This window comes from Euprymna scolopes, chromosome 33, assembly GCF_053919585.1.
Source record: "Euprymna scolopes isolate OS-2025 chromosome 33, ASM5391958v1, whole genome shotgun sequence".
In the NCBI taxonomy this organism is placed as follows: Eukaryota; Metazoa; Mollusca; class Cephalopoda; order Sepiida; family Sepiolidae; genus Euprymna; species Euprymna scolopes.
Window position 1 is genome coordinate 59,310,818 of NC_136514.1, and position 130,523 is coordinate 59,441,340.

The 130,523-nt window shown below is 33.5% G+C and overlaps 1 protein-coding gene across 1 annotated transcript; it reads left to right on the forward strand.

The window, feature by feature from the left end:
* The first annotated feature begins 12,736 nt into the window (after positions 1–12,736).
* LOC145258249 (DENN domain-containing protein 11-like) lies at positions 12,737–92,797 on the forward strand. Its single transcript, XM_080116224.1, has 9 exons — positions 12,737–13,048; positions 32,757–32,856; positions 38,972–39,130; positions 62,790–63,003; positions 71,538–71,676; positions 82,626–82,751; positions 84,505–84,655; positions 88,013–88,078; positions 92,390–92,797. The coding sequence occupies exons 1-9, from the start codon at positions 12,832–12,834 to the stop codon at positions 92,586–92,588; spliced, it is 1,371 nt and encodes a 456-aa protein (XP_079972350.1). The 5' UTR covers positions 12,737–12,831; the 3' UTR covers positions 92,589–92,797.
* The last annotated feature ends 37,726 nt before the right edge of the window (positions 92,798–130,523 follow it).

The following is a 130,523-nucleotide window of genomic DNA, read 5'->3' on the forward strand; positions in this document are numbered from 1 at the left end:
GTGAAGGCGCAAAAGAAAGTGAAAGAAAATCTGATGTCTTACCTCTACTCCATGATGCAACCGGAAGTTTGAAACATTAAAATTAGGCAAAGTCAATCCAACCGATATCATGACTTGCAAAAATGGCTCACAAAAAATCGACCCCTCCTTGTAGAAAGCTGCTTGGTTGAGGATGAAGGAATCAATATTTTTACCAATTTTTTAATATTTATCATCCAAGATATTGAGCTTCAAAATGATACTGATCTCATGAAAATCCCTCGCCTCTGTTGAAAGTTTTAGGCAGACATACATAGATATATACATACATACATACATTTAAACAGACAGGTGAGATTTATATTATAGACTAGCGAGGGTACCCGGCATTGCCCAGGTATTTGTAGGTGTAAAAGAAAAAAAAAGAAGTGTTTTGAACCCATGACGAACCCAAAGACAGAAAACAAAGTGAAAGAAAACGTGGTATCTTACTGCGATGCTATGAGGCCATAGGAAGTGAAAAGCGTTGAAATTTAGCGATGTCAATCAAAAAGTTGATTTGCAGAAACAAATGTTGGCTGGAGGCCAGTTCAGCTTTCCGCTGTTTCATTTCCCCACGATGTTGGGGAAAACCAGCTCCCCGCAGAAAGGGAGTGTGCAAATGAATAGCAATTGTCTGATATGAGGGGTTTCCCCAATCAAAACTGATTGCTTTCTGGATGTCCTGGCACAAAAGGCTGGGTAGCTGCCTTTGCTTTTGATTCAGTTTCACTTTTATACGAAAAAGCCAAACAAACACGCAAGAGGAAGGAATAGTGTGAATTTTATAAAATTTGATGTAAATAAATGTAGATACGATGCCCCTTCGCAAATCGTAGATATTATGATCTAGTTAGTATATAAAAAGTTCTAAAGAATAGTACCCCCCCCCGAGAACCCTTGCAAAAAAAGTCTTTGCTGGACATATGAAAATGCGTGCATCTGTTTTGTCTTTTATATATATAGATTAGCAGGGTGTACCTGGCGTTGCCCAGATGTTTGTAGGTGTGTATGTTGGGGGGGGGGTGCATAGATCAAAAAAGAAAAAAAAGTTTTGGTAGGAAGGTAAGCTCGTAAACAAATATTAAAAAAAATGAACAAGAACAAAAAAAACGCGAAAAAAGTTTTTTGTAAGTGTGTGTGTGTGTGTTGGGGAGGGGTAGATCGAAACCCTATGTTAAACTTCTTTTAAAAAATCGGAAAAACAAAAATAAAAAACAGTAAACATGATATAAAAAGAATAAAAGTAAAATAAAAAAAGTTTTGGTAGGTAGGTAGGATCGAATCCAGAAAGTTGAGGTGAAAAACTTGATAAGTTTCCGCTCACCCATGAAAGGAAAGTAACTGAAACAAATTTCAATTTAATGTTTTAAACACACAAGTAGCAGGTGTGTAGCGAATTTAATTACGTCAAAGTAAATTAAATTCTGCACTTAATTTTAACTGTGGGATAGTTCTTTTGGGTTTGTTTTTTACCCAACTTTGTCTGGTTTTGTTTCTCTAAAGCGTTGGGTAAAATCAGCTCCCTCTTTATTAGGGGAGTGTCTGAATGAAAGCAATTGTCTGATATGATGGTGAAAACCGACATTGACCAAATCTCCATTGCTTTCTGGACACTCCCGGCCCATGAGAACCGTGCCTTAGTTTCACATCAGTTTCACTTTTATACAATAAAGCCGAATCAACACGAGAGGGGCCAAAATAGCAAGAATTGTGTAAAAGTCACTGTAAATAAATCTAGACATGATGCGTGTTCGCAAATCTTAGATATTATTATCTAGGGGGTATATAAACAGTTCTAAGACCTAGTAAACACCCCCCCCCCTCCCCGAGAAGGTTGTTGAAAAAAGCCTTTCTTGGACAAAAAAATGTGCGCACCACATTTGCCTTTTATATATATAGATTACAATTCCGGTCATATTATGGGACACAGGAATGTAGATCAAAAATCTGGAATGTGCATGTGTGCACACCTCTGCTTTCATCAGCATTGCCACAGCTCCATATCAAACAGTAACATGCTTTTATTCCATCAGCCATGACCAGGTAGAAGTCTTAAGTAGTTCGTAATTGTATTCTTACAGGATATAACTTTCAACGTCCATAAGAGTGTCACTTACAACTGAATTTTACCTAGTATTTTATCTGTTACATTAGTTTCGCTAGAAAACATTGTGGTCTCTTTTGCCAGCCAGACTTGAAAGTAAATAAACATATGAGACAACTACTCGCCTTATATGCTAAGGAGGCAGAGTGAGTGATAATAGTTTACTGTGGTCAATGCCTCGCTACACCACTACTCTTAACAAAGTATGATATATATATATATATATCAGCTCTTTTTATTGAGCACTATCTAACAACCTCGTTGAATTCACTAGTCTATTACTTTTGAATAAAAAAACCCCGAGTATATATATATATATATATATATATATATATATATTTGTATATTTTGGCAGTATACAAATATATATATATATATATATATATATATATATATATATATATATATATTTGTATATTTTATTCAGACACGTCTCATTGAACACGACAGAGTTATTCTTTTTTCCGATCTTGATGGATAATTTTTCTATTTGCCGGGCTGTCCTCTTAATTTCAGTAGGTAACTTATACAGTATGATGCCCAAAGGTTGTTTTTCGAAAAAAAGAAATCTATAATTGCACCAAGCCTCATAGAAAAAGAAAAAAAAGCAACAATTGCTCCTGAAGATAATCGGATGCACCGATAGAAAGCGCCCGAGAAGAATATAACAAAAAAACAACTTTTGGGTGTCATACTGTATAAGTTACCTACTGAAATTAAAAGGACAGCCCGGCAAATTGAAGAATTATCCATTAAGAATAATTCCATTGTGTTCAATGAGATGTGTCTGAATATATATACCGGTGATTTGTAAGTAACTCTCTATTCTAAAAATAACTATAATTTATTCAAATGCTAATATGTTTCTCAATTTTTTGTGTATATGTTACTTAATGTGTGGTAATTAAATCCATAGTTTTGTTTTTAGTGGGGCAGATTGTTGAAACAATCTTTCACTTGGTGATACTAGCACCAAAATTGAAATTTGTCAGGTTTGCTTCTGCAGCCATCTTGAAAACTGGCAGCGATCTTGAATTTTCTGATAGCTCACATTCTTTTCTTAAAATGCCTGCTCTGAACGTCATTTATGCCAATTTTGGTGCTTGTATCACTAAGTGAAAGATTAGTAGAGAGAAAGAGATATCGTGTAGTGAAGCCAAGACTACTATTTCTCCATTACAGATTCTTATGGAATATTGAAATAGCCTGCCTCACTATTTCTTTTCAGATCTGTTATATGGATTTGGTTTTTAATCTTGTTAATGTGTTTGGAATTTCCAAAATGGCTAGACTCTTACTGTACAGGAACATGCCCAGATAACTGCACGTTACGAAGTTTGGTGATCCATTGTTCAAGTGCAAAGATGGTAAAGAACCATTAAGGGAAGCCATGCTAAAATGCACCCAAAGATAATCAAGAATTGTCATGCAAAACTCCTGACTAGAGAGTTACTTTCGGATCGCCCTGTATATATATATATGTATTTAAATTTATATAGTCATCCACATACAGTACTATTTCGCTTTATCACAGCTCATCAGTGTGGCTAGACAAGCAACTACCTCAAGCCAGAATTGAAACTCGACTGCCCAAATGACTGTCAATACTTCTCACCATTATGCTATTTTGCTGCTGCTGCTATGTGGGTAGTGAATTAACGATATTTTGACAGTAAGAGATACAATATACCAAAAAGGTGTTGAACCTCTTGGATTGAAGGTTCCCAAATATCATGATTGGTTTGCTGATAATTCCATAGAATTGATAGAAAGTGGAAAGCTTATTTGAAACTTCTTAACTCTGAACAGGCCAGCTTTTGCTGCCCACTTCTCTTCTGTGCGGAGTGAGGTTCAGTGTTGTGGGCGCCAAATAAAAAACAAATGGTGTTCTGACCTCTCCAGGGAGATACAGACTGCCTACAATCATAGAGATGTCAAGATATTTAACGCTTTGCTTTGTCAGGCTTATGGTTCGAAATCCTCTTCAACTACACCACTCCTGGCAAAGGATGGGAAAACCTTGTTGAAAATCTCAGATGAAATTATGCATCGATGGCATGAACTCTTTCGTGATCTTTTTCACAACCCATTCAATGTTGTTGTTGCTGCAATAGAAAATATCCCTCAATGATCGTTTTATTCGGAATTTGATGCTAAACAAACTCTTGTAGAAACAGTTAACTGCATTAAACAGATAAACCCAAACAAAACCCCTGAGCTGGATGGCATTCCTGTAGAGCTGCTGAAACATGGTGGTGTCAATGTACATTGTGTGATCCACTCTTTGATACTGTCAGTACGGCAGAGTGACCAAGATTGAATAGATGCCATCTCTGTTATGACGTAATGCAATACATCTCAACTCTCAATGTCAACAACACCCATCTAAGAAGAACGGAATGTTCCACACTGAAATTCCTTTAAACCTGTTTCTATATTTCCAGTGAACACAGCTACCAAAAAGGTAAACTCACACAGAACTTTGAAACAAACTTTCTAGTGCTTTTCTTTACTTCTACAAAAACTTTAAAAGTGTTAAAAAAAAAAACCTTTGATTTTTCAAAGTATACAGGGTGACCTCCTCCCAAAACGGGCCCCAACTCTAATTAGGCCTCGTTTCTTAGTGTTTTGTCTGAATGAAATGAAACTTTGGTCATAACTAGTTTATTATATTCAAAACATCACATCAAAACACTAGGGTCTTTGGCCTTTTTTTCTCCGTTCTACAGCATATGTTCTAGATGGCCTCCATTTAGCTCCATGCATTTCTTGAGGCACAGCACGGAGTTGTCCATGACATTCTTACAGACTGAATTGGTAATGGATCTCATCTCCTCCCTGATGGCTTCCTTGAGTTCCGTGATGGTTCTGGGTTTCCCTGCGTAGACTCTGTCCTTAAGATAGCCCCAAAGAAAAAAATCTGGGGGGCTTAGGTCCGGGCTATGGGTTGCCCACTCAAAATCAGTCTTGAGACTGATCACTCGGCCTCCAAAGTTCTCTTTCAGCCAATCTCAGGACAGGTTTGAGGTGTGAGAACTTGTTCTGTCCTGCTGGAACCAGAACTTGCTTATGAGCGATGGGTAGATGGTCTGGAGCTCACTCTTGAAGGTTTTGAGGACCTCCACATACCGTTCCTTGGTGACTGTCACTGCTGCTCCAGATTCTTCAATGAAGATTGGTCCGATGATGCCTCTGGCCAAGATTGCAGCTCACACCGTGCACTTAGGAGAGTGCAGGGGCTTGGTGGCTACTTCATTGGGTCTGGATTCGCTTACGCACAGAGCGTTTCGGACTCTGCAAGAGAGACTCTCTCACTCTTTCAACTAGCTCGGACGTTCACTTCTTGGGATGTCCCGAGTGGCTTGGATGGTTCTCTCTGGCAGCGTTGAGGTTCTCCACGGTCCCATACTTCTCGAAGTGGTCCACCCAGTTCTGAATTCTGCTTTTGGATGGAGCCTTTTCACATTCGAACTGACGCATAAAACTGTCCTGGGTTTTCTTAAACGAGCCTGTCTTGTAGTAAAATTTAACACAGTGTATTCTTTGTCCCAGCTCCCACTGGGGTCTTGGTGTACTCATGGTCATTGATTCTGCCATGTCCTGTAAAATAAGGGCAATCGGTGAATAAATAATGGAGATATCACATAAAGTGTACACGGGGCCCGTTTTTTTGGGTCACCCTGTATTTAACATTTCTGTAAAATTGTTGATTTATACATATTTTGTTCATTACATCATATTTTCTCGATTTCATTCCAAAATTCCTGTGCAGTTAGCTCTTGCTAACTGGTGACCCATTCATAGCATTTATGTTTTTATCCATCTTTTTCATTTATCAATTTAACTACATGTATTTGTTAGTGTCGTCATGCTTTGTCTGAAACAATTTCCTTAAAAAAATCAACTTGCTCTTTTTTATTCTTTTCTTTTTATATTTTTCATGTTTTTTTGGCGTCGGATTTTTACATTTATATACTGCTTTCCCAAGTGTACTAATGTAGTCTTGTACACATTTTTTAAATGGTGTTGTTGCATTTTGATGACACAACACATTTTGACTCCATTGTAAAGAAACAGAAGAAAGAAAAAAAAACTCGACTTACTTTTTTTTTTACCTTTATATCTGGTATTTCTAACAACGCATTTTTTCTAAATATTCAAACAGTTCATTTCTCCTTCTCTAGCTGTGTGTGACTTCTCATCTCGCTCTAATGTCACCCACATGTCTCAAACATATGCTTTTCCAAACATCAGCCACGCCTTGAACATGTGCTTCTTTCATTACATCTCGAGCACCACTGCTTTGCTGAACACCTCACAAATACCTCTGCTTCTCCTAACACATCACAAACAAGTGCTTCTCTGAATACCCTTCTCTGTCCACTTGTGTCTTTTTTTCTTCACTGTGACGTCACATTGCACAGCCAGCATGGTCATTTGCATATATTATATGCTGCTGCTAACAGTGCTAGTGAATCTATTACACACTGAAATGTAACTCGGACGAATGCTCAAAAGCAAATGACTTGAATAGCTTAACCTCTTTCTTTCTATACCCTGTTTGGATAAACTCTTTTTGTCATTTCCTAAAGCAAGTTAGTTTTCACAAGATCGTGTTAACTCAAAATATTTTCGACCAATGAAAATTGTTTTAAAGCACAAAAGTAACAATCATGTATCAGATTAACAAGCCGATGCAAACTTGAAATTTCTGTAAAACCGTGACTTGGTGAAGTATAATCTATAAGTCTGTTACTATGCCTCCAGTAAACATAGCCGCCCAGAAGGTAAACTCACACATACACATAACGGAACTTTGAAACAAATTTTATGATGCTTTTCTCTACTTCTTCTCCAAGAAGTTTGAAACTTTTCAAAAAACTTTGGTCTTTCAAAGTACAGGGTGTAACAATAAAATTGTTGCCCTAGAAAAGACAACATGATTCCATTTCTGTTTGATGAAAACTGTTTTTTTTTTTTTTTTTTGCAGACCATCTACTAGTTGGCCAGTTGTGTACAAATCCCAAGAGCAATAGGAGCCTTCTATCATGTGTGAAAGTGACATAATGCTCAATAAGCAAGATCGGAGATGCGCCACTGTACAACTCATGCTCTCTACTGATCCAACAGGACCATCGCTAGAACCCTCAAAGTGCATCATTGGATTTTACGAATAACAAGAATGTGCCCAGGGTGAGGAAAACGGCCACAGTTATCGTCTTTGGTGTGGTTTCAAATGAGGGCCACATCACATCTTCAAAGTCAAGCTGATCACACCACACCAAAGACCATAACTGAATTGGTCCACAGTTAAACATATGATAAAAAGTCAACACCAAAGTGTACTTGGATGTGCTGAAGAGTGTGGTGATCCCTGGTGCAATCAGGTGACCGCTAGCAGACCCTGGAGGTGGTAGCAGGACTCGGCGCCGGGCACAAGTCCAAAAAGACTTGACTTGGCTTCAGGAGTGCTGCGACTTTGTACCCTTCTTCACTGGCCCCCACCTCACCTGGCCTGAACTTGCTGGATTATTTCGTTTGGTCATATTTTGAGAACATCACCAACATGACCCACACCACTAAAGCCAACCTGATCGCTGCCATCCGCTGAGCTTCCGCCGAGCTTCCACTGAGCTTTTGCTGGCGTTTGTGTGCTCTCAGTTTCAGACCCGTATTGAGGTGGTGATTGAGGTTGAATCCAGCTCCATTGAATAGATATCAGCTCTACTACATAATCAGGTTACCTGAATTGATTTTTTCAATAAAAGTTTTAAAATAAAGCTGTAGTATTGCTTTATTTAGAGCAACAACTTTATCTTTCCACCCTGTATATTTGTGAAGTTGTTGATATATAAATATATTTTGTTTGTTAATTCATGTTTTCTCATCTCATACCCCCCCCCCAATTCTCATTGTTGAATTAGTTCTTGTTAACTGATGACCCATTTATAACATTCATGTTTTTATCCAACGTTTTCATTTGTCAATTGAAGTACATCTATTGTAATTATTATTGCTAAGATACAGTACTTGTTGTAACCAGGAACTATACTACATATTATTTTCATAAACTCTGCAGAACCAAGCCTTTACTTAGTGTTGTGTTAGGATCTACCTAATTAGCATATGTGGAGTGTCAATTATTTAAATATGGTTTGTATCGTAAAGATGGGAGAGACCCAACGAGAGACTCAGTGAGAGACTCAGAGAGACATGAGATCGAGAGTTGATGACCAACCAGCCGACACCTTCTCCAGGGACGGTCTCCCTATGACTGTACCAATAGACGCTACGTAAATATTTGCTTTCAATATATCTGTTCTACTTTATTTTTGTGTTGTAGTTATTTATTCCATGTGTTCAGGCGACCTTCAACACTTAGTATTTCTACATTTAACAGATTTTGCATTTCCTGTAACCCATTTGCAGTCGTTGTAAACAGTTTTAAAGGCGGTCTTGATTTCAGGGCATCTATTTTGTTAATAGAAATTGTTTCTGTGAGCAATGGTATTGCACACTTGTGAATGTAGCATGGTTTGCTGTTTAGTCTCTATTAGAAATTTTGGTGCTTCTGTAGATTGGTGATCTTTTAAACCAATGCATTTAAGATGAAAACACTATTACTTACTTATGTGTCATATCGAAATTAGTATACATTCCAAGAATTATGAAAAATAATCCATTAAAAGATGTACGAGATGTATTTTTATCAAATAATTATTCATAATTATGTTCCGAAATGCATTGGTTAAAAATATCAGACCCTTACTTTAAGCCAATTTAAATCAGGGGAGATGTCTGTTATAGTGAATTGGTCCACATTTAAACATACAATAAAACTCAATATTTCAATGAATAAATATTTTCATTTGTAATTTGATCATTTTTTCCTAATTTTTGGAATTGATACTAATTTCAACATGATATGAAAGTACATAATAATGTTGTCACCTGAAATGCACTTGTTTAAAAAAATCACCAATCTATACAAGCATTGAAATTTTTAGAGTACTGATGTATTTGAGGAGTTCCAAATTTCTGGCATCAGAAAATTTAGGTCATGTCATATTTTTTTTAATGATTCAATCTCAAAAGACCTAACCTCATTTAAAATTACCAGGTGCCATTTTATCAATAGATTAAAAAAAAAAAAAAAACGGAAAACAATTACATCCAAATTATATTGGACAAACAAAACAAAATGAAAGAATTATTAAATCAGAATTAACATGTAAAAAAAAAAAATGAAGGCACATTTTAAAAAGAACAGAAAACAATTAAATTCAATTTTTCAGATCTGTAGTGGACTGGTGGATATATTATATATATCCCCCAATCGTACAAAATAGGAGAAATGGGAAAGGAAAAATGAATTGCTTTGAGAAAAGAATGAACAACGCGTTTACTTGAATTAAACAAACTAGGATTTATTTCGTGAAGAAACAAGTGAAAGAAAAGGGTACAACACGTGTTCATGTCCGCGTTCATTTCTCGCTGTTTACTGGTGAGGAGGAAAGTCTATTGTCATAGAGAGAGAAAATGAGAAAAAGTCAATCCAGGCCATGGAGAGAGAAAGCATATAAAGTGTACACACTGTCTGTTAGCTCGTGCCCCATAATAGTTGCAGGGGATGTGATGCGTGTGCCTCCCGAAAGGGAGATGGTTGGTTAGCCGAAACTCTCAGCTCGAGAGCTGGTCCGAAAAAGAGGCTGGAAACAGCTTGTCTCTTGCTTTTATAATTGTTTCCGGTGGTCTTTTGCGCATGTGTGGATTTCCTTGGAAAGGGAAGTGACGTCATCCATCTGTGCGTACATTTGCGTACGTTAGCATGTGTGTGTATACACGTGAATGTGAGTGTATGTACGCGAACGTGAATATATGTGCGTGTGTGGATGTGCGCACGTATGTTTGTGTGCGCGTATGTATGTGACGAGTAATATAGCTTGAGATGTGAACGGGTGTTTTTGTGTGAGACTAGAAAAGGCTCCCACAGATCTAAATAAATTTATAATAAACAAAATAAATTTAAAAACAAATCTTTACTTAAAATAGTTTTACTTAATTTTTTTTTATATTAAATCCCTTTAATTAAATAAAATATGAATGAAAAAAAAACATTTTGTGAAATGAGTAATAATATATCATCAAATGTTTCACTCAATTTACCAAAAAGTAAAGTTGTACAAAGACATTTTAAAAGTAATACCTCCTTTTTTTTTTATTCTGCCGAAATGAATCAGAGGAAATTGCAAGCATTGTTATGATGACAGAACTTATGCATTCATGATCTGAATGTTTCATCTCTTTGTTGCAGATATTGATGATGAAAAGACTGCAACCCCTATTATGGATGTGCGTCAGAAACAGAGAGGCATCATTGAATTCCTGGCAAAAGTGCATTGAGTATGGTGGTGACTATGCAGAAAAATAAATTCTAGAGCACAAAAGGCCACTCGTTTTATTAGTACTATTCTCGATTTTGTAGCACTTCAACTTTTTGAGTAAAAAAAAAAAAAATAGACGGCTTTACTTTTAGAATGGCTCTGGTATGACAAAGCACACTCTGAAAGACCATACTCAGCCATTGTTAATTGCTGGCAAAAGTGCATTAGGAATGGTGATCACAATGTAAAAAAAAATAAATTTTGGAGTCACTCGTCTTCATAGCTCTTCAACTTTTTGAGTAATAACAAAAAAAAAAAGAAGCTTTACTTTTAGAATGAACCTTGTAGAGTTAAAAATTTATTGATAAAGTAGTGCTCGGTAATTTCTGACAGGGGTGGGGGGTGTTATTTGAGATTCCACCATCAAAACAATATCACATGACCTAAATTTTCTGACACCAGAAATTTGAGACTGCTTAAATACATCAGTACCATTTTTAGATACTAAAAAAACTCAATACCAGTGATTAAACCAATCAGATATATCGTTTGAGACATAAGACACATTCTTTCTGAAAATGTAATTCAGAGGAAAATCTGATATGAAGCATCTAAAAGCTATCCTAATCAGCCCTTGAGTATTGATACGCTCTGCAATGGAAAGGTGTCCGAGTCTTAAAATGATCAGAAGATCGCAGAACAGGTAGAATACTAGATGTGCATTGTTCAAAGCAATTTGTCAGGAAAAGGTCAAGGATTCATGGTGGAATGGTTAAAGTACTTGGTAAAATTCAGTTGTAAGTTATGCTCTTATGGAGAGTGAAAGTTCAAATCTTCAGTGCTGATGATATGTAAACAGATTTCTACGGAGTTATGGCTTATTGGAACAAGACCATGCTCTTTTCATGGATTAAATAAAGGGTTTTGTTTGAAAGTCTGTGTAGATTCCCGAGTTTGACAGAAAGATTCCAGAGTTCAGCAAGATGCATTCGAAGAAGGTCAGTGGTTACATCGACCAAAACGTTATGAAAATAACACCTATGATGAGAATAGTAATCAGAATAATCCAGATAATACAAAAGGTCAAGAGGGTTTGAAAAACTTCCGTCACCATCCGGTACACAAATGGGTTTATAAAAAATCTGAGCCATGAATACAATAGAGATACGTTTTGCAAATTTCTTTTTGCCTTTGCACAAATTCAAGACAGAAACAAATGCCCATTCATCAGCTTAAAGGCTTCAAAATTACATTCAAATGCCGAACGCTGATTATGAATGGATAAATAAATAACTGGAATCTGTCCACTTCGTGAATTTGAAAGAGAATTTGATACCTTAAAACTGTCGCTTAGAACGTAACTTAATTTCTGTCTTGAATTAAAAGAGCAATGGTCATACATTATGGATTATTTTGTATGTTCTCACATGGTCCACTGGTTCTCCTTACCTTAAGGAAGGCAATAATTTTCGCACGGCATACCAAAGGACCGACAGGTGCATATGTGGGTAAAGCGCTAAAATGTTTCCACTTCTTCTTCTTCTTCTTCTTCTTCTTCTTCTTGTCCAATCAACTCTCGTCATCATCCTTCTGTTCCTCCTCCTCCATATTAAGCTCTTCTCCCTTCTTTGCCCATTAATTCTCTCCTCCTCCTCCTTTTGCCCGGTTGGGTCTTTCCACGACCCTCTGTAATAAAGGGTCTTCCTTCCCTTCTTCCATTAGATTCCTTCTATTATAATCTCGCTCTCCCTCTTTTTATTATAAGCTCCATCCCCCCATACTTCTATATGCACGGTATCTTTCTCTCTTTACGTCCTTATATCTCTCCTCCTACCCCTTATCTCCCTCTCCTTCATCCTCCCGATTATCTCTTCCCCTTCCTCCTCCTCTTCATTAACTCTCTTTCCCTTCTTCGCTCATTAACTTCTTCCTCTTCGTTTTCCCGATTGGGTTCTTCTCCCCTTCTTCTCTCATAATCTCCCTCTTTTTATTTTAAACGCTTTTTCCCCTCCTCCTCCTCATCATCACCTCTCTTCCATTTGCGCTCTATCCTTTCTCTTCATTATATCTCTTCCTACTCATTATTTCACTTTCCTCCATCCTTATAATTATCTCTCCTCCTCCTCCTCCTCCTCCTCCCGTTTACCTCTTTCTCTTTCCTCTTTCACATTAGCACCTTTCCCTCTTCCTTTCCATTCGCCCCATACTTCGTCTTTTCCATTAGTTCACTCTCTCTTTTCTCATCTACTCTTCCATCCCCCACCCCCTCCGTCAAAGAAAGTCACGTGGGCGGAAGTGTAGCTTGTCGATCGATAAACAGCAATGGCCGACGACGAGGACAACACTCCTCTCCTGCGAAATGTCGGGCCGAATGCCATTGACGACCCGCGACAAAAGATCCACTATCTTTACGAAAGTGGCAACCTCGCATACAGTAATGGCAACGATACCAGGATCAGTCTTACCGGTAGTCCACTGACCACCCTGGCACCCGACAATATCGTGGCTATCTTCGTTGTCACTTTCGATTCACGATCAGGTTTGTTGTGTTATTTAAATTTCCTTTCTACCCTGTCGGGAATTATTAAGAGAAACGTCCTGGCTCATTGCAAAATTAGTTCATCTTTTTTGTTTGTTTTGATTGTGAAAATACTTTTATAGGATGTAGCATATCCCGAAGAACAGTAAGAACCATAATATGTCTCTCTCTCTCCCTCTCTCATATATATATATATATAAAAGACACACACATAAATAAACTTGGTGCTAGTGCACTTACTGATCCGCGCTATTTTTAAAATCGTTTTTCCAAGTTAAATTAAAGTTTTATACGTTTTTTTTTAATTCAATTGTAAGGTTAAAGTATAGAATAGGTACAAAACACCCTCCCCTCCCCATGTTAAGAATGGCTTTTTAAATAATAACGTTATTATTTCATCAGTCAGCACGGATCAATAAGTGCACTTGCACTAGTACCGTAAATTTATATAAACATTGTAAGGAGTCTACCCGGATCGATCAACGTTTCAACATTTTCATGTCTTGTCAGAACTCATTTTTCTTTTAATTTTAAAAATATAATTTTCTTTATGTATTGAGAACTTGTAATAAAAATTGTTTTTTTTTTGTTTTTTTTTTACTTCATGCTAACAATATTCTTGAAGTTCCTATTTACTTTGCCTCCTCACGAGGGCAAAGTTGGACACCAAGGTTGTTTTTTAATGTGGAGAAAGGAAAAAAAAATTGTCTCAGTCGTGAAGGATTTCTCCTCCACTAACTGAGAACAAAAAAATTGAAGTGTAGTATTAGAACTTCATTTTGATCTTGGAGTTAATCAATTATATATATATTAAGTTAGTGGGAGTCAGAATCCCACCAAAGTACTCAATTATTTAGAAAAAAAAAGTACAATTATTAATGTACGGTACAGGTACAGGTGTTCTCATCTTCTGTAAGACACACACACACACACACACACACACACGTGTGTGTGTGTTTAGGCAACATATTTCCATTTAGACAATTGTCCTTGTTAAAGCATGGAATGTTTTGCTTAATTAATTTTTTTTATTCATCATTATATATTTTTTATGTACTTGATTTTTCGGATGATCCATTGCGTATTTCTGTCGAATTGTATGTAGATTCCGTATGTGTTTCCTTTTCTTTAATTAAAAAAATATTATTGTTTTTACATATTTTTTTTGAGAGTATTTTCGATTGACTCTCTCAATCATCTTCCAGCAGGGTATTAGTAGTTCGAACGGTGCGATATTTTCATTTATGGACGATGAGATGCCGGATTTAAGACATGATCACGTGTTAGCTACTTTCTCCACGTTAAAAAACGATCCTTGTGTCTATCTGTCCCGTGGGGAGGCATTGTAAATAGGTACTTTAAATTTACAATATTTCAAAAGGTTAAAAACAATGTGTAAAAACAGTTGTATATTATATAGTAATTTGTAAAGATCGCGGCCATGGAAGAACGCAATAAAAATGTTTAGATATTAAAAATAGTTTTATGTTGTTGTTTTCGTTAAATATAATTTATATTATTAAATGGGGAGTCATTCCAAGTTAAAATTCGAGTTTCGTTGTTAGATAAACACGACATCAGTTCAAATTCGTTGGCCATTTTCTTTTGCTTCTGCTTCTTACATTCATTGACACCTTTCAAGCGTGTTTTTCTCAATTTTAGAAGCATAATACTAACTGGATTTTTAATGGAAATGATTCTTCATTTAATAATATTTAACGAAAACAACATAAAACTACCTTTAATGACTAAACAGATTTTTATTAGGTTGTTCCACAGTTTCCGTCTTTATAAAATACTCTACTTTGTGTTAATATGACACTTTCCGTAAAAAAGGGTACTTCTATTGTTTATCGCCGAAAATCTTTTTCAGGCACCTGTTGTGAAAATCAGAGGGAGAAATCAGTTTTTTAAACTATGACCGAAGTAGGAAATAAATAACAAAACATCTACAAAATTGCTTTATTTAAATTATATTTTCTTACGCAGACTTTTCAAATAAATGTCTTTACAATTATATTTTGATAGATTTTTTTATACAATGTTGTGGTTTTCAAACGGCGCTCGCTCGCCTAGTTTAAATAATTATGAATATGTCATTTTTATTTTCTGTTTTTATAATAATAATATATATATATATATATGTTTCATGAAAAGTTCCCCATTACTTAAATCGAAACATTTCCAATTAAACAATTACGGATATATATTCCCTTTCACTTTCTTTATTTACTTTTTTCATAGTTCTTTCCGGAAGTAATTAATACTTCGGACATAGTTTAAAATACTGATTTCTCATTCTCATGACAAGTGCCCGAAAAAAATGGCGTCTCCATTCTCGGCGATAAACTGTAGAAGTACCAAAAAGAAAAAAAGAATTGGTTATCAGTATCGTAAAGATAGTTAATAAAAACTTGTCTAAACTAGAAAACAGTAGCAGATTAATTAGCTGAAAATATTTGATATTGAAGACCAGATGGTAGTGGCCTAACGTCCGATTTTCGAATCTCGGAGTTGATGAGCTCACTATGTCTAGCCACTCTGATAAGTCGGGAAACAACGAAACAACTATTTGCGAATGATTATAAGAAGGTTGCTTTGTAGTTCCTGCCTGTTCATAATCTCCTCTCAGAATTTTGGAGATAGATCCCCTCCTCCAACCGTATCTATTCTTAAACTACCTTACCCACGGTGTACATATGTTTCATCTTGATAAAGAGGGGGGGGGGCATTATCGTGAGGTCTTCGTTCACCCGAACACTCATAAAAAGAAAATACGACTTTTTTTTCTTATGCAGACTGTGCTCAAAAGAAACCCATTCTTAACATGAGAGTGGAGGGATTTTTGTAAAACTATTCTATACTTTCACCTAACAAAAGATATCGTAAAATTTGAATCTAACTTGAAAATTGGCTTTCATCAAGTTCCGCCCGTTTTTGTTGACATTCTCTGTCAGCTGATCTGATACATATGATTACTCTGGAAAAAAAATCACTTCTGATTCATGTTTACCAATTTTAAAATACGTAAACGAATATTTTAAAACTGGTAAACATTAACAGAAGTGACTTTTACATATCAGATCAGATCAGTTGATGGAGAATATCGACAAAGACGTTCAGAACTTGATGTAAGTCTGGAAATCTTATCTAAAAGATAGCACCGTTCATATTCTACATAAATATCTATATTTATTTTTTTAATTTGAAAAATTATAGGAAAAAAAAAAAGGAAGTTAATAGAGTTTATGGCTTGAAAGAGAAATGAATGCAAATTCCTGGAAAACATCGAATGTTGCTGAAAACCATAAATTTACCGAAATATATATTTACGTAATGTAATTTTACTTATATCTCCTTCCATCTAATCGAAGCTGAGTACACCCTTGAACTTCACTCTAGAAATTAAATATGTTTAAAAAAAAAGAAGAAAAAAAGATAAATCTCACAAATCGTGCGAAAATGTAATGTTCTAACAATATTTGGTTTAATTTTTTATTTTTGAACGATTACTGATGTTCCAAATGGCTATCACAAAACCGCCATTTTTTTCGTTCTAATTCAACAGACTTGACACTACTTTTGCTTTAAAGTAAATAAATGCTTTAAAAATAATTTAGTCAAACTGCACTAAAGTGTCAATTAAAGACTTACCTCTAAAAAGTTGATTTTTAGAGTATTCGGGTCAGTTTTGAATGAATATCACATTTAAAATTGTCACCGAAAATTAGTTTTTATATTAAGACCTTTATTCTATATTGTTTTCTCTAATTGCAATGTTTGTTTTTTGAGTGCACACGCCAAAATAAACATGACAACCAGTGAAAAAGCAAAGTTTTTTGTGTGATAGCAAAGCGAGTTCTTGTTGTGAATGTTTTCCAGGAGGAACCAAACATTGGAACTCATTCAAGCATCTGCTGATTGGCCTCTTTGTTTACAACTTCGTTTCTGATGTTCCGCAGGGTTCTATTTTTGGTATGTCCCCGGATGCTGCTGCTAAGGAAGTTACTGACTGGCTTTTTGTTGGAATTGACACATTCATTCCTCATCGTCAGTTTCAAACTAAACCTCATTCTCCTCCCTGGTTTTAATCTGTTTGTGTTTCTGCCATTGCCCATTGTAATCATTACTTTAATCAGTATCATCAGGATGGTTCTGAGGTTTACAGAAAAACTAGCAATGCCTGCAAGAGAGCAATTTCTGAGGCTCAGTCTAGCTATTCTCAAAGGATTCATAACTCTATCTTATCTCAAAAGCTTTTATTATTAATAGTGGCAAGTCTGGCATTCCTCTTCTTTTTTAATGATCTCCAGGTTATTTCATCTTCTAAGGATAAGGCTTATCTCTTTGTTTGTCTTTTTGCTGACAATTCTTCTATCGATGATTCTAGTGCTGTTCTTCTGGATTTTCCTTCAACAATTGATCAGACTCTTGATTCTGTAATTACCACTCCAAAGATGGTTGCCAGAATTCTTGTTTTAATACTTCATTGTAATACAGCTACCTATTCCAGTAGCTTCTTTCCAAGAACTGCAAAGTTGTGGAACTCTCTTCCTACTCCCTAGCCAAAACAAAATACTAAAAAATTGTAAACAAAATCTCACCATCTTCAGAGGAAGTAGTTCCTATTTCCCTCTCTCCCTTTCCTGTACTTCCACCGCTCCCACTTGACACCGATACCATTCCTACATATTCCTACTCTACTGAGTTATAACTGCTTTTAACTTATTATTCGACACATGCACTTCCCATAACTTTCACATATTCCTAATTATAGATAATAATTTCTCCCTTACTGAAATCCAGCCTATCTGATTGGTGGCTCAGACATTCTAAAATTCTGCTATTCGCTTCTTCCACCATTAAACGAACGGTTCGTGAAAAAAAGAGTTGGTAATTAACTTTAGCCCAGATGGAGGATATTGGCTCAAAGACGAAATAAAAAAAAAATTTTAAAAAAAGATAGAGAGAGGTGGGATCGAACTCGAGAATGTACAGTAATTAGTCATTCTCGCTAACCATTATGCCAAAGAGGACAGTGAATTTATTGAGTTGGAAATTAAGTTAAGAATCATAGGCGTTGGCGCAGAAATGAAAAGACTTTTAAACCTGGCCTGGAACCAGTTAAGCTTTCGCTTTTTATTGTGGTATTTATTTGTTTCCCCACAAGGTCGTTTATAATGTGAGGGAAAACTAGCTCCTCCCAAAAAGTGTGAACTCTGGCAGTGTCCAAATGAATAGCAATTGTCTGATATGAAGAGTTTTCCCCACATTGATCAAAGGGAATTGCCTTCTAGATGGCCTAGCCACGAAGGCCAAGAAGCGGTTGCTTTTGCTTCAATTTAGTTTCACTTTATTTATATGGAAAAGGCAAATAAACATGAAAGGACGAAATAGAGGGAATTTTATAAAAGTCGATCAAAATAAATGTAGAGATGACGTCTGTTCACAAATTGTAGATATTATGATCTAAGGAGTAAACAAATTGTAGATATTATGATCTAAGGAGTAAATAAATCGTAGATATTATGATCTAGGGAGTAAATAAATCGTAGATATTATGATCTAGGGAGTAAATAAATCGTAGATATTATGATCTAGGGAGTAAATAAATCGTAGATATTATGATCTAGGGAGTAAATAAATCGTAGATATTATGATCTAGGGCGTAAACAAATCGTAGATATTATGATCTAGGGAGTAAATAAAAAGTTCTAAAAAATAGTAACGTGACCCCCCTCCCCTTCTTGGACATACAAAACGTGTGCATCACTTTTGCCTTTTATATATATAGACTAGTCTGGGTGCCCACCATTGCTCGAATGTTTGTAGGTGTGTATTGAGCAAAAAAATAGAAGTTGTAATAAGCAGGCAGGTTCAAACCCATGACACGAAGGTGGAAAAGAAAGTGGAGGTGTGTGAAAAAAAAGGAAAATTGAAAAAAAAAAAAGTTCTAGTAGGCAGGCAGGCTCAAACCCATGCAGCGGAGAAGGAAAAGAAAGTGGAAAAAAAAGGTGATGTGTTAACTGTTGCTCCCATTGCCAAACCGGAAGTGACATAGATTTAAATTAAGGCTAGACAATCGAAAAGAGGCAATGACTTTCAAAAATATCTGAGAAAACCTCCCTGTAGAAAAGTGCCTAGTTGAGGGTGAAGGAATTAATGTTTTTGGCCAATTTTTCAATATTTGTCGTCCAAAGGGTCAAGCTTCAAAATGATACCAATCTTGTGAAAATTTGTCGCCTCTGTCAAAAGTTTTTGTGAGGCATACATACATACATTTAAACAGACAGGTGAGATTTATATTATAGGCTTGCGAGGGTACCCAGCATTGCCGGGGTGTTTGGAGGTGTAAAAGAAAAAAAAGTTTTGGTAGCAAGGTAAGCTCGAACCTGAATCCTTGAAGTTAATAGGCTGAGGACTTACCACCACACTATGATGGCAGAGAAGTAAGAATGTGTGAAATAAAATCCTTAAAAAGTGATTTGACATGTGCGTGTTTAATGAGGTCAAACAACTGCTACAATGAATGAAACGTTCATAACCGCACAAGTGGCAGGTGTGTGCGGAATTTAATTCCGCACTTAATTTTACTACGGGATAGTTCTTTTGGGTTTGTTTTTTTTTACCCAACTTTGTTTGGTTTTGTTGTTTCCCCAACTAGCTCCCCCTTTATTAGGGGAGTGTCCAAATGAAAGCAATTGTTTGATATGACGGTGAAAACCAACATTGACCAAACATCCATCGCTTTCTGGACGCTCCCGGCCCATGGGCCGAGAACAGCGCCTTAGTTTCACAGCAGTTTCGCTTTTATACGAAAAAGCCGAATCAACACGTGAGAAGCCGAAAAAGCAATAATTTTGTAGAAGTCGCTGTAAATAAATCTAGCCACGATGCATGTTTGCAATTCATACATATTATGATCTACACGGTATATAAGAAGTTCTAAGTGATAGTAACCCCCCCCCCGAGAACCCTCCCAAAAAAACATACAAAAATGCGTGCTGCTTTTGCCTTTTGTATATATAGATGAAATATACCTGAGTGTAATTTAGGTACTTTTAAACGCAAATACTTCCACAAATCTAATTAATTTGCTGTGAAATATATGTCTGTCAAAAATACATAAAATGACCAACTACTCCCCCATTCACAAAAAGGGGCATTTATTTTGAAAACCGTTCTTAACATAGGGAGGTTGGTGGTGTCCATCCTGAAAGCCATTCTAAATGTGAGGAGGTTCCTAGTTGGACTACAACAACAGAAGTACTTTAATTTTGTAAGCGAGGGGTTGGGAGGCATACTAACACCAGACAACACTGGTTAACAGGTCTTGCTAGTTATAAAATAATTAAAGAAACAACGGTTTTAATTTATTTGCTTAAATGAATTACATTATTCAATTCATCTGATGTAATTATTTTGTGTGAATGGGAAATATATAAAAATAAATCTTGTTGAAAAAAAATTATTAAAAAACAAAACGTTCTCATATTTTTCGTTTCATCGAATGCTATTTATATAAAACTAGTCTGGGTGCCCGGCGTTGCCCGGGTGTTTGTAGATGTGTTGAGCAAAAAAAAAGTGGTAGTAGGCAAGCAGGCTCGAACCTGTGACACGAAGGCAGAAATAAAGTGAAAGAAAATCTGACGTCTTACCGCTACTCCATGACACTACCGGAAGTTGGGAACGTTAAAATTAGGCAAAGTCAATCCAACCAATACAATGGCTCGCAAAAAATCGACCCCTCCTTGTAATAAACTGTCCAGTTGAGGGTGAAGGAATTAATGTTGTTGGCCAATATTTCGATATTTGTCATCCGAGACATCGAGCTTCAACAAGATACCGATCTTGTGAAAATCTGTCGAAAGTTTTTGTGAGATATACAAACATACATACATACATTTAAACAGACAGGTGAGATTTATATTATAGAAGATATAAGAAGAAGATACTAGAAAAAACGATGATAGGCATTTTAATCCTTTTCTTTTTTCTTTTTAAACCTTCTTTTTTCTTTTTAAACCTTTTTTTTTCTTTAAACCTTTTTTTTACGTTCTCAGTGGAAAAATAAATTGCGATTCTATATTTTCGTGCGATTATGTCAACATTCTGCAAATACCTGAAAAAAAAAAGCCCTTTAGATTGGAGGTTCAAATCATTATATAAAGTTAGCGAGAAAAACAACTCGGCTCTTGGTCACGCAGCATAGGACAGAACTGGTAACTAATTTTTTATATTTCCAAAATGACTGCCAATAATTTTTTAATTTAATTTAATTTTATTTTTTATTTTTTTAGAAATTCAAGTATATTTTTAAGTTATTAGCTTGTATTGTCGACCGGACTTAGGGTTAAAGGTAGTTTTAAATGCCTCCTCCTGCTCTGTTTTTTCTTTTACCAGAAAGATAAGCAGAATATTTAGTAAAGAAAAAATTCGGTGCAGGGGGACAATACGAGAATACGTTCTGATTTTTTTTTTTTATGGCAGCCATTTTGGAAATACAAAAAAAAAAAAAAAAAAAAATTGTTACTCGTTCCGCCTAATTGTAGGTGGTCACGTATTGGGTGATCAAAGGCTGTTTTGGGCCATGAAGTGTGTGATTATTTTACGCTATAGTAATTTAAACCCTTACCATAAAATATTAACTATTTTATTTATTAAAAATATCCATGTATTTTTAGGTATAAGAGTAATCGCAAGAAAATAAGTGAACATTTTTAGCTTTCAATTAATAATTTAATGACCATAAGCAACATGGTAATATTTAAATTATTACGATATTGTTTGGTCATTATTTTATTAATTGGACCGGATTGTTATAAAACTAAAGTCAACTTGTTTATGATAAATGTTGCTTCAAAATATGCTATGTTAAAGCTGAAAAGTTCAAGATAATAAAAAAATAAAATCTTAAATTTCTCATTGACAGCGTGGGGGCAAATAGTACCTCAACCTGTTTTGTTACATTTTAAATTCCACCTTTTTTTTTTTTTTCAATGTTCAATTCTATTTTCTAATTTCATTATTTTTCTTTCATTCAATGTAAAACATTTACCCCTCCCCCTCCCATTTCTGTCCATATTTAAAAAAATGGCAACCATATTTCTTTCTTATAAATACGGATTACAAAACTAAAACACGTGATCAAAATTAGAATAATGTTTACTTATTTAAGAATTAAGAATCACAAATTTATTATTTCAAATATATTTCGTTTAATTCTATTTGGTAGATTGCTCAGGTATCCTTATTATCCCCACTTGTTTTCTTTTTTTTTTTTTTTTTTCTTAATTTGTTTGGTGTGCTTATATATATCAACCCCCATGGCTGTCCATATTGGCTCGATAAAATCCGATAACGAGTTATGGCAACACAAAATACAAATAGGATTTTTACAAAATAAATAAAAATAAAATTAAAACTGCAATCATGTAAATATATCAGTATATATTTTTTTCGTTTTCCATTTCAGGAACCTAACTTTAATTTTGTGTAACCATCTTCCCGGCTGTTTTTGTAACTATTTACCGGATTTTACAGAGTCAATATTCGCAGCCATAGGGGCTGATCTATATAAACATGTTATTTTTACATTTTCATTTTATTCGACCAAGTTTTCACAAAAAATGTATTGTAAAGATGTATATTTTGATTAACGGACCTGAACGAGAATCCCCCCCCCCTACTATTTTTTTCTGTTTTTTTTTTTTTTTTTTTTTTTTTTTTCTATTTTTTTTCAGTGGATTATTATCGATTGGACATTAATATACCAGATTCTTAAAAGAAAAAAAAAAAATCGATATTTAAACATTTGAAAGGGGTGCTCATTTTTTTTTTAGTTACAATGTCCTGGTAAATCGATACGCGGGAAAATCAAAAGAAAGTAACAAGAAAGAATAGAAAATAAAAATGACATGAACCGCATTTGTAATTTAGAAAATTTTTTATTTTACAATTTTCCAATGAAAAATTAGTTTTTTCTTTAATTTACTTTTTATGAAAAGTAATTTTTTTTTGTCGTTTAAAAACTTTTTTGTTTTTATGAACATTGAGTTTTTTGGGGGTTTTATTTGCTATAAATTTTGCGAACATGCTGTAGAAATATTTCGAAAATTTCAAGTCCTTTTTCGCTTTTCATATTGTACTAGCGAGGGGTACCCGGCGTTGCCCGGGTGTTTGGAGGTGTGTGTGGTTTTGGGTAAATCAAAACTCCGGGGGGGGGGGGTTAAAACAAATAAAAGAATGTTTTGGTAGGTAAGTATGAGGATCGAACCCGAACCCTTGAGGCAAAGTTGTAAATTAAAGTGTGAAAAAAAAAAAAAAAAACGTGCGACGTTAACCATTGCGCCAGCGCGAGATGCTAACGGAAACACGTTTGAATTTATTTAATTACTTAAATTAGCAGGTGCACGTTTTAATGAATGAGGTCAACTTTTGACTGCGGGGTAGGATTTCATTTAGTGCGGGAATGCTTTTTTTTTTTCCCCCCAAGACGTTGGGGGTAGGGAGAAACATTGTAGGAAAAGGCCTAACCTACATGTGGTGAGCGAAAACTGCTGAATATTTATCTTCCCGAAGTCGAGCAAATTAAATAGACAGTCGAGCTCCATTGTTAAATCTGAGATATTATGATTTACATGTGATATAAAAAGTTTTAAAAAGTTGTTAGGCGACTGACCGCTTCTTTGAAAAAAGTCTTTCTTGTACATACACAAAAAGCGAACATACATTTTCGCTTTTATATATATAGAAGATGCCTCTCGATATATGGCCTCGTCGACACGACACCATTTCATATCGCCCGCTGATCCCGATGTGTACTTTAATTTTCTTCTAATGTGAGATCAGTAAGCCTCAATATTGTTAGTGCAAACACATGAGGTCCACAAAATTTTTGGAATGGTTGACGGTCCCATGCACGTAGCCTCGATTTCCCAAATTTGAATAGCTCCTCCACTGGTCGGTAGGAAGAGTCAGCAATGACACATTCCGAAATAACACGTTCCAGTGTTGTGGCTGAGTGATTTGGGATTTGCTGTAAAAATCCCCCTTTTTTTTTTGTTTTGTTTTGTTTTTGGGTTTGATCATAAAACCCAATTAGGTGTATCAGAAGCGGCCATTAAAAATGCCGTATATGAACTTGAATAAATCAACTTACTATCTTTCGAAGCTTATAACTACTTGAAAAATGTAATTCAAACCCTAATTTATTTTTCAATTAAAGGAGCAAAGATCAAATTTAAAAAAAATAACAAGTTTAATAGCAAATTATGCAATATTTGCTTTTTTTTTTTTTAAAATCGGTTTTCTTTAAAAAAGATTTAAATAAAACCAATGAAATTTTACTTCGATTATAAAAAAATATATATAAATTCCAAAAAATGACTTACCTATAAAAAATTCTATTCACTGTGTAATTCCATTGTTCATTGTTAAGAATTTATCCATATTTATACCTATATTCCATGTCCTTTTCAAATAAAATACTTTTTTAAACAAGGATTCCAAAAACAAAACGCGAACTCAAATTTTTTTACTGTTCAAATAAAGGGAGACAAATCACTGATTTTTTGGCGATTATCTTACAATGACTTATAAACGCCATAATTAATCTGTCTTTTTATTGCGTGCTGTTAACCAAAATTAGTATTTTTGGGCCTCCGTAGGTGAAAAAAAAGCACACATTCACTTATAAGTTTTTGCCGTTAAGCAAAAAACCCAGTCGACCGATTTTTTTTTTTTTTTTTTTTTTTTTTTTTTTTTTAATTCTCTTAATGAAATACACAAGGTTTTGATTATTATATTTTATTTCTACTTTATCGAGTGAATTTTTTTTTTAAATATCTAAAAAAAGAAAACATTGAATGAAATAGAAAAAATTGTCATCACCATTAAATTTTAATAGACAATTCAAAATGGAGGTGGGGTAATTTTAAAATAAAACGTTTGTCTAAAATATTATATTCGGTTTATTGGAAAGAGCATAAAATTTCACATTGACCCTGAAAATATTGTAAAAATTGAACCAATAAAAAAATTTTGATAGATTTTTAAAGTTTAAAAATTGAAGAAAATTTCACTCGTAAAATTCAATTGATTTCATACGTAAAAAAATGTCTGAACACGCACCGGCACTTTGTAAACACTGTTTTTTAAAAAATAAAAAAATAATGTTTGCATTATTTTTTAAACAACTTTAATAGTTTATTTTGGAAGTATATTCCATACAGAAAATAAACAACCCACTTTAAAAAGAGAAATTAGAGTTTTTTTATATTTTATTCGCAGTTTTCTGTTAGGGATGACAAAAATTTCCCCCAAATTCTGATACACGTACCCAATGACCCAACTCCCAACATGGTTTTTCTTTTTGAAAAGCAGACTTTCGTCGATTTGTACTACATATCCAGGGCCGCCAATCAGTTCCCTGTCATTCAGCATTTTACTGGCACATACATCTCTGCAATATTCATTCGTACCATTGAATAGCAGATTTAAGTGCCATTGCCATTTGCCAAGCATGTGACAAGAAGTTCTTGGATGAAGTTGAATATTATTTGTAAGACTGTTGAAATGATCAGTTTAGCTTTTTCAAAACATGTAGTTTTGGTGATTTCATCCCCAACATCAATCTCCCTTGATCTGTATGGTGTCAGATTCAGGGATATCAAAGTGAACATTTATTTGTCACTGAAAATGAATGCAATTGCAATGGAGTTTAGTTCCATTGAGTGACTCTAGGTCCTTCATCATTCTTGACGATGGTTCCAGGGTGCCATGCAATGCTGAGTTCATTTAGTACCCATACATGATGACCTAGAAATAATGGTGGCAATTTTGTTGTTCTCTTATAATATCATACCTACCTCTATAGGAAAGTTTTTTTTTTTTCCATTATCACGGACTATAAGCCACTGGTTACAGTATGTGCTAAACCATTGCATTCAGCACCACACTGACTATAGCGAATGCTATTGAAGATCCAGTAAGGGCTTCATACTTCCAAACTTCAGTCAGTATGTTGGTTATACTGTGACCTTTTGGTTTGCTATAGAGCTTGTTCCGGAAAGCGTCATATGATGTTGAAAATATGATGAGCTAAGTCTTTCACTCAGTTCCTCATCTATGAATTCACATTTGTGTGCTAATGTTCTGCCTCTTATAATGAAGTTGTCTAATGATTCGTTTGACTTCTGACAATATTGCATAAGGTGAAGTCTGTAGATCCTAAAATTGATATTCCCTCTAAACTGGCTTTCAAGTTCCATAGGTGCTCGAGTGACCTCGTTTGTTAACCCGTGAGGCCACTTGCATTTGGGCATCTTAACCCTTGGTCCCCTATAGCACAGCATATTTTCCTAGCTTGTTTTGTCTCATCAGTTGTTTCTTCATCTTTTATGTATAGTCATTTTTTGTTTAAAAAGCATCATAGCTTCACTCTGAGTCGTACCAGTTCACTGTTGGTAGGAGATGTGCGATAATCTTTTTTTTGTTTTATTTAATTATTATTATATTTTAAAAATTGTTTTTATATCCACAGCGTCACTTATTTCTTATCTTTTGACAAAAGTTTTAACTTTGAACGATATATTTCCGTCTGGGCTTGTTTACAATATCACACAGCTGATATTTGGGCTTGATGATGAATGCTCTAGAAAAGTAACTTTTGATTAATGTTTAGTTTTAAAATATGCAAATGAAGAAATGATTTGCAGCAATTTTAAATGGTACCTCTTCTTTTATTGTAAATTGAACTCATTAATAAGAAAAAAATTAAAATAAAATGGTGAGGTACACCCGGGCTTGAACAGGGGATCATTCAATCTGTAGTCGAATGCTCTACCACTAAGCTATGTCTCCAGATTATAATAAATCTGTTTGTTTTTTTAAGAAGAAATGATTCACTAAAATTGTATTATCTCCCTTGGCTAGTGTAACATAAAATATTCTGTATTCTTTTTATCTATAAGAGAGAAAAGCTATTTTTAAGATCAGATTTTTCAGATTTTCAATACTGAATTTCTATACAAAGAAAATCTAAGAACACTGTTTATATAAATATAAATTATTATTCTTAATTCTTAGATATAAATATAAATTAAATATGAATTAGCTTTGTGTGAAATTTAAAAAAGATAGGCTCAGCCGTTTTGGAACCTATGAGGAAGGAATTCTCACCACACACACACACCGTGACTATAATAGTATATATGTGTATACAAAGGGAAATAAGAGGTAAAACCTAAAACATTGATGAGTTTATCAACATACAATGCAGACTGTACTATGCAATGACTGCCCCCCAAATATTTACATAAGTGAAATGCAATATGAAAAAAAAAAGACTTACTAAACTTAGAAGAGATATAAAAAAAACAATTCTCTAAATGCACTTCTCTCATGTTTTGCAACAGAATCACTCTTTCAATTTTTATCATTTTATTTAATTAAATTCATTTAAACAAGCCACAACAAAGACTTCTTGAATCTACACTCTTCATAAACTCTAAACAATGAAATGATTTCTACAATATATTTCCTCTAATCGGCAAAAACCATAACAGAACAAAATTTAAATTTAGATCTTGGTTACTTATTCCATGCTACCTTCCTGAGCGGCTCTTTGTACACAATGTCAATTATAATAATGATAATATGCACATATATATATATATATGTATATAAACTCTCCACACCACACACATTACAAATACTCACTTCTAAAAATATGTCCCGTCCAAAGGAACAGAAACTGGGTGAAATTTAGGCTCAAGAGGATTTATAGCCCCAAAATTGCAAATTTTCTAAAACGTATGGGTTCCAAAATATGGTGTTGCGGTGCTCCAATTTCTTATTTCTGGACCAAAATCAACCCTCTGAAAAAATGGGTTCCTTTATTCAAATATAGCTGAAAATGCAGATTTCTCTTAGTTTTTACCTAAATTTTATGATTTTTCATAGGAAAAAAAAAATCTGAGGGTGGTGGTGTGAGGGCTGGATGATATGGGCTGGAATATCCTTCACACACTTGAAAGCATTGCGTTTTCGGAAACAAATTAACCATTTACCACTTCCTATGAATGGTCATGAGAGTACATGCGACCTGCCTCTCTTTCCACCTAAACTGATACATGGTCCAGTGAAACTTTCTTTGTGGCCAAAAACATAGAACACTGCTCTGAGAACACAATCTCCACTGAGGCTAAAGAACAGAAGGCGAACTCTTGTTGCTTTTTAAAACAGCAGAAGCAAAAGACCAACTAACTTTTTAGATTAATGAATAATATACATATATGAAATTACCAAATTATCTGGTATTGTTACTGACATAAAGAGAACATAATTTACCACTGTAGATATATCTCGATGAATGCCAAAATTAAAAATAGTCAAATTGATCAAATTCCCACAAGAAACAAAATCAAGGAGAATTATATTTGCAGACATGTTTTGGTCAAAGCTAAAAATAGCCAAACCTTTTCAGGCCAAAAACCTATCATTATGGTTGCAGGAAGCAGAATAAATGCATTATTTCTCTCTTGCAACTGAATCAAATAACTGGTAATACCACTTTTTGCGATATTCGTCCAATATTTGATGGTGCAGGGAAAGTACAAAATCATTCATATAAGTATGATGTCTCGAATGAGGTTGAATTTATCCAACTGTGTATTGTTATTAGTGTTAAGTGTTGAGACATTATATTGAACAAAGATGGCGGTGAAGAATCAGTGCAGGTCTGATCTTGAGTGTTAAGTAATTCCTAGTAACAAAGATGGCGGCGAAGAATCAAATGCAGGTTCGTGACAGAGACGCCAGCGAACTGATTGAATCCAAAATTCTACAATTTTTATAGTAACCTTGGAAGCTTCTGATTGGTTGGTTATTATAACTTGTAGTTATAAAAACGATTGTCAAAATCATTGGACGCCATTAGGAGTCAAAAACATTTTAACAAATAGTCATGATGATTTTGGTTATATGTAACTATTCATTTTTTCTACACATACTTGAAAGCATTGCGTTTTTAGAAACAGATTAAGCATTTACCTCTTTCTATGAATGGTTATGAGAGTAGATATGACCTGCCTCTCTTTTCACCTAAACTGATGCATGGTTCAGTGAAACTTCCTTTGTAGCCAAAAACATAGAGAACATGAGAACACAACCTCTCTGAGGCTGAGAGAACAGAAGGTGGAATCTTGTTGCTTTTTAAAACAATAGAAGTAAAAGACCAACTAACTTTTGAGATTAATGATATTTCTTCAGGATGGTTTTTGCTATTGTGCCGAGATGTCCTTTAACAGGGTTGTAGTGGACCAACGGGCAAAATGGCAGTAATTCTGGTAAAATGGTAAGGATCCAACACTATGTGCAAATGATAGCACCATATGCTGAGGATGCCAAATGTTACAATGGAAGCATACTTGGTATGCTGGTGAATTTTGCAACTCTGGCAGTTTTTATAGTTGCCAGTCCAAAGTCTGGCATCTTTATTTGTCTCAGGCTGTACAAATCATTTGCTGATCATTTTTGGAGTGGCTCTTTTGCTGAAATGGGAGAGTGAGTGAAAATAACCAAGTATGCATTGTCACAGTGAAGGTTTGCATGCTTGTTCCGTCAAATCAACACTGAGGAGTTAGCGAAGGGTTGGAAAGCATTTCTTCCTTATACATGTTTTAATGCAATAAGAATTTAGGAATGAAACAAAGAAACAACATGAAAACAATAATGTAGGTAAAAAAATGTTTATTCCTTGATAACTCACTAACTCATTTGCTTTGAAATCGTGTACAATAAAGTGTGCGTCAGTTAAGGAAAAATATCTTACATACCATAAAGTGCATGTGTATAGTGTATGTGTGCTTTGTGCATTCCATTTTATATATAACACCCTCTACCAGTATAAAAGGGGAGATAATTTGGGTGGTAAATGTGCCCTGATACTTATATGCATATAAGTGTAGTAAAGGGTAGGTAATGCTACACCGATCGTAGCCTAGTGAGGGATGCCCTTTTCTCTTCCCTGCAACCTCTTTCCCACACAAGAAATGGTGCGAGCCTGTCTCTGCTTTATCGTTATTTTCATGGCAAGTGCTCATCTGAGCTTCAATCTATGGTTCTCCCTTGCCAAACTTTCATGAAAAACACTCGTCTAGCCAAAACCACTATCAATAATTTCCCACACTCTTTATCTGTGCCTAAACCTAAATGTAAATTCTATGAACAAAGCTTCTTTCTTAGAACTGCATGCCTGTGGAACCGATTGCCTGCTTTCCAGCTGACTACAATCTGATTGTCTTCGAGTCCAATGTAAACAAGTTCTTGATGAACCGTCCCCCTAAGTAATCCAATTTACAAAATTCCCACTACTTATGTTTACTATCCTATAATCACATTGATTAATGTATACTCATTAACCCTTATCCTTGAGTGACATCCGGGCCTTGATAAGTGGTGATTCCTGTATAAAAAAAACAAAAAAAAACTCTCTTCCTTATCTTCATCACTGATCTCTCAAATCACATTCTAAGTTCATTCGTTGACATAAATGAAGATGACACTACCATCCATGGCAACACTTCAAAGACCAGCAATGACCAAGATCTCTCACTCCTCCGACTTGAGCACATGGGGCAAAAGTTGGCTAGTTAATTTTAGCACATCCAAAACCAAGCTTTTATATTTTTACCATAAACACTCTGATCCCCACTTGGCCCCAATTGATATTAATGGCTCTTGTCTCAAAGAAGCTCCCTGATTTGACAAGCTTCTGGGTCTGACCTTCACCCCTAGCTTAAAATGAAAGTCTTACATTAAATCTATTACTAAAATTGCTGGAAAAAAGTTCTACTGCTCCAGAAAGAAATCTCACTCCCGATATAATGCTTTACCTGTATAAGAGCCAAATACAGCATAATATGGAGTAGTTGCCACATCTTGGAAGGAGCTGCTCAGAGCACCCTATCCTGCCTTTGACAGAGTTCAAAACCAGCTTCAAAACCTAGTAGATTGTGCTGTTTTCTCTTCTCTGCAACCTTTCAACAGGAGACGTTGCGAGCCATATCTTTGCCCTATTCTTATTTTAATGGCAAGTACTTGTTAGAGCTTCAATATATAATCCCCTGCTGCAAACTTTCACAAAAAGCACTCATCTCGCTACAACCACTATTAACAATTTTTCCCACTCTCTATCTGTGCCTAAATCTAAATGCAAATTCTGTGAACAAAGCTTCTTTGCTAGAACTGCCCACCTGTGGAACTCTATTGTGTTGGCTTACTTTCCAACCGACTACAATATGGTCGTCTTCAAGTACAATGTAAACAAGTTTTTGTTGAGCTGTCCCCTTAAATAATTAAATTTTATCTAATTTTCACCACTAAGGATTACTACACTGTTCTCTCAGTAACCATTGTACACTGATTGAGTGGCCTTTGAACCTTGATAAGTGGTGAATCTCTTGTTAAACAAAAAAATGTCCCCAACAAACACTGTAATGTATAGTTTTTAAATAAAATTATATATATATATCCTTAGTTTTCATTCCAAATGCCAAAAGATGGAATTGATTCACACAATTTTTATAAGTTTTTTTATTTTGTTATAATTTTTTTTTTTAATTAAATTTTCATTATAGGCACTTGCCTAAAAAAAAAAAAAAAATTAGAAGAAACAATGAAAAAAATAATAAAAGTTTATGAATTGATTCTATCGTTTGGCTTTTGAAATGAAAACTAATGGTCTGGAAATTCACTTTCACTGAGCTTAATATTTGTTACAGTTTGAAATATAATTTATGACATATATATATATATATATATATATATGTTTTCTTATACTTCTAAATATTAGATATTGACTGGGTAACACTGAAAGGTAGCTGTTCGATGATCATTATGATTATTCAAGCCCAAAAGTTTTGTCAGCTAAAATATATTTTAGAATAATCAAGATATAGAATAAATATTTATTTACATTAATTTAGGAAAGTTAAATTAAAAATGTTGTCATAATTTAGTTGACAACTTAGAAATAATGACATGTGATTATCTTTGTGACATATACTAATGGCATCATTTAGAGTGGGAGGCTGTCTTTTTGAGAGACATGGAAATTAGTTAGAGTTAGTTAGAGAGAGACAGAGATGGTCTACAGATCGTGATGCCTCCTAGTAGAGAAAGTTAGAAATGACGATCGTCAGAATCAGCGTTGCAACTTTCCAAAAGGGGAAAAAATCACTCTGGAATAAAATGTCGCTGTAAATAAAGCCTAAGGCTCTTTTTTTTCTTGGGAAAAATTTCTATTGAAGCTTTTCCATTAAACAAGATCAAAAATGGATCAGATATGTTCCCGATTAACCAGCTGTTGAAACCTCAAATAAATCTTATTCTTCTTTTGTATTGGAAAGGTATTTATATATATTCTAGTCCTGTCATGAACTGTATTTAAATGTACATACATCCACAACAAACTCCAGCTAGACAGTCACAGGTCACATGTATACACACACGCATACAATCATACACTAGACAATAATAGAATTCATAAATATATACACGATTCACACACACCCATGTTATACAGAATCTCATAACTTAACACGTGTGTGTGTGCGCATGTGTGTGTGTGCGCATGCGCGCGCAAAACAAAACCTTATACATTCTTTTAGTTTTCCTTATCCTTACAATTATATTCTTCTTCTAGGTAACATGATGGAATGGTGTCTTCCAGAAGAAACTGACTTAGATGGTGTTGAATTCAAGGCTATTGCCAGTGGCTCTCATACATTAATGAGAGATTTTGTGTAAGTATCCAACTATTTTGAAATTCTGTTGTCAGAACAAACATTTAAAATGATGACATCACTATAATATGTGTATAGATGTATGTGTATACCTGTATATTTATTTTATTTTTTGTAGTCAGACCTTCACTAAGTACAATAAATATTAATTTATAATTTCAGAGCATTTATAAAAAGACGATAAAAAAAGATCAGACTCCAATGATTTCTTTATCTACTTCAGGAGTCTATCCTTGAATCTTTATTATTCCTAATATTCATAAATGACCTCTCTGATAATATTGTCTCTGAGATGGGTATATTTGCTGATGACACCATACTCTGTAATAGACATGAGGGAAAACAAATAAACATATCTAAGGAAATGGCAAAAATACTAGAGGAAAACCTCCAATCTGTAGTGGAATGGGGACAAAAATGGTCACATTCAATGCTGCCAGGACTAAGCTTGTCTCCTTCAATAATTACAAGAAACCTTCTCAACCAGCAATAGCTATGGCAAAAGATACATTACCTGAGAGTACGTCTTTCAAACTCCTTGGCTTAACATTCACAGGGAACATGAGCTGGAACAGATACATTGAGAGTATTGCCAGGGCTGCTACGAGGAAGGTGGGCTCTCGCTACCGTGTTAGAAAGTTACTTACCCCTGAAAGTATCCTGTATCTCTACAAGGCCACCATTCACCTATGTATGGAGTATTGTTGTCACATATGAGCTGGTGCATCTGCTATTAGTCTCTCACTCCTGGACAGGGTTTAAAAGAGAGTCGCCAACCTGATAGGTCTTGAACTGTCATCCAAGCTTCAACCACTGTCCCATCGATGAAATGTTGCATGCCTCTGCCTGTTTTACAAGTATTTTAATGGTGGATGCTCTGACGAACTACAAGCCCTTGTACTCCCTCGACGTAGATACCTCCGACAAACTCTACAAGTCCCACCCCTACACTAGAGATCCTTAGATGTAAGAAGGCCTTCTACTCTAATAGTTTCTTCCCCAGAACTGCTAAATTCTGGAACTCCCTTCCAGGTCCATGTTTTCACAACTGTATTGACATGCAGAAGTTCAAATGTAATGTTGCTGCTCGACTCCCTAAATAGTATCCCTGCAACTACTGTCCCTGATAGTAACCGCCTACATCAAAGTGACACTGTCTTGTTTGGGCTGAAAAAAATTTTATAGGAAACAGATTCATTTTTGACAATGTTTTACAAACCTTTTTTATATCAAGCAATATATATATATTTTTTTTTTTTTTTTTTTTTTTTACAAAACTACTTTGTAGAGTGATCGTCAGAAATATCCACATTTTAAGCTAAGATAACACCTATAATTTGCATTGTTTTTTTGTTTTCTATTTTTATTTGTAAAATATTAAATTTATAAAAACAGAATAAAATAATGTAGATTCCTATGATGATTTCTTCATTTTCACAAGCAGATTCATTTTAATGGCCATTTTATAATTGTCTAGACAGTCAAGGTTTTCGGCTATATCTTGAATCTTCTAGGATAATGATTCATCAGAAAAATATTCCCCCAAATCAAAAACTTACAAGGGTGGTTCCATAAGTAACACTTCCTATTTTTTAAACTAAAAAACTAAAATCTTAAAATGCTACATAGATGGGATTGGTATCATTAACGCAAGCAACCATTTGTACTCCAGAATTTATTTTTCTACATAGTCACCACCATTCTCAATGCACCTTTGCCAGTCTCTTTTGATGACTCGATCGTAAAAGTCTGAAGCACATTTTGTTACTCACATTTCTGTAGCCACTCTGAAATTGGCAAACCCATCTTCTAACTATGCTGATATCAACTGCATCATCTTCATAGATGTTCAACAGGCGCCGGTGAATGTTGATCAGTTCAATTTTTTTCTCCAGGAAGGAATTCAATGAGGCATCTCTGCTTCTGACACATGTTCATGACAGTGGTTACTTTCATAAGAGTCCCATACTGTCAGTATCTGTAACAGAGAGATGAAACATAAATGCATATGTTCAGTCATCATAATAATGCAGTTTTCAATTTCCTCTGATTCATTTGTATAGAATAAAAAAAAATAGGAGGCATTACTTTTAGAATGTCTCTTGTACTTTGGCAATTTTTTTTAAATTTTTGGTTCTTCTTTAGAATTTCCTCTATATTAAAAAAACAAAAATAAAAGATCTATGTGATGTACTTGTGAGGGAGCAAAAATATATTCCAGAAATCACAAAGTATTTAAAAAAGATTTTTTTTTATTAGTAAGAAAATCATTATCAAGTTTTCTCGTATCGCCGTTTTAAACAAGGATAGATAACTCCAGAATAATGCAAACTTGTAATGGCTATGAGTTCTTATTAATTGCTTAAAAATGATTTTCTTTATAAAAATATAACTACTTGATCAATTTACATTATTTTTGGAATATGATCTTTATGGCGTGTACATCATAAAAATTTTTCTGTTTTTTTTTTTAATATAGGAAAAATTCTGGACAATCACCAAATTATTTTTAAAAAATGTGTGTATTTATCTCAATATCGTAGCCTTATTTAATGAAAAAAGCAGAAAAAAACTTTTTTTTTTCTAAGGGTACATTCATCATTCCAATTCTGCTTCTGACACCATATTTGATGTCACTCAAACAATATGTTTTTCCAACATAAATGAAATAAACATATATGCCTTTTGAATTTTCCTTTCCATTTTTTTGCTTATATTAAATCGAATGTAGCAGCATGTCCTAAGAACATATACCAGAAAGAACAGTTGGAAATAAGTCATACACCAGCCGCTATGACTATTCCTACAGCTATGTAATTAGAAAACAAAAAGCTATTAAACTTGACTCCCATTTTCTTATTTACATTTTATTTGTGCTTCACAATTGAGAGATCATTCAGTCTAATACTATATTGTTTACCTGCATCAAGGGATATGTTTAGTATTATGTATATGAAAGTTCATAATGAGAAAATTATTTGGATGAGGAGAGAGGCCACCGAAAATATAGTTTTTCGCTTTGGAAAAGTAAATGCTTCTCCAAAGTAGGGCCACATGTGGGGAAAGCAATTCACTTTAAATTTTGTGAAATTTATGTCTACAGAAGTTTCTAGATTTCCTGGAAAGTCAGTTTTAATGTCTAGAGACTGAGAGCTGATTAGTTTCAAGTGAAACTCGCCAGGTGGTTTTGAATTTCATTCTTTGTAACTGGAAGCTGACTGTGGCTGAATTGATGAATATGGCACATTGAATATTCACAAGATTTATTTAATTCTGTAGACTCAGAGAAATGTTATGAAAAGTAAAGATCTGAAAGTTACTGAAACAAAAATGATAATCAGTGATTGTAGAGGAAAGTTCCCCTGTTCAGATAGAGCAAAGAGTCCGATGCATTAACTATGTCACACGGAGATTGATGAGGATTCTGATGTAATGTATCTGGATAGCAAAGCTATTGAAGTTGTCTAGAAACTTTATCTTTTGTGACAACATTGGGTGGACTGTTGCTGATGTGATAACAGAATTAGGAGTGAATGGAGTAAGTTCAAAGAATTACTATCAGTAGAGTGTTACCACTGTCAACAGTAGAGTGTTACCACTGTCATCAAAGGGAAGAATTTCTCAGGCATGTGTATGCAGTGTGATGATGTATGGGAGTAAAATAATACTTTAATGGTGAATGCTCTGACGAACTGCAAACACTTGTACCTCCCCGACGTAACTACCCCCGACAAACCCGACAAGCTACTAAGTCTCATCCCTTTACAGTGGAGATCCCTAGGTGCAAGAAAGCCTTTTACTCCAATAGTTTCTTCCCCAGAACTGCGGGTCTTTGGAACTCCCTTCCGGGATTCTGCTTTCCCAACTGCAATGATATGCAGAAGTTCAAGTGTAATGTTAACAAACATCTTTCTACTCTTCTCCCTTCATAATGACCCCGCTAATTAATTCCCTAATAGTAGCCCCCTGCTTCAAAGTGGCACTGTGCCTTGTTTGGGGTGAAAATTGAATTAAAAAAAAAAAAAAAAAAAAAAAAAAAACCTGGTCAATGAGAGTTGGTAATATGCATTATATAGAGAGAAATAATGAGAATCTTACGATGTTATATTAGTAATATATGCAGGCTTAGTTCTGATCTCAGAGAGAGATTAAATCTGGATAGTACAGGGATATGTGTGCAGGAGAGTAAACTGATGATATGGTCACATTGAACGAATGGATCAGACTTTTTAATTGGATTTGAGCCCAAAACAATAAATATTAAGGAGACAAAATTGGGGTCAAAGTTAAAAATAATTTGACCTCTGTGGTCTCTACCAAATTACTCTGCCAATTTCTGGTCTAAACATTTGAAATTTTATATAAAATGTATTTAGACATAGGGCAAGCTTTTTAATCAGTTTTTGGGGTGAAAATTTAGCTGCCAAGGAGTCAAAGTTCAAAAGATTTGACCTTTGTGATATCTAGCAAACTATTCAGCCAATTTTGTGTCTAAACATTTGAAATTATACATAAAGTGTATTCAGACATGCAGCAAGCGTTTTAATCAGTTTTTTGGCGACAATTTGGCTGCCAAGGAGTCAAAGTTGAACCATTGCAGACTCTTCCAAACTCCTCCATCAATTTTGGGTCCAAAAACTTGAAATTTTAGATTTACGTTACCTGAACATGAGTCAAACTTTTTAATGTATGTATATACATATACACATAAAGTTATGAACAGTACATAGGGCCTGAGCAAAGCCGAACTGAACTGCTAGTGTAAAATAGTTAAAATAACAGATTCAGTTCATAGGGGAAGGCTAAGTAAAACTTGGGATGAAGTGATAAAAATGGATCTGAGAGATAAATTACATTGAAAGTTAAAATTTTTAAAGCTGTCCAATGCATTGTAGCTTGTAAAACAGACGTTAAACAGAATATGATGATATATTTTGCCTTTGAATTTATCAGTCTTAAATCAGGTTAAAAGGTGATCTTGTTGTGAATACTTTCTTCTCTTTAGCTCTTTACATCAAGTGGTTTCATGTTTTGTCCAGAGTCATTATCATCATACCTGTCTTCATATCCATTTTCATGCTGGCATGTGGCATGTTTTGGACGACTTTAAAAAATTGACTTCCAACCAACTTATCTACAGCCAGGTTGCTATTTATCTCCCTTTCTAAGGGTCCTGGATATGACCTTAAACTATATCGAGTGGTGAGGCCCCAGCTTGCGGGCTTTGGGGAGTGTGGAACCACCCTTTAATTGCCATTGCTCCCAGGCCCACTCTACCCGGAGTGGTAGTACCTGTTAGGGTCCCAACTATGGGTTAAATAGAAACCGACTTGAAAATAACAAATATTCTATTAAAAAATTTTTCTCCAAAATCTTTGGATTCGGCATTAAATAACCTGAAAAGGGTTGATATGTCGTAAAACAACCAACCAACCCTTTCTAAGTTCAATTTTATCACTTTCTCCCATGTTTTTCTTGGCTTTCCTCTATGAACAGAACTTGCTATCTCAACTGTTCTTCATCTCTCATGCATTGTGTTTATGTGGTCATACCATCAAAGTCTCCTGTTCTCTACACATCTCTCTATACTGTCTCAATTTAAACTTTAATATCATCAGATCTGAACCAGTCTTTAAGACTCATATTTCACATTCATTGTATCATGCAATAAATATAAATGTTCAGTAGTAATCAGTTCTAAGTAAGTAAGGAAATTGAAACTTTAATCCTCGGTACAGGCTCAGTATTTCTGAAGATTTTTATTTGTTTATGGCTGGATTGAATAAAGGGTTCTATTCAAAATTCTGTACAGTTTCCCCAACTTTGACAAGACACACTTGGTTGCTTGTTGCATCTGCCTAAATGTTAACATGAAGAAATTTAAATGTAATGTGAACAAACACTTCACTGCACAACTCTCCAATTAATATGCCCCTGTAGGTGTGGCTCATAATTCACAGTAGCCTCTTATATCTCAATTGTAATTCGTGCCTTGTTTGTAGTGAATCAAAGATTTAAAAACAAAATTGAGAATAACATTCAAGATGAGAACAATATAAATCCTCCATTTTTGTCCATAAGAGTTATACTAAATTTTTTTTTTTTTTTTTTTCAGTTATTTTAAGAAAGATTCACTTTATGGCCTTGCCTGTTTTGAAAATATGCCAGTGGAAAGTGAGATTGAACGTGGCGCCCGGATGAAATCTGTCGGCATTTTATCTCCTTCTTACATCTCCCTCTACAGACATATGCAATTCTTGGAGTCACAAGTTCGGTAAGTTGCATTTGCTTTTTCTAATTTGATGCAATTGAAAAGTTAGGAGAGAAAAAAAAATAATTTTGTTTAAAAATCCACCAGAGTTGCATAGAATGTCAGTGTTTTTATAGCTAGGGATCTATATTGGCTCAAAGGTTTCTGATGTACTGAACAAACCATAGCCAAAGTAGTTTACAATTTGAAAGCCATAAAAAAAGAGAAAAGAAATATATAAAAAGGGAGACAAAAACATACAAATGCAAAAGGGCTAATTTAGTGTAAAAAATGTTTATATTATGAATTCCTCATTGATTTTACTCTTATTCAGTTCAGCGATAGTAGCTCTCTTTTTTTTTCTGTATATATATATAAAAGGCTATATTTTAAAATTCCATTTCCTCCATATTTTAAAATTCCATTTCCTCCATATTTTAAAATTCCATTTCCGCCAAAACTAAAAGTCACAGAGCCTCAAATGATTGAATTTTTATGGACCTTTTTTTATGGGTCTTTAATCGGTTAAAATAGTTTTTAAGGGTTCAAAAATGGGTCAAAATTGAAAACATTGTTATGCATTTTGTATATTCAACTTAGTTTATTTTTTACGTCTAATAGGTTTATATGCATATCACGTTGGTACAATGGTAACATCACCAGCTTTGAATGCTACAGTTTTGCTTTTGGATTCAATTCTAGCTGATGGCATCCAAATACGTTTTTTTTTGTTTAACTTTTGAAATCACAACTCTATATTAATATATACAAAATATGGGCAAATGAAAATATCGTATTTAAGTGTATTTTACGATCAGACAAAGCCGGTCGCCCCCCCCTCCTCCGCGCTAGTATATATATATATATATATATATACTACGCTTTATAGCCTGTTCATTTAGAATGAGTGCTTTATGCCAAATTGACATTGAATATGGGTAAATTTGTGCTTATTTTTTTCCATGAAATACTAATCTCTATTAATTCTTAACTGGTCATCAAACAGCTACCATAATACTTAGTTTATTACACCTTATTTTAATAAAATTCCATACAAAATTTCAGCCAGATTGGGCTAGTAGTTGCTGAGAAAATTTCTAAAGTAAATGTCATAATGTGGTGACTAATCCCTATTTATCCCTAACTGTATATCAAACAGATACCATAATACTTAGTCCGCTGCACCTTATCATAACTAAGGTCCATACAAAATTTTAGCCAGATTGTTTTCGAGAAAAAGTAGAATGGACAAAGAGAAATATAATATAGATATGGGGTGTTACAGCAAAAGTAAACATTTGACAAAATGGAAACAAAATAGGCAATAAAAACAAAAATTATATATGCAGAGAAATGACAGTTTATTTAACAATAGTTAGTTATGTACTACATTAATTTTTTATGTAACTATTGACAAAGTAAGTTGCATGCTTTGCTGATCGTATCTATACCCGTGAACGCCTCCATGATGGTAGCCTTCAGAGACTTGACCATGTTGTAAGACACACTTGTTTGTGTTAGCCTCGATTACATACTAGATATTAAAAAAAAAAAAATTAGTCAAAGATGTTGCAGTCAAGTTAGGAGGGCAGCCTTAAATCCAATGACCAGTGGCGAGGAATGTTGTTTAAAGAACATCTGAACATTACTTTTTTTGCCATGTGTCGGATTTTGCTGAAACACTCTGTGTGTGTGTGTGTGTGTGTGTGTGTGTGTGTGTGTGTGTGTGTGTGTATCAGGTTATCAAATAAAATATTGAAGGATTCTTTAAATGAAAACTTATTGAGATAATAAAAATCTCAACATATAAGATGGAGGTTACGTATATGAGAAAAAATATACTGGTGCGTATAACTTTATTTATCAATTCAATAAGGAAGATACATCAATGGGAGAAAGGGTTATAAATACTCTTTATACCTAGGCATTTCGAAGCCTGATGCTTCTCATCAGAAAAGGAGAGAGGGGGCTTCGTAACAAATAAGGAAATGCGACATCTACACATACAACATTTCGATTATTCCAACTACTGTTCCCATCTTGAGTGTCATTTTCACAATGTTTCAGTTGATATAACCTCCAGCCTTCTTCAGGTGTGTCTTATCGAACCCAAAAATCTTTCTCTTGAATCTGTACAGAATTTTGAATGGAACCTTTTATTTAATCCATGGAAATAGCCTTTGTTTCGTCAGTCATGATTGGGTAGAAATATATTTTGAGTATTGCCTGCTCTGAGAATTGGACCTTCAATTTCTATAAAAGTGTAATTTACAACTGAATTTTACCAAGTACTATATCAGTTACACCACAGACCTTTTAGGCTGACAAAACAAGTGCATTCTATGTTCGTGGATTAAGTAAAGGGTTCTGTTCGAAATTCTATGCAGATTCTTGAGTTTGACAGCTGAATAAAATCGGAGATTAAATCAACTGAAACGTTGTGCAAATGACATTCAAAATAATCCAAATAATTCGAATTATCAATCCTCATTTCAGAAATTGAGAAACTAATAAACGTCTCCTCGTCATTAATTTCATTTGATTTGCATCCGACGAATAGCTTCCTATAAAGATGTCTAAACACATCTAAAACTCATCATTTGATCTGCATCTGATGGACACACTGATGTTACCAGATCAGGCTGTCTGAAGATATTGGCTTCATTACTTAGAATGCACTAAATATTGATGTTATTATTTTTTTTCCTTTCCTTTTGCAAAACCAAAATCAAGAACAAATTTTATTCATACAAAACAACCAAACTAAACATGATGAATAAATATTTGAAGATATAAATAACTTAAAGCATAAAAAGTTTTTCCAAAATTATTGGATTTGGCATTAAATAACATTTTTATGATGTTGATATACTGTAAAACAAAACAATCAGACCATAAAAAAAATATTTGAAGATATAAAGAACTTGAAGCATAAAACTTTTTCCCCAAATTATTGGATTTTGCATTAAATACCCCGAAAAAAGGTTGCTATGCCATAAAAGAAAACAATCAAACCAAAACAGATTTCTGAATTCAACAAGATACACCTGAAGAAAGTCGAGATTACATCAACCGAAATATGAAAATAACACTCAAGGTGAGAACAGTAGTATGAATAACTCAAATAATGTAATCTCGCAGTTCAGTCCGGCTTTACTCGGGCCCTATGTACTGTTCATAACTTATGTGCATATGTATATATATCTTAAAAAGTTTGACTCATGTTCAGGTAATGTACATCTAAAATTTCAAGTGTTTAGACCCAAAATTGGCAGAGGAATTTGGTAGAGTCTGCAAAGATCAACTCTTTCAACTTTGATCTCTTGGCAGCCAAATTCAACACCCCCCCCAAAAAAAAAAAAAAAAACTGATCAAAAAGCTTGCTGCATATCTGAATACCTTTTTATGTAAAATTTCAAATGTTTAGACACAAAATTGGCTGAATAGTTTGCTAGAGACCGCAAAGGTCAAATCTTTTAAACCCTTTGGCAACTAAATTTTCGCCCAACAACCGATTAAAAAGCTTGCCCTATGTCCAAATACATTTTATGTAAAATTTCAAATGTTTAGACCAGAAATTGGCTGAGTAATTTCATAGAAACCACAGAGGTCAAATTTTTAAAAACTTTGACCCCAATTTTGACCCCTTAATATTTATTGTTTTGGGCTCAAATCAAATTAAAGTCTGACCCATGTCCAAGTAACCTACATCTAAAATGTCAAGTGTTAAGACCCAAAATTAGTGGAGGAGTTTGGTAAAGTTTTCAAAGGTCAAATTGTTGAACTTTGACCCCTTGACAGTCAAATTTCTGGTTGAAAACTGATTAAAAAGATTTTTCCAAATCTCAAGACTCCTTATGTCAAATCTCTCATGTCTGTAGACTGAAAATTGGCAGAGTAGTTTGGTAGGGAAATGTACACACAGCCCCACATACGATTTCACTTTTATAGAGATGTAGATTACTAGCATGGATTCCTGGTGTTGCCCGGGTGTTTGGAGGTGTATGCTGAGCAAAGAAAAAAAATGGTAAATTTTTTTAACTTTGACCCCTATTATGACCCCTTAACATTTATTGTTTTGGGCTCAAATCAAGTTATTAAGTTAGATCCATGTCCAAGGAACCTATATCTAAAATTTCAAGTGTTTAGACCCAAAATTGTTGGAGTTTGGTAGAGTTCTCAAAGGTCAAATCGTTAAACTTTGACTCCATACCAGCCAAATTTCTGGCCGAAAATGGATTACAAAAGATTTTCCCAAATCTCAGTACCCTGTATATAGAATTCCGAGTCTGTAGACTAAAAATTGACAGTTATTGCGTAGGGAAATGTACACAGACAGACACACAGACACGTTCATGTTTATAGATATACTAGCATGGGTGCCCAGCGTTACCCAGGTATTTGGAGGTGTATGTTGAGCAAAAAAAAAAAAAGCGGTCAATTTTTTTGACTTTGACCCCTATTATAACCCCTTAACATTTATTGTTTTGGGCTCAAATCAAGTTATTAAGTTAGATCCATGTCCAAGGAACCTATATCTAAAATTTCAAGTGTTTAGACCCAAAATTGTCGGAGGAGTTTGGTAGAGTTCTCAAAGGTCAAATCGTTGAACTTTGACCCCTTACCAGCCAAATTTCTGGCCGAAAACCAATCACATCGATTTTCCCAAATCTCAGTACCCTGTATATCAAATTTCGAGTTTGTAGGCTTAAAATTGACAGAGTTATTGCGTATGGAAATGTACACACACAGACAGACAGACAGACAGACAGACAGACACGTTCACTTTTATAGATGTATAGATTAATCCTCATCTAAAAAATTCAGAAATGAATAAACTTCTCATCACTGATTTCATTTGATCTGTCATGTAAACATATCTGAAGCTTATCCTCATCTCGTCATTATAAATCATGTTTCTTTTCATGATATATGTTTGCAAGATTACAATGCAGTTTGATGTCATTAACCACTGATGTATGTTGTAATCTGATCTTTTCAAAAAGAGAAACGCGATTGCTTTCTGTCTTACAGTTATTCCCCTCTCCCTTGATGTTTGCAAATTTATTGGATATTTTATTGTGGCTTAAGGAAATGATTTTATCAATAAGCTATTCTTAGAATGCCACCAGCAAAATGGAATAAGAATGTTATATTCAACAATGACTTATTCAAACGAATGCCTTTTATGTACTAGATGCACAAAGAAGCATGCTTAATTGAAACAAATACTAAAAACAATGTGATTCACTCTTAAAGCAGGTTGGTGCAAAAGTTTTTTCTGATGTAACATTACATCTTGAAAATAATAAAGTGTGTTTTTTGAAAATTTTTATTTATAACAATGACAGCCTTTGTTCTTTATATTTTGATTCCATCTGTCAACGAGCTTATAAATGCCTCACTTGTAGAATTCTTTAGGTTTGGTTGTGAAATATGAATCTTACTCATGTTCAATATTCTCTCGTTATGTTAACCAAAGGCCATCCAAATTGTTTTGTAATCCTTGAAATAAATGATAATGCAGGGGAACTAGGTCAGGAGAATATACAAGATTTCCCAACCAAATTCTCCTAGGAGATCTTTGATCAGTGCTGTATGAGGACAAGCATTATCATGATGGAAGATGACTCCTTTTCTACTGAGAAAGGTTGTTTTCAGGTCAACATGAGTGAGAATATTGCATAAAAATATGATATTTTCATAATCTAAGAGAGAAAGTTAATAAATTAATTATAGTAGTATGTTTAATAATAATAATATGCATAAAATAAATTACAATGGTTTAAAATGTCCCTACAAGCTGACAAAAACTTTTGCACTGACCTGATATGAATATAAAAGTTACAGAGTACACAAGTAAAATAAATAGATTTAAAAGTTAAATTATAACATCCATGTGTGTAAAAAAAAAAAAAAAATAAATAATTTCTTTTTTTCTCTGATGAGAAAACAGATCAGATATTCTAATCTGGTTATACCATTTTACTATAACACAGACCAACAAAGAAAATATATCCTTTATTTTAATAATACTGAATTAAGTCACACTTTTATCTTATTTATTTTTAATTTTTCTTAAGGCATGTGGTCACTGAAACATAAAGGAGGCTACTGCTCCAGGATCCAGATTTGAGAGAGGCAGCCTAGATGACTAATTGGGCAGCAAAATGTTTGTTCGCATTTCAGTTAAATTTTTGTATGTTGATACAGTTGGGGTAGCAAAAAGAGAAAAAACTATCAGAATAGAAGAACTTCTGCCATCTAGAAACCTCTATAATGAAGGGGTGTGATTTTGTTGTTTGTTGGATTTTATATAGAAAACATGAATTCAAAAATGCCTTTATATTTACTGTCGTCAAATCACCTTTCATCTGTTCTATTCTTATTTTCATGGTAGATGTTCAGCTGAGCTTAAATCTATGGTTCCCTTTTGTAAAACATTCACAATAAACATACGTCTAGCTGCAACTACTGTCAACAATTTTCCTTACTCTCTGTGCCTAAAACTTAAACACAAATTAAATGAACAAAGTTTCTTTCCTAGAATTGCCCACCTGTGGGGCTGCTTCCCAACTGACTACTATATGGTAGCTTTCAAGTCCAATATAAAAAAGGTCTTGCTGAGCTGTCCTCTCACAGACCACCTGACATTTATTAATCTGTCCTTCAGATTTTGATAAGCAGTGACTTCCTTGTTAAAAAAAGAGTTAATTGTAAATTGCAATCAGTTAATATTTTTATGCTAATTATTCTTGAAATTTTTTTTACCAAGTTGATCAAAGGTGTGTGACATAGTTTATGTACTCAAATATTATATGTAAAACCTTGGATAAGATAAAAAGTAAAAATGATAAAGCCTTTCGAAAGTATTGTGCCTTTTATTATGTTACTTAGAATTCTACGAACTGGTTCCAACTTGAGTATGATATTACACGCGATTTGGTGATGAACACCCCAATTTGGAACTTTGGTGGTGGGTGAAGTTACACTGTAGTTGCCATTACTTACAAGTCCATTCTTATCCTGATTGATAATAGAGAAACTAAAGATTATGCAAGTATCAGTTTAAAAGTCCTTATTTTAAAATATCTTTGAAGGAGTTTCACATGGCATTTAAATTTCTGCATGTTAGTATGGTTGGGGGAAACAGAACAAGAAGGGAATTTTAAAGGCAAGCAGTTTGAAGAAAAAAGCTACCAGAGTAGAAAAACTTCTGGCATCTAGGGATTGTGATTAATTGATTTAGTTTGGAATAGGTGCACCATTAATCGTATAAGCCAGTGTGTTGACCATGCGGAGATGATCTTATTTGGTCTTGGAATATGTGGTGTGAAATGTTACCAAAGACAAGATGTTAAAAATTAGTACAAACCTGTTCTGGAGCAGCTGGAGAGAATGAAGAAGAAAGAAAAATAATAGCCATTCTTCTCTTTATATGGTTATGAGTTTGTCAAGTTTGTCACATGATATGCAAATGAGATGCTCTGGTTAGGAATAAAAAGACTGAGTTTTGAGAGACTGGGAAGTTTAGATTTGGATATTGAAGAAGCGAGTCTTGTGAGCAGGGAGTTGCATTTTGAAGTTGAAAGTTTAGACAACAGAATGTCGAACGTTGGTGTTAAATTTTTGGCAGCAGAGTGACGAGTGATGGAGTTGAATTTATTGACATCAGAACCAAAAATAAAACAAGTAACACTTGAATGCTTTAATTTATAGGGACTTCTATAATGAAGGAGTGTGATTTTGCCGCTAGTCGGGTTGTTTGGAGGTATTTTATATAGAAAGCCTGAATTCTATAATACCTTTATATTTGTATCATCTTTCACATCTTATGTTCATTGTAAATCGCAATCAATTAATATTTTTATGCTCATTATTCTTGAAAATATTTTTTTACCAATTTGATCACAGGTGTGTGACATGCCTTCGAATATTAAATGTAAAACGTTAGATAAGGTAGCAAGTAGCCTTTTGAAAGCATTGTGCCTTTTATTGAGTTACTTAGTGATGTGGACCCAGGTTGGGACCATGAAAAGACAACTCTGCACACGGTATAAGTTTACAAATATATTGAAAAAGGAACAAGATACAGAGAAAAGTGTCTATGTAAGCTAGGCTTACTTGTCAGTCAAATATTGGTAAAGTATCCCCTTACCCATGAGAGTACTTGGCTCTCGATTAACAAAGGATTTGGAGCAGTCCATCAATGGGTAGGTAACAGCCCCACAACACTTAGATTTCTGCCAACCGATCCCAAGATGCCTTGAGTATGATATTAAATTACATCAATTCGGAATTTTATGGATGTGTGGAGTTGCCATTATTTTCAAGTCCACACTAATTCAGAATGGTGGCACCTGTGAGGGTTAGGTTGTTTTTCTGTTAGAGTTAGGTTAGGGCTACGTTGTCTTGCATTTGTACGCTTTCAAGTATACTTGCCTTTTAAATAATTTCTGTCTTTATAAGTTGCATGTATATGCACATGTTAGCAACTTTTTGTTTCACCTATAAGTTTCCATTTTTTATGACAAAATTCAACATTTGCTGCAGAAGTCTAAAGCATCTATCCTAAATTTATTAGATTTATTTTGATTTTAACCGTTTTTTTTTTTTTAATTTATTTTATTCATTTTTCATCCCAAACAAGGCACAGTGCCATTTTGAAGCAGGGGGCTACTATGGGGGACATACTTTGCAAGGGCATTATGAAGGGAGATGAGTAGCAAGATGTTTGTTCACGTTACACTTGAACTTCTGCATATCAGTACAGTTGGGAAAGCAGAGTCCTGGGGGGAAGTTCCAAAGGCTTGCAGTTCTGGGGAAGAAACTATTGCCTTCTGCTATTCCATTGGTTAAGCGTTTTAATACCTTTCAGCAGTTTATATAACTGACGAAATATACCAATAAAGCATTGGTTTTAGCATGGTCCGTATTCTGCATAAGTACCGTTTTTAAATATAATTAAAATAATTATAAAAATATTTCTTTTTGATAATGATGACTTACCACTTATCAAGTCCAAAGTTACTTGTGGATAAGTGTTAATGATGGATGGATTTTCGTTTTATTGATGAAGAATATTATGAGAGGATTGGAAATGATTTCTTGTACGGACAAAGTTCGATTTTTGTGCACCATTTATTACAAGTATTTGTTGATGTTGGATTTGAAGAAGTTCACATTGTAGCCTGCAGGGAAGCAGTTTCATAGGAATGTGTCCCACGGATGGGAAGTTCTTAGAAATATTTGGCATACCTATTGGTATTGTTATTAATAAAATATTTGGCATTGTTTCTTTTTTTTTAAGTTATAATATATTTAATTATTGAAATTATAAAAAAAATGATGTTTATGAAAGTAATGCTGTCAACAGAAAATTGAATTCAAAATTTGTTCTTTTAATTAAAGAAAAAATATGAATTTTATTTTTTAACCCATTCAAATAAAAGTGTTCAATGAACATAATCTTGTATTTCCTGAATTCAGTGTTTAATAGTTCTTGATTCCCTTCATTCCCATGGTAATTGTTTGCTGGCCCTGTGATAGAGGCTCAGCAAATGGAGCAAAAGGCGGCTTTGTAGCTGGGTTCAAATCTCATGACCAGCAGGAATTGTTATCATACACTGATGATTGCATAAGCATGAAACGATAGTGTCTATAGGTATAAATGAATAATTATTTAATTATAATTAAATATATATATTTATATATTTAGCTGCACAAGCATGTTATTTTTAATGGAAATAGCTTCAGACAAGGCATGAAGCCACTGGATGTAAGGAGCTAACAAAAAAAAAAAGAAGACGATTACTGAAATGACAAGAGATGCCTATTGACTTAGATTATAGGTAGAAGTTTTACAAGCCTGAAATTCTTGGAAAGAAACTACTGGAATAGGAAAATGTATTACAATGAGATATCAAAACAGCAAATGGATGGAGACCACAAGACCAACAAGTCAAATGAGCTGGAACAAAGGAAGCAGGGAATAGATCAGATAATTCCGAAGAACACATGCCATAATAGTACGAGGGGCGTGCAATAAGTAATGCCTCTGACCCACTTCCCAAAGCAGTAGAGCAACGAAACTTGGCACAGTTATTAGTCTTTCTCTACAGAGTAACCACCCAGAGTTATGCATTTCTCCCATCGTTTGATGCAGTTCTGGAGACCGTTTTTGTAGAACACCCCAGGTTGGTCATCCAACCATGACGTGACTTCAGAAATCAAGGCTGCATCATCTGGGAAACTCTTTCCTTTCAGAAACAACTTCATGGCTGGGAAGAGGTGAAAGTCAGAGGGTGCAAGGTCAGGAGAGTAGGGAGGGGGGGAGAGGATTTCATAACCACACACCCGTGCTTCTGATCTGGCGACATGCGAGTTGTGGACCAGAGCGTTGTTCTGCAGAAGGAGGGTACCTTTGCTGATCTTGCCCCGCCTCTTGATTTTGATAGCTTCCCTTAATTTCCTCCAAAGTGAAGCATAATAGGCTTCTGTAATTATGGTACCCTTTGCGAGGAAATCTGTCATCACTACTCTGTCCTGGTCCCAGAAGACTGTGAGCATGACCTTGCCAGCAGAGGGCTGCACCCTTGCCTTCTTTGGAGGTGGTGAGTCCAAGTGCTTCCACTGCATTGACTGGGCTTTGGTCTCTAGATCATAGTGATGGACCCAGGTTTCATCCTGTGTAATAAGTCTTTTGAAAAACTTTGACTCATCTTCTTGGCACATCTCCAAATTCATCCTTGAGCACTCGACACGTTCTCGCTTCTGGAATGATGTGAGCAACCCGTGAATCAATCTGGCAGACACTTTATGCAAATGGTCATGAATGATAGTTTCCACAAACCCTGTACTAATCTTGACATCGAATAGTAATGCGCCAATCTTCCAAAATGACAGTCTCAACTTGACGGACAGATGCCTCATCAATGGCAGAAGGGGGGGGGGCGACCAGGTCTGGGAGCTGTTTCCACAGACTTCCAACCATGTTTGAATTCACGATGCCAGCATTTTACAAGATCATATGATGGGGAATTATCACCATAAGTTTCTTTCATTTCATCAAAAATCTCCTGTGGTGTGTGTCCTTTCAAATACAAAACCGGATCACTGCTCGACATTCAACAGACTCCATTTCACACCTGACTCAGTTCAAACACCTGTAAAACAGAAACCACAATTAGTTCGGAGCTGTAATTTGCCATATAACCCATAGAGATAAAAATCATTGCACATGCAAAATTTCAGCTAGATCAGACAATTGGAAGTGGGTCAGGGGCATTACTTATTGCACGCCCCTCGTATCTATAGAAAAGACTGAGACTAGCACCATCATGTATGTGAGGAAGAGGTTGCATCAAATTAAAGATATGTTTTTGTACTTTATCAAATCGTTTCAAATGGGACAGATATTTACCAGCTCAAATACTCCATACATGGTCTGACAGTAGATTCGTAAAGATAAAGACTAGCCTGACATTTATAGGATTATCAATTAAGCATTATTTAATTGTGGAGATATAAAACCATTTTAACTTTGACAGGATTATCTAATGAATAATCTGAATACCCTCATTTATAAAGTGATTAATGGTTGCTGGATTATCAATTCTTGTTTTCCAACCATGGAGAAAGATTGAAATAAAATTTTTTTTATGTTTCTGAATTTTTTAGATGAGGATTGATAATTCTTATTATTTGGACTACTGTTCTCATCCTGAGTGTTATTTTCACAACGTTTCAGCCGATGTAATCTATGACCTTCTTCAGGTGTATCTTGTTAATCTCTGGAATATTCTTGTCAAACTCTGGAATCTGCACAAAATTTTGAACAGAATCCTTTATTTAATTCACGGATGTCCACAGGACCCATGGCATAATGGATAAAGTACTTAGTAAAATTCATTTGTAAGTGACGCTCTTCTGAAGGCTGAAGGGTCGATCCCCTGTGCGGGCAATATTCAGATTACAATTGTGAATTACTCAGGACTACTACTTGGTCATGGTTGCCAGAACAAGAGCATGTTACTCCGGTGAAATGTTAAAAGTAGATATTTTTAACACTTAACTTTTAACATCCAGCATATGGCAACGTGTAAGAGGATAATGATAGTAATTTCAGTTGAAACACTGCGTAAAATTAGAATTTAATCTTAACATTTTAGAATGAATATTTTAAATAAGATTTTTTTATTAACAATTAGAAATACTCAATGAAGATGACTTACAAAATCTAATAATACTTGCTTAAAAAAATAATTTACGTTCACTAGATTCTCAATTAAAATGCTATAACGAGGGATGAAAATAAAGGATTATTTGATTTCTTTTCAAAAGGTTGCCGCATCCCTCTCTTCCCCTACACAGGCACATTAACTAAATCATCTCACGTGATGTGAGATGGAACAATCTCGGCTTTTGTATTTTATTAGTAAGTTTCACTCTTTTTTTTATGCCAATCCTTTAGAGATATAATTAACGACTGACACCCCCCTCTCACCACCACTTGCACCTCCCACCTTTTCAGTCATTTTAATATTCAGACACGAACAGTCTGAAACGTGCATTTCCTACTATTAATCAAACTATCCAAACTGAGGCCCTTGTGATATTTTTCAGATTTCCATCTTGTCTAGGTTTTCCTTTCTTTCTTTCTTTTTTTTTTCTTCTATATATGGCTTTGTGTTCTTTCTGACAGGACATGATATATTTTATATGCTTATTATTAAGAGATCCGAGAAAGAAAAATAAATAAATAAGAAACATATTTTTAAATTAAATCTTTTCATTTTAAACATAAGCATAACAGATCTAAATAAAATGCCATTTTAAGTATATGACAGACCTACCAAAGTGCTGTTTTTTATATATGATAGACCTACTAAATGCCATTTTGAATATATGACAGACCTACAAAATGCTATTTTAAATATATGACAGACCTACTAAAATGCTATTTTCAATATATGACAGACCTACCAAAATGTTATTTTAAATATGACAAACCTACCAAAATGCTATTTTGAATATATGGCAGACCTACTAAAATGCTATTTTAAATACATGTAATTTTAAATATAAGACAGACCTACCAAAATGTCATTTTAAATATGACAAACCTACCAAAATGCCATTTTGAATATATGACAGACCTACCAAAAGGTCATTTTAGATATGACAAATCTACCAAAATGTCATTTTAAGTATATGACAGACCTTCCAAATGCCATCTTCTATAATATAAATCTCACCTGTCTGTTTAAATGTATGTATGTATGTATGTATGTCTGCCTAAAACTTTTGACAGAGGCGAGGGATTTTCACAAGATCGGTATCGTTTTGAAGCTTGACCCTTCAGACGACAAATATTGAAAAATTGGCTAAAAACATTAATTCCACCCTCAACTGGGCACTTTTCTACAGGAGGGGGGCGCTTTTTTTGCTGATATTTTCAAAAGTTATCTCCTCTTTTTGATTGACTGGCCTTAATTTAAACTTTTGCTACTTCTTGTTTGGCAATGGACGCAACAGCACGTTTTTTTGTTTTTTTTTCACATTGTTTTCCTCCTTCGTGGTACGAGTTTGAGCCTGCCTGCCTACTATCACTTTTTTTTTTTTTTTGCTCAACACATACCTATAAAAGCCCGGGCAACGCTGGGCACCCAGACTGGTTTTAGATATATGACAGACCTACAAAAAGTCATTACAAAAATAAGTATTTAGGCCAACAATCAAAAATATATATATCCATTCAAACTGTAAGTTGAATGATGAAATTGCTATTTCAAAACTGAATCGTGACCAACAAACAAACTGATCGACAAAGGTGTTTGCTAAAAAAAGATAAATAATTATTATTTTCTTGATTGTATGGATGAGGAGTTGGGGTGGAGTTTGGAAGTGGAAAAATGGCCGACAAATCCAAATGGGAGAGTAAAAAAGGATTTTCTTTTGTATGATGTGTTTCTTTTTTTCTTTCAGCTTGCTTGTTAAGAGTTTGATGAAAGCAAAATTGCTGGCAGCCATCAGCACAACTTTTATTGTGTTGACTCAAGCAAATTGCTTTCTCACAATGCACTTGTCTTTACTATTCACACGTGCGCGCACACACACAAATGCCTACTGGAGAGAACTTGAATGCCTACTGGACACTATTCTCAAGTGTCTTAAGGTCTTTCTGTACAGGGTTTGCCAGAACCACCTGGCATGAGGATACTTTTCCCTAGAAGTAAACCCTGACCAAATATTCAAAATCACATAGTATTCGCTGCTCAAATAAGATCTCTTCATTATGGCTAACCAACATTAGCTTTTATGAGAAACAACGCACCTTCTCCAAGTGATGTTACCTCAAGTGACTGCATGAAGCTGGATCCTTCACCAGACAAGATAAATTCTTGTCTTGGAATCCAGTAAGACCAAGAGACCAAAATGAAAGATATACTACACAATATGAAAATGATTAATTGGGGAGAAGAAAACTATATTTTCAATTTCTTTACTAACTCAGTGTTTGAGAGATAAAGAAGTTTAATGGAACATTTGAATATTTATGTATCATATAGAGTTTAAGTGTTAGACCCTTGATTTCTGGGAACTTCGACTGAAGTAAAATAAAACAAAAAATATATACGAGGACTGTTCCAAAAGTAATTTCTTTTTTTCACTCAAATAGTTGAAGAGTTATGAAGCCATGAGTAGTACCATTAAAACAAGCAACCTTTTGTGCTTCAGAATTTATTTTTCTACATAAGTATCACCATTCTCGATGCACTTTTGCCAGGAATTCACTGACGTATCTCTGCTTCTGATGCATGATCATGACAGGGATTGCTTTCTTAGCGTCTCACATCATCAATATTTTCAACAAGGAGATGAAAATTTTAGGCCATGAATGCATAAGTTCAGTCATCATAACAATGAAATTTATAATTCCCTCTGATCTATTTGGGTGGAATAAAAACAGAAGGTAATATTACTTTTGGAATGCCACCTGTGTGTGCGTATATATATATATATATAAGCAAAAAATAAAATTTCAATTTACAAACTAAAAACTTCTGTAAGTGAATATTAATATTTATATAGTAATCCCCCCAAAAAACTCAATACAACCAAAATGGAAAATAGACCTTGTCATAAAACACAATTTAAGACTGTAAATTATACTTAACAAGAATTATTAAGTATATTGTTCGGCAGGATACTCAAATAAGAAATATTAAGATTTCTTTCAAAGAAATGTGTTTTTCTCATCAGAGAAAAGGTATTAGCAAATGAATATTATAGTGAAGCTATGAATTTGCTAATACTGGCATAAATTAAAACTGCATTATATGAAAACTAGTCATATATGCAAAAAAGGTTTTTGATACAAAGAGTTCATGAAATGGAGAAAAATAATGAAAAAAGTAAATGAAAATTAAAGATTAAAAATTCAGATGAAAGCATATGGAGTGGTTAGGTATTTTTAAGGTGAAATGATCATAAGAGTCAATTTTCTCAAACTTTGAAACACCGCAGATTAAGGAAATCTTAATGTCTTCTTTGTATATCCTATCGGACAATAAATATATATGCAAATAGACGACATGACAAAAAGTCTATATTCCAAATTCTAAGGTGTTTATCTTACCATTTATTTCTTTCAGCATGTTAAAAGGTTCAATTCTTGGCAGCACATGTTCCATAGCACAGAAACAATCATAATAATCATGTCAATTTTTGAACATTTTCCGCTCTTTAAAAAGAAAAGAAAAAAGAATTGGGCATGATTACTTGAATCTGAAAAAAATCTGAACAGTAGTTGCAATTGTGTTTTATGATATCCTTGATTTTTATGGCTGTTTCTGCCGGTTTTTATTTTATAGCAGAACCATTCAAGCCTTACCAATGTATTAATATAATGTGTCATATTGTTTTAATCAACACTAAAACTATCTTATATAATACTTTAATTTATTATTTATAAATAGTTAATATTTATTGTCTAAGATAATGTTAATGGTGGTTAAATCTAGAATATGTGTAGTTAGGATTTTATACAAAACTAATTTTTAATTCACAGAATTTGTTTTTCTTATTTCAACTTTTGTATGATCTAAGAATGTATTCGACTTTAACCTAATTATTGCACTGAATAAATATTTTTATTATGGGTATTTCTATGTTTAAACATACATCTATTAATTGATGCAATTTAGCTAGAATTAATTAACCTTTTATTTTCATTAATATGAGAGATTTCTTAATTTTTTGTTACATTTGTTTGTTTCTTTTTGTTTTTTTTTCAACATAAGGGATGCTATTTCACTTTAAAAGTGTACTGTATTATCCCCCTTACATATTATAATCATTTTATTCAGTAATTATATTTTATGAATTTTAACTGTACTGATTAAAGGTTGTATTTCACTAATTTAATCTTTTCAACTTCATTTTCTCTATTTTTGAATTTATTTTTTATTTTTTTTATTTATTGATGCTATTTTTTAAATTTAAACTAGGATATTTTGAACCAATTTCAATGTAAACTAATATATATTTATACACGTTTTTATTAATTAATTACAAGTATAAGCTTAAAAATTTATTATATTCAACTCGATAATTACCAGATATATCTACTTAAATTAAAAAATTGCAATTAGCTTCAAATTTATTTATGAATGATACAATGGATTTGTAACATGAGTCTTCAATACATATTCACATGATGAACTCTGAGGAAGTGCGTATCATATTGTTTATAATTCAAATAAGAAAAGAAATTTGTGTTAAGGCAAAATATGTCCTTTTAGTAATCACCCATTCTGGGATGCCTTAATTGATCCACATATTCTTCATGAATTAAATTTTTCAGATTATATATATATATATATATATATATATATATATATATATATATATATATATATATATATATATAATTTTTACTAAGAGAAAGGTCACTGCTGTTCAAGGTTAAAAGGCCACTCCAGGATAAAGGTTAATGAGTGTCAGGTGGCCAGTAAGATAACACGATGATGATCAGTAATGGTGGAACTTGGGTAGAGTTTGATCATTTATTTAAAATAACAGCTCCACAAGAATTTATTTACATTAGACATGAAAATGGCCATATTATAGTTAGCTGAGAAGCAACTCCATGGTATTGTGTTCCACAGATTATATATATGTATATATATATATGATGAAAATAATGGAAATAGTATTCCGACAAAATAGAGAAAATAAAAAAGGAACAAACCGTATTATGTGTTCACCAACGTTTCGTCTTTATTTTATCCAGAGGAAGTCTCGAAATAAAGACGAAATGTTGGTGAACACATAATACGGTTTGTTCCTTTTTTATTTTCTCATATATATATATATATATATATATATATATGTATATATATAAGTACATAGGTTTAATAAGATATATATGTTGAGAAATACTTTAGCAAGAGTTAAACACACATTTATTTTTCAGAAAGGAAACACAAATAGAGGTGAAAGTCCTTAATCCTTCAAGTACCCACACAGATATTGCCCCATCTTTAATAAAAACTCAATCAGGATTTCCTACTCAACTATACCCAATTTAGAGCAAAGAATCTTAACATCTAACAATAAAAAAAAATCAAATTGTCCAAAAAATCTTTTTCCCAATTGCAGCTGAATTAACAAGGTTAATTACCCACTCAACAATGACTGCATTCTTAGGGATGTTATATATTCCTGCACAATAACAGAGCTACCTCATAATTCCCCCACAACAGGCTCTAATATTCTGTCGACATCTTCCCTTCTTCTCCATCCTCCATCTGATAGAACACTGATCCAATAAGCAAGCTGAACAGTCAGCCGACCATCTACTCCAGTACAAATAGTAGTAGTAGTAATAAAAATGATTCTCTTTACAATCATCCCAACACTAATAGTTCTGATACCCCACCCTCTAAACAACACTCTTACATGTATTAATCCAAAGCAAGAATATAATAAACTCTAAAAGCGAACTCGTCTCCTTTTGCAGACATAAGACTAAATTTAAATATGGTCAATTTGAAATTACTTAAGTTTGAATAATTCCCTTAAAATCTTATTTCCATCAAATACAGATTTCTCCCTTTTACTTCCTCAGCACTTTATGTTATCCTTATCATATATTTTTTTATATTCCCTATCCTTTTTGATTGGCTGCCCCCCCCTTTACCTCCCCACAAACTTTGCTGGAATGCTTACACATGTGTACATGTATTTATCGTCTGTGCATATGTTGACCTGGGCATCTATGCTCTGACGTGTATATGCGCTCTAATGCTTGTATTCATGTTGGCTTTTGGGTGTACTTATGCATAAGTATACATACATTTATACAGAAGTTTAAGCATAATTCTTTCCCATGACAAAATCCACAAGCATCAGCTGCCCGCTTCTCCCTCTAATTATTATTTATTCTTTTCTTAATCTGCACAATCCACAAATACTCTCAATAAAAACCTAATCGCCCAGAAAAATTCTTCCTCAATAATCTTATAGCCCCGAAATTCTTCCCCCCCCCCAAAAAAAAACCCTGTTTAAATATTTATGCTTCACCCTCATTAAATATGGCACATAATCTCACCAAACCATACCCACTCACCTACTCGACTTCGCCCCCACCTCACTGCTCTAGTTTATTATTTTCTATTTTCGCAGAGATAGGTTGTCATGAAAAACAGATCATCATCTCCCCTCACTACATAGCGTTTGAACTACCTTGACGTTAGGCCAATACTCTCCCTCACCTTTGAATGAACTCGGTCCACTGCATGATAATATTCCACATTTATTCTTCAAATCATTTTCTTTTTGGATAACCTCACAGACCACTTCATCCACTAAGATATTTATTTTTTGGACCATTTATAATCTCAAACAACATGCTCTCGGACTACTATAAACATGGATATTTTATTTCTACCACTTTCTCGGATTTTGGAAACAACCATGAGAACACACTCTCACGTCAAAACCATTTTTTCCTTTTTACTCCATCCTATCTGGTTCATTATTCTACATCTCACTTTCATGCTAGTATGATCCTTTTCATACTTAGTTTCTTTAAATTCTTTACAGGCAAAATTTCTTTATACATTTTGCTAATTCCTTCCCTCTGGTGAGAAGAAAAATATTTCTTTGAAACACTGTAGATTAAAGAATTTCAGCTCTATTTGTGTTTCCTTTCCGAAAAATAAATGTGTATTTAACTCTTGCAAAAGTGTTTCTCAATATATTTTATTAAACCTATGCAATAAGCTCTACTCTCTATTTGATTTTATTGAGCTTTTACATCTGGTTAAGATTATATTATGGATATCAGAAGCCTAATATCCGTATCACTTTTGAGTTTACTTTATCGATTCACCCTGTAAAAGTAATTGTACTACCACTTATATACCGGCAGGAAGACATTGGTTAAATCACCCATTTTTCAATCAAATTGATTGATTGTCTGCTCTAGTTGGGGACCACTGTGATGGGAAGAAATGTCACATGCCTCCCTGCAATGATTTAGTCCAAAATACATGGATACTAGAAAGCTGATTGGCTAATTAAATCTCAATAGAAGAGGAGCATATAAAAACGATAAACAACCACAGAATTCGCGCATAAGCCTGAAGAGTCCTAGAGTGGATGAAACGTGGAATATTCAGTGTAGCTTAATCGCCATATATATTTTATAAATTACTATATATATATATATATATATATATATATAAAGAAAAAAAAAATTAAAACTAAGTTGAACTTTACAATCAAAATTTTGATTGTAAAGTTCAACTTACAGTTTTGATTTTTACTATAGGCTTTAAAATAAAGGTACAAGATTCAATTTAAAATTTATTTATCTTCAGTGCACTTTTATAAATTTTACAAAATAAGGTATAAAAATTTAATTTAAATTGAATCAAAAAATTACCTTGGATTTATTTTATGTAATGTACATTCTGTTGCACTTTTTTAAAAAATCATTGAAAATTTTATATCTATATCATTAATTGCTAGATGAAAGATAATGTTTTTAAATTGCAACAAAATGTACATTACATAAAATAAATCCAAGGTAATTTTTTGATTCAATTTAAATTAAATTTTTATACCTTACTTTGTGAAATTTATAAAAGTGCACTTTGAAGATAAATTTCAAATTGAATATTTTACCTTTATTTTTAAAGCCTATAGTAAAAACATTTTGTTTAACAATTTTCATTCTTTGGATGAAATGCTTTTCTAACTTGTATCTTATCTTTTTAAGATTATATTTTAAAATTCTCCTTCTCTCTATTTCAGTTTGTATTTCTCCTCACACCACAACTCATTTTTTGCAACTCCCTCTTTGTAATACAGGTCTGAATAATGAGAAAATCTGAATTTTTTTTAATAAAAACTTTAAAATAATTTTTTTAGATTAAATTTTTGTAAACTTCTTTCAGAATAGAAAATCTTTAAAATTTAATAAGGAACATATTTCATATAGGTTTCATTAACAAATATTCAGTACATAACGAGAAAAATAGAGATGAAAATTTCAAAAGGACTGTATAACTGGTTACGGTCAATAGTAGTCCTTGCCAGCGAAAGTCTTTGTTATTGTTATTCTATTATTATTTAAAACATTTTGTGTCCTGCTCTTTCACGTAAGGACTAATCTGTGTGTGTGTATATATATATATATATATATATATATATATATATATATATATATATATATATAGTCTTTCATCATGATTTACTGGTAATGCTTATTTGATAATCCTATGAACATTAATTGCTTTATAAATGATTGGTTTTTAGATTATGTGGCAGTCACTTGATAATCCTAAATTTTAATCACCATAAAAAAAAATAATATCCTTGTTTCATTTCAATCTCTCTACACAAGCAACATTTACTTGATAATCCCACGAATGTTGACTGTTACATAGAAGAGTGCTTCCAGAGTTTATGTACAGTTCATTAGATGTTTAATTCTTGTGCTAAAGGTTTATGAGAGAAATTTCTCAAAAGTTAAGAAGCATTTAATCCATTACAGAGAAAGTTATTTTTAACTTTAAGTCTTAAATGTTCATAAGAACAACAGCATTTTCTAACATTGACCTTTCTTATCACGGGACAAATCATTTTATTTGACATTGAGATAATTTACAAAATATGATTATTAAATTTAAATTTATTGTTCAAATTATTTAAAAGTTAAAATAGAATTAATTGGAGAGCACCAATCCTCCATCAAGGCTTAGCAGTATCTTGAGTTCTTGTCCAGAATATTTCCTATATCAAAAAACGAAAATAAAGTTAAATCTGTATGATGTATATATCTGTGACAAAACGAAAATATATTAAAAAAATCACGTAACTTACTAAAGTATCAAATTTTATGATTGTACAAGGAGTGACCCACCTTTAAAAAAAAAATCTCAAAAAATAAGGGATTTTACTCAATAATTTATACTAGATTTTAGTTGTAATGCCTATGAATTTCCATTAATCCCCAAAATTATTTTCTTTATAAAAATAAAACTACTTGATCAACTTATGTGATTTTTGGAATATGATATTTTTGTTTCTGATCATTGGTATGTACATCGTAGAGATTTTTCTTTATTTTTGTATTTTTAATATAGAAGAATTTTGGACAAAGATCATATCTATTTCAAATTGATTTTCCTTTTCCAGCTCCAGCATTATGTTAAAAAAAAAAAAAAAAAAAAGGAAAAGTAAAAGAATCGTTTTTGGGATAAATTTGGTTGTTTCGTTTTATGGCATATCAACACATTTTGTTTTCAATCATTTCGGCAAAAGTTTTTATGCTTTAAATTGTTTCATGTTTTCAAACATTTATTCATAGTTTATTGTTTGATTGTTTTGTAGAGAAAATAGTCGTTTTTGCATTTCGCTTTGCAGAACATAATTGAGTTTTGGAAAAGGAAAAGCAATAACATTAATGTTTGATGCATTTAGGTTAAGAAGCTGATATCTTTAGGCATCCTGATATGGTAACACCAGATTTTGGAATAAAAAATTAGGCTCAAATTTTTCAAATTCCAATACACCTCTCCTTAAAAAAGAATTTGAATTTTCTGATTCACAGTTTTGATTAATCAGCCCAATACTAATTAAAACCTATCAGCCATGGGCTTCCATGAATTATAAATACTCTCCTTGCCATCTACAAACTATTACTCTGCCCCAAAATGGTAACAACATCAGGTTTTTCTATGAAACATTAATATGATTATAACGAATGATTATTGTACTTTTTACTTTTGATTGGCATCAAATAAAATATAGCAAATTGCAACACGCCATGTAAAAGAACAGTTAGATGTGTACACTTGTGTACCACCTAAATGTTTGTCTAGTACAACTTTAAAACTGCATATAGTAGGCATCAATATTTGGAGGGACCCATTTTAGAGTTCCAGTTTAGGAAAGAGATTTTTGGGGAGAGCTGATTTAAAGAAACACTTTTAGGGAAAACTATTTTAATTAATACTCAAGTGTGAGAGAAATATTAGATGATAAACACAAACAAAATAATGAGTTCAAGCACATAAATTCACAAGAGATATTTTATATATGTTTAAAATGGAAGTTTACATAGGAAAACAGAAGGTTTGTTCATATTTTGAGAGTTCTTGCAGAACAAAGGGGAGCTATCAAGAAAAGTTGATTTTAAGAGCCGTGAATTATCCACGGAAACTTCTCCACTGAAGTACACAAATTACATTTGATTAAAATTTATTAATAAGAATCAGTGTTCATTGGTTTTTATTATAGGAAGTTCAGTGAGAAATGTTAGTATTAAAATGAATAAGTTTATACATTTTTGGGGGGATGGGAAGATGAAAGTGAAAAAGTTAGTGTGTGTGTGTCAAAATATGTGAGTTGAGAGATGTATTAGTTAGCTTCCCCCAATGTGAGGGAAACTTGGAGTAAAGCACATGTAAGCTTTGCCATGGACTTTGCCTTATATTTTTATTGAAAGAAAAAGCTGTCTTTTTAGGCACTTGGAGTGAATCAAAAGGGCAAATTTGATAAATTCAGAGAAATGTATCTGGTTGGCTTAAAATGTTTTTATTTTATTTATTTATTTATTTTTTTTTTAAATGTGAGTAAATGCATTGAGATAAATGATTTGATGCATTTTAATTTTGGGCACCGAAGGGTAAACTAACTAACATTTTATCTGAATGCTGATTAAGAATTTTAAATCCAAACCTTTTCTTCTTGCTTTCATTGCTTTGAGAAGGAGTCTACGTTTCATCATGAAAGAAATACAAACACAATTTGGATGTCGTTTGCTCTCAATTCGAACAAATTTACATGACTAAAATGGGGATTAATTCCTCGAGAAAAAACTATAGACAATCTTTCTGCTAGATTCTGTGGCGACCACAACTTGGCACTGGAGTGAAAAACTCCTTAAAAAATACGTTTAAATTCTGTTGATGCTTGATGCCAGAATCAAGTCTCCTCACATCATCTAATGCTCAAGTGAGGGTAAATATCCAAAAGTCAGCGGCATGATGCAACCAGTTTGACTGTTTGCAGTCTGACCATCGCTTCTAGCATCACGGTGCATTTTTATCTGTTTAATTTTGATGTAGTTTTTCTTTCAGCTGATTTTCTTTTTTCTTTTTTTCAGGCATCAGCTCCAAACACCCGGCAAATATGATCAACTTCAAGCATTCTACAATGATAAGAAAGGCCTGTTGCCACCTTGCAATGAGAACAGAAATATCTCTTCAGAGTTAGACGGGACAATCATGGCAACGTTCTGTCCTTCGACTGTAGCACAACCAAATGAGTCCTGGTCAGGTTCATCCACTCCAAACCATGAGATTTTGCCGCAATTGAAGGTAGGTTGGTTGACATATTGGGCATAGATAAATATGAACAGGAGGTGGATTCAAAGTCTAGTTGGTTCTCCGATTTATCTGAATGTATCTGCTTATGTTGTTTTTTGATTAAATAAAAGGAAAGAACAGCTGTCCCAATAAGATTATGTACTAGGGGAGAATTTTTTTTAAATAGTCAGTGTTTAAGTTGCTATGTTACATAACAAAAACCATTAGTCAAATGGGGCTGTGATTGATGGATGGAAGGTCAGAATTTAACCTTTAGTTAGCAGAAGTTGGTGGGACCACGTAACTTCCAGAACAGAGAGTTTGGTCCCTTTCTGTTGACACATCAAATATAAATGATGCGTAAGTAATTTTTCTCTATTTTAGCTCCATTTTGAGGTCCATGACATAACCTAAGAAGTACACAGCACACACATTTGATATATGACTCTCTCTTGCCTGCATAAGTAACCCATCATTTTAATGTGTTATTGTTTTTCTGTTTTTTTTTTTGTTTTACTTTTCCTTTTTATTAAATTTAAAATGAATTGCAGCCGTTGTGTAAAATGCTTTAGATGCTCATCAAACGTGGGTTGAAGACTGGAATACATTGTAACAGTTAGTTGGTGATGATCAACGGTCACCCTAGAGAGACCTCTAGGAATTTATTATGCAATTTAACAACCCAGCAGAAGATGATTGCTTGTAGAATTTAATAAATTAATATTAAGAATATTCAATGTTCAGTCATTGATGCCAAGTCAGCTTACATCTGGTTGTTATGTTTTATGGCATATCGACCTTTTTTAGGTTAGTTAATGCCGAATCCAGTAATTTTGGAAAAAAAAAGTTTTTATGTTTCAAGAAAAAAAACAATAACATCAATTTTATTTATTTATTTGTGGATTATTATCCTCATCTTTTATAGGTGTTGTTTAACGATGTTTCGGCCAACTATTCCTCTGGCCTTCGTCAGGTTGTTAAACAACAACAAATACAAAAGATGAGGATGATAGTCCGTAAATAAATAAAATATACAAATTACTCATCTCATCTCAATAATTAAATAGTAAATAACATCGATAGACTTTTGATCAGGAAGCCAGTATCTTCATGTTGGATTATGGCCTGGGCAACGTTGGTTGTCTTGGGTAGAAATATGAATAATCAAACTCGTAACAATGTTATGGAAATAACAAAATATTTCAATAGCAGAAGAATGTTTTCGGTTAAGATGAATTTAAAGTTATAAATAATTAAGCAAGTAGTATGTGTGTCTACTGATACCAGTTCTATTATCTCCAGTGCAATGTCTCTATGTCATGCTTTACCTTTTTCTTCAGTAATGAGAAACAAACATTGGTGTGTGAATTGCTGTTATTGTTACCCCTGGGATGAATTTTATTTCTAAGGGTTTACCATCCGTTATTTGCTGTGGCTGATGTGGACATGTGTTGAACATGCTTGATTTAAAATATTCCATTAGCCATTGTTTCAATTCATGTCTGTTAAATGGGATAGTTTCCGGTTTCTTCAGGGCAGACACAGGCATCTACACAGGGTGAATTCCTTTATATTCCTCAAGGAGCTATTCCACAACAATGAGAGTGTGGAGTTGATTTGTCTGTTGCCTCCAGGTTGACCAACTATGAAAACTTCTGCTCCAATGTAGTAAGTGAAGCTATCTCTGCCAGTACCCTCTTTTGGTGTTAAGTATTTCTCAGTTCAGCTATCATCTACCTAGCAACCATGTTGTCTGATTGCTGCCGGCACAAAATTTGGCTTGGCCATGTAGCCTCAATATAAAATCCATTATTGACTCGCCCTTGTTTTGCCTCATAGAGTGGAATTTCTGTTGGTGGACTTGTTAGTATAATCCTCTCACAGCTAACAGTTGTATCTGACACAGAAGATACTCCTCTGTGATAGAGTGGAGCCTTTCTATCTCTACAAGTTCAAAGAATAGCCTATTTGTTTCTAGTGTACACGTCTCCCAAATTTCATTCCGGATTACAGCTGAATCTTCCAATACACATACATACATGTATTTGGCTATCCAAAACTAATGCCCATTCTCAGTAAGCCATATCCAGTCCTTACGAGAGTCATCCTGTTTTTTTTTTCTGCCTGTGATATGTTGGGACGACTTTGAAGCATCTCTTAGCTCAATGTTTTCTTTCTAAAGCTCAATAAGTTGCTGTAATAGATGCATGCTTTCTTGCTCCGTGGTGTTTGGTGACGAGTATTTTCAATCATGTTTTATGAAGTTCCAGGCTTTACAACATTAATTATGTTCGTAGCGTCATGTAAAGTGGGAAAATGTGTCCTTCCAGCTCATTGCTGAGAACCAGACAAAAAGCAAATAGCTGCACCTATGTCTCTTCTATATATAGTTATCAGAGGTATATCACACTCTGGTTATTTCCTGTTATTAGGGGAGGTAACTCCACAGGCACTTCCTGTTATCAGGAGCAGATGACTCTTTTACCTTTACAATAATGAGGAGTGAAAAATTGAAAATAAATAATGTTTTTTTTTTTTTAATATGGGTTAATCATTCAAACACTACTGTGTTTGAATATATGGGTAAGTGGTAGTTTTAGTCATTTAGAACTGCTTTAAAGCTTCACCGGTCACTCATTTTTCGACCAAATTTCAAACAATTATTACAGTTTATGGATCACCGTCTCAGCTATATTGTGAAAAAAAAAATTTCAATTTTTGTTCAGTAAAACAAAAGTTATGAAGTTAATAGTGCTCAAAATTGTAAAAAACATGTGGAGGTGAGCAATGTTTTTTATGACTGGTTTCCATAGCAACCACGTCGCTTCAGCGACTACTGTTGCTACCAATTCACCGCTCTCGCGAAAAGAAGTAACAAATGAAATAGAGAGAATGAGAGGATGGAAGGGAGATAATTGGGGAGGATTTTATTGAAAACAGATGAGTGTCATACATTGTTATTAAATACTAGCATGGGTGCCCGGCATTGCCCGGTTGTTTGTAGGTGTGTTGAGCAAAAAAAAAAGTGGTAGTAGGAAGGCAGGCTCGAACCCATACCGTGAAGAAGGAAAAGAACAGGAAAAAAGTGACACCTTTGCTATTACGACCAATGTCAAACCGGAAGTGACGTAGGTTTAAATTAAGGCTAGACAATTGAAAAGAGGAGATGACTTTCGAAAATATCAACAAAAAAAGCGACCCCCCCCTCCCTGTAAAAAAGTGCCCAGTTGAGGGTGAAGAAATTGATTTTTTTAGTCAATTTTTTGGTATTTGTCTTCTGAAGGGTCGAACTTCAAAATGATACTGATCTTGTAAAAATCCGTCGCCTCTGTCGAAAGCTTTAGGCAGACATGCAAACATACATAGATTTATATATTTGTACTTCAAATTTTCAACCCAAACCAATTAAAAAGCTTGCCCTATCTCTGAATACCCTTTATGTAAAATTTCAAATGTTTAGACCAGAAATTTTCTGAGTAATTTGGTAGGGACCGCAGAGGTCGAATTTTTTCAAACTTTGACCCCAATTATGATCCCTTAACATTTATTGTTTTGAGCTCAAATCAAGTTATTAAGTTAGATCCATGTCCAAGGAATCTATATCTAAAATTTCAATTGTTTATACCCAAAATTGGCGGAGGATTTGGTAGAGTTCTCAAAGGTCAAATCGTTGAACTTTGACCTCTTATCAGCCAAATTTCTGTCCAAAAACTGATCACAAAGATTTTCCCAAATCTCAGTACCCAGTATATCAAATTTCGAGTCTGTAGACTTAAAATTGAGAGTTATTGCATAGGGAAATGTACACACACACAGATACACAGACACGTTCACTTTTATAGATATAGATGCGTATGTTCTGTTTATGGTGGCAAAAAAATAAGACTGAAATTAAACAAAGAACAAGTGAATTTACTAGAAACCTGGAAAAATCATGGATTACAATAGAAAACTGCAAGCATAAAAAGTTAAGCTTAACATGGAAAAATAAAGGACTAGTTGTTAAAACTGGAAAAGAAAAGGACAAGACATTCTAGTAAAAAAGAGAATAAATTTATAACTTAAAATATTGCAGCATTAAGAATTTTTTTTCAGTTTATAACATTATATAACAAATTGATTAAAGAATTCAAGAATCAAAAAATATTTTTTTCTGATGCTTCAGGGCAGACAAGTAGTTTTTTAAATTCACAACAAATAATTGTTATCAAAGGCAAGAAATAATTTATTTAAAAAAAACAACAAACAAATAATTTAAAGAATGCAACAAAAGAAAAAAAATGTTCACATGGGATGTTTCTCCTGCATATGAGATAAAAATAAAAAATCTTTCTTTAGATGGGAATAATCACCGGTCACATGAGAGTTGCAATATTTTTCTCTGTGATGGTCACAAAGTAAGTGTTCAATTTAGTAGAACGTTATAATTGAAAACTGATCCCTGACGATAAAAATCATGAGATTAACGTGAAAAAAAGTGTAGATTGTGGAATTTAGAGGTGGAGTCAATTTCCTAAATGTGCACTCAAAAGTTTTTATTCAATAAAAAGTAAGGCTGTGATTTAAGATAGCTTTTTATTTTTCTAATATTAAAGTTTGCAAAACAAAATACTGTTCTCTCAAAAAGAGAATCGATATTAAATTAAATCATGTTCATTGCAAAAACAGCAAGCAAGCGTTCTAAAAAAAGTCATTCTGTATGATTATTCAACTTTTTTCTTTTTTTCCTTTTTTTCTTTTCCATTTTTTCTTCTGTTTTTTTTATTGTAATTGTAGTTGAACTTTTAGATGTATGGTCCAGTGAACACCAATTAATATATCAATTGAAACATTGTAATAATAAAGGATAAAAATGATATGCCAAAAAACAATAAATATACACATTTCATATTGATCAAGTATATCCGACAGCTGTTTATACAAATGCAGCAAATAAAATCAAATAATCATTAGATTGAGATCAACAAAATTCTTTGGTTGAATGATGAAATTTATGTACAAATATTTATTTTTATTTTTACTTTCATTTTTCAGATGTTTAATGATTAACTAAAAGTTTGCATGCAATAATAAAAAGTGACACTTGATCTAATTTATGACAAATACCACATTTTAGATATATTTATTTAATTATACCTTTTTGGGAATCTATTTTAATTAATCTCATTTTTAATTTTAATAATTATATATATATATATATATATATATATATATATATATATATTAGTGATGGAACGATTCCAATATTTTTACAGATTTCGTAGTAAATTACTGATTCCGATTCTTTATAAATCTCTAAATATTTAACTATAAAGTTGTTATTTTTCCTGATTTCTATAAAAAATGCATATTAACTATGTAGATATTTTCCTAAAGGTAAATTTACACTTGTGGAGGATGATCTATCGATTTTAACTTTACTGGTATTTTAAAATCAAGAAATATTTAATATTTTATCATTATTACCAGCAATGGAAGATTTTTTTTTTAATGAAATCAAATAAAAAAAGGCAATTAAAAGAATCGTTTTGGCATTGGAAAACAGGCACCAATTTTTTTTATTCCAATACCCCCAAACTCGTCGATTTTTCCGATTTTTTTCCTATTAATTGGTCCAACACTAATATATATATATATATATATATATATATATATATATATATAAACAGTAACAAGGAATTTGAAAAAAATAAGCATCTTATATATCCAAAGGAGTTAGAATTAAATTGTGAACATAGAGGAACACAAGCTACATTTCTGGATTTAGATATAAAAATTGAGGAATTTTTGTTTATAAAATATTTGATAAAAGAAACTCTTTCCTCTTTCAAATAGTTTGTATGCAGCACAAAAATAGTACCTGCCCTTTTTTTATATTTTATGGAACCATTATGTTAGAGTTTTTAAGAATTGTTCGCGTTACTTTAAAATTAATAGATTTTATACTCCAGTTTCTAGATTAGTAATAAGGATGATGGGAATAAGGAAGGTGGGAATAAAACTAAAATATTTAAACAGTTAAATAAAGCATTTGGTCGATATTCTGATGCTTTTGAATCATATAACGTTAAGCAGAATAAAGGAAATCCAAAACTATATTAATAATGTATAAAATGTAGAAAAAAATAAGAAAAAAATTGTATGTGTGTGTATATATATATATATGTATATACATACACACACAATATTTTTAAAACTTTTATATATTTATGATAAATAAGAATGTAAATATATAAAATAGTAATAATAGTAAGGGGTGATAAGTAGTATAATGGATTAATCCTAATCGTATAAATACAACACTGGCAAAATTTAAAAAGTATACATCCATCTTGCATTTGGAGACTGGGATGAATCTCACAGGTAAGGAAGACATATTTTTATAAAATGAATAGGTTAAAAAATTAAATTAATCATGAGCAAGTCATTAGATCTAATATCTGGAACATTTTTTTTTGTTCTTGTGATTAAGGAAGGCGGTGTTTGATCAACACTGCCGGGGAAATGACTTTTTCCATAGCTACCAACGTAATAGATGTACTGAGACTAAAGCTGCTTTCAGGTTTGCCAGCAATCACTCTAAAAGAGTAATAAAAAATGCAAGAGAGCTATATGCTCAGTCCGTTAAATCCAAAGTAGCTGAGCAGAGGCTTGGTTCCCACCAATTTTGGCAAATAGCAAACAGAATCCTGAACAAAAGCATGTGTTCTATCCCAACCATCATCAATGGACCTGAGGTCATCTCATCAGCATCAGACAAGGCCAAGAACTTTGCAGCTAATTCTACCCTATACGACGAAGGCCATCAACTCCCCGTATTTCCTCCTATAACAGATAACACGCTATGCAACGTACAAATATCCGTGCGTAACGTTGCCAAGCTACCCTGACGGCATTCCAATTATAGTGCTGAAAAAGCTTCAACCAGAACTTACCCCCATACTTACAAAGCTGTTTAAGCGTTGCCTTAAGGAGAAGTGCTTTCCAACACTCTGGAAAACCTCATCAGTATGCCTTGTATTTAAGAATTCAGGTGATAAGTCGTCTCCCTCTCAGTACAGACCAATAAGTCTCCTGTGTGTCATGAGCAAGTTGCTGGAATCCATATTGAATAGAGAAATAGTCAACCACCTCGCCAGAAATAACCTTCTTAGTGACATGCAATATGGTTTCCGTTCAACCAGATCTACAGCAGATGTGCTAACGGTTATATCGCATAGGATTAGTGAATCTCTTGACAAAGGCTTCCTTTCTAGGGCAATTGCTCTTGACATATCGACGGCCTTCGATAAGATATGGCATAAGGGCCTACTTCACAAGATTTCCAGCTACGGTATAACTGGAAATGTTTTCTCAATCATTAAATCATTTCTCTCTGATAGGCTCATAAGAGTAGTAGTTGATGGACAGAAATCAGAGGCCCCCAGTGTTAATTCTGGAGTCCCTCAGGGGTCCATCCTGGGCCCAACTCTCTTCCTGATCTACATCAATGATCTTCCAAAACACATACTTAAATCATTCGTTGACATCTATACTGATAACACGACCATCTATGGCAACACATCAAAGGCTGTAAATGACAAAGTTCTCTTTGATTCTCTCTCCTCTGATCTCGAGCGCATGGTTCAGTGGGGGAAGACGTGGCTGGTTACCTTTTAATGCATCTAAAACCAAACTTTTATCCTTACATCATCAACGCTCTGATCCCCATCTGGCATCAATTGGGATGGATGGCTCTCATCTGGGAGAGGCCCCGTGTTTTGACAAGCTTCTGGGTTTGACCTTTACTCCTGATCTGAAATGGAACACGTACATCAAGTCTGTTGCCAAGGTCGCTGGAAAGATGGTGCGATCCTTCTACCACTCCAGAAAATATCTCACTACTGATGTAATTCTCTATCTATATAAAAGCCAAGTACATCCAAAGGTGGAATACTGCTGCCATATCTGGGCAGGAGCTGCTAAAAACAGCCTATCCTGCCTTGACAGAGTACAAAATAGACTTCGTGGCTTGGTGGGGGATGCCCTTTTCTCTACCCTGCAACTTCTCTCCGATAGAAGAAACGTTGTGAGCTTATCCTTGTTTTATCGTTATTTCCATGGCAGGTGCTCGTCTGAACTCCAATCTCTGGTCCCCCCTCGCCAATCTTTCACGAAAAACACCCGTCTAGCCCGAATCCACTGTGAAAAATTTCCCCCACTCTTTATCTGTGCCTAAATCAAAACGTAGATTCCATGAACAAAGCTTCTTTCTTAGAACTGCACGCCTGTGGAACTCTGTTCCGTCTGCCTGCTTCCCACCTGACTACAACTTGGATGTGTTCAAGTCCAACGTTAACAAATTCCTAATGAACCACCCCCTTAAGTAAACACTTCATCAAATCTCCACACCAACGTAATGTACTTGCAATAACCCTTATCCCTGAGTGGCTTCCGTGCCTTGATAAGTGGTGCCTACCTTGTAAAAAAAAAAAAAAAAAAAAAGAATTAAATTTGTTGTTTATGCACTTATCTACAATTCATTTAATGCTTTGTTCTTTTAACAGATTACTCATCCTGCTGGTTGCTTTTCACAATTCATCAAATTTTTTGGTGAAAACATTTTCATTCTTTGGAAATACATCCTCTTACAAAAGAGGATATTATTTTTTTCTCCTCCACCGATCGGAGTTGTTTGTTATAGAGGTAAGTAGTTTTTTCCTTTTTATTACTGCTTGATTTGTCTCATTCTTGCAAGCCTATTTTTATTACTTCTGCCACTTTGAATACCTTTACTGTTTTACATCTATTAATCCAAGAACTTTCATCCATTCTTTCAACATGGCTATATGATCAAATTCTCCAGAATTAATCTTCCTTTTATGACATCAGAACTGAACCCGTGTTTAAAACTAACATCATACACCAATCATATCATTCTCATACCATTTTTCTCCATGCAACACATGCCTTCAACTCTCGACGGTCAGGTTTTACTTATATGCATCATCACACTGCGTACACATGCCTGATAGACTCTTCTCTTGGTTTACAATGGTAATGCTCTGCTAGTTAGTAATGGCAGAAATTCCATCCACTCCTAACTCTTGCAATTGTAACAGAGCTGCTGACACTGGGTTAGCAGCAGCAGCCATAGGCAAATGACCAAACTGGCTGCACGATGTAACACAGCCAAAATAAAAAGGACACATGTGTTCAGAGGTAGGTATTTGAGACATGTTCAAGATACAAGCGAGCAGAAATAGATGTGTTACATATGTGACCCGAGAACGATAGGGAAACACATATCCTAAACATGGCCGGACAAAGACAAAGTACCACATGTTCAACATGGCAGAGTCTTGTTAAGCACATTGGAGTATGAGAAGACTTTTGAACCAAAGACAAGGCGTTATTCTGGAAAGTACCTGTAAATAAATGTCTGTTGTTACAACTGAAAAAAAAAAATGAGTCAAATTCTTTCCTTGTTTTTGTTTCTTTGTGACTGTCTGCATACAACTTATGGGTTCTGATACACAATCACACTAGTATAAGTTCCAACTGTGATTCACTAATATCAACAAGATAAAACTTTGGACTACCTGAATAGCTTGATTATTGATCTCTTATTATTATTGGTTATTGACCTCTTAGGTCAACGATTTTAACATGATTGACCCATAATTTCAATCTAAGAAACTTACACTACCATTGCCATACTGTCATCAGAGAAAGTTCAATAATTTCTTGGAATGCAAAAAAGAATTTCTAGCTTTGTAAATCCGTGATGGTTGTCAAGTTTTATAATGCTTCTTTTATAAATACTTCTATGGAATGTGCTCCAATGAACTTAGTTAACATAACACAGCACTAAACTCATACCTGTTTGTAGCGGTCCCTAGATGCTGGAAGATTTTTTTTCTGTAGTAGCTTCTTTCATCAAACCATTTAGTTCTGGAATTCTCTCCTTACTTACTATTTCCTCACCTGAACCAATATGCAGAAATTTTAAATTGTTTGTTTATTTATATATTTGGAGATAAAGGACATGTGTTGCACATAGAAAAATGATATGAGAATTATTGAATGGATGACTAATATGAGTCTTGGAGATAAGCTTAGTTATGACATTAAATAAAAGGTTAAATCAGGATAGTAAAATGTGTGCAGAACAGAAAACTTTAATGGTGTAGTCATGTTGAAAAAATGGATACAAGTTCTTGGATTAGTAGATGTAGAACAGTTGAGGTAGTAGGTCCAGTTCACAGTAACAGACCAAGGAAATGATGAAGAGAAGTGATAAAAATAGACTTGAGAAAATGATGGATAAATAAAAACCTGACCAGAGATAGGTTAGTTGGTAATTTAATTTCTTAAAGCTGTCCAACATACACTAGCACGTAAAACAGCCGACAATAATGGTTATAATGCGAATAAACATATTGCTGCTCAACTCCTCAGTAGGGTTATTCCTGATAAATGTTTATCACAATAGCCCATGTAAGGTTTATATCTGTTTTATATGCTGTCTTGTGTTAGACGACTTTAAGTAATTCACTTCCAAACTTACTTATCTCTGGCCAGGTCTTTATTTATCCCTCTTTCTCTCAAATTCATCCTCATCACTTCCTCTTATATTTACCTTAGTCTTCCCCTGCCAATTGACTTTACCTTAATATTTCTACATCTACTCACCCAAACATTCTCATTCATTCTTTCAATGTGACCAAACCAATAAAGTCTCCTATTCAGCACACATATTGCTATACTGTCCGCTCCTCTGTCGGTGGAGACACAAATCTGCAATTAAATTTTTAAAAATTTGTTTAATTTGTTAAGTAGACTTTTCTTTTTTTAAGAATGGTATTTTTATTTATTTTTTATTTTTTGCAATTTTTTTTTTTTTTTTTTTTTGCTTCGTCCTTGGTAAGTGCAAGCTGTCACCTGTGCATTTGATATTAAACAGAAAAACAGCTGCAGATGTTAAGCATTTTTCAATCGATTACAAAACAAATAAATCATGCAGGCATAAAACAGTGGCACCATTAAACTTAATCAGCACTGCCAGTCGCAGAGAATTATATTGTTAACTTCATTTGCATTGATTCCTTAAACGTTTTATTTTAATATTACTATCTCAGGGGAAAGTGTACCAATACGCCTACTCTTCTCCATTCTCATCATTATCAGCTTAACGTCCATTTTTTATGTTGGCATGCATTGAACAGCTTTTACAAATTGACTTCTAAACTAATTTATCTGTTTATTATTTGTGCAGACCTTTATTTTATTTTATTTTTATTTTTTTGACATAGGAGTCACCACTTATCAAGGCCCAGAGGCCACTCGAGGATAAGGGTTAATGGGTGTACAGTAGTCAATGGGATTATAGCATAGTAATCGTAAGTAGTGGAAATTGGATTACTTTGGGAGGACGTTTCATCAAGAACTTGTTTACATTGGACTTGAATTGTAGTCAGCTGGAAAGCAGGCCGACGGAAGAGAGTTCCACACGTGTGCAGTTCTAAAAAAAGAAACTTTGTTCATGGAATCTACATTTAGGCTTAGGCACAGATAAAGAGTGGAGGAAATTATTGATAGTGGTTTCAGCTAGACGAGTGTTTTTTGTGAAAGTTTGGTGAGGGGGGACCATAGATTGGAGCTCAAACAAGCACCTGCCATGAAAATAATGATAAAGCAGAGACAGGCTTCAACATCTTGTCTGTAGGAAAGAGACTGCAGGGAAGAGAAAAGGGCATCCTCCACTAACCTACAAAGTCTATTTTGAACTCTGTCAAGGCAAGATAAGCTGCTTCTAGCAGCTCCTGCCCAGATGTGGCAATAGTACTCCATCCTTGGACGTACTTGACTTTTATATAGATAGAGAATTGCATCAGCAGTGAGATATCTACTAGAGCGGTAGAAGGATCCTACCATTTTTCCAGCGACCTTGGCAACGGATTTGATGTAGGTGTTCCATTTCAGATCAGGAGTAAAAGTCAAGCCCAGAAGCTTGTCAAAACATGTGGCCTCCCCAAGACAAGAGCCATTCATTTCAATTGATGCCAAATGTGGATCAGAGCAGTGATGATGTAAAGATAGGAGCTTGGTTTGAGATGCATTAAAAGTAACCTGCCACTGCTTTCTCCATTGTACCACATGCTCAAGATCAGAGGAGAGAGAGTCAGAGAGAACTTGGTTATTTACGACCTTTGATATGTTGCCATATATGGTAGTGTCTCGTTAGCATAAATGCCTACAAATGATGTAAGGATGTTATTTGGAAGATTATTGATGTAGACCAGGAAGAGAGTTGGGCCCAGCATTGACCCCTGAAGGACCCCAGCATTAATACTGTGAGTTTCTGATTTCTGCCCATCAACCACTACTCTTACGAACCTATCCGACAGAAATAATTTAATAATTGAGAAAACATTTATTCACCCTTCTTTCTTTCAAGTCCATGTTTACCACTTTGTGATACTATAGACTTCCCCCAACCCCCAAGAAAAAAGTGTTAGGAAGTAAAAAAGAGAAAAAATTCTAACAAAAAAAGGAAATAAGTTGATCAACAGAACAAAAGTATAGGATGTAAGGTTAATAGATAGGCAGTAGGAGAGCTGGTTGAATAAGGCACACAAAGGTGTTCTAAAAGAGGATGGTTCATCAAGGTGTGGTATTAACTGAGACAAAAGACTGGACATAGAGGTCAGTATATTTACAGTAGGGAACTAAGATAGGATTGTTAATCAAGGTGTGGCAGTAACAGGAACAAAAGGACTGAACAATAGAAGTCAATATGTTTAGGAGCAGTTTTAGGAGTGGCAATGCATTTTGCGACAGTTAGAAACAGTTTACGGACAACATTTGAGAACAGTGTTCAGTTGAGGACAGTTGCGAGTTTAACATAGTGAACCATAAGTTGTAGCTTGGAGCAGATTGAGATGTTGCTATAAATTGATGAACACTAGTGGTGTAGAGAGTCGATGGTTTACACACTCAGAATGCAACTGATATTTGCAGAATGTGGCGGAGTTTCTGCTTTTTATGTTTTGTTTCATTTTTTTTATATACTTGTAAACTCATGTGCCCCCCCCCCTCCTCCTCAGCAGTCGCCAATGTGAGAGATGATGACACGGCCAAAAGAAGACAAAGGAGAAGAATACCATGGAAACTTGGGATCAGCATTTGTTGGCAGTCGGGTGGGGAATGCATGTGATCTTACATGGTTATGGTTCAGTAGATTTGTGGTGCTTTAATGACAGTTCTACCTCCTTTCTATCAAAGCTATAATGCCTAGATTGGAGACAACTATGCGATGCAACTGCCTATAATATAATGATATATATATAATAATATGATATATATATAATAATATATAATAATATGATATATATATAATAATATATAATAATATGATATATATATAATAATATGATATATATATAATAATATGATATATATATATAATAATATGATATATATATAATAATATGATATATATATATAATAATATATAATAATAATATGATATATATATAATAATATATAATAATATGATATATATATAATAATATATAATGGTATGATATATATATAATAATATATAATGGTATGATGTGTTGAATGAAGCTCCTGTTGGATAAACAGATGTAGTTCTTCACGTTATTGCAAACATCGATGATCATGACTCTCCAGTCTCCTCTGCATTCAGTCTTTCAGATGAGCTCTATAGTTGTTTTCAGTGACCTTGTTGAGACTATTAGCGACCTTTGTTCATTGTCTTTTTCTACTCTTTTATCCTTTCACTTGCCTACCATAAGTTTTTTTCCAAACCATCCATCTGCATTAAATGGCTGAATAACTTTAACTCTCTGGTGTGGATGATATTGAGTAGTGATTGGCTGTATCGTGTCTTATGCATGACTTTTTCGTTTTTCTTCCTTTCTGTCTATGAGATTCATAGAATTCTCTTTAAAAACCATATCTCCACTGCTTCCAAACAACTTTGCAACCATAAAGGAGAATTGACCATATGTACGTCTTCAAGATTCTGATTTTTGTGTTCCGTTTTATGTTTCTGTTTTAGAAGATGCACTCTATGATATGGAAGGCGGATTTTAAAAATCCTAAGTAATTTGCAATTCTATTCTGAATATGGCCCACACTAAGGATTGAATCTTCAACCTCTAGAAAAGTGTAACTTACGAGGGACGTGCAATAAGTAATGCCTCTGACCCACTTCTCATAGCAGTAGAGCAACGAAACCTGGCACGGTTATTAGTCTTTCTCTACATAGGAACCACCCAGAGTTATGCATTTCTCCCATCGTTTGATGCAGCTCTGGAGACCGTTTTTGTAGAACACCCCAGGTTGGTCATCCAACCACGATGTGACTTCAGAAATCAAGGCTGCATCATCTGGGGAACGCTTTCCTTTCAAAAACAACTTCATGGCTGGGAAGAGGTGAAAGTCAGAGGGTGCAAGGTCAGGAGAGTAGGGAGGGGGGGAGAGGATTTCATAACCACACGCCTGTGCTTCTGATCTGGCAACATGCGAGTTGTGGACTGGAGCGTTGTCCGGCAGGAGGAGGGTTCCTTTGCTGATCTTGCCCTGCCTCTTGATTTTGTTAGCCTCCCTTAATTTCCTCCAAAGTGAAGCATAATAGGCTCCTGTAATTGTGGTACCCTTTGCGAGGAAATTTGTCATCACTACTCCGTCCTGGTTCCAGAAGACTGTGAGCATAACCTTGCCAGCAGAGGGTTGCACCCTTGCCTTCTTTGGAGGTGGTGAGTCCAAGTGCTTCCACTGCATTGACTGGGCTTTGGTCTCTGGATCATAGTGATGGACCCAGGTTTCATCCTGTGCAATCAGTCTTTTGAAAAACTTTGACTCATTTTCTTGGCACGACTCCAAATTCATCCTCGAGAACTCGACACGTTCTCGCTTCTGGAATGGTGTGAGCAACCTAGGAATCCATCTGGCAGACACCTTATGCATATGAAAATCGTCATGAATGATAGTTTCCACAAACCCTGTACTAATCTTGACATCGAATAGTAATGCGCCGATCTTCCAAAATGACAACCTCAACTTGACGGACAAATGCCTCATCAATGGCATAAGGGGGGGGGGGCGACCAGGTCTAGGAGCTGTTTCCACAGACTTCCGGCCATGTTTGAATTCACGATGCCAGTGTTTTACAAGGTCATATGATGGAGAATTATCACCATAAGTTTCTTTCATTTCATCAAAAGTTTCCTGTCATGTGCGTCCTTTCAAATACAAAAACCAGATCACTGCTTGACATTCAACAGGCTCCATTTCACACCTGACTCAGTTCAGACACCTGTAAAACAGAAACCACAATTAGTTTAGAGCTGTAATTTGCCACATAATGCGTAGAGATATAAATCATTGCACATGCAAAATTTCAGCTAGATCAGACAACTGGAAGTGGGTCAGAGGCATTACTTATTGCACACCCCTCGTACTACTGAATTTTATCAAGCACTTTATCTGTTATGTCACAGATACTCAGAATACGATTGCAAATTATTTAGGACTTCTACCCAATCATGACTGATGGAACAAGAACATGCTACTCCTGTAGATTAAATAAAGAGTTCCATTCAAAATTCTGTGCAGATTCCAGAGTTCATCAAGAGATACCTGCAGATTTGAGGTTGCATAGGTTAAAACGTAAAAATAACATCAAGATGAGAACAGTAATCCGAATAGTCAAAATAATAGGTCAATACTGTCATTAATATTATTTGGGATATACTCTAATTAATCCACCTATTAAATATTGTAGTAGAAACCACCAAAAATATGAAACCACTCTTGTATCTACTTGAACCTTTTTCAGAAGTCTTTTTACCTTCATTCTTTTTTCTTTTTTAAACAGTATTTGCTGTTTTTTAATAGGATTTAATTTTTTGTTTGAATAGGATTTTCTAAATTTCGTTTTTTGTTTTATGCTATTGTATTTTTGATTTCAACGAATATTTAAATAGTTATAAAGATTATAGTCTTTATTATTAAACATTTTCTTATTATTTCTTGTTATGTTAGAGAGTTTATCAGTAAAATATTTACACACGAACACACACATCATACATCTATGGTTTTAGTTATATAAATAAAGAATACACTTCCTCAATCTGTTCAAATGAAAATCATTATTGGCAACATAAATTATTTTGGTTTACCTACTACTATTTGATTAAAAAAAATATTCATATTTAATGTAAGTTATAAGTATTTAAAGTTACCGTAAGTTTTGATTTTGAGCAAAGTAGCCATTTTGTTTATCCAATTGTTTCCGTTATGAGCCTTACTTCCTCTGATTAAAGATGGCTAATTTGCTCTGGATCGATATTTACAGAAAATATTTATATTTAATATTTTTTTGCACAAATGGGTCACAAATGAATATGTAAAGAAAAATAAATTGTGTTTACATAAGTCATTCCAAAAGTAAAGCCTCCTATTTTTTTTTTTACTCCAAAAATTGAAGAGCTACAAAAATAGGAGTGATATCATTAAAATGAGTGACTTTTTGTGCTCCAGAATTTATTTTTCTACATAATCACCATCATATTCAATGCACTTTTGACAGTGATTGGACAATGGCTGTCTACATGTTCAGAGCACACTTTATCATACAAGGGTTGTTCCAAAAGTAAAACCTCCTATTTATTTTTAACTAAAAAAATTGAGCTATGAAGCTAGGAGTGATACCATTAAAATAAGCGACCTTTAGTGCTCCAGAATTTATTTTCTATATAGTCACCCCCATTCTCAATGCACTTTTGCCAGGAGTAATTTTGACTCTTGAGGACTCGTCATAAAACTTTGATGAAATGTAAATGGTAACGATTACTATTGATATAACGAGACCGATACTGCACCAACCACAATGGGTGTCCTTAACTTTGTCGGATTCCACCCGATATGACAGGTGTTCCTTCGATCGTACATTGTCCCGTCACAAGTTGGCCCATTGATCGTCTTCACCGCCTATGTTTTCATGGTGGGGCGCTTTGCTTCTCAATCGAATCGTCTCCTACCCTGTGTAGGTAGTCTCCGGGTACATCAATCACTCCGCTGGTCCTTGCGGCTTGCTGCAAAATGAAGAATCCTCACCACAAACAAACAGAACTCCAGTTTATAACAATAACAAACTATTTATTAATTTCATTACTTCATAACAGCTACTGTCTAAATTGAGGTGACTGACTATAACAGTGAAACGATGTAAGACCAGACCAGTAAAGTCAAAATTTCCCATTAACACAGACTAGTTAACATCATAACATCAGGCCCTGAGGGCTCCCAAATCGGGAGTGCTTGACCATCCCAGCCGTTCAGTTTGCTGGCTACGACTCTACTCTTTTTAGAATTCCTTTTTCTAAATCCAACCCCTTTTTCCCCACCTCTCCTTCAGAGAGTTGTTACAAACACCCTTTCTTTCTTCCTCTTAGAGCTTACCCTTTGTCTTGTCCACTCAGCACTTCTCTCTCTCCCTTTTATCCTATTAATTTGTACTGAGGTTTTTACTTATCAAATTAGGAGTGATTAGTCTTTCCAGGTTGAACAATGCTTGGCGGCGACCCTTACCCTTAACCCTCATTTGTCGTTATATCAATAGTAATCGTATGAAGGTATGAAGAGATCCAGATATCCTTAGCTGATTAGCTAAGGATATCTGGATCTCTTCATACCTCTCAACAGAGGTTTTAAAGACAACCTTTCATGTTAACAGATATATAACGACAATGAGATAAAAACAATTATTATTTGTTTTTTTCTCTTTCTGACAAAATCCCATAGACATTTCTGTTTTGTCCCAATCAGACATCAATACCCACTCTTCTGCCCTCTCTTCCTCTATTCCATCCGGTCAACCACTCTCTCTCACCGAATATGCACCTCGCTGCATGCATTCATGACATCAATAGTGTCATATTGACTGCATAAATTATTTTAAAGGAAACACAGTTGCGAAATTAGTTCTGTGCAGCATTCCAAAAGAAATCACTCCTATTTTTTTATTCTGCCCAAGTGAATCAAAGAGGATTGCAAATTACTTTGTTATGATGACTGAACTTATGCATTCATGACCTGACTGTTTCATCTCTCTGTTGCAGATATTGATGATGTGAGATTCTAAGAAAGCAACCTTTGCATTGGATGTGCATCAGAAGCAGAGATGTGTCATTGAATTCCTGGCAAAAATGCATTGAGAGTAGTTGTGACTATGTAGAAAAATCAATTCTGGAGCTAAAAAGTTGCTCATTTTAATGGTACAATATCCATCTTTTGTAGCTCTTCAACTTTTTGAGTTAAAAAATAAGAGGCATTACTTTTGGAATGACCCTTGTATACTGATTATTGGTTGTATATAGAATGTATTCGTAGTATGTTTATTTATACAAACATTATTGGCTACATATTTCTGCTGCAATTCTTTTAGAGAAGAAGCGTCCTTCAGTCAGAATTTTTCACAATAAAACCAGCTTCTAAATTGTCATTCTTTCATACAAATTTGAAAAATTGAAAAGGAATTGAAAATCACAATAAAAAAAGAAAGAAATACTAAAATGAAGGGCAGAAAAAAAAAAAGGTTTAGTGAGAAGAACAGGGACAAAGAACAAATAAATTAAAGGCAGATAAGTCCTTTTAGTTTTTACATTTTTAGTGTTTTTGCTTATTTTAAAGCGTTTATTCAGTTTGAAAACAAGTAATGTAGAATGTTATGTGAGAACAAAAAAAACTGTCAGACATGTGATGCTTACATCTTGGAAGTCTTGATGATAATTGTTCAAAAACAGAAAATTAAGCTAAATACTGGTAGAAACACACCCTTGTCTGACTTAGAACTTTGGACCAGTAACCCCCAACTTCTGATCTAAGGCCACCCACATCATAATATGACTATCCAAAATTTTACATATACAACAACAATTGTTTGTATAATTTGGAGTCTTTGGAATACTGTTCTCATCTTTAGTGTCATTTCCACAACATTTCAGTCGGTGTAACCTCCGACCTTCTTCAGATGTATCTTGTCAAACTCAGGAATGTGTCCATTGGACTCAGGAATTTGGATGGAAGTTTGAACGGAACGGTTTATTTACTTGTGGAGGTAGCATGCTCTTGTTCCGTCAGCCATGACTAGATAGAGGTCCTAAGTAATTTGTGATTATATCTTTCAGTTGATTAATTGTCAGTGTAAGTGACCAAAAATTACAATTGTGAATTACGTAGGACCTCCGTGAAGTAAATAAAGATTTCCGTTCAAAATTTGTCCAAATTTTTGAGTTCGACAGAAACATTCCCGAGTTACATCTGAAGAAGGTCGGAGTTTACATTGACTGAAATGTTGTGAAAATGACACTCAAGATGAGAACAGTAGTCTGAAGAATCCAAACAATCCAAAAAAACTAAACCTCATGTAAAACATTCAGAAACGTAACAACAATTCTATTCATCCAAATCAAACTCCTAAAGTTATGGATTTGATCTGCAACTTCTCAGTTCTCCACACGTTTCTTCTTTCTTAACATTGAAGTAAATTCTTAGTAATGATTTTTTTAATCTTAAAACGCAATTTAATGTAATGTTTTATTTTTAATTTTTTTTTCCAGTTTATTGTGCGTGTTGTCTTGGTAACCATGATATAAGAGGTATTGTGAGTCAAGAAGTGACGCCACATTTTTATATAAATATAGCTGATATTGAGGCATTAGAGACAGAAGTTTCATACATTGCTTGTAAGTATATCCGGTTTTTGTTGTATTATTTTTATTTACCTTCTCCTCAGGAGGTTAGACGCAAGGTCAAGTGTTGGTTTTGATGAATGAATTGGATTTGAATTTGGCACACTAATGATTTTAATCTGTACAATTAGCCACTATCACCTCCCACTGTATATGATAATACAAGTGAGCAAGAAAACATAACGGAAGATGATTAATGTTTTTGAATTGGTGTCTGAAGATAAGGGTGAAGTTGGGTGTTTTTGTGGAATGAACTGGATGGAACATGGTACATCTAGGCTTTCAGTCTGTGTGTCGTTAACTTGTGTCTTTTTGGAGGAGGGGCAAGAGGAGGTTCTTTCTTCCAATCTTTATTACCTATTAGAATTTCAATGCATTTTAAGTATAAATAAGTAATTTTTGTTTTATTTTAAGTTTACATTTTATTTCATAATCACATTTAATGAATCTAACAAAACAATAAAATTATGTCAAGCAACTTAAATGCAATAAAATTATGCCGAGCAACTGAAATACAATAAAATTATGTCAAGCAACTTAAATACAATAAAATTATGCCAAGTTAAAATCATCTCAAGCAACTTAAATACAATAAAATTATGCCAAGCAACTTAAATGCAATAAAATTATGTCAAACTCAAATAATAATAGTATTCCAAGAATCAACCCCTGAGGCATTCCTTTAAATGCAATAAAATTGTGTTAATGCAATTGTGTGATCGATGTCTGCTGCTGCTCTCTCAAGATGCTGCTCGCATATCATTTTGTATTATTCTCATATGAAGACACAATAACTGCTATTAAAATTATCTATTATATATATAAAAGTGAACGTGTCTGTGTACATTTCCCTACACAATAACTCTGTCAATTTTAAGCCAACAGATTCGAAATTTGATATACAGGGTACTGAGATTTGGGAAAATCGATGTGATTGGTTTTCCGACAGAAATTTGGCAGTTAATGGGGTCAAAGTTCAACGATTTGACCTTTGAGAACTCTACCAAACTCCTCCGACAATTTTGGGTCTAAACACTTGAAATTTTAGATACAGGTTCCTTGGACATGGATCTAACTTAATAACTTTATTTGAGCCCTAAATAATAAATTTTAAGGGGTCATAATAGGGGTCAAAATTAAAAAAATTGACCTTTTTTTTTTGCTCAGCATACACCTCAAAACACCCGGGCAACACCAAGCACCCATGCTAGTATTAAATAAATGTTATATTATTAAAGTAAGGGAGACAATTTAACATTTATAGAAATGAGTTATTTCCCTTTGACAATGTTACCATCCTCGCAACTTAAATACTGTTTCCTTGTACAAAACAATCAAACCAAACACCATGAGTAAATATTAAATCTATAAATATAAGATATAAAGAACTTAAAGTATAAAAACTTTTACCGAATTGACCAGATTTGCATTAAATAACCAACGAAACAACCGAACACTACAAATAAATATTTGATGTGTAATAAAATTATTTTGAACAGCTTAAATACAATAAAAGCATAAATACTTTTACGAAAATTACTGGATTTGGCATTAAATAATCTGAAAAGGATTATACACCATAAAACAAAGCAACCAAACCAAACATCATGAATAAATATTTGAACATATAAAGAATTGTGAACATAAAACTTGACCAGATTTGGCATTGAATAAACTTGATATGTTGCAAAACAAAACCACTAAATGAAACTAATATATTTTGCGTTGTCTTTTCTTTCTTGCGCAGGTACAACCGAAAAGATCTTTGAGAGTAAAACCCACCTGTTTGATGTGTATGTAAATAATCAGAATGTAACTACAAATTCACCCGTGCTAAAAGAACTGCTCAAAGTTAGTGAAGCGGACAGAGACAAATTTACAAAACTTAACAACCAAAGGTTAGTTTGAAAGCATGTTTTCTTCTTTAAGTTTATATTTCATTGTTTTTTGTGCAAATATGTAAAAAACATGCATCCACTGATAATATAATATTGTAAACATGTACCATGATGCATGTTTAGTTATGATGCATGAATGCGTGCGAGTGTGACTGGTTTGTTCATGCTTATCATCAGCAGCAGCAGCATAATAATAATAATTATAATAATAATAATCTATATATCTGTGAAAGTGTTTGTGTCCATTTCCCTACGCAATAACTCTGCCAATTTTAAGTCTACAGACTCGACATTTAATATATAGGGTATTGAAATTTTGGAAAATCTTTGTAATCCGTTTTAAGCCAGAAATTTTGCTGTTAAGGGGTCAAAATTCAACAATTTGACCTTTGAGAACTCTACCAAACTATCCGCCAATTTTGTGTATAAACAATTGAAATTTTAGACATAGGTTCCTTGGATATAGATCTAACTTAATAACTTGATTTGAGCCCAAAACAATAAATGTTAAGGGGGTCATAATAGGGGTCAAAGTTTTAAAAAATCTGACCTCTGCGGTCTCTACCAAATTACTCAGACAATTTCTGGTCTAAACATTTGAAATTTTACATAAAGGCTATTCAGAGATAGGTTAAGCTTTTTAATCGGTTTGGGTCGAAAATTTGAGCTACCAATATATAAATGTATGTATGTATGTATGTATGTTTGTATATCTGCCTCATGGTCGGGTCACCGGCGACTAAACTGGTTTCCCCACCAGACTTGTTTGGTGAGGAGGGTGGCTAGTCTCCCTGAAGGATTAAAAACAAGACCTTCCAAAGGGCAAATGAACTCTTTTTCGGGGTCAACAGCCAACTAGCACCGTGTGTGTTGGGGTGGAGAGGGCTCCCGTAAGCCGTGGTGAAGGCAACCTTTCTAGGAGAAGCAAATCTCTGATTTAAAAAACCATAAAACAGGAGTACAGTACCCGCATTAAGCTGGTCTGCAGTTTAACTTGTTGCTGACTATCTTGCTCTTGCTTGTTTCTGGATCTCAACATTTTGAACCGAGAGAGAGACTTAGCTGTTGTACAAAGCTAAGACTCTGTAACATCATCTGTGTATACATACTCCCCCAGGCATTTGTCTATAAAAATGGTCCTGTGGCGATGGAAAAGTTGTGACGTATGGAGGCTTGAAATGCTGGAAGCATGTAATAATTGATCTCAATGACTATCTTCAGTGTCATGCCTGCTTGAGCATGTGAATTCACCAGTAGGACTAAGAAAAAAGTCATTTTTTTGTCTCATTAACTGTAAGTGTCTGAGGGAGTGGCACTTGTCTGACAAGACGTTACAATCATCATCATATCTGCCTAAGACTTTCGACAGAGGTGACGGATTTCCACAAGATCAGTATCATTTTGAAGCTCGACCCTTCAGCTGACAAATACTGAAAAATTGGCTAAAAACATAAATTCCTTCACCCTCAACTGGGCACATTTCTACAGGGAGAGGTTGCTTTTTTTGCCGATATTTTCGAAAGTCATCCCCTCTTTTCGATTGTCTAGCCTTAATTTAAACCTACATCACTTTCAGTTTGGCGGTGGTCGTAACAGCAAAGACATCACTTTTTTTTCCCCTTCTTTTCCTCCTTCACGGTATGAGTTTGAGCCTGCCTTCCTACTACCACTGTTTTTTTTTTGTTCAACACACACCTCTAAACACCCGGGCAATGCTGGGCACCTATGCTAGTAATAATAATAAACTGAAAATATAGAATAAACAAACTGTTATGAAAACACGCTTTTAGATGCAAATAAAAAAGAATTTTCTTTTTTTTTTTTCTTCTAATTAATTTCAGATTTAAAACCCTTCATCAGAGAAAGAGTTCTTAAGTTTTGTTGGTCCTTATTTTTTTTTCCCCTCATAAGTAGAAAATCAATCCTCATGTTGTGTTATTGAGGTCACATTGGTTGGTTAATGCTCATAGAACTCTCCAGTTGTTTTTTAAATTTATTAAGCCGGAAAGGTGCACGTTCGCCAAATATGAAACTGAAAGTGTGATGATCAGTAGAAGCATCTTGAAAAAATGAAAAATATAGAATAAACAGATAAACTGTTTTAAAAACATGCTTTTAGATGCAAATAAAAAAGAATTTTCTTTTTTTATAATGATAAGTTCAGAAAAGGAATATATTTGTTTAAAGTAGCTGAGTGATCTTGGCTACAGTAATTGAGTAATACAATCTAGTAAGTCGCCTTAATGAACAATTGTTTGAGTTCGTATCTGGTAATTTGCTTGAACTTAGGCCTTCAATGTTTGTCCCAGGCTGCTCTACCCATCCATATTCATTACTTACGCTAGCCAATCATATTCTTGTGAGGAGGAACCAGGATGTATTCATATTCATTACATTCATAAATTCAATGTCCATTTTATGTGTTGCATGCATTGAATGATTTCTAAAATGAAGCCCTACTTCCGCTTCTATTCTTGCTGCCTGCCTCCTTTGCTCTCATAGTCTCATCAGTATTTAGATTTGATTACTCTTGTTGTAATGTAGTTGAAGTTTCTCCATTCTTAGGACATAGCCTGTTCCTTGTATGTCCATACAGAGTACCATCCGTACTAAAAAACCTCTAACTCTCCATGGATGAAGGTGGCGCACTTAAATATTTTGAAGCCAGTTTACTTACTTACTTAAGGTCTCTTGTGTCTTTTTCCATCGCTGAAATGGATCATTACCTCTTGTGAGTAAAGTTACATAATGACCAAGTTCTTTTGTGAATTTATGAATAAGGGATTTACTTGTTTTGAGTTTAGATTGTGCGTTTTGTATTTTTATTGTAATTGCAGCTGCAGTCTCCAGTTTTAACTCAGCCTCTACCTGCTCTAAGTTTGGATGTGTTACTGTAGGCTTATTTGAAGTTAATTTATCAAACAAACTTGAAAAAGATGCAGTTTTACTTTGATTTTCTTGACCCTCAGCAGAGCTTGAAGAAGTGTATATTAATTTTGCTTCATCATCAGTAGAAAATGGAAGATGTAGAATCCAATTCTTAATGGTGTTTTTTCATGACATTTTTAATCTGATTTCTCTTTCTCTTTTTCTCTTTCTCTTTCTTCCTCTCTCCCTCTACCTTCCCCTCTCTGTTTTTCTCTCACTTTCTCTCTCTCTTTGTCTCTTTCTCTCCATCTTTCTCACCATCTTTACCTAAGATAGTAAAAAACTGTATTTTTAGATCACCACCTTTGATAAAGTGTCATAATTTTGATAAAAACTGTCAATCTTTTATAAAAAAAAATATCCTTAATGGGATTTTCAATTTTATATTTATATTTTTTAATCTTCAAATTTCCTTTTTTTTCATTTTAGATCTGCTAATTTATTTTCTATGGAAGAACACAATGAAACAATAGATGAAGAGGAATTGTTTACGACGTAAGTTTTACATTTCATTACGTTCATTAGAGATGTAGCCACATTTCAATTTTCACTGTTTAAAAAAAAAACTTTTTTTATTACCAGACATTGACACAAAGTTTAAAACAAAGTTAGAAAAATAGTTGCCTTTACAATAATTGGTCTGTTTAAAATCAATTTGGATACTTGTCCAGAATTCCTTCAAATAAAAATAAAGAAAAATTTATATGTTTTATTATCTTTATCTATATAAATAAAACAGTAGATGTATGTGTGTGTGTGTAAATATTTAACAGATAAACTATTAAACTACTGATCACATAACACTGAAATTAACAGGAAGTAGTAATTATACACCAAGGACGGTTTATAATGAGTACAACCTTTGTTTGTGTTGATGAATAACGCGTAGACACATATCGGCAAGTTGAAATGCAAACTGTTAACTTTTTTCTGTGCATATTCACGTAAAATTCATTTGTTCAAGTCTTTTAATATTTCAACTTTATCATGTTTCTCTCGATAACAAAATCGGTAGAGAGCGTGATTAGAACACTAAATGTTTTGGTTTCAATTCTAGCTGATGGCACCAAGTCATCATTTGCCATCATGTCTTTACATTAATAAATGTGGCTATCTGCACGATTTTAAATATATTTAAACATATTATTCGAGAAGTGCAATCAAAATATTTACTTACAAGCATGGAAAATAAAACTTTTCTTTTTCATTTCTTACAGATTTTTAAGACGATAAATATTTTTTGACAATTATTTTTTTGCCAGAAATCCCTCATGAAGGAAGACAAAATTCAATGAAAAAAATTTATACTTTTCTCAAGTATCTCTTCCATGACAGGACAAATTCTAAGTACAATTGTGATAGAAAAGCTTATTTGGGCTAATATCATGTTCCTTTTCTTCTTTTTTTCCCAAGTAATACATAAATAGATTCAGAAATTATAAATTTTTATAGTCTAGCTTAACTTTAATAATGTTATTTTTTTTTTAAATTAAATTATCATTCCCGATCCCTTTAGATAATTTTCTTTTCTCGAAAAACTTTTTTCTTTACTTTAAATAACCTCTCTCTTTTTTTTCTATAAATAATTTTTACTTTTCTTTCTTGTAAAGAAATAAGACAAAGACATCCCTATATATCTTTTCTGTTTTAGTTATTCATCGATTAAATAAATATTAAATTTCTAACCAAAATTCTAAAGTTTTCGAATGTGTGTGTTGTTTTTTAGAACGTTTTCCTTACACATTTACTGAATGCAAATATTTTTAAGAAAATTATGACAACACAAAATAGAGGTTTATTTTAATACAAAATAGACATTTTCATAACTAATAAAATATAAATAATTATTAAATTTTGAGAAAACAAATATTAATTTCAATGGCATTTTTTAAATAATTGTTCTCTGACTAAAATACAAATTTTTCGGTATTTTTTACTACAACTCACAGTTTACATTTGAAATGTCGACTTTTACAAGTTTTCGAGTTTACTGACAAGAAATATCTTTCACTGACTACAAATATCTTTCTTTCCATTTAAAATATGGTATGAAAATTTGGCACTTCTGCAATACAGTGTGGTAACTATGTTTTTGTTTTTCAGTTTGGAGAATATTATTATGAGGACACATTTATTTGATCAGTCTACAGCACTTTTCTCAAATCACCTCCTTTTCATTGGCGCTGGTTCAATAACATTGAATAGAGATCTTCAATTGCACAAATCACCATGTGGCCAAATGGTAGTTTTTCCCAGATATTGCTAAAAATTTCCACAATGTTGGATGGCTTTGTGAAAGAGCAATCGTGGCCCCTAGAAATGATGCTGTTGATATGATTAATAATAATCTTTCGCAAGAGTTATCAATCCATTGATTGTGTTATTGATGAAGATCAGGCAGTAGAATTTTCTGTAGAATTTACTACAACCGCCTGGAATGCCACATCATAACCTGATATTGAAGGAAGGAGCTCCATTTATATTACCAAGAAATCTTGATCCACCTAGACTGTGTAATGGCACACGGTTAGCAATAAAATCTTTGAAAACTAATAATCTGGAAGCCATTATAATAACTGGAAATTTTAAACATGAAACTGTTAATTCCTCGGATTCCCCTTATTCCTTCTGACATGCCATTTCAGTTTCAAGCGTTTACAATTCCCAATAAAAATTAGTTTTGCAATGTCTGTAAATAAAGTTCAAAGACAAAGCCTAAAAGTTGATGGACTTAATCTTCAGACATGTTGCTTTTCTCATGGCCAGTTTTATGCTGGTTGCTCACGCATTGGAAATCCTTAAAAAGTCTACATTTACGCACCTGTTAGAGTTCACATCCAAAATGTTGTTTACGTAGAAGTTCTTCAAAATTAATGATACAGATAGATTTACTGGTGTTCAGATATGCACTGTTTGAAACTAAATTTTAATTATTTCATTAACAGGATAGATTACTAATGTCATCTATTATGTATATTGTATATTAAATAGTTAAAACAAAAGGAGATTTAGCAGTTTTCAGATATGAAATAAGATATAAAATAATCATTGCAATTCTTACATCATATTTGGAAATGAGGAGGGTTGAAAGAGAAAAGATTAAACTAGAAAAGAGGATTAGGGCTGCTGGCGAGACTTTTATAAAATAAAACACACCTACTGCTCCTACCTCATGGGGATGTGGAAAAATAAACGATTATGATTTAATGTTTCGTTTAATCAATACGATAATTATGAGGACAGAAAATTAAAAAATATCAAACACAACCTAGCAACGCTGGGTGCTTTAGCTAGTATTTAAATAAAAAAATCAAATTTTATGGCCAAGCAATCAACAATCTTGTGACGTCATTTTGAAAATAAGGGAAATAATTACAAATAATTCTTGCAAGATTTTAGTAAACCATTTTTAACATGAGGACATTAGAAAAAAATACCTTAACTTCTCTTAAAAATAATTTTCTTTATAAAAAAATACTACTACTTGATCAATTTATATGATTTTTGGTGCACAAGGACAATCATATGGATTTTTCTTTTTGTTTTTTAATATAGGGGAAATTCTGGACAAGCATTCTAATTTTTTTTTTTGTTTTGTTTTAAAACGATACTCATCAATTCATCGATTTTCTTGTTCAACAAATCTTATGATGGTACTACCAGATCAGGCTGTGTGAAGATACTGGTTTACTGACCTGAAATGCACCAAATATTGACACTATTGTTTTTCCTTTCTGCAAAGCTCAATCATGTTTTGCAAAAAAAAAAAAAAAACAATTTTTTCCTCTACAAAATAACCAGACCAAACATGATAAATAAATATTTGAAGATATAAAAAATTTGAGGTTCTTCTTTGTTATTGTAGTGAAAATCGGAAATTGAAATATTGAGTTTCAAGTGAAACCAGTAGTATTTACTATGTCTTAGTAATGAAAATATCCAAAATTATGAAAAACAATAATGTCAAAAATTAATTATTAATGAAGACAGTTTTCAAAGACAATTGGCAAAAATTAAGTCTTGCTAAATTGGCAAAGATTTTCATTTTTCAGAAAATATTTACCTCCCTTTTTGTTACAATTAGAACTCTCCGGTTTCTTTTTTTGAAAAAATTTGTTTTCGCTAATTGTCTTTGAAAATTATTTCATTAATAATTAATTTTATACCATATCGTTTTTCATAATTTTTGAATATGTTCATAACTGTGACATGACAATTCATTAGATAGCATTGGTTACACTTGAAATTCAATATTTTGACTTTTCGTTACAACAATGAAGAAGAACTGGACTTGAAGCATAAAAACTTTTTCCAAAATTATTGGATTCGGCATAAAACCACCCCAAAAAGGGTTGATATGCTGTGAGACAAAGCAACAAAACCAAATACCATGAATAAATATTTGAAGATAATAAAGCACTTGAAGTGTAAAAACTTTTTACTAAAATGACTGAATGAGGCATTAAATAATGCAAAAAGAGTTGATATGCTGTTAAACAAAACCAAATTATATGATCTGAACTGAAATTTTCCATTTTTAAGATTCTGTGCAGAAAAATTTAACAAAAGATAAAAAACATAATTGATAATTTTTAAATTATCCATAAACTGACTAATTATCGTCAGCAATACTTGTGCTATTTTTATACCTTTGTTTGTCAGACAGAAAAATATTCTCCTTCACAACAACTGGCCACTTTAAAAAACAAGTTAATTTTGTTTGTTCTTAAAGAAATATTACATTTCATACCCATCAATAATTCATAGATTTTCATCATTTAAAAATTTTCTTTTCTTCTTTTTCAGATTTTTTGCAGAGCAAAATAACCGACTGTTTCAGACTTTATTGGATGTATCATCATCCCAGGACCGGCAGCTGACTTCCGATCACATGAAGCTGATGGGGCTGGACCCGATCGGTGATCGTGTCTTTCTCATGGAATTAGTTGAACATTATGGAATTGATGTCGTCCTCATGGTCGATAACCCTTGTTGTCCAAAGTGAAAGAAAAAAGAAATCAATTGATTATCATTTACAATTCCGCTATTTAATGAACAAATACCTTTTAATTAACGGATATATTAAATCTGTTTTCTAACTTATATCTTCTCCAACCCTCCCACCTTCTTTTTTCCTCTATTGCCTTTTCCATGATTTAAATTTTTGGTTCTTTCCAGAAGTCAACATAATTAAAAACAAAAAATACAGAAAAATCGGCAGCTTGTTAAGATACAGTCGACAAATTGATTTATTTTTTGTTTTAAATGTCGTTTTAAGCAAAAACAACAGTACTTAATTGTCATGTCGAAAATAGTAATATAGCCAAAAATTTAGTAGAAAATTATTTCTAGTTAAAAGTAATTTTTACAGAAAATTGGGGGAAATTGTATTTTCCCTAGATGTAAACACTTTGAAGATTGTGAATACATACTTATCTCCCTTTTCGCCACTATAATGGCTGACATTTTCTTTTAACCTTATGATGATAAACTTTTTTTTTTTTACTAAAACACAATAGCAGTTGTTCTACTCAAGGTGAGGCGCTGTATGTACCGCAAGGTTGGGGAACTGGCGCAGTTTATCCTTCTCGGTGGGCCTCTTTTAAGCTGTGATAGGCAACCCATCTAGAGATGGCATCACGATAAAAATAAAAAATACCCTTGATAGCGCTGGTGAAACATCAAGTATTCAATTATGGACAAGATTTGAATTCCACTACAAATTCATGTAGTCAGTTCAATCTCAGCTGTGGCCACATATTACGCTTTTTGTTCTACTCAATAAATTTTCATAATTTTTGTATACATTACTATTTTCGACATGACAATTAAGTTAGTACTGTTGTTTTTGCTTAAAACTATATATTAAAAAAAAAAAAAACGATCTGTGGACTGTATCTTAACAAACAATAAAAAATCTTTGATATATGTACCCTTCATGGAATGAAAATGTCATATTCCAAAATATCATGTCAGTTGATCCAGTAGTTTTATTTTTAAGTAAGAAAATCAAATTTTATGAGGAAGTGAAACATAGTGTTTTCATTCACTGTTTAATAAAAAGGAGACAATTCAATTTGAACTACCAAGATTTTAAAATCAGCCTTGTAGTGTCTATATAGTATAGTATAAATCGATAAAAATCATAAAAGGAAAAAGATTTTTATACATAAAAAAAAACTACTTGATCAATTTATATGACTTTGGAATATATTTTCATTCTGTGACGGGTATGTACATCCTAAAGATTTTAGATTCAATTCTGGAACTGCACCAAATTTCTTTTTTTTTTTTTTGTTTCATTTCAATAATTTCCTTGAATTTAAAAAAAATTTATTTTGAAATTATTTATTTAAAAAAATTTTTTATTTGCAAATTTATTTTTTGATATATTTAAATATTTTCTGTTTTAGAAAAAAGATACAATTTAATTCTAAATGTAAAAAAAAATCTTTAAATATATTTTAAAAAATTTTTCAAAAATGAGGTGTTTTCATTTAAAAAAAAAAATGTATAAGCATTTTTTGTTAATTTATCTTTTTTCTACTTTTTTTGATAGTTTTAAACATCTCTCATTTAAAAATACTTATACAAACATCTTTTTAAAAATGTAAAAGCAAAATTTGTTATAAAAAAAATGAAAATACTTTATTTCAGAAACTTTTTTTCCTTTTTTTTTTTAAATGTCAATTTTAATGATAAAATATTGATGAAAAATCCACCTTACACCATTTAAAAAAAGTCTTTTATTAATAATTCCAATAAATTTGCTTTGTTATAAAAAAAATGGTGATATTTGAGTCTATTAATTTTAAAAATAATTCTCACAGTGATTACTTATTGTTTACAGTAAAATAGGTTTCGGATTTCTCCCAAATAACTTTTTTCCTGAAAATCGTGTTTTAGTAAAAACAAATTAAATAGTTGACTGGTAGAAAAAGTGAATTAAAACTGGTCACATTAAAAAAAATCCAATATGGAGTCATGAAATTTGAGAGATTGCCAGAGAAATAAATATTGTAATAATTTACCAAGGGAGATAACTAACTCGCAATTTTTTTTTTTTTTTTTTTTTTTTTTTTTTTTTTCGAATAAAGATGGTTGAAGTGAGGATTGATTCTTTTTTTATTTTTTGTTGTTGTTATTATTATTATTGTTATTATTATTATTATTATTATTATTTATTTAAATAGTTAGAGGTGAAGTTGGATTAGTTGTGATTTTATACTTATCTCCCTTGAATTTTTGAAGTTTCAGAATTTCATTTTGGATTTTTCAAATGTGAACAGCTTTTATTCACTATTTCACATGCACCATCAACTTGTTATGATGAACTTATACAATGTACTTGTTTATTTATCCTCTTTTATACTGCTAAAATATATCATTTTAAGTAAAGATAAGTTGCTTCGAAATAATTCTGAAACGTATTTTACTGTCTATTTTAAATAAATAATTCTGAAATGTATTTTACTGTATATTATAAACAACTACCTTTAGGAAAATTTCCCCCTTTTCTGACAAATAATGCTACCAAATTTTTTTTCAAAAACCTCAGACTAATTTATTATTGAATTATTTTTATTCTTTAAAATTAAAATTTCCATACAAGCGATCCATCTAAGTTGTAGACTGAAAGGTAAATAAATTATTTTAGCTTTGAAACGAATTGAAATTACTGTAAAATATTAACCAAAAAAAAGCGTTTTTATTTCAAGGGAGATAAATATTCTCTTATACAGAATAAATCAGTTATATTTAGTAAGTGACAAAACTAGTTTATATCCATAATTTTTAATGCCAATAAAATGATCTTTGATAATTTTTATGCCAATAAAATCATCTTTGATAATTTCATCTTTGATAATTTTTGGTGGAGTTAATTCACAGTCTCGCTAAAAGAAATGAGAAATATTTAATTTGTGATGCAATATTTCTAAAAATAAAGAAAATTATATATTAAATAGATCCAGTTTTCATCTATTAAATTCACAAACTCTTACAGTAAGTTTACTGGTTTCTCAAAAACCTCTGCTATTCCACACTGTTTCATTTGTAAACTGCTAATGAATGAATTTTCATAGTCTATGCATAAGCATCTACTAAATAGTACCCTCCCCAACAAGTGAACCATATCCACTAAACAAATAGAAAGCAAATATTCTTGTAAATTATGTTTCTGAATTTTTGAGAGAAGGATTGATAATTTATATTATTTGAATTCTTCAGACTACTGTCATCATCTTGAGTGTTATTTTCTTGATATTTCACCCAATGCAACCTCCAACCTACTTCAAGTATATATTGTTGAACTCTGGAATCTTTTTGTCAAACTTAGGAATCCTTCTGTTCAACTTAAAAATCTTTCTGTCGTATTCAGGAATTTTCATGAAATTTTAAATGGAAGCCTTTATTTAATCCACGGGGGTAACATGCTCTTGTTACGTCAGCCATAACCGAGTAGAAGTCTGAAGTAATTCGCAATTGTATTTTAAGTATCGCTTGCACTGAGGATTGAACCTTTAATCTCCAGAAGAGTGTCACTTAGAACTGAATTTAACCTAGTAATTTATCTGTTAACCCATAGGTCTGAATGAAAGCATGCTACTCCTGTGGATTAAATAAAAGGTTCTGTTTGAAATTCCGTATAGGTTCCTGAGTTTGACAGAAAAATTTCCAAGTTTGACAAGAGACAACTGAGGAAAGTCAAAGTTTAAATCGGCTAAAACATTGAAAAAATGACACTTCAAGATGGAGAACAGTTGTTTGAATAATCTAAATAATCTAAATTATCCTTGCAAAGTTATCAGCTTCCCTCTTTCTTTGGAGGATACGCCATCCAATAGTGATGTAAAAAAAACAAAACCAATTATCAAGTGTTTGGAAATGTGGTGTCGTACATGTTAGAATGTTATATGAAGAGATTGAAGTAAAAAAAAAAAACTTGATAATTTCAATTTCTTCAAATTAACAATCTATAACAAATGTTAACGATTCACCATCGTTATAATAATTTTGAAAAGTGCATCCATAGCCTGGTTCAGTTCATATACATTAACATGCGTTAAAGTATGTAAGGTTTAGAATTTACCAGTTGAGACTTGACAACTTTGTCTGGGGTCAAAACAAAGGCATGAAACGAAAAAGTAGAACAAATGAGGATATGAGTAAGATTGGGAGGGGGAAAAAATGTTAAGAATATTTTCGTGTTTTTACTTTTTGTTGCAAAGCCATTATTATAATAATATTCATTTTAATAAATAAAAACTCAAATGACCAATTAAGAATATTTAAAAAAATATTGGTACTTATGCTGAATATGGACTGTGCTGAAATAATGATGCTATTATTTAGAAATGCATTTTGTAACTATTCTGTATTTTCACCTAACAATTTAATAAACAATAATACAGTAAAAATTGACTTGAAAATCTTATTTAAAAAATAGCACAACAGTCCATGTTATGCATCATTACCAAAATATCGACATAGACTAATAATAGATTAAATTTTAAGTGAATATGTTTTGGTATACCATTTTTTTTTTAATAATAAAAATCAAACGTTTCATTCTTTTCACTAAGAATTGTTTTCTCAAAATGGTCAGTATTTTACTGCAGATTTTCTCTATAAAAATGAAAGAGTTGATTTTTTAAATCCCGTAAATTCAATGGACATTGTGGTATAAAATACAGCACTGCTTACCTCCCTTTAATAGAACTCTTCAAAATATGAAGTATTCAAGACTGTGAAATAGATGAGATTCTTAAACTATGAATAGTGCAACTAATCTAAAAGGAAAACTATGAGATTATTCCAGCATTTCTTTTAGTCATCTTGGACTTTTCTCTGTTACTGGATTTAAACAATATTGAATCAAATTTTTTTTTTTTTTTTTACTTAAGAGTCACAACTTATCAAGGCTTAAGGGTCATTCGAGGATAAGGATTAATTTGTTTGGTGGACTGTGATAATTAGAAATGATTGTTAGAAGTAAGAATTTGATTATTTAAGAGGATAGCTAAAAAAAAATGTTTACATTGGACTTAAAATGACTATATTGTAATCAGCTGGGAAACAGGTCTGTGGTACTGTATTTCAGATACATGGGTAATTTTAGGAAAGAAACTCTGCTCATAGAAGCTTTTTTTAATTTTAGGTGCACAGAGGGCAAAGAAATTATTTACTGTGGTTGTAGCTCGACAAGTTTTTGTTGTGAATTTTCTGCAGAGAGGGACCATAGATTATAATTGAGCATCTACCATAAAAATAACAATAAAGCGGAGAGAAACTAGCAACATCTCTTCTGTAAGAAAGCAGCTATAGGGAAGAAAAGAGGACACTCCATTCACTCTCACTAGATTTCCAAGTCGTTTTTATAATCCGCCAAAACAGGAAAGCGTGCTCTGAGCGGTACCTCTCTAGATGTGACAACAGTACTCCATCTTAGGACCTATTTGGCTTTTATGCAGGTAAAAGATGATGTCAGGTATGAGATACTTTCTGAAGAAATAGAATGATCTAAACAATTTTCCAGCTATCTTAGAAACAGATTTGATGTAAGTCCTCCATTTTAAGTCTGAAGTGAAGGTCAGTTCCATAAACTTTTCACAGTAGGAGATTCCTCAAAAGAATAACCATTCATTTCAATTGGAGCAAAGTGAAGATCTGAGGTTTGCTGGTGAAAGTGATTGTGCAACCCTTGCTTCATCATAAACTCCCCATTACACAGGCATCTTCACATTCACTGATGATTATTAGGGCTATGACAACAGCAGATTCTTTTCATTGTTTTTACTCTCAAGTAAATATCCGGCACAGACATAATTGATCAACCGAGGATCACATTACTCTACATAAAAACATATAAGATATTAATGGATATATACCTGAGAATCAAAACAAGAGCCCTAATGATTATAGTAGTTCAGATGAGGTGTTTTTTTTGTTATACGAATTGATCATTACTGTTTGTATTTATTACTTTGTGTATCATGTGGCCAGATGACAGTTTCCTCACATTTTATGCAGTTCTTTACATTATTATTTTATTCTGCGAGATCTTTTAAGCTGCACTAGTTGGGCAGTAGAATGCATACGAGGCAGTGATGCATCATGTGGTCCTCCTCTCTACATTCGCAAACCCCATTTTGTAACCCCATCTGGCCATAACAACTTTGTCAAAAGAAGGGGGCCATTCTTTATTCCTCTGACCCACAGATGTAGCCTCCTTTCTTCCAGAGATATTGCTAGAAGCTTAACATGGTTAAGGAAGCTTCTTAAATTCAGTTGTTCGGCTGGAAATACAAATCCATGAAGGAGATGGCATTTATCACTTGGTAGCTTTTGTAACCTCTGCATGAATCGCAACTTCGCATCTATATCAACGAGGATGTGCAGATTGTTTAGGTTAATAGGCTTCAGACAATCAGTGATCAAGCGACAGGTGTTGATCAACGCTGAGTCTAATCTATTAGTATAGGCTGATCTCTCTCAAACTGGACACACATACTCTGCCAAGGAATAGCACGAGGTCAATGCAGTAGATTTTAGGGTAGGTGCTAAAGATTGCAACTAGAACAGAATGCAAAAAAACTTTTTTATAGACATTTAAAAACGGTTTTATGCTGTTTTTATTACATATTAAATGAGAAATCATTTTGAGTTAAAATACATTTAGTATTATGCATGTAACTTGAGAAAAACACGCTTGAAATGTGTCAGTATTATATGAATAAGCAAATCAAAAGAAGATGGCGACCAAATTTGACCTGGTGTCATGTGGTTTCCCTTATTCAGATAATATTGACACATTTCAAGCATGTTTTCTGAAGTTTACATGTGTAATACTAACTGGATTTTAAATTGAAATGAATCTTCATTTAATAATATATAAGTAAAACAACAACATGAAATCATTTTTAATACCTGTATAGAATTTTTTCTCATATTCTGCTTTGGCCGTGACCTTTAATGTTTGCCCATCTTAGTATGTGTGTTGCAGCTTCCCGCTTGCAATTGATCAGTTTCCATTGAATGTTTTTCCAGTAACTGACTTTCTATTCCATTGTGTTCTTTTCATATTTTTTCTGAAATTCTGCAGAAAGGGATTCCAGAATGTTCTTTTTAATATCATCATATAAAAAAATTAAAAATCACCCATCCACATCATTCGGATTATCTTTATATTATATATAGAAGGAGGTTAGACACATGATAAACTTTTGAAGAGCCAGCACAGGAGATGAATGCGGCGGTATACATCAGAAATTCCCAGTAGAGGCACTTCAGGTGATTAGCAATAAGCTAATCTCTTCTCAGAGAGAAGATAAATCCTGGGAGTGTGGAGGATCATTAATCTTATCCTGAAGTGGCCTTTAAGCCTTGATAAGTGGTGACTCCTTAGAAAAAAAACAAAAACTTTTATGGCAAATTACTGTAAGCTGCCAGAAGATGTCAACGTTAATTTGGGTTAGGTTCTGAATCAATACCTATAATTTTTTATTAAATGGCTGTGGAATGTGATAACTTATGTGCAACTGAAAGTATGTGCATATTATTATACAGGTGATAGGTGGGGGGAATTTAATTGGGGCAGATTTAATTTCACAGACACCTTTTTTTTGTTGAACAGTCTTATAAAATTTCTGTAAATAATTTCAATATCTACTTAATATTTGTTGATCAAATAACAATTGTGATGTTAATATTTTTTATTGTAATTTATTTGTTAAAATGCTTGTTTTTTGTTTTGTTTATTTATTTATTTTTTGTTTGGTACTTATGTAGTATAAAAACCGTGCTATCGTCAGAATCATCTGGATGGTTTACGGAAAATGTTGGAAAGTGCTGAAACACTGAGCGCCTTAACCCTAATACAAAAAAATCATAATAAAGAAAACATTTGTTTGCTATCATTGGTTTATTTTTTAAAGAAATCTAAATTTTGATTTGAAAAAAAAATTATGTATAAAAACTCAAATAAAATTTTTGTTTACTGTCAGTTGTTTATTATTCAAAAAATAAATATTTATTCATGAAACTTACCTTACAATGAGTATTTTTTTTTCTTGGTTCGAATTTTAATATTGTTTTGATTTTTTAATCAATTTTTCATTGAAATTGTTTTCATTTTTTAATTAATATTTCATTGAATTAGCTCTGTACTGACAGAAATATATTTTTTATTGAAAAAATAGGCCAGTATTTGCACGCAAAAAAAACACAAAACTTTTTTTTGGTACTTTTAGAGTTTCCTGTAAATAACCCAGATGATTCTGATGATAGCGTGATCCTTATACTGTATAAGTATCCTTTCTTGGAATGGAGTCAGTAGGTTATTTTGCTTTCTCTAATAAAATAAGGACCATTATTTGTTTGTTTTTTTCTTACTCATTGATCAAGATCATTTTCTTTTTTTACTGAAACCGTTATAAATTAATAAACTAATAATAAATAACAGCACGTTTAATTACAATTTTTTTTTTTTTTTCCAAATCTTAAAAATGAATAAATATATTTGCATAAAGATTTGTAAAACAATGAACATTAAAACTTAAGTTTTATTAATGAAAATGTTTTAAAAATTAACTTTCAATAATTTTTTCCTTTCTTCACAATTCCAAAGATTTCAATGAATTACAGATTGGAGTTGCTGAGGTCCATATTTCGAATTATTAAACGGGTAGTACATTTATATAAAAAGTTTCTGATTAAACAATATTGCAAAAATTCTCTCCCGTTATGACAGATCGCACATTTTCTGAGATTTATTATGTTTATAAATAAAATATAGAGTACAATTAGAATGAAAATTGGTGCTAATTTATATCAGTGATTTCTTAAACCAACGCATTTCAGGTTAAAACATTATTATGTACTTACGTGTCATAGCAAAATTAGTATAATTTTTTTTTTAATTATGAAAAATGATCCAATAGAAGATGTACTAGATGTATCTTTAACAAAACAAATTCATCCGCAATTACATTCTTAAATGTGTTGGTTTAAAGTGGATCCATAATTTCTCAATTGAAGTCAAGGTTTATCTGCATTGTTTGTTATACTGAATTGGTTGCACAACTTTTCCACATTAAAAGATACAATAAAACTCGATAATTCGAGAAATTCTATCTTTATTCTACTGGACTATTTTGCATAATTTTTGGAATTTATACAAATTTCGATATGACACGTAAGTACATAATGTTTTCACCTGAAATGTGTTGGTTAAAGCAACTGAAACTTTTTTCCCGAAACAATAGCAGAAACTCACAATGAAGCAAACAAACGAGAAAATATTGTTGATTCGGATCAAAGAGTGATGAATTGTTGTTTCTATGCAATTCTTTATGTAATGCATTGTTTATTGTGTCGTCAAGCATGCACCATCTTCTGAACTTCTTGTCAGTGGAAATTTGATTCTGAGAAGTTCCATCTCACTTACTAACCCAATTTTTGTGAGTTGCATTTCTGTCCACAGATGCAGTTATATGTAGCTACACTGATGATTGTTAGTGATCATGAAACATGTCTGTGAATAATAAATATTTATTTATAAAAATGATTGTACAAAGCTTTATATACAGTCCATTGTGTGTATATTTGTGTCAAATAAACATAGAAACTAATTAACCGACAATTATGAATTTTAGAGCATAAATGTGCATTAAGTTGGCTATATTTAATTTATAAAAAAGAGGAAAATGTACAAACTTGTACATGTCGCCCCTGAGTTCCCTACAACATCAATATTCCTAGTACTCGCTCCTACTTGAATAAGTGCATCTTAGAGCTTTAGAATTTCGATTATGCACAACTGCAAACATTTTGAATTTCTGAACCCAGTCAAAGTCCTGATTTTTGATGGCACATACTGACATTGAAACTTTCTCCAAAATTTGACTTGCACTAAAATGTAGGTTTTCATACAAAACGTTTTCCCTTGATTGACCATAACATGTTGGGGAAAATATTTTTCCAATATGTTGTGCACAGAAGTTAACTATTATATTCTGACAGAAATAAAAAAAATAAAATTAACAGTTTTATAAAATAAATTGTGGGTCTTGTTTTTTGGGTCACCCTGTAATTTAAAACTAGGTGAAAATATCTAATATATATTATATTATATGAGTGTTATTTTTGAGTACCAAATATGTGAGTATGTTTCGTTGATCTTATTTAGACGACGACTTATATATATTGTTCATGTTGTAAGAGTCTTAGTAGTGTCTTAGAGGTTCATGTTGTGTGATCATGTTGTGAGATGTTAGATATTATATATATTCATTGTGAGTGTTCATATTGTCTTAGGATGTTCATGTTTATGGAGATAGCATATTGGAGACATAAACAGGGTATATATAAAGAGAGACAGTTATGGATATATATATATAATAGACAGTGTACATGTTACTGCAAGAGCACCAAGCCTGTAATTCAACTAGAAGAGATTTTTGAATATCTTGATAGATAGACTGAGAGATAGTTTGACATTTACGTTTAACAGTTGTACATATAATATAAACACGTTACCTTTCTCGTTCTTATGATGAACACAGAAAGACGGCAGTTATAAAAAACATGATCATTTATTCTTCGACCGGTCGGAAATGATTTTGCATTTCAAGGACTCAAAGTTGTTATGGTTATTTCTAAACCTCCTCGCTTCCCAGAGGGTGCCTTGACTATAACGGAGAATCGGTCTTAACCTCTATGCTTCTTCCCTCGCTTCTTCTCCCTGACTGATCTGATTATGAACTAAATTCATAACTCATGACGTCACTACACGATCAGAACGTGCCTCTCAGACACATGGCATGACATGCCTCTGTGTTTAAGCATGCATTGTTATTCACATGTTTCTTACAAAGCCAACTCTCTAACCTAATTTTCGTAACCCACTTTACAAATAACATTTTCCATTGTCCGTTTTTAAATTCCTTATTTTAATATTCATTTTTATAACAGAAACAAAATTCATCATTACATTCCTTTTTCAATAAACATATCTAACTATTTTGTGTGAGCTAAACAATGGCAATTCCACATTCCTTATTTTCAATAACATTCTGTATTTATTTTAACTTATGATTGGAATTCTCAATTCCAAATCTAGCTTCACAAGTTCGAATCCTTGACTATCCTATTTCATATTTACTCACTTACAAAAACAGGCTTCTGTTCTTGTAACATATATATAATTACTATAACAATTATTATTTACTATAATAGTTATTAAATACCTGCAGACACTAGTCTTTCATCCTTTCGGGAATCTTTAGTGCAGGGTGTCACAATTAACACCATATATATATATATCGCTAATTGAGCTAGAGATGTCTCGTGTTGCGGGGGTTCAAATCGTTCAACTGGTATTAATCGTGACACCCTGCACTGAAGATTCCTGAAAGGATGAAACACTAGTGTCTGAAGGTATCTAATTATTATAGTAAAAAAATAATATATATATATATATATATATATATGTGTGTGTGTGTTAACGATGGGAGGATTCCAATAGATTTCCCAATTCCTATACAGTTATTAATTCCAATTCTTTTAAAATCTCTTAGTATGTAGTTGTAGAGATGTTTTTATCATTTTATTTTCAAATTACTGTGAAAATGCATGTATTATATGCACATATATTCTTTCAAATAGAAAATGTACACTTTTGGAGTGATCTATGAATTTTAATTTTAAAATGAGAGTTTAAAAATCAATAAATATTTATTATTTTTAGTGCCAGCAATAGAAAATTAAGTTTTAAACAATAACTCTAAATGATAAACAATTAAAGGAATCGCTTTTGGAATATTTTCGATTCTAATAAATCTCACAATTCTGATTTTTCCAATTTTGATTAATCATTCCAACACTAATATATATATATATATATATATATATATATATATTCCCAAAGTAGTCACCATTTATCAAGGCCTGTGGGGCCACTCGAGGCTAAGAGTTAATGGGTGTACTGTAGTCAATGAGATAATATCGTAGTAATCGTTACTATTGGAAATTTGGTAAATTGGATTACTTAAGGGGACGGTTCAACAAGAATTTGTTTACATTGGACTTGAAGATGACCAAATTGTAGTCAGTTGGAAAGCAGGCAAACAGAAGACAGTTCCACAGGTGTGCAGTTCTAAGAAAGAAGTTTTGTTCATGGAATCCACATTTATGTTTAGGCACAGATAAAGAGTGGGGGAAATTATTGATAGTGGTTTCAGCTCGTGTTTTGCGAGGAGGGACCATAAATTGGAGCTCAGACGAGCACTTGCCATGAAAAGAACAATAAAGCAGAGACAGGCTCGCAATGTCTCTTCTGCGGGAAAGAGGTTGCAAGGAAGAGAAGAGGAGAAGAGGCATCCCTCACTAGGCTACAAAGTCTATTTTGAACTCTGTCAAGGTAGGATAAGGTCTTTCTAGTAGCTCCTGTCCAGATGTGGCAACAGTACTCCATCCTTGGACATACCTGGCTTTTATATAGGTAGAGAATTGCATCAGCAGTGAGATATCTACTGAAGCAGTAGAACAATCCCATCATTTTTCCTGCGACCTTGACAACAGATTTGATGTATATGTTCCATTTCAGATCAGGAGTAAAAGTCAAGCCCAGAAGCTTGTCAAAACATGGAGCCTCCCCAAAATGAGAGCCGTTTATTTCAATTGATGCTAGATGGGGATCAGTGTTGATAATGTAAAGATAAAAGCTTGGTTTTTGATGCATTAAAATAATCCAGCCTCCTCTTTCTCCATTGTACCACATGCTCAAGATTGGAGGAGAGAGGATCAGAGAACTTTGTCATTTACGGCTTTCGATGTGTTGCCATAGATGGTAGTGCAGTCAGCATAAATGTCTACAAATGATCTTAGGATGTGATTTGGAAGATCATTGACGTAGATCAGGAAGAGAGTTATTGAAGAGAAAATTTTTTTTTAAGTAAGGCTTGAAAAAAATCGTCAGAATCTACAGGAGTGCTACCAAAAGTAGTAAATATGGTTACAAATATGATTATAGTTATATATTATATATTTATATTTAAATCAGTTTTTTTTTTTTTTTTTTTTTAACTCAGCAGTGTTAAATTACATTTATTTGTAAGGAAAACATGCTAAAATGAGTTAAAACAAAAAAAATATTGTTGACCTTGTATATGCTTTGAATATCAACTGTGACTTTTAAGATCAGACTTAAGATAGGGTGGCCATGAAATAGGTAAGAAGACAAATTTTTTGAAACCGGAAATCAAAAAATGGATGGACGGTTTAAACGCCCAAACAAGCAAGCTGATCTGACTTTTATAATATATATATATATATATATATATATATATATATATGGTATTTATTTGCTTTCCCACGAAAGCAAATTAGGCACAAGGCCATTTTTTAATGTGGGAGTAAAACCAGCTCCCCTAAAAGTAGGGTAAAAAGGGGGCACTCTGGTTGTGACCAAAAATAATAATTGTCCCAGTATAGAGGGTTTCCCTCCATTGACTGGTACAAATTATCTTAAGTGCAGCATCTGCAGAACAGATACTACACTTTGATCCCGGCCTGAAGGCAAAGAACAACAGGGTGTTTATTTGCTCTCCCACCGAGCAAATTAGGCACAAGGCCGATTTTTAATGTGAGGAGTGAAGGGAAAATGGGGACCAACTCCCCGGGGAGTAGGGGAGCTGGATAGTGAGAATTGGTATGAAGGGTTGCCCCTACATTGACCAAGGTCTTATATGTGGGGTTTCCCCCACATATGGTCTTTGTTTTCAGTATCTGCCGGAAAGATACTACACTTTGATCCTGGCTCGAGGGCCAAGAACAACAGAATAAAGGCAAGCCTCTTTTCTATTTACACCACCTTTTTCGGCAATATTATAAGTGCGAAATCTCAGCGATCATTTATCAAATGAAAGCTTGTTGAAAAGCTAATGACCTGACTTGTGTAGTGACTATGTGACATTTGCCCTTAAGGTCGCATATTAAGGGGATCATTGATCATCCAGAACCTATTGTTGGCACTTTTTACAGCCATAGAATGTTTCAGTCATAGTTATTTGTTTTCCTCATTTTGCATATGAATTACAAAATATCTGATATTTTCCCCAAACGTCTGGCCTTGATGGAGGGGAGACTAAAACTTGCTGTATGCTTTCAAATGATTTGAAAAAACAGCAAGGAGAGACTTGATTCCAAATATTTCTCATATGTTATATCTCCGCTCTTTTGTTTTCATACATAAAGTAAATTTCACAGTATATAAAGATTATTTGATACGAGAGATATTCATAATCGTACCCTATTTCAAAAAAAGGGAGATGTAATACATGAAAAATATTTGAAATCCAGTCCCCCTTGCTGTTATTTCAGATCATTTAAAGCCATAGCAGCAAGTTTTAGTCTCCCCTCTATCAAAGCCAGTGGTTTTTGGGAAATATCTCTCTCTCTCTCTCTCTCTCTCTCTCTCTCTCTCTATATATATATATATATATATATATATATATATATATATATATATATATATATAATATGAACTCTCCTATTGAATCTCAAGTTGTCTAAAATTCACACATATGAGTGGTGAAGGCTTTGTATAGGACCATCCACACTTTTTGGAACCACTGCTAATCTCAGTCGGTGCAAATGATTGCCACGGACAGAGCTGACAGTAAACCTCAGGTTTTACATAAGAGTTTTCCTTCTGGATGCATGTCTTAACAAAGACTGGTGATGCATCTCTCCCAATGGTTTTAAGCATGACCTCAGATACTAACCTGAAAATTTCTATATCCCAGTGCAATATATACAGCGCCTAGTATTTCTAAATGGTCACTGAGCTGATACTGGCCAGACTCATTGTAGCTTAACTTTCTAAATCTAACGAGCACCAGTGTGTAACATAATTATGCTGCATATATATATATATATATATATATATATATATATATATATATATATATATATGCGTGTGTATGTGTGTGTGAACATAATTATGCTGTATATATATATATTTTTATACATATATATTTATATAAAAATTAAAAGATGAGGAATAAAAGTTACATAGAACTTTATTATATCATCAAATCAATAAGAAAGGAAGATGAGAAAAAAATGGAAGAGAAACCTCTTTAAGCCATGGCATCTTGAAACTAAATGCTTCTCATCAGAAGAGCAGAAAAGCTGTCATTATACAGATATAAGGATATATAAACAAAAATGTGTGTGTGTGTGTGTGTGTGTGTGTGCACAATTCAGCATCTTCATATGCTTTCGTTGTAGTCATGGATGTGACATGCATTTCACTCGATTATGAGATGCTGAGTTTGCCGGCTACTCTTTAACTCTTATTCAACAGATTTGCCTCTATAGTTGAAGCTTGGTCTTGGAATCACAGTTTTAGGCTGATATGTCTAATTATCGAGGTTCTTGTTAGCTGGGAAAAACTAAATTTAACGAATCACAAATAACTCCAACTATTTACTGTCGGCTCCTCTTTTGTCATAAATATAATAACACTTACAATCAATTTTTAGCATAATTAAACTATTTCCTAATGTTAAAGACTTACTCAAGGGACATTTGAAAGGAGATAAGTTCAGTTATCTGAACACCCAGTGTGTATCAATGTTATTTTGGGAGCCTCTTTCTGTAGTTTCAAACTTTCAATTTAATTACATCTTCTCTTACATCATAAGGCCACTGAAAAGGAGAATCTAGAAAAAAAAAATTATTGTATTTTTTATTCTGCGATGATTAATGTTCTGCAATTTCATCATATCTCCAATGTAAATGATTCCTGGGGCATTTTTTAATGTGGACAACTAAACATACAAGTAAGCAAAAACCAAATATATAACAAATAAATGTTACCAAAGGCAAGATAAGACACTCTTTTATCCAGCTGGATAAGTTTTTAGTGTTTTAATTTATTTTAAATCATTTATTCAGTTCATAAAAAAAGTAGTGACAAGTATTTCATAAGAACTAGAAACAATGGCGGACGTGTGGAGGTCACATCTTTGAAGTCTGGATAATCACTCAAAAATAGAAAATTAAACAAAATAAATGTTACTGTGATATTTATTGGCTGGGTTTCTACCAGTATTTTTAATTCATTTTTATTTTTGAGCGATTATTCAGACTTCAAATATGTAATTCTTACGTGTCAGCTATTTTTCTTGTTCTCTTGTAACACTTGACACTTCTTGTTTTTCAAACTAGATAAACTCTTGAAAATAAGTTAAAACACTAAAAACTTATCCATGTAGGTAGAAGAGTAACTTATTTTGCCTTTAATAACATTCATTTGTTATATAATTATTCTTGTACTATTTTTTATTTTTTTTTATCTATAGTAAAAAGTGCCTGATTTTTTATTTATTTTTGGTTTGTTTCATTGGAATGGCGCGCGCGCGTGTGCGTGTGTTCTGATATAAAAACAATTGCTTCAAATTCTTTTAATTCCAAATTTATTTGCATTGCCTTATTGTAATATGTCATTATCCGCCACTGTGATCATTTAATTTTTTTTTAATCACTGAAGTACAGAATAAAAAAAACAATGAAACAATCGTTATTTATTTATTGTTTTTTATTATTATTTATTTTTTAAATGCTCTACACAAAAATTAAATTTTTTTTTTTTTTTCAAATTTTGAATTTTTCCTTTCTAAGAAAAACTATAAACTCCATGAAAATACACAAATTAAAGTAGAATCAATTATTTAACTTATATATTAAAATAAAATATAAAATAATAATTATAATGATGATGATAATAATAATATGTAAAATAATGATATATAAATTAATAATAATATTATATAAATAATAATATATAAAATGACCATAATAATAATAATAATAATAATAATATATAAAATATGTTTTTAATCACTGAGGCACATAATAAATTATTTTGTTTTATTAATTGTTTTATTGAATGTACTCGCCACAGAAATTACATTTGATTTTTTTTTCTTCAAGGTAATCTATCAAAGTTCCATTGAGATACACAGGCCAAAGTACAATCATTTATTTTCTTTCTAAATTATAATAATAAAGAATGATATTGAATGATATTTGCTACTGTTCCAGTAGCAGAAACTTGCAATGATGTGAACAACTCACAGAAGATATTGTTGTTTAGAAGAAACAAGTTACTTTGTAGACTTGTATATAATTGTGTTTATCGGTTGTTTTCACTTGTGGGTATTTCATTCTGGTTTCCAAATAATGTAGGATCATCAGGAGAGAATATGCACCGCTCTAGGGCCTTCCTCTCGATGCCTTTTCTGTGTATTAGCAACCCCTCTCTCATTATCTGAATTGCATTTCAATTAAATGAACTCTTCAATATAATCAAAACTGGACATTTAATGATTTAGCATTTCTTGTTCTGTTCCAAAGTGTAGCGTCTTATAACAGCATCTTATGACAGCATCTTATGACAGCATCTTATGAAAGTGTAACATTTTATCACAACATCTTATCAAAGCATAGCATCTTATAATAGTTGAGTGTTTCACATCTTCTTTGTGTGAAAATGAAAAAAAAAAAGATATATGATAAATAAATATGTATATAAATAAAAATGAATACAAAATATTCCTCACACAAGAATGCTATAATAATAATCCTGATTTCGTTTGATAACGACTCCTTGAAAATAAACAAAATTTATTCTCAGAGGACTTTCCCTTAAACCCGGCTCTAAACCAGAAGTTTCAAAGATCAAGGGTTTTCCTAAAGATATTGATGGTACCAACAATAGTAAAGATCTGAAAACTGCTCAACACATCAAAGATTGCTAGTTTTTTTTTTCAAATATTCTTCAAAACGACTTGATATCACACCTAGCATACCTACTGCCACCCGAACTACTTAGGTTTCAACACCATGCATGCACCTTATCTCCAAAGACAATGGAGCGTAACTATCACACTTATTGCTCTCCTTCTCAATCACATTCTTGTCCCAGGATACTGAAAAGACTATGATTTACCAGTTCTTTGAGACCTTGTCATTGACTACCAAAATTGGGATGATTATGTTCCAATTGCTTAGCTGTCATAACACTTTTATCTCACCATGCCACCACATTGCAATAATATAATAATAATAATAATAATAATAATAATAATCAAACTATGCAAGTCAGAATTCAATCAATTCTTTTAATTATGATTTGCCTAGCACATCAGTTTCACATCTATTTCTCTAAAATTTAATAAAATTTAAAAGTTAAATAAAAATCACTTGGAGAATAATGTTATTTATTTCCCTTATGCTAATCAGTTATAAGTTACCTTCCCTTATATAACTCTTCAAGGACATCACATTGGAGATAAAAAAGCTTTACTTCCATAGCAGCCAGATTGCTTGGATATGTAAACATTCAAATAAAAGCACAAGGCAAACACATATCTCCCTTGATTATAAAACTCTTCAACGTTGCTATGACACCACTGAAAAGGAGAAACTAGAAGAAAATAATGGGACATTTTTTTTTATTATAGACAACAAATCGAAAAAGTGGTAAAGAAACACATATATAACAATGTCATCAAAGGCAAAATAAGTTACTCTCTTACTTTAAAATTTTTTTTGTGTTTTAACTTATTTTCGAGCATTTTTAAGTTCGAAACACAAGTAGTGTCGATTTGCTAAATTAGAACTAGAACAAGATGGCTGGCATGAGACAGTCCTCTTTGGAGTCTCGATAATCGCTCAAAACTCACCATAACATTTATTGGATGCATTTCCATCAGTATTTTGTTTCATTTTCCAGTTTTGAGCAATTATCCAATCTTTCAAGATGACTCACTCATGGCTACCATTTTGTTTTTGTTCTTAGCAACTCTGGACTATTTGTGTTTAACATAAGTTAAAACACAAAACACTTAACTAGGAAGAGTAATTTATTTTGACTTTGGTAACATTTGTATATTTGTTTCTTTACCACTTTTTCAATTTGTTGTCTATGCTACAAACTAATGCCCAAATAATGTTTTATTTACTTATTATTTACTTTATTTTTTGTTGTTGCGTGCCGATTAACGTCTGGCTATTTCCTGCTTTCATTGAATATTATTTTGAATTTATTTTCATTTGTATCATTGGAACATTGTCCTGTATTCTTGTGTATATGCATATGTGTGTATGGTTGCATGTGTTCTATTAAAACAAAATGCTGAAAATTCTTTTAATTCCAAATTTATTTGCATTGCCTTATTTCAATATGTCATCTCCTGCCATTCTGATCATTTGACATTGTTTTAATCACTGAGGTACACAATAAATTATTTCATTATTTATTTATCGTTTTTCATTTATTTAAAAAAAAAATTTTTTATTGAAGATCCTCTAGACAAAATTACATTTATATTTTGTGTCTTTAATTTTTTTTTATTTTCAAGATAAACTATAAACTCTGCCGAGATACACAAATTAAAATACAATCAAAAATTTCTTAACAATATATAAAATAATAATAATGATAATAATAAGAAATAAAGACTAGGACAAACAGGAATCATGAGGAAGATTGAAACTATATAACATACAGACAGTAATGCTGAAAACAGCTGAAACGTTACAAAAAACCCATGAATGCAGAAACTAATCAACATGAGTTATAAACGCTAAACGACCATTGGAAACTGCAATAGAAGTAAAACAAAAAGATAGAGGAACACTACATGGAATCAAGAAAACTGAAACCGAAAAATTGTAAATTAACTGTGTCAGCATAGACTGGTGCCCCACCAAATAGTCGCGAAGGATCAAGAAGAATGGAAAGACCAAGGAGAGAAACCACCAACCAGACCTCCACTTGACGAGTACAGAGAGGAATAGAACTTTGTGGAAGCTTGTTGCCATCCAAATTCTAGTGAAGACCAATAGTCTTTGCCAGAGAGAAGTCAGTGGCAAGTGGCTGTTCCGATAACGCAAAGTCATTTGCAAAGATTATTGCAAGAGGTAGAGAGTACTGGAAATCTGGGAAGATTTGTTGTCACTCACTGTGAGTAATCTCTGATGATGACCTGTGTGAGAACTCCTAGTAAACACACAAAAATAAATAATCATCTTCACCAAAATTCACAAGGTAGAATAAAATCCATTATTATATTTATGTTTTGCCTGTTTTAAGATTTGAAGACCGCCCCCGAGCTCTGCGAAAAAATCGTTTGTTGGAGATTAATCTAAATAAAATGTATTTATGAATTGTCTACCTTGCACTAGTCGGTTAAAGCTTATCTCCCTTTACCATAGAACTATTCAAGTACATCATGTGGGAAATAAGAAAGCTTTGTCCCCGCCCCCACCTTTATAATTACAGCAACTGGAGCATTCAGATATGTAAACACTCAAGTGATAAAAGCACAAGTGTAATGTTATGCACGTTTACACACACGTTAACATGTACACACTCGAGACCGAACACATTGTAGCAAAGTACGTCGCAACAAACATGAGACAAGTAATAACTCTATTCCTTTTTTTTGTAACAACGTTTATTTTCGAGTACTTCATTGAATAAAACATGATCTCTGACTTCTATCCTCTTGAACATCATCGTTTGCTGTATACACGTTCTTTTTATAGTTTTTTCTTTTTCCTTATGATGACGTCACTTCGCACATGACTCGGCATTTGCATACAGCTACCATACTCTGTTACACAAGGTGAACAAGAAACAAAAAAGAGAGTGACTTTACTTTATGTATTAGAATGAAAATAAATAAACTAAAATACTTTATTATAACTAAATTTTGAACAACCGAAGAAAACATCTGACAACCAGTTTTACTTTTATAAAATAGTCAATAAGAAATTTTTTTCACTGAAAATTTATAAAAAGTATGGAACCAATTAAATGTTTAGAATGTTTAATTGGTTTAGAACCAATTAAAAGTGGAGAATGTTTAAGATAAGGGGTTAATGTAGTTTGCTTAAAGCATTGTTTAGTGTGTATATAAAGATAATTTGTAGAAGGCAATAGAATGCAGAGGTGTAACGGATTGTCACAAACTGAAGCAAATTAAGACATAAGAGTTCAATAAATTATGCAGATTTGCCTTTTATTAATACAATATATTTTATTAATACAATATATTTTATTAATACAATATAGATATATGTGCGGTTGAACTCATTGAACACATATATGGAGAAGAAAATTTTCCTGGAATATCATACAATATGGAACTTCCATCTGATCCCACTGACACAAGTAAGAACACAATGCAATTTTAAAATTATAAACACACACACACACACACACACACACACACACACACACACACACACACACACACACACACATATATGTATATACTGTATTAATTCAAGGTGAATCTGCATATCTTGTTTAACCGTTATATGTCTTGATTTGCTTCAGTTTGTGTGGATCCATTATATTGCATTGTATTGCCTTCTATAAATTATCTTTATATACAATGTTAAAAATTTTCAATAAATATGAAAACAAAATAAAAGAATGTTATTTGTGATGGGCAGATTTTTTTTTAATAGAATAGGAAGTTTGCAAGTCATTTGGTCTTTTGAAAATTGGGGCAGTCAGTTGTGGAGGAACTGACTTTCAGGAAAGAATTGATAACCAGAAATTTGCAGCAGCAGCAACACTTCACGGTTTGACATTTTTATTATCTTTGGTTTGTAAACTCCATGCTGATTGGTGCTAGCAGTTAACTTCTTTTCTGGCTTGCCCAATCAGATGCCATCTCTCAGGGGCGAGCTAAGCATGTAATTAAGTTTATAAAAAGGTATAACCACAATAATTTTCTTTCTCTTTTTCCTTTCTGGCTCTTAGTGCTGCTGACAACACACTCCTCTCTTGGAGTGTAACAAGATCTGGTCAGGCTTTTTTGGCTGGGACAATGAGCAAACAAAGAATCCATATCATGGCTATCGCAGCAGACCATAACTTCAACACACATGAATTCTTTTCTCTTCTCACAGGACTGCCTAACTTTTCATCTCCAACTGTACACATGGATTCATTATGCTATTAACTCTCTTCTCATTTTCTACATTTTTAAGAACGAAGATAATTAATAAAGTTGTTATTAATGTTAGAACAACGTTCGTAATCATTTTATTCTATGGAATTCAAAGAGAAGCAAATGGGATTTGGTGACAATTCCTTTCTTTTGTATGTAGTTAAAATCTAAAATAACACAAGCTTTGTTCATTCATTCTTGTTCAAACTGTTATCTTCATCGAGACATGACGCTTCACGTTTATTTGTCAATATTTTATTTTTTAACAATATGGTATAAATCTACATTTTGTAATTGAACAAAGATTTTATATATCATTTTTTATTTATTTTATATGAGGCTTCATAATTTATTTATTTATTTGCGGACTGTCATCCTCATCTTTGTTGTTGTTGTTGTTGTTGTTTCGCCATGTTTCGGTCAACTCATTCTATATGACCTTCTTCACGTGATTAGCCGCAACAAGATAAGAATGCTGAGCCTTGTAATTGTATCCTCAGTAATTACTGCCTTCCATAGTTGCTGTTGTCTCACCACGTTTTGGGCAACTAATCCTCTGACCTGCCGTGGTATGGAAGGTGGTAATCACTGGGATACAGTTACAAGACCCAGCATTCTTATCCCATTGCAGTTAATCACCTGAAGAAGGCCACAGGATGAGTTGGTCGAAACATGGTCAAACAACAACTATGAAGATGAGGATGACAGTCCGCAAAAGAATGAAAAAAAAAAAAAACAAATTATGAAACCTCATCTAAAAATAAATAAAAAATAATTTTATTCAATTACAAAATTTATAAGATACCATATCGCTCAAAAATAAAATATTTACAAATAAACGTGAATCTTCACCTCTTGATGCTTGTTTACGTTGATGATCTTTTAAGCCAACGCATTTCAGGTGAAAACATTACATACTTATGAGTCATGGCGAAATTAGTATAAATTCCCCAAATCACGAAAAATGATAAAGTAGAAAAAAAAAAAAAAATTATAAGTAAAAATAGAAATTATTGAATTATTGAGTTTTATCATATGCTTTAATGTGAAAGATCTGTGCAACCAAACTGACTTATCTTCCTTGACTTAAATTGACCTAAATTAAGTGTCTTCCATTTTTAAACCGAATGTAACTATAGATGATTTTTTTTTGTTAAAAATACATCTAGCACATTTTCTACTAGATCATTTTTCGTAAGTTTTGGAGTTTATATTACTTTTACCATGTCACGTTAGTACGTAATAATGTTTTCACCGAATATGTGTTGGTTTAAAAGATCATTGATGTAAACAAGCTCCCGCGGCTCTTTATTAATGAACGCTTTGTTTAAGAAGGTTTGAATCAGACACAGCTGTTTTCTTAGCATGTCAGTGTTCTGCAAAATGCAATTACTATCTTTAATGATGTATCCTTAGTCATTTGAACACACATTATATCATGTTCTATGTGCAACCATGCCATAAAATGTCTTCCTGTCTATCAAAAGAAATTAAGTTGTTTGAAGCCGTCAATCATTTTGATTTAAAACAAACAACTTGTAAAACTTGCCACAGTAAAACACATTCTGTTTTCTTTAGTAGAAAATGAAAAGCGAAAAAATTAACTAAAAAAAGGGCAACCATAATGCTAACAGCTATTTCATATCTTACTAGCAAGCTGTACGGCGTTGCCCCATAGTAAGATATGCTTAAATATAACATTTTAATTCATAGAAACTGGAACCTAAAAGGGATATCGATCATACCAGTTATCATAGGTGCCACAGGACTTATGAAGAAGAACCTGAAGTCCTACTTAATTAATATTCCTGGTGAACCAAGTGCAAAAGAGATTCAGACAATTGCACTTAAGGGAATAGCGAGGATACTAAAAAGAGCTCTCGGTTGGTTTCAATAAAAAAGCGGGGCAATGTTGGCAGCTGGTTTGGCTGCCCCATACCCAGCATTACAATCTTCAAGGGAAGAAAAAAAAAAAAAAATGAATTATTTATTGCTATAGAGACAATTCTTGATTGATTACAAGTATTATGTTTTTTCTAAAGAATTCACTTCTTATAAAAAAAAAATACTCGAAGTGAGATTGAAATCCAAAGCTACAAATAATGAACCAAGTATGATAACTATTAGGCCAGCTTGCCACAATCTTTAAAAAGTGTTTCCAAACCTACTTAATCTTAACATAACTAATCTTTCGTGTGAATGATTCGTGTATGCGCAGTCATGAAACAGTTGACAAACAGAAATAAATCTGATGACCCCCCCCGTACCAATTTTTCAATTTTGACTGACCGCTTAGCAGCCCTTTTTTCCAGATGAAAACCGATTAAAAAGTTTTCCACATATCTGAATACCCTATATATCAAATTTCAAGTTTGTAGATCAAACATTCGTTAAGTATATAGGTTGAGAGTTGTCTTCACACACACACACACACACACACACACACACACACACTTTCTCACTTTATAGATATATAGATTTAAACACACACACACACGCATATATATACTAGACTTTTAGCTTGTTAAAAACGGACAACAATTATAGCCTGTTGACTTAGAATAAGTGGTTTATGCCAAACTTCTAGAGTAAATGTGGTATTGTGGTGACTAATTTCTATTAATTCCCTACCAGTGGAATGAACAGACAGAGACAGACTAAAAGAAATATATATTAGTTTAATTCATTTAATTCATTTCATCGAATGGATACTATAAGAGTTAGTTCGCTGCACTTTATCATAACAAAGGTACATACGAAATTTCAGCCAGATTGGCTCAGTAGTTTATGAGAAAAAGCAGAATGGACAGATAGACAAAGAGAAATATATACTAAAATTTTAGCCCATTAAAAACGAGCAAAAGTTATAACCAGTTGACTTAGTTTTACGTTAGTGGGGTATAAGGTCTATATATATATATATATATATATATATATATATATATATATATATATATATATAATATTTAGTAATGTGATTGATATTATTATATACCTAAATTACAACGAGCACTTTTTCTTTCCCTGTATTTTAATTAAACTAGTAATTTTACTATTACATTAAAATACACTCTGCTCTTTAGACTATTGTTCTAATCTCCTTTAAATATATATATATATATATATATATATATATATATAAGGCACTGTATATAAAGTGCGTTGGGTATGTGATGAGTCTTGTATGTAGTGAAGTTTCTTTGTGTCGTCTAGTGTTCATAAATGCTTACAGATATACATTATACAACAGGACATAACATTTTATCAACAAACATTTCCTTAAGAGAAAAGGGACAGAACATCTTCTGGGGGAATTATATCTTGCCAAACATGGAAACACTACCTTCATTCATCTGGGTTGATGAATCTGCCAAAAGCTGAAATGAACATTCTTTCCAAAGAAATCACCAGGAGTCTTCGGTTATATTTTAGACAACTTTTATTTAAATGTTTTCCTTGTCGGAAGATTGCACGCTTGTCTTAGTCTCTGCTTCACCCCCATACAGGACCATTACAGGACCTGCCTCCAACACTCTCTCTAGCTCTGTCTCCTTCTAACTTCTAACTCTCTTGTATATATTCTCTTGTGCTTACGTCACTCGACCACACAAAGACACAGCACGTTACCTCCAGTCACGTTTTCTGGCCAATTTTTTTTTTTTTCATCCCTAGGTTTGAAAACTCACTCTTCTTATGTCCACCACATTCTTTCCTTGTTATTGTTTCTAAGTTAACCAATATATTTTACTAAACATTCCTTTGTTTCAATTACATTCTCTCTGCATACCTTTTTCTACATAACAGTTACAAAACAATGATAATGTTCATTATCTAACATTTACTTGTTAATAATAATAATAGTCGATGTTCTAAATTGACTATCAGCAAGGCCACCCAATGTTGTTCTGACATAATCTAACATTAGAATGAATACTTTATATGAAATTGATAGTTGAATATGCTTAAATACTGCTTTAAATATTAATCCCTATCAATCCCTATTAATCTCTAACCGTGCATTGAATGGATGCCATAAAACTTAGGTCGCTGTACCATATAATATAGGTTGATAAAAAATTTCAGCCAGATTGACTAAGTAGTTTCTGAGAAAACTTCTAGAGTAAATTTGGTATGGTGGTAACTAATTCTTATTAATCCTTATTAGTTTCCAAGGAAAAGTGGAATAAACAGATGGAGATAAACTAAGAAAAATATATATTAGTTTAATTCACCCCAAACAAGGTGTGTTGCCACTTAAACTTGGTTCATTTAACCCAGTGGTTCTCAACCTCTTTTACTTATGGACCCCCTTTCCCTTCTTTTTATCTTGGTGGACCCCTTCATAACTATTGGTCATAAGACAATCTTCTATTTTTCACTAATATAAATTTTGAGGTTTTAATAATCAAAGAAATATATAATTAAGCTTTATTTTTAAATGAAACTAATTTAATGCAAATAACGTATTCTACAACAACTATAATAATTATGATAATAATGATAAGTAATAATAATAATAATTCTGTGAACCCCCAGAAATATTCCATGGACCCCTAGGGTCCATGTGGACCCCGGTTGAGAACCCCTGATTTAACCACTTGAGAATATTGATAGAAGTCTACTGTGGATGACAGGTCAGATTTATAAGGGCCACTCTAAGTGAGAAGTTCAGCAACAAGATGCTTTTTTACATTACATTTAAATTTCTGTATGTCGGTACAAGCAGGGAATAGGGTGAGATTCCAAAGATGTGTAGTTTGAGGAAATAAACTATTAGATTAGAGTTTAAAAGATTTATTTTCAGGCAATGTGTTCTTGGCCATTGCTATTGGTGGTAGAGAAGGTTTCTTGTAGTTATTGAAGGAAACAAGCTTAGTCTTGGCAGCATTGAATGTGACCATCCATTTTTGTCCCCATTCCACTACAGATTGGAGGTCATCCTCTAGTATTTCTGCCATTTCCTTAGATATGATCTAAGAACCTCCGCAGTGGATGGAAGATATTTAGCTGATGGTTGGGTTTGTCAGATGTATTCACATCAAGGGGACGCTAGAGCACTAAATTTGTCAGAACATATTCTATTGAAGTACTATAAAAACAAAAACAGGGATGCAACATTGTAGTGATGGGTCAGGGGTTGGAGCTTTGTAGATAGTGAGGGACCTATTAGATTATAGATTATTTTTGGACCCTGTCTAAAAGGGAGAGACTAGTCAATGATACACCAGGCCAAACGTGACAACAATTCACCATGCATGGTCAGATGTTAATCTTGTAGTGATATAGGATACTGGCAGAAATTTTGTAACATGGTAGAGGTAGCTCATTTTCTTTGTAGCAGCTGTGGCAGTATCTTCTATGTATTTGTTTCATTTTATGTTACCTGTAGATGCTGAACTCTCAGGTAGCAGGCTATTTACCATGGCAATCAGTGGTTGAAGAGTTTTTTATAATTATTAAAAGAGAGATGCTTAGTCTTAGTAGCATTAAATGTTACCATCCATTTTTATTTACAAATTGGAGATCATTTTATAAGAATTAAGTCTTTGCCTTGGATATCTGCACATTTATTTTACGCACATGTTGAGAGTAAAGCGTGTGTTGTTATCAACAAACGTACCCATCTTTTCACAAGATGCAAGGTTCTTTCAGAGGGCACAGGATGACCTGCATAAGGTTTTGCGCACTCTTTGTCTCCTCTTGTGATCACTCTATTAACAGTAAATAGAGGTATTGAAAGATTTCCTGCTATTTTGCATTGACTAAGACCATCTTCATGTTGACCCACGATTTGTGCCCACAAAAATTCTGATGGGTCTGATGCTCCTTTGGTTCGTGGCATGTGTCAACATTGTTTGATGCAATTTTAATGAGATACTCCAAGTTATTTTAGCACTATTCTTATCTGTAAATATAAATAAGCATATATTAATCTTAGGAAAAATATTTATTTTAGTGTCTATTCTTTTCTGTCATGTCTGTGTACATCTATTTTATAAGAATTATTATGGCATGCTCTATGTACTCGTGTCTTTTAATAGTAAACATGTCTTTTCTTCCTGAGATTCTCATGGATTGCTCTGCTCTTGAGGAGAAATCGAGTCTGAAACTTCTTTGTCTTTTTTTTTTTTCGATAAAATCTTTCTTGTAGTTCATATCGATTGATATTTCTTTCACCTTCAGACACGGCATGAAACCACTTAATGTAAAGAGTTAAAAAGAATGAAAGATAAACGCAAAGATAGCAGATGTGTTGTACAGAGCTTAGTCTTTTTTTTTTTTTTAATTCAATTTTCACCCCAAACAAGACACAATGCCACTTTGAAGTAGGGGGCTAATATCGGGGACATAATTTGTGGGGGCATTTTGAAGGGAGATGAGTAGCAAGATGTTTGTTCACATTACACTTGAACTTCTGCATATCAGTACAGTTGGAAAAACAGAATCCCGGAAGGGAGTTCCAAAGACTTGCAGTTCTGGGGAAGAAACTATTGGTGTAAAAGGCTTTCTTACACCTAGGGATCACTACTGTAAAGGGGTGGGACTTAGTTGCTTGTCGGGTTTGTCGAAGAGGCACAAGTGCTTGCAGTTCGTCAGAGAACTCACCATTAAAGTACTTGTAGAACAGGCAGAGGAATGCAACATTTCGTCAATAGGACAGAGACTGAAGCCTAGATGACAGTTCAGGACCTATCAGGTTGGCGACTCTATTTTGAACCCTGTCCAGGAGTGAGAGACAAGCAGCAGATGCACCAGCCCAAATGTGACAACAGTACTTCATACATGGGCGAATGGTGGCCTTATAGAGGTACAGGATACTTTCAGGCATAAGTAATTTACTAGCATGGTAGAGAGAGCCCACTTTTTTGCAGCAACCTTGGCAATGCTCTCAATGTATCTATTCCAGTTCATGTTCCCTGTAAACGTTAGGCTGAGGAGTTTAAAAGATGTATTTTCAGGCAATGTGTTCTTGGCTATTGCTATTGGTGGTAGAGAAGGTTTCTTGTAGTTATTGAAGGAAACAAGTTTAGTCTTGGCAGCATTGAATGTGACCATCCATTTTTGTCCCCATTCCACTACAGATTGGAGGTCATCCTCTAGTGTTTCTGCCATTTCCTTAGATATGTGTTCATTTGTTTTCCCCTCATGCCTGTTATAGAGAGTGGTATCATTGGCAAATATACCCATCTTAGAAACAATTTTATCAGGGAGGTCATTTATGAATATCAAGAATAATAAAGGTCCAAGGATGGACCCTGAGGTACTCCCGCATTTATATCAGATTGTTTAGATGTATAACCGTCGAGGACAACTTGGATTTTTCTCTTACTTAAGAAGGATTTAATTACATTATGTATTCTTCCATATGATCTAATTTTCCTTAGAAGACCATCGTGCCATACCCTGTCAAAGGCTTTAGATATATCAAAGGCTACCACTCTACCCTCCCTGTTTTGTCCAGTGAACGGTATATACATTCAGAGACTACAGTTAAGATATCTGCTGTTGAATGGGCTTGCCTAAATCCATATTTTTTGTCATTCAGAAGTTTAGCAGCTGTTAGGTGTTGGATTAGGGCTTGATCAATTAAGGACTCAAATATTTTGGCAAAAAGTGGGAGAAGGTTAATGGGGCGATAATTTAGTGGGTCAGTTCTTTCACCAGAATTCTTGAAGACTGGTACCACAGAAGCGGTTTTCCAGCAGTCGAGAAAGCAAGATTCGTTAAGGCATTTATTGTAAAGTTTGGATAGAACTGGAGCAACCTCAGTAGAGCATTTTTTTAATAGCACAGCCGGGATGAGATCTGGTCCACATGCTTTTGAGGTGTCTAGGTTTTTTATGATACCATGTACCTGAGAAGGGGTGATTTTCAAATCGTATAGTGTGGCATCTGTCCGCAAAGGAAAGTTGGAGAGGGAATCGTGTGCCGGGTCCAGTGTGGAGTTTGAGGCAAACCGACTAGCAAGCAGATTAGCCTTGTTGGTTGCCGTGCAAGCAACCTCATGATTGTTTGATAGTGGGGGAATCGTTGACTGCCCATTATTTACTACACTGTTGTAGATTTTCCAAAAATCACGGGTTCCTAATTTCTGTGCTTCGATGCGTTTTCTGGTAGTTTCAGTGCATTCTGTCTTAGCTGTTGCTATTACTCTCTTACAATTATTTCTAACTTCTATATACTGCTGTCTGTTTGAACTTGACTTATGTCGGTTGAATCTGTGGAATGCATGTTGCCTTTGAGCAAGGGCAGCTGCACACGCAGAAGTAAACTATTGGGGAGAGTGGGGCTTGCTATAATCTTGAAAAGACCAAGGATATAGATAGGAGGAAAAAAAACAGGAAAAGAGAGAGAGAGAGAGAGAGAGAGAGAGAGAGAGAGAGAGAGAGAGAGAGAGAGAGAGAGAGAGAGAGTAATAAATAGTGATGTTTACAACTAGAAATAAAAATAGATTTAAGGCTCCTAAAATTCGTACTAGAATTGTCCGCAAGGACCCGTGTCGCAGTGGTTAGAATACTTGCAAAAATCAATTGTAAAAAGTGATATAAGATTGAAGGTTCAATCCTCAGTGTGGGCAACCGAAATATACAATTGCAAATTACTTAGGACCTCTATCCAGTCATGGCTAACGGAAAAAAGCATTGGAGGTTACATTGACTAAAACGTTCTGAAAATCACACTCAAGATGAGGACAGTAGTCCGATGAATCCAAATATACGAGTTGTAGTTTTATTTGGAAGGGAAATTGCTTTGTTAAAGCCGTGACTGAGATCTGACAGTACGGTTAATGTCAAACTCAAGCATTGAATTCAGATGAAAACAATAAGTAGATGATCGCATCTTGTGCAGTGAATGCACACAAGTTCACAAGAGTTGAACTCTGTTTATGGCTTGGAACTCCTAACCACAATCAAGGTAGCAGCGTTCACATTGCAAGCTATGTCAAGTAATACTATTAACTCCGAATTCTCCTAAACACTTTGAAACAAGCTGAAAAGTCAAACGGTGTCCATAAGCTGAACAAATGCGAAAATTGCACCAACCCTCTCAACCTTGGCATAAACCTGGATTGCACTGTTTCATACGAGGAACATGTAAAGAAGACAAAAATGAAAGTCAGCTCCCAAAATAACATCCTACGGAAACTGATCAACTCCAAGTGGTAAACCACATTAAGTTGTATTGCCTTGATTGTGTGCTATTCCACTGTGGAGTATGTTTGTCTTTTTTGAGAGCAACTGACACATGTCAGAAAACTAAACTCAAAATTGAACAATGATGATGTTTGTCCATTGCTTGCAAAGATGACCATGATCATGCAATTATTCTATGGGATTGGAGATCGCTTGTTAGACTGATTCAAACTCTAAAGTATTTTCCACATGTTGGACATTTGTTGGATGATTCAGTAGCAGAAGTGTTGACTGCTCTATCTTTTCTAATGTCACATTTTCTTTTGTGTTCTTCATTACATGAGAATCCAGTAATTGTAGTACCATTGTGAGTTGCAGCAATCGGTTTGGGGTTTGTTTTTTTCCATGAGTTAGAACAGTACATGCTGCTTCATCACTGACTGTCTGAAGCCCACCAACCTGAACAACCTGTACCTCGTCACTACCATTGCTCTTTCAGACCCCATTGGAAATGTGAACTCTGACAAGGAAGAGGAGAGCAGCAGAGACAACAGAGGGTCACCCTGGCGAGCGCCATGGGAAGGATGAAAAACCCGGTCACATAACACATGGGTCACTGCATCATAGCTCACCTGGATGTAGTGCACCAAAGAAGCTGGTGTGCCAAACCCTCGAGCTGCTCGATTGATTGTATCATGCTTGATGGTGTCCAACGCTTTCGACACATCGATCATCACCGCACAGAGATTCTGTGTCTCCAAATGGACACTTCTTGTGATAGCGTTGAGTGTGGTGATGCCTGGAATGCGAACTAGTTTGAAAAGTCACACACCGATGCCCATCTCTGCACTAAGCTCCTATGCAAACAGCACAGGAGTATAAGGGAGACAGCAATTGACAGCAGATGGGTGGGCTCGCTGGCACCCAGTAACTTAGGTATCAAGAAGACCCTAGATTGGATGAGGGAGGGGGGAGGTGTTTCACAAAGCAACACAAGATTTAAGATGGCTGCCACCAGACTCCACCTCAATAAGGCCTCATCAGGCGAGAGCCCATCCAAGCCAGGCAAGGAGCTGCACATGGCTTTAAGGGAACTCTCAACTTTTTCCTCACAAAAGGGAGCGAGCGTAGACCACCACTCGTGTCCCTGTACTGGCCTGTTGTCTGGCTTACCTGGTGCAGACAGTTTCTGCTCCCAGAAATCAACAGACTCCTCTGGAAGACGTTGATTGGCAAGTAACGTTGCCTCCCTCCATCTCCCAGAGAGAACTGTGTTAGCACAGTCTTTCCTATTTACTCAAGGTTCTGCTGTGAAAGATTGCTAGCAGAAGGTGGAGTCTCAGATTGAGAAGCGTGGTGAGCTTGATTCATCCTTGGATTAAGTTCGTGTTGAAGTACGGCGGATGCTTAAAATATCGTATTTAAGCATACTTTACATCCCTGCTTGCTTAGATAAATACTTTTGCAGTTTTAACAAAAGAGCTACAATAATATCAGAACGTCTCCATTTATGCTGAACATCTACAGAACACCAACATCAATATATTACATATGAATGAGTCCTCTGTGGAATTTCCACAGGTCCTGCTAGTTATTATTATTATTATTATTATTATTATTATTATTATTATTATTATTATTATTATTATTCACTCAATAGGAGTTTTCACACAGGCTATCACCAAAGAATTATCTTTAAGAACAACTTGTGGTGTTCCCTGGAGTCTGAGTGACAACAAGTCTCCCCTGATTTCCAGTACTCTCCACTTCTTTCAATAACTTTTGCAAATTAATTTGCATTATCGCAACAACTGTTTACCATTGATTTTTGTTAGTATTGACCATTGGTCTTTATTGGAATTTGGGTGGTAATAAGCCTTTCTAAGGTCCCAGCCCTCTTCTCACTCATCCAGTGGAGATCTGGTTAATGCTTTCGCTTCTCGGTCTATCCATCCTTCTTGAGCTTCCTCGACCGTTTGGTGTAGTATTAGTTGATAATGACATTTTATTTTTTGAGAGGGGAGTAGTTTACAATTCTATAGTTTCAGTTTTCTTTGATCCATGTAGTGTTTCTCTGTGTTTTATTTCTGTAGCAGTTTCTATATAAATTGCTAGCGCCTGTGGATCATGCGTGTTAGTCTCCACATTCAAGGGATTTCCTTAATATTTCAGCCATTTTCATTATTGTTATCCATTGTATCTTCTCAGCAATTCCTCTGATTTTAATTTCTCCCATTCTTTTTCCAAGTTTTTTGAGATTGTTCCTAGTGCTCCTGCTATTATTGATGTTAGCTTGACTTTCTTCATTTTCCATATCCCTTTCAGATCTCTGGCCAGCTCTGTGTAGTTGCTCTCTTTCTTTGTCTCCTTGATATTCACTCTGTGGTCTGCTAGAACGGCAAAATCTATGATTCTTTTTTAGTGTCATTCATACAAGCCAGTCCTCTTCCTCTGTCTTTTCTTTTCACGTAGAGTAAGTCAGCATCATCCTTTGGATGTAGTGCATTGTGCATGGTCATGAGTTTCCTGGTCTTCTGGTTGAAATGCCCCAGTTCTTCTTCTTCTTCTTCTTCTTCTTATTATTATTATTATTATTATTATTATTATTATTATTATTATTATTATATTTGAACTTTCAAGCACTGATTGCAATGCAGGTTTTCTTGTTATACGTTTACAGCATAATTGTCGGATTTGTTTTTATTTATATATGCATTCACTAACCAAATCATCATCATCATCATCATCATCATCATCATCATCATCATCATCAACAACAACAACAACAACAACATTGGGCGTTTTAAACAGAATTTTAATTTGAACTTTTAATTGCAACAAAGGTTTTCTTGCTATATGTTTACCTCATATTTGTGGGATTTGTTTTTGTGATTATTATTATTATTTTATTTATTATTTTATTTATTGTTATTATTTTACGTAAAATCATGTTTTAATCCAAAAATAATCTTAACATCACTAATTTATACCAAGTTTCATTGTGCACGTGAAACCACAGAATGAAAATTCGACTGCAAAAGAACACTCGCCATCTTTATAAATAAGTAAAAAAGATGATAATTCAAGTTTATGATTTGTTTTTGTTTTTTTACTTTAGAGTGGAAAATTATCATATTAAGGGAGATAAGTTATCTGAATTATTAAAAAAAGGTTTCCAGGGTAATCACATGCAAAGCTGAAAAAGTAGGATCTTCCATTTCTTTGGTGGTGAGGAATTCAAAGAGTGTTAATTTACAAAATTACCAAATATTTAACATTAATTGATACATATTTTTCATGCAAAGACTTTTTTTATTTTTTCAATTATCATTAGTTAATTCCCATTTTAGTGTTGTGGTAGGATCAATCTAATTAGCATACGTGGAGTGTGAACTATATAAATATGGTTGGTACTGTAAAGACGGGAAATACCTAACGAGAGACTCAGCAAGACACAAGATCGAGAGTTATCGACCACCCAGCCAACACTTTCTCCAGGGACGGTCTCCTCATGACTATACAAATGGATTCTATGTAAATATTGTATATATTTTATTGCCTTCAATATATCTGTTTTTTTTTTTTACACAGGTATCACCACATTATCAAGGCCAAAATGCCACTCAAGGATAAGGGTTAAAGAGTGTACAGTAGAAATTGGACAATATAGTAATCATTAGTAATGAAAATTCGGTAAATTTGTTAACTTATATGGAACGGCTCATCAAGAACTTATTTACGTTAGACTTGAAGACAACCATATTGTAGTCAGCCGGAAAGCAGGAAAACGGAAGATAATTCCACAGGCGTGCAGTTCTAAGAAAGAAGCTTTGTTCATGGAATCTACGTTTAGGTTTAGGTACAGATAAAGAGTGGGGGGAATTATTGATAGTGTTTTCAGCTAGACGAGTGTTTCTTGTGAAAGTTTGGTGAGAGGGGACCATAGATTGAAGCTCAGTCGAACACTTTCCATGAAAATAACGATACATCAGAGACAGACTCACAACATCTCTTCTATGAGATAGAGGTTGCAGGGAAAAGAAAAGAACATCTACAAGGCTAAGAAGTCTATTTTGAACTCTATCAAGGCAGGACAAGTCCTTTCTAGCAGCTCCTGCCCAGATGTGGCAACAGTATTCCATCCTTGGACGTACCTGACTCTTCACTTTTGTGTTGTACTTATTTATTCCATGTGTTCAGTCGAGCTTCAACATTTAGTCACGTATATTATTTGGAATAAAATAGATTTTAGCATTCTAAAATAAGTTTAAATAAGACATCTTCCTTGATATAACAATTTACCACCTTAAAGTAAAAAAAATTGTCAAATACTATTTTACCATTTTGGGTGGTTTTCAACCCTGAAAATGGTAAAACAATGTTTTTCTTCAATAAATAAAATACTTCCCTGTCTTTTAACCAAAAAATTATGAACTTCAATTATCATCCCTGGACTTGTTTATAAAGATGATGACTATATTTTACCTGATGAGTATTTGTTTCAACATTTCACATTTTTGATGGAACTGAATGTAATGTTTTTTTTTTTTTTTTTTATTGTTAACGGAATATGGTTTAAGTGAAAATAATTTGTTTGGGATAATACCACAACACACCAAAACCTTTTTCACTTTAAATAATTTGGTTGACTGAAATAAGATATATAACAGGTGGCATGCAAATGAGTTTTTTATGGAAATTGCTCCAGACAATGTGCGAAGCCACTTGATGTAAGAAGCTAACAAAAACAAAGATGATTATTGAAAAGACAGGCGATACCTATTGATCTTAGTTTCAAAAAGGCCAAGGTAGGGGGAAAACAGTCAGCAGATTCCACAAGATGGTACTTCTTGGAAAGAAGCTACTGGAATAGGAAGCTGTATTGTGGCGGGTCTCCTGTTCTCAGTTCAGCAACTGACTTCTAACTTCTTCGGAAATTGTGGCTCGTGATGTCAAGTCTACCGGGAGTCCTTCACATTCTCAGCGTCTCTGTGTTGAATTCAAAAGCAAAACTTTGCATGCATGCTGAGAAGACAGACACTCGGGGTTTTCTAGCTACAAAAAGGTAAATTCCATAAAAGTTACAGATGTTTTACATATGTACATCGTTCAGTTCACCAAAACATTTTAAGTCTCACAAATCTATTTCTTTGTCACTAGATGTCTGGTCAGGATGGGACAAATGGAGAGGGGGCCATTCTTGGAGCGAGTGTCATTCTCTTGAGATTTCCGGCGCAATCTGCTCAAAAAACCTAGGCACTTGTTTTCATATTCAGGGACAGGTTGGGGTGCGGCAGTCCATTCAACCAATCAGAGTCCAATACGTTTTCTGGGGAATTCCAGATCCCAATTGCGTGTGTGCAATTCAGCAATCTGTCCGCAGTTCTGAAATCTGAGACCAAAAATGAAATCCTTTTCACACAACCTCAAGAGGTCAAACCCGTCATTCAGCAGAAAACCTTAGTCAGATATTCTCTAGGCCAACATAGGTCTGGCGTCATTTCCACATTGTTCTAACATTTGCAGTCTCTTCGTTTTCAAACAATAAAATTTATGTCTGATTTTAACAATAAAATATATGTTTTTTTTTTCAAGTACTTTTGATCGGTCACCCGTTGCTGTCCGGGATTCAAGTCACATTCAACAGACAATCTCAGCATATCTTAGCATATTTACTCGGCCTCCCTCAGGGCGTAGGTAGGTCTCAACCCCCTCAATGAGTAAATCGCTCCTTCAAATGGTCTTGTCACAGTATTACAACGAGATATTTTAAACAGTAAATTGATAGAGACCACTCGACCAACTAATCAAACGAGATGAAATAAATATAATATAATAAAATAAATAAATAAAGGGAATAGATTAGTCAATTCTCAAGAACACATGCCATAATAGTATTTATAAAAAAGACTGAGAGAGGGAGAGAGAAAGAGAGAGAGAGAGAGAGAGAGAGAGAGAGAGAGAGAGAGAGAGAGAGAGAGAGAAAGAGAGGTTGCAGTGAAGAAAAAAGGGTGGATAGGGGTCAATCAAATTGCAGATACGTTTCTACAATTTATCAAGAATTCTCAAATGGAACAGAGATTAACCAATTTAAATACAGCAATAGACGTAGCGTAGTTTAAGGTTGCTCACTAAGTCTGGAACGATCGGTTGGATGCCAGAACGATCTGGAACAGTCGGTGTACACTGAGAACGTGGGGCCAGTGTTTAGGTATGGGCGAATGGTCGGGAGCCAGATGCAGGTGAGGTTGCAGACCAGAGGAGCAAGATGCAGGTGAGGATTGCAAGTATTCCATACATGCTCTGATAGTAGATTTTTAGGGGTAGACTTTTTTGTTGATCGGCCCAGTAACTTGTTCCCTACCTATTAGGCTCTTGAAAAGCTAATCTTTTTACTTAGCCTGTTTGGAGTCCAGAGGATTGAATGCTGGCGTTTCTTTCCATCTCTATTTGTCTTGAAGTGATTCTATATGTCTCACCCTTTTCTGTTCTTATGCTTTTATTTTATTGTAATTTATGGTTGAAGTTGAAGTAAAATGTAAAATTTCTAGTAGAGTTGAATTAAACATTCCTAGTGGCCATATGTTTAAAAAATATATTGTTAATTATTATTCAAGAATAATTTCTTTTGCTCAGACAATTTTTCAAAAGAAAAAATATATAAGTACTTATTTAAAATTGAAATTTTTTTTTAATTACATTTTCACCCCAAACAAGGCACATTGCCACTTTGATGTAGGGGTCTACTATCAGGGACATAAGCTACAG

Excerpts from the sequence above, each read along its gene's own strand:
- LOC145258249 (XM_080116224.1), top strand. The coding sequence starts at position 12,832 with ATGGCCGACGACGAGGACAACACTCCTCTCCTGCGAAATGTCGGGCCG. Across the intron at positions 82,752-84,504 it reads AGAAGTTTCATACATTGCTT|GTACAACCGAAAAGATCTTT; the intron begins GTAAGTATATCC and ends TTTCTTGCGCAG. Across the intron at positions 88,079-92,389 it reads GAAGAGGAATTGTTTACGAC|ATTTTTTGCAGAGCAAAATA; the intron begins GTAAGTTTTACA and ends CTTCTTTTTCAG.